The 128,556-nt window shown below is 47.9% G+C and overlaps 2 protein-coding genes and 1 pseudogene across 6 annotated transcripts; 2 read left to right on the plus strand and 1 right to left on the minus strand.

Annotated features, from left to right (window-relative positions):
• The first annotated feature begins 52,640 nt into the window (after positions 1-52,640).
• On the plus strand, positions 52,641-69,402 carry CCDC167 (coiled-coil domain containing 167). The gene is made up of 4 exons (XM_019456998.2): positions 52,641-52,743; positions 67,066-67,160; positions 67,341-67,393; positions 69,039-69,402. Exons 1-4 carry the CDS (start codon positions 52,702-52,704, stop codon positions 69,140-69,142), a joined length of 294 nt encoding a protein of 97 aa, XP_019312543.1. The 5' UTR covers positions 52,641-52,701; the 3' UTR covers positions 69,143-69,402.
• Positions 69,403-70,714: 1,312 nt separating this feature from the next.
• CMTR1 (cap methyltransferase 1) lies at positions 70,715-121,379 on the minus strand. Of its 5 annotated transcripts, XM_053905071.1 has the most exons (24): positions 121,160-121,379; positions 119,044-119,181; positions 109,771-109,922; positions 108,046-108,204; positions 105,052-105,144; positions 103,572-103,643; positions 102,381-102,475; positions 102,196-102,268; positions 97,140-97,338; positions 96,233-96,351; positions 93,853-93,949; positions 93,399-93,531; positions 92,507-92,686; positions 80,837-80,893; positions 80,000-80,057; positions 79,430-79,498; positions 78,666-78,797; positions 77,572-77,694; positions 76,824-76,915; positions 75,920-75,988; positions 74,693-74,740; positions 73,730-73,842; positions 72,999-73,107; positions 70,715-72,201 (listed from the first exon to the last, which is right to left on the minus strand). In XM_053905071.1, the coding sequence occupies exons 2-24, from the start codon at positions 119,174-119,176 to the stop codon at positions 72,069-72,071; spliced, it is 2,508 nt and encodes an 835-aa protein (XP_053761046.1). In that variant the 5' UTR covers positions 119,177-119,181; positions 121,160-121,379; the 3' UTR covers positions 70,715-72,068. The 5 variants fall into 5 exon arrangements, with proteins under 5 accessions (XP_053761046.1, XP_053761045.1, XP_053761048.1 ...); XM_053905070.1 differs by lacking the exon at positions 121,160-121,379 and having other exon boundaries at positions 119,044-119,200; XM_053905073.1 differs by lacking the exons at positions 92,507-92,686; positions 121,160-121,379 and having other exon boundaries at positions 119,044-119,200.
• On the plus strand, positions 112,677-113,151 carry LOC109271552 (cytochrome c oxidase subunit 6A1, mitochondrial-like; annotated as a pseudogene).
• Positions 121,380-128,556: the final 7,177 nt, after the last annotated feature.

Raw genomic sequence — 128,556 nt, forward strand, 5'->3', positions numbered from 1 at the left:
CTCAAACAGAAAGACAAACAGGGATAGAGACAGGGACTGGAGGTTGTGGGGAATGGAGAAAAAACCAAGAAGCAACACCAGTTGCTGTAACAGGCAGGTCCCCGCATCTCAAGGGCCTGGCCTATGAAAGTTCACTTCTCTCTCAGCCACAATCCAATGCGAGTGTTGGGGTGGCCTGCCATGTGGCCCGTTAGGGCCCAGGCTCCTTTCTTTTGTGCCTCTGCCTCCCTTAAGATCTCTGACTCCTCCTTGTTCAGCCAGCAGAGCGGGAGAGACACCGGAAGGGTGCCCCCAACCCTTGATGCTTCTGCCTGGAAGTGACACGCCCCCATTCCACTGGGGAGAACTAGGAATGTGGCCCCACCTAGATGGAAAGGGGCCTCAAGCATGGCCAAAACTCAGCCCAAAACTCGTCACCGTGGAATGGGGTTCGTGAAATTGTGGCGGACTGCTGGTCAGCTCTGTTTCTGTTGCCAGCATTAATTGGACATTTCTCCTGGGCCACACCTCTTACAAAATGCAGTTTATTCTAGTCTTCACAACAAGCCCTGAAAACCAAAGACTGTTAATCCCTTTATACAAGGAGAAACCAAAGCTCAGAGGGGTTAAGAGGCTTAGCCCTTGGTGGGGAAGCGGGGATTTGAACCCTGGGACTTTCAGGTCAGGGCCCATGGCATTTCATTTTCCCAGATCACCAGGCTGTTTCTCTAGCAAATGGCTGAGAGCTGGAGATGGGCAAACAGGAGGGAAGCAGGAGGCAGCGATGAGGAGTAAAGGAAAAGGACGAGGGAGAGAGGACAGGAAAGAGGGAACTACAAATAAAAAGAAAACTGGAGATTCCCATGGAAGGAAGCAAGTAGTGAAGCTTGAGGGGAGAAAGAGCTGGAAGGAGATTCCAGGAAGCTCTTGGTCCAGACACCGAGTCACTTGTCACACCCTCGCACCTCCTCCAGTGAAAATGAGCTATTCTCATAGACAGTGTGGGCCCGGCCTCTCCCCTCTTCACTCCTCTGCCGCTTCGGGGCTGCTCAAGGCCGCCTCCTTTGTGAGCTTCTCTGCTTGGCCTCACCCCTTTGAGGAAGGATCTGGCTTTAGCTGTCCGCCACAGGCCTGAATTTGAGTCCCACCTCTGCAAGTACAAGCACCAGGTGTTGAACGGTTGAGGGCTCAGTGACAATGCAAGCACTTTATAAACGCCAACAAGAAATGGTCCCGGGAGGGGGGGGGGGGGCCGTTCTGAGGGGCGTCCGCTGGAAAGAGTGGCAAGATGGGGAGCAGCCCAAGGGCTGGGGAGGCAGCTCGAAGCCTTGCTGCCCTGGATGGCGCGGGAGGGAGGGGAGGACGGAGATAAGGCATCTGAAGGCAGCTGTGTTTCCCAGCTGCCCTAAGTCAGGAGCGGCTTTCCTGACAGGGTGACTCGGGAAATGAAAAGAAAATGAGTTGCTAAAATGTTTTATTTCCCTGGCTGCGTCATCACCGTGGGTGCAAGGACTGCAGTGAGGAGCCGTGCATCACTTGACCCCTCACCTTAGTGGATGATGGAGGGTCACTGCTCCCCGCCTTGCAGGCCCCAGAGCAACCCTGCCGCTGCACAGCTTGTAAATCGTTATGGCCCAATGAAGAGCTCACCCTTAAATGTCACTTACTGGGGAATTAAGGCGAAGACAGGCATTGGGCCCGAGGTGGGGGCTGACGGGGTGGGGAGTCAGCCTCCCCAGGAAGGGCAGTGGGACACTAGGTCTGGGGTTAATGAAAAGTGCCCCTGTCCCCCTGGGTGATCATTATCTCCAATAATTATCCCTGCTCCTGTGGCGGAGGCGGGGTGGGGGAGACGCTTGAAAAGCTGTCATTAGCCTAGATGGGCTAAGAATAGAGAGCTGGCTGGCACCATGGACCTGGGGTCCTCATCCCCTCCTGCCTCCTCTCTCTCTCTGTCCCTCTGTCTCTCTCCCGCTCCCTCTCTCTCTCTCCCCCTCTCTCTTTCCTTCCCCCTCCCTCTCCCCCACCCCTTCTTTCTTGTCTTTCTCACCCCAGAGATCTGCATGGTTCATGGGCTTCTCTCTGCCCCAGTGGACTCTGAGCGCAGAACTGAGGGGGAATCTTAATGAGTCTCCGGGCCAGAGGGCCATGGTTGGGGGCTGCCACGCCAGCTTCACTTTCTAGCTTTGGGGCCAAGGAGAGGTCAGCTTCCAGCTTTTCCTTGGAGGCTCTTTCCTGGAAGAAGTGACACCACAAGTCTCAAGTCATCCCAGCAGTGACCCTTCATGCCTCCTCTCTGTCCCATAACCTTTTTTTTTTCATTGCAAAATAAGTCTCGCATCCAGAAAAGGACATGAAACAAATGTGCCATTTAATAAATTATTTTATGGGCACCCCGGTTGGCTCAGTCAGTTAGCGTCTGACTCTCGGTTTCGGCTCAGGTCATAATCTCACGGTTTCGTGAGTTCGAGCCCCGTGTCGGGCTCTGTGCTGACAGCACAGAGCCTACTTGGGGATTCTCTCTCGCGCCCTCTCTCTCTACCGCTCTCCCACTCACACCGTCTCTGTCTCTCTGAAAATAAATAAATAAGCATTTAAAAAATAATACATTATTTTAAACAAACACTAGGGTAGCCACCACCCCAGCCAAGGACCAGCTCTAGCAACCCATGGACCCCTTGCCCATCCGCCTCCCTCTTCCCCAGGAGGTCCCAGGCAATCACTTCCTGCTTCTCTTTCTAGTCTGTGTGCTCCCTCAGTAATACGGTGCTGTTTTGCCTGTTTCTGAACTTTACATAAATAGAATCGTATGTTACATATTCTTTCATGTCTAGCTTTATTCAACCAACCTGGTGGTGTTTGTGCGACTCAGCAGTGTGGTCGGTGTAGTCACAGTTCATTCGTTCTCATTGTTGTAGAGAAGTGTTGTCTTCGTGCCCATCTGCCCAGTCCCGCTGTCACCAGCTGCAGCACCTTAGCGCTTCAGGCCACCCATACGGTGGGGACACAGCTTGAGTCTCGCGGCAGCCAGGCAGAGCCCTCTGCAGCCTCTGCAGACAGACTTGTCTAGATGGCACGGTAGGAGTGCTGGGTCAAAGTGAGCCCCGGGCTCTGGGCCCTGAACCCAAGCTCTCCCACGCTCCTGGGAGTGCTGTGTGCTAACAGGGAGCCTAGGGAGACTCTGGCACCCACAGAGAGAAGTTCTAATGGTGGCATCCCAGGCATGGGCAGTAGCTGGGGAGAGAACTTGAAATAGCATTTGGAGCCCAAGTGTTGCCTGGTAGACGTTTGCTGAGTTAATGAATGATCGCCTTCCCAGGATCCCTCCAACCAGGCTTCTAGGTGGCCAGCCCTTGTTCCCTTCCCCCCCGCTGCCAACCACACCAGCTCTCGGCTGAGAGCTTTCTGAGACTCCAGCTTTCTGAGATTCCAGACTCATAACCTCCCTCCTGCCTTGCCTCTCGGTGACATTAACTGCTCTACACACGATACCTGCTTGCTCCTGGGCCCTGGAAGGAGCTGTGTGGACTGCTTCCTGTCACCTGTTGCAGGTCTCCCAGCCCGTCCTGCCCGGAAGTTCCCTTAGGTCTAATCACCATCCCCCTCACCTTCCTCACCTGACCCCCGCGCCTTGACGTTGCTGCCTTGCTGGCTGTGATCAACAACAGTAACTCATCAACTGCATTTTGAATGTATAAAGCGCTTCCTAATAACACTAATCGCGTGTGGACAGCTATTATCATCCTGTTCCAAGCATTGTACATTTTAAACTCATTTAACCCTCAGAACCACCTCTGCGGCGGGGACTATTATTATCCCCACTTTATAAAGGAGGGAGCTGAGGAGTTAAGGAGCTTGTCCAAGCTAGAGTTGCCAGATAAAATACAGAATGAGCAGTTAAATTTGAATTTCAGATAAACAAGGAATTTTTTTTAAGTATAAATATGTCCCAAATGTTGCATATCAAATTCAAATGGGCATCCTATATTTTTGATTTCCTAAATCTGCCAGCCCTAGCCCAAAGTCCCCCAACAAGTAATGGTGGAGTCGGATTCAACCCCCAGCTCGCCTCTGCTCCACCGGGACCCACGCTAAGGCCCTGGCGCTGGCAAAAGACACAGATGGATTTTAGACTCTTTTGTAAATCAAACCAGCAGAGCTAGGAAGCAGACTTGCTATGGAGGCTGAAAGGAGCCCAGTTTCTGGCTCCAGGAGATAAGATTTAGAGAAGAGCCTTCTTGCTGGGAATCACTCAGCTCAGAGCCTCCAAAGGCCAAGGTCAAGTCCCCTGGGTTTCAGATCACCTGGGGGCCAGTGACCATACCCTTTGATTCCTGTTTTCCATGCAGCCACAGGGGTTGGCCCTGCCCTGCCCAGCTCAAACCCAGGCACCCCAGTCCTTCCAGCTCTCCAGAGGACCCCCGTTTCCAGCCTTAAGACTCATAAACCACCTCATCTGACTGCTAAAACCTCGCCAGGGCCTTCTGCCCTCTGCCCTCTGCCCTCTGCCCTCTACCCCGTCCTCCGCCAGAGCTAATTGCTTTATTTAGATGTGATGTGGCCACAAGATGTAACTATGAAAATTGCAAAAATGACTATGTGGTGGTGTCTGAGGCTGCAAATGGGGGTATGTGCTTTTATTTTGCACCAAATAACGCATTTACTTCTTCGGGGGGAAGCCTGTTTGGCAGATAGCGAAGGCACTGCTAATAATAACACTTTGCACTGAGTGCCTCAAACATAGAGGAAGAGCCATGAAAGGGTCCCGTTTCTGTTCCCAACAACTTGAAAGCTCCGCGAACACGCGTGCCTCCTTCCTCAAGAGCAGAGGGAATTGTGAAGAAAATGCTGTGCATTTTCGCTTTTAACTTGCTGTTTTGATCCTTTCCAGCCACCAGATTGTAGAACCCCTGGAGAGACTGGGGGGGGGGGCGGCTGCGGGGAAGTGGGTGTCTGGATGTGGAGGTCGGGGCTCCCCCCTTCTCCCTCCTTCCACCACCCTCTTAAAGGGCAGAGCAAGAGGGAGCCGCCTAAAACAACTTCTGCCCTGGCTGAGGCGCAGATCTGTGGGCAGAAAAATGAATCAGGAGAATTCTGTTTTGCCAGTTTGGGCAAATGATGCTCCATATCTGGGCCTCAGTCTTGCTGGGGGGTGTCGGGCTTCATGATCCTCGTCCGGACAAGGGGGCTCGTAATGAGCCCCGTACAAGGATGCCGTGAGGGCTAAATAAGTCAGTTCATATAAATGGGCTTAGAACAGGGTCTGACACATAGAAGAGCTCAATGCATTTAGCCAGAATAACAGTTATCATTTTCTGAACCATGAGGAGTTTAGAACAGCTCGGGGACCAAGGAGATAAGCGTGTGAGGAGATGGGGTGTGAGGCCATAGGGAATGGAGCAGACTATGACTAAACTACAACCTGTGTGGACAAAGTCAAACATAAATTGAAAAAAATACTCGGCAAGGCAAACGAAATGGGTCTGCGGGCTGCCCACAGCTCTGGGTCCACCTGTTATAACTTGGTTGAGCTTCAGGAGGGTCCCTTCTACCATTAAAAACCTATGATTTAGGGGCGCCTGGGTGGCTCAGTTGGTTGAGCGTCCAACTCTTGACTTCAGCTCTGATCATGATCCCAGGGGTGTGGGATAGAGCCCCATGTCAAGCTCCACACTGAGGGTGGAGCCTGCTTGGGATTCTCTCTCTCCCTCAGCCCCTCCCAACGCCCCCCCCCCCCGCCAATTAACAATAAATAAATAAATCTATGATTTAGATCCAGCCTCTAGCACTCAGAACTAGAAAGTGCCTTGGACCCATCAAGTCTGACCAACTCCCTCACCCATTTTACAGGTGAGGAAATGGAGGCCTAGAGGCGGAATGTGCCATGTGAGTTGTACGTGTGGAGGAGGGGGTGGACTCCAACCCAGGGTGTCTGTCACCCATCCAGGGCTCTTTCCCATTCATCCTCCTGGCTTGCTGCTGTGTGCTCTTGGGGAAGCTCCTGTACCACTCCAGGCTCACTGTTTCCTTCCCTGTGGAAGGAAAGGCTTGGACTGCATGCCGAATGTGGGTTTAGGAGCAAGGGAGGCCTGGATCCGAATCCTTGCTGTGTGACCTGGGCAAGCAACGTCAGTCCCCAAGCCTCATCCATCGTCATCCACACTACCACCACCAACACAGCTCACTCTCTATAGGGCTTGCTGTGTGGAGGCCCTATTTATCCTAAGTTGCTTTACCTGGATGGACTCGTTTGTTCCTGACGACAACACTGGGAGGTGAGTCCTATTATTATCCCCAATTTGTAGATGAGACAACTGAGGCCCACAGAGGGCAAGTAGCTTGTCCAAGGTCATGCGCCTCTCTTGGGGTTATTAGTGGGAAGGAGTCAATGTCCACTGTATACGCCAGTGTGAACATCAGTGCCCCACCCCCAGCCCCAATCTAGCCAGTGCCTTCTAGGAATCTGTCATCACAGCCAAGACTCCCAGGAACCAGGAGACCTATTATGCACCATATGGCTATAGAATTAATAAAGTGTTGTAACCAAAGATTGGAAAAGAGATCAGGGGACTCAGCTCCCGGAGTGAAACTATTAAAAAAAGAAAGAAGCCACTCAGCTCTGCAACAGGGGAGTGGGAATGGGGCCCAGGTCTCCTCTTAGATGCTGGGCAAACACCAGGCGAGGGAACATCCCTAACCGGCTCAATGTGTCTGCTGTTGGTCATAAAGACACAGTTTATTGGTGCTGTGGTGATAGGAGAACCGAGAAGTAACAAGAGGACCTCTTTGCAAGGGGGTAAGGAGGCAGGTTTATTACTTCGGCAAAGAGAGCCACTCAGCGCTGTGACTCCCGTCCTGACGACAGAAGGCAGAGCCCACCTCACCGGGCCTTGGGGCTGCAACCCCCCCATCAACCTCTGCTCACAGGCGGGGGGATGAATCAGACTCAGCATAGCCTTTGCCCTTCCTCTTTGTTTTTCTGGAGCGATGTCTACACTCTACCCCAATGGCAGAAGCCAGAATAGGCTTCCTGACTTCTGCTGTCCTCCCTCCTTGCCTGTCCAGGCAGAACTGAATTGTTCTCACCTTCTTCTGCCTTTCCTGGTGCCAGGGCTGCCTGGGTTCAAATACCAGCTCTGCCACTTACTGGCTGGGTGACTTGGGCAAGTCACTTCACCTCTCTGGGCTTCAGTGCCATCATCTGTGAAATGGGCATAATAACAGAAACCACTTCATGGGATTGGTATGGCGATTAAATGAGGCACGTAAAGCCCAGTGTTTGACACTGTGTAAACACTCAATAAATGTATTTTTAAATTATTATTAATGCCAGTTTGGCCCTTACCCTATTGTATTATAATTTGACAATGAGTCTGTCTCCTCGACTAGACCATGGGCTCCGGACTTCTCCTGTCCTCCTAACAACCTCATGATGTAGTTTCTTTTGTCTTCTTAATGTTTCTTTATTTACTTTGAGAGAGAGAGAAAGAAAGGGACAGTAGGGGAGGAGCAGAGAGAGGGAGAGAGAGAATCTGCTGCCAGCGCAGAGCCCAATGCAGGGCTCGAGTCCACGAACCATGAGATCATGACCTGAGCCGAAATCAAGAGTCAGACGCTTAACCGACTGAGCCACCCAGGCGCCCCTCCTGATGTAGTTTCTATCGTCTCCATTTTAAATATAATGGCATTGAAACTCAGAGCGATTAACCAACCGGCTGCCCCAGAGTCACACAGCTGGTACCAGACGGGCAACAGATCTGAAAATTAGACTCTGTGACCCTTACATTTTGCAACCAGGTCCTCAGCCTGGGTGACATCCAGGGGCTCCCAGTTCTGCTGCTTCAGTGCTGGGCTTTTGGGCAATAAATAGTTAAAGATGCTACTCCAGACTTCAGGCAGGAAAGAGTTAAGGAAAAGTACAATTCCAGGGAGGGCCCAGAAGCCAGAAGCCAGAAGCCAGGTCTGCCGGCCTCTGGGACACGGTGCCAGGAGGCTCAGAGGAATCTGAGCTGCAGAGGGCAGCTGCCATCACTCAGACAAGGAAACACCAGCTGGAACGCCTTCATCACCGGGAAGGTGCTGCTGCTGTCAACCAGCGTGCACACACGGGGCCAGATATGCAGAGATGCATACACACGGATGTATACACACACAAACACGCACGCGTGCATGCACACGGGTGTGCACACACACTCTCACACACACCCACTCACCCCCTGCAAAGCTGCGCCAGAGGGAACCACTGTGCCTGCTTCCTCAGGAGGGAGGCTCAGTGTTTTGCCAAGGACGCCTGGGGGGTCCTTGTCATAGGAGAGGAATTTGGATGAACGTGGAAAGTGCAACTCTGGCAGGCAGCACTATAGGGAGGGCAGGGGGCTTCCTAGAGTTTTGCTCAGCAGGAGTTCAGTGTGAAGGGGTGAGAGGTCAGAGGACCTTAGGGTTAGCAGATCTGATCTCCCTTGGCTGACATCCATCCAAACAAGTCTATGACCCGACCCTGCCTTTCCCCTCAAAGAGGCTTTGCATTTTTTTTTTTTTTAAGTTTATATGTTTTGGAGAGAGAGAGAAAGTGAGTGCGAGCAGAGGAAGGGCAGAGAGAGGGGGGACAGAGGATCTGAATCAGGCTCTGTGCTGACAGCAGAGAGCCCAATGTGGAGCTCAAACTCACAAACCGTGAGATCATGACCTGAGCCAAAGTCAGACGCTTAACCGACTGAGCCCCCCAGGCGTCCCAGAGGCTTCACATTTTAGTGGACATCAGATCCACCTGGGAAGCTAATTTAAAAATTCAGATCCCTGGGTCACCCCACCCACAATCATCCTCCCCATTTGGCAGGTGTGGAAACTAAGGCTCAGAGAGGCTAGGTAACTTGCTCAGGACCACACAGCAGAGCTGAAATGGAACTCTGGGGCCCAAGTCCTGAGAGGCCAGTGCCAGGCTCTGTCTCAGGGGTAGGCATCTGAGGAAGCCACAACCGATCCCTTGGGGAGTGAGACCAGGAGCAGGGGGGCAAAGGTAGGAAAAAGGGTCGGGACCCCATACTCAGAGGCAGGCATTCCAGGCAGGGTTCTGTTTCTACTGGGGGCTGGAGGCTCAGAGAAGAAACTGAGGCATGGGCACAACTATGTGGACTGGCTCGGCATCGCTTCAAGACAAGTGCCTAGTGGTCAAGGACACTGGCTGTGCAGTTAGCAGGGATTATGTGACCTTGGGCAAGTGATTTGGCCTCTTTGAACCTATAAAAAAAACAACAACTGGGGTAGCAGCCATCCCTACCGCACAGGGCTGTTGTGAGGACTAAGTGAGCTAATGTGCCAGGGGTCCCTGGAGTGGAGGGGGGAGGGGGTCTAGCCTGGTACAGACCCAACCACGGGTGACCCCCCTCCCCCCAGCCCGAGGTGGGTATACCACCCCAAAGCTGCCTGAGGGCTGGTCCACTCCTCCTGGCCCACCCCGGGCCACCTTGAAGCCAGCCCGACTCACCTTGCTCTCCAGGAGGGGAGCAGAAAGGAGGCCGACCCTGGCTCCGGATGCAGTCAGCTGGAGCTGCTAATAGAGTCTCCTGCCCCCGCCCTGGGCTGCCATCTGTGCAGGGCCGGACGGACCTGACAGTCTCAGAGGGCGGTTCATTTATAACCGGCCCTGCTCCCCATTTGTGCCCAGCCAGAAGGGCCACGAGCCCCAAACCCTCAGCCTCTCGGCAGGAGAAAGAGAGGAGAGCGAAATCGGGAAGAAGTTCCAGCCTCGAATCCTTTCTTCCCAGGGACGGGTAGACAAAGGGGCACGGAGGTGAGGCCTCTGTCCTTTAATTCCATCTATCAAAGCCTTGGACTCACATCCACACCTCATTAATCTGCAGACTTTACTGAGAGGCAGGAGGGTGAGAGAGCCCGCCAGAGCGGGGGCTCTGCAGCCCGACGGACCCAACCTCCAGTGCCCACCAGCTCTGCAGCCTTGGACAAGTTGTTGACGCTCTCTGGGCCTCTGTTTCCTCGTCTATAAACCGGACACCATAACAGAAGCCACCTCCCAGCGCTGTTGTAAGGATTAAGTAATAATACAGATAAAGATTTCGAACAATCGCGGGCACATGGTAAATGCTCAACTGTCATTATCAGCTGCTGGACCATCTGGCGTCATCATGGGCACTGGGGGGGGGGGGGGGGCCAGATATGAAAAAGGAAGCAGACGCGCCTCAAGGTCTCCCTGGGGGATGGGGGAGGCATCTGATGTGTAACAGGTTGGGTGATTGGAGAAGGGCCACACGGTGGGGCGGGTAGTAGATGGGGAGGGTAGCAGAGGGTGTCCCAAGGAGCAGCGGCAGAAGTCCAGGGGTCTTTACGGAAGGGACTGGAAGTCTGGGCTTAAGCCACTCGGCCTGGCTTATGTTTTTCCCTCCTTCATTCTTTGTTCACTTTCTGTACGACTCCTGAGGGAGAAACCGACAGAGAACTCATCTGTGGTTGGTCATTTTCCCGTCAAGGGACTGGCCTCAGGCCACCGGGCATTCCTTTAGGATCTCTGCCCCCTGGTTGGCCTAGGACTCCATCAGGCCAGCGTGGTCACCGCGGAAGGGGAAAGCACAGTGTTGACCAGGAACCAGGACGCTCTGTTGTTTTTTGAGGAGTAACCCAGCAAGGGCCCCGACCAGGAGGCATCTTGTCCTAACTGTGCATGGGGGTGAGGCTCCCTCACATGTGGTATCTCCCCCACTCAGATATTCAGCTCTCTGAAGACGCAGTCACTGTTCTGTCCCCTTGTTTAGGGGCTCCCTGAGGACAGGGTTGTCTCCTCCCTCAGGCTGGGGTTCACTGAGGGCAGGACTGTGTCTCCCCCTCAGACTGGGCTCCCTGCCGACAGGGCTGTGTCTCCTCCCTCAGACTGGGGTTCACTGAGGGCAGGACTGTGTCTCCCCCCCCCCCCCCCCCCCCCCCCCCCCCGCCCCAGACTGGGACTCCCTGAGGGCAGGGCTGTGTCTCCTCCCTCAGACTGGGGTTTGCTGAGGACAGGGCTGTGTCTCCTCCCTCAGACTGGACTCCCTGAGGGCAGGGCTGTGTCTCCTCCCTCAGACTGGGGTTTGCTGAGGCAGGGCTGTGTCTCCCTCCTCAGACTGGGGTTTTCTGAGTCAGGGCTGAGTCTCCCCCTCAGACTGGGTCTCCCTGAGGGCAGGGCTATGTCTCCTCCCTCAGACTGGGGTTTGCTGAGGCAGGACTGTGTCTCCCCCTCAGACTGGGTTTGCTGAGTTCAAAGCTGTGTCTCCCCTCAAGCTGGGGCTCCCTGAGGGCAGGGCTGTGTCTCCCCCCTCAGACTGGACTCCCTGAGGGCAGGGCTGTGTCTCTACCTCAGACTGGGTCTCCCTGAGGGCAGGACTGTGTCTCCTCCTTCAGACTGGGATTTTCTGAGGCCGGGCTGTCTCCCCTCTCAGACTGGGGCTCCCTGAGGGCAGGGCTGTGTCTCCCCCCTCAGACTGGGGCTCCCTGAGGGCAGGGCTGTGTCTCCCCCCTCAGACTGGGGCTCCCTGAGGACAGGGCTATGTCTCCCCCCTCAGACTGGGACTCCCTGAGGACAGGGCTGTGTCTCCCCCCTCAGACTGGACTCCCTGAGGGCAAGGCTGTGACTCCCCCCTCAGACTGGACTCCCCCCTCAGACTGGACTCCCTGAGGGCAAGGCTGGTCTCTTCCTTCAGACTGGGGTTTGCTGAGTCAGGGCTGTGTCTCCACCTCAGACTGGGACTCCCTGAGGGCAGGGCTGTGTCTCCTCCTTCAGACTATGGGTCCCTGAGGGCAGGGCTGTGTCTCCTCCTTCAGACTGGGATTCACTGATGCAGGGCTGTGTCCCCCCCCTCAGACTGGGACTCCCTGAGGGTAGGGCTTCTCCCTCTCAGACTGGGGCTCCCTGAGGACAGGGCTGTGTCTCCTCCCTCAGGCTGGGGTTTGCTGAGGCTGGGCTGTGTCTCCCCTGTCAGACTGGTCTCCCTGAGGGCAGGGATGTGAGATAGAGAATTAAAGTGCAGGCAGGTAGTGGAAAGCCCGGTGAGAGGCGTAGAGCCCATGTTTAGGCAGTGGGGGTTGATGGAGGGCATGTCCGGAACACCCTCTCTTCCCGGCTCCTGCCCCAGCCAGCAGCTTTCACAGACCTGTCTCTGGCTTCAGGGGCAGGGAGGAGTGTGAAGGGCTCCCCAGTGCCCAGCCCTCTCCAGAGCCCCAGAAGGAAGCTCCTGTGCTGTGAGAGCCAGAAGGACCGTCTCTACGCATAAACCACACAGACTGCTTAGGTTTGAGTTGCTGCCCAGCTAGTGTTTGTTGAGTGAATAAACGCAAACATACCCGCCAGTGATTCCCCAGCCTAGATGGCTCACCTTTACCACACTCTATCTTTCCAAATCCTCCCAGGCCAGCCCGAATTCCAAACGGCCCAGGCACAGACTCTCTCAACCTTCTTTGACCCCCTGCTGCATTTGAGCACGGCCCCGGCCCTCGACTCCAGTCTTCAACCGTGGCACGCACTGGACTCGACCTGGGGAGTTCCCTAAAACACTAATGCCCGGCCTCCCCATCGCGGATTCTGATTTGATTGCCTGGGTGTGGGGCTGCAGGGCATTGCTTCTGTCTCCTTCCCCCGGGTAATGCCAACAGCTGCAAGGTTGAGAGCCATGCAATTGAGAGATCGGGCTGAGGTCTCCTCTAGAGGAAGGGGAAGCTTTGTCACCACTAAATCCCAGCGCCTAGCACCATGCTTAGCACATAGTCCATGCTCAATAAGTGTTTGCTAATAAACGATTGCATGACAGGTGGGCCGATCCCCCTCCCGGAGGTGAGGTAGTGATTAAGAGCTTATCTCTGCGGACTGACAGACTAGAGTCAAGTTCTGCCGCGTCCTCAGTCTTGGGCACGTTGAACCTCAGTTCCCTCATCTGTAAATGGGGCGAATAACCGCCCCTTACCTCGCAGAGTTGTTCTGAGGGAGGATGGAGAGCATATCTGCCAAGGCTTAGCTCAGGCTGTTTGTGTTGATCTGGGTCCTGGCAGGAAACAGATGGTTCATTCAAACCACCGAGGAGAGTCTATCAGAGGGGTTAGTTGCAAAGATATGGGCAGGATTGAGGAAGGAGCAAGGGATGGGAAGAACCCCGGGGGCTGGCAACACTGGGGAGCTATTAGCACCCCTAGGCCTAGAGGAAGATGAGGAGAAAGCGGTCGTGGGGAGCCGGGAGACAAAGCTGTGCTGCAGGAGAGGGACCGAGACGGGGCATCGTGAGCACTGAGGAAGCAGCCACCGCATCCCGAAACACCTACCTCAACCTTACCCCCCTCCCTCCTCCATTTCTCAGCGCAGCCTCCTCCCGGACACTGCCAAGCAGGGGAGGTCATGGCGTTGTCCATGAGGTCAGGCTCCTGGAGCCACAGTGCAGGGAGGAAGAGGGCAGAGAGTGGGTTTGGAGGAACAGACAGAAGATACGCAGCACTTGCCATATGGTAAACACTGATGAAATAGTATGACTATTATTACTGTTCAGGTGGCTCGCGCGGACCATTTTGTGACATCTGACTTTGACATTTAGCGGTATCATCTGCACATGTCAGCTCTCGCTAGCGTAGCAGACGGTTTAGGGGCCAGGCCCAGCTCCTCAGCTACCCCATCTGCACACAGCAGGTGCCCCATACGCACTGGAGAGAGAAAGGACCGCAGGAAGGAATGACAGCACATTTCCGTGTTCAGCCATGGGCTTCAGCATGTTTGACAAGCCATCAAAATGGCTTTGCGATAGCAAGCTTCATTAAAATGGAAGCATGGTGCTCTAGTATGCAGATGGGGCCACTTTATTACTTTTTAATTTGTTTACAGAAAGCCCATGTTTGGTGTTCACCATCTTCGCAAATAGTAACAAATGGGCATGTTTGCTGCCTCCAAAGCTGTGGTGTCCCTGGATAAATAGGCTGAAACCGTGTTTGAACACTGCACGTGGTTACTCTTAATAGAATCTGACATGCTCCTCAAAATGTGTGGGAGGCTGAGGGGAGGGGGACGCTAAGTGTGTGGTTTGCGGCGTGTGTATCTTTGGGTGACTCATGCCCTTCTCTGGACTCACCTTCGCCATCTACACGATAAGAGCCCTGGGCCAGAAGGTCCCCACAGCCTTTGCGGCTTTCCTATCCCAGGGCTTTGTAATGCCTCTATCACCCTAGAAGCTACCAACCTCCCTGAACCACCAGCTTCCTGACTCCCAAGAGAAGCCCTCTTCACGAAAATAAAATAAAACTACACATTACCAAATGCATTTTGAAAATGGGTCAAATTGAATGAAGAATACTTAATGGAGCATAACTATTCGAGCGACAGTTACAAATACTTACGCTGTAGTCCCCCAACGCAACAACATTCATAAACCCACCGGGACCCTCGAATCCCAGTTTCACTCGTTATTAGCTATGCGACGTTGGGAGAGTTACTTAACCTCTATGTGGCTCGGTTTGCTCATCCCTGAAGTGGGGTTAATAACGACACCCTCCTCATACGGCTGTTGTGGGGCTTAGATGCATAGTAGTATTTGTATCAGAGAGAAAGGATTTAGGACAATCTCTGTTTCATAGAGTTGCCCATTCAGCGGAGCCTGTCCCATCCTGACCATGCCCAAGGAAGTGGCCCAGCCCCATGGGTTTATTTTCTTTGCAATGCTCATCACAACCTTCTTATTTATCTCTCTCTTTATGGCGTTCTCTCTCCACTTCAGTTAGGGCTGCGGGAGGGCACGAACCTTGTCAGTCTTATTCCTGGCTGCCTTCCCAGCGCCTAGAACGGCATCCGACTGGTTCTCCACAGATTCTTGTCCAGTGAATGAACGTGCAGGGCATGGGGACCAGACTGGAGCATAAACTCTGAAAACCAGTGGTCAAGATCGGGCCCCACATGGACCCCACACGCACGTACTGTGTGTTTCATACACACATATCCAACCTCTGAAGTCTTGGCTCACGGGACTGTCCTTTAACTGGATTTGCGTTTTGACTTTTAGGATAAAGCAAGATCAGCAAAGAAGGCACAGAAGCACCTTCTGTTCCTTGGGGCGGAGTCTGAGACCCAGCAGCCTTGCGCCATTACCTGGGCCTTCGCTCCAGGGGCTGGGGATAATGTAACTTCTTATCCTGGAAAGGGGCCCCCAGCAGAGGCTCCCAGATGATGTACCCCTTTGGGTGCCCAGGGCTTTACAGTTTAGAAAGTTCTCTTGGAGCCCTCATCCCACCTGATACCTCCATGTGAGAAGGGAAAGCCTGCACTCGCTCAGGGATCATGACCCCACCCCCCACCACCCCATTTTATAAATGCAGAAGCCAGGCGTGGAGGCAGGACAGACTTGCCAGCCTTAGGCAGCCTGGCCTGGGCTCTTTCCAATAATGCCAGGAGGCCACCCGCAGAAAAGAATATTAAGTACCCTGCTGATTAAATCAAAGAAAGGAGTTTGTGCATTTCAAATAAATTTCCAACCACAAAGGGAATGAAACTGAAAGGAATGGGCTACTCTCAGTTAACCAGAGTATTCTGTTAACCAGGAACATACCCTCCCCCAACCGTCAGCACGCTACCTGGAAGCATACCTTGGAGATCATCCTGTCCGGTGTTCTCAGGATTTCAGAAATTATATCTATTTCTATGTATCTTTTTTTTAAGTTTATTTATTTTGAGGGGGGGAGGGAGAGAGAGAGGAGAGAGAGAGAGAGAGAGAGAGAGAGAGAGAGAGAGAAGGAATCCCACGCAGAATCCACACTGCCAGCACGGAGCCAGATGAGGGGCTGGGGCTTGAACTCACAAACTGTGAAATCATGACCTGAGCTGAAATCAAGAGTCACTTAACCGGCTGAACCACCCAGGTGGCCCAGAAATTATATATTTCTAATTGATCACTCTAGCAAAGACTCAGGACCCAGTACAATAAAAACAAAGAGTCCACCTTTCCTGAGAAGCATTTAAAGGCATTCCGTTATTACCCAACGGAATGGGTAAAAATACCCAACCAAGTATGCACTTACGATGCTCCAAGCACTCTTCTCAGCCCTTCAGGTCACAACCCTTAAGATACATCATTTTCCCCTATTTTATAGACGAGGTACAGAGACGTTAAGAAACATGCTCAAGGTCACACAGCTTGTAAGTCGTAGAACCAGGATTCACATCCAAATAGTCAGGTTCCTGAACTCATGCTCTCCAAGGGAAAAAAAAAAATCTCAGTAAATTTTAAAGAAGTAAAAAGACACAGCAATATTGGTAAAAAAAAAAAAAAAAAAAAAAAAAAATCATTTTATTGCCAAGGTTTTAAATCACAAAGATAATGGTTAGCAGTGGAAAGTCCTGACTATCATATCATATAACTTTCCTTATAATTGTACTACCAGTGAGTGAGGCTGCAGCAGACGGTGTATCCCATTGACTGGCGGAGGTGGCAGAAAGTGAGTTTGGGCCACGGTTATAAAACACTGCTAACGACCGTGATTATGCTATGTCTTCTCACCTCTGTTCTTCTTTTATGTGTACAAAACCCAAAGCCCAGAGAGGTTGGGTGATTTGCCAGAGGTCACACAGCAAGTGAGCTGGAGAAGCTAACCCACTCAATTCAATGAATGTTTATATAACATCTGCCACGTGACTGAGTTATGTTCTTTGCACCAGAAGCGAAATAGGAAGCCGGAGGCCAGATCGTCGTAAGCCAACTTGTTAGCCAGTCTAGGACTAAAACAGCTCCTTCCCTTGCCCCAGCTGTAGCCCGGGGCTATTTTCTGCTGTTAGTGCAGTGGCCACTGTGGGGTAGTCACTTAAAGGTTTTAGACCTTGGTTCTCCTCAGGAGAGGAAAAAGGAAAAGGCCAGACGCCTACTGCTCCTTTTATTTGGGGGCCAATGAATCCCTCTCACCTCTCAGAAACTTCCAAATAACCCTCTCCCTTCCAGTAATTCTAGGAGAATGAAAATTGACTCCCACCTGCTTCTCCTACCACCATTCAAGCTAATCGCTCAGGGAAAGGCAGGGACAAGCTTCTCTGTGTGCCAGGGGTCTCCCCTTTCTCCTCACCCGCCTGCCTGGGGAGACTGATAATCCCCATCAGTGATGTCACAGGACTAGGTGGGGAGGGGGGCCGCTGTCATGCAGGGGACGTGAAGACAGAGGTCTCCAGCCAGGTGGCTGGGCAGCGGTCAGAGCAGAGGAAGGGGCCCCGGAGCCCCTCCCAGGGTCTGCGTTGGAGGCTTTCGCATGAAGCGACAGCAACTTATTACAGCTAATTTCCTTCCCCTTGCTAGAACCGCAAATCCACAGGGTTTTCACAGCATATTTGTGTATCTGGCACTCTCAGCCCGCCTCCCCTCGGGGACCATAAGAGATGCTGAGGAAAGAAGCAACATGGTCTTCCATAATTTCAAAGTCAGTTCCAGAGTTAATAATAAATTAAGAGCTGGGGGCGGGTAGAAGGGGACTAGATGTGGAAGGCCCACTCACTCCCTGCCAGTGTAGACCGGCCCCTCCAGGAACATCTTCTAGGCGTCGGGGGAAATAATGGGAGCTCCAGGGTCTGAGATGCTGAGGTGGCTTCCCCAAGGTTACAAGGCCACTAGACCCCAGATCTTTGTGGTACCTAACCCGGTGGGTCCCCCACCCCCCAGGATGGCCGGGTGGGGGATGGAAGAATTGAAGCACATTCTCTCCCATAGCTATCTTTCTCCCTGTCCGTGGAGGGTTGGGGCACCCTAGCAGGCCCCAGCCCCCCTCAGAGCACCTGCTGATCCCAGAGAAAAGGCGAGACAGCTTTTTCAGACAGAACTGGAAAATTCTTCTCCCTGGAAGACAACTAAACCCACTCACCTCTGAGGAGGTTTCCAGACCAGCAACCACGCCAGTTGGAAATTCAACAGTTCCAAATGCCTGTGTAATTTTGTTATTCATTTTTTGGTCCTAGGAAGACTATCTCCCAGACTGGGAGCTCCCTGAAGACCAGGGGCTCTGCCATCAGACTGGAGGCTCAATCAATTCTTGTCAGAGCTAAGATCTCGAGGGGACTTGGAAGCAGCAGCAAGAGGACACTGGGCACCACTGGGTGGGTTGAGCCTGGAGAAGACAGGGTGGGGTTGGACAAGATGGCTGCCTTGGAATCCCAGAAGGGCCGTCCTGTGAAGGCCGTAGAATTCACTCTTTCTATGTGCTACCCCCAAGAAGAAGGCTAGAATTAAGGAGAGATGATACAGGGAACTGGACTTTGGTTACAGAAAAGGATGAACTTTCTAAGAGAATGGATGGGCAAGAGGTAGTGAGCCTCCCATTATTAAAGGGGGAGCTTCTGAGGAGGGGTCTGAAGCACTAGGTCATAGCTGGACCAAGTGCCTTTAAGATCCTTTCCAAACCCAAGGGTCAATCAGTGATGGTGGGTGTTCTAGTCTCCTCCACCCTCACACCTAGGACTGTTCCTCCTGATAACCCCAGGAATGGGCCAGAGGCAAATGGGCAGGAGGACACAGGGACCCAGCCCCAGCCAAGGAGGCCACTGAATAAATTAGTGAGGCAAACAGCTACAACAGAGATGCATGAACACATTGTGGCTGCTGCAGGCCTGGAAGATGGCCCCACTCTCTGTAGCTGAACAGAACAAATAAATAGGAAAATAAATCTTCCTTGCTGACCGGGATCGTGTTCCATCCTTACTACTGCGGGAGAGCAAGGCCTCTGCCCACCTAGGACACTACGGGGGACCCGCTCATTCTTCATAAGGGAACCTGGGCCAGAACCAGGGAATGACTTGCCCACAGTCACACTGTGGCTAGTGGCTAGCAAGGGGCAGGGCCAGGGCAAAGCCCTGGAGCTCCTTCCTTGCAAGCCAGTGCTTTCTCTCAGTCTTGGCTGCCCCCACAGTGCCATCCGCTCCTGCAGCAGCTGGGATTCCTCTTTAAAAATATGTTCATCGCAGGCAAGTCCCAAAGTGGACAGAGAGATGATATGTGCATTATTTGCTGACCCAGGAAGAGCAGGCACAATGAGCTCCTGACATTTCTGGAATATCAAGGAATGTGTTACACTCAGTCTCCCATATTTCCTCCCCAAGCCATGTTGTCTCCTGAGCAATTGGGAAGCACAGACCTTTGTCATCCTTCACCTTCCTGTGCCTTTTGATTCCTTCCAGGAGCCCCTCCACACCTAGTTCCTCCAGCTGCCTGATGGGCTGATAAACTCCTCCACTGGAAGATAGTAGCCGTTCAAAGTATTGCTCCTTCCAGAAGAATTTACTTACAAAGTAAGGCTCTGCTAAGAGGGGAAGGCTTAATATAGAGCCAGAACCCGGACATCAAGGGCTTTCAGGATGACAGGGAAAGATGTGGGGGGTCAGAGATGCCTTCCCGGGGCTCCTTGGCTGCTCCCTGATGAGGAAGGAAGGCTCAGGTGGAGGTGGGAGCACTATCCAGGAGGGGAGGGAGATAAAAAGGAGCCTGGGCACACCCGGAAGGCTGGGGGCAGCCCTCTCCACCAGAAACCAATGGCAAGGCTGTCCCCAGACACCATCTGAACCAACCAACCACCATGAACCCACCGCAGACCATCCACTTCACCCACCAAAACAGACATCACCAAAACGTTGCTGTGGGGTGACTTGGGTGGGCTCTCTCTTGGAGCTAGTTTATCACATGCTGTCTGCATGCCAGGGACTGGATGCAGTGACCTCGGGGGGTCCCCTGCTGGAGATTTCTAGCCCCATCAATCCCAGGGCACTGGAAGAAAGGAGCAAATTCTATGTCCAGGGACTCCTAGGAGCGTGTTCACAGGCTCCAGAGCAGGGCCTGAGCAGGGCCTGTGGCTCCTGATCCCTCCCCCACCCCTCCTCTCCGACCCAGGGCAATTTCCCCAGAAGTGTGCTCATGCTGCGCCCTTCGAGCCTCAGCGCCAATTGACTGGATTTCAATCAGAAATCCATCTCCCTTAAGGACCGCTTTGGATAAAAGCAGAAGTAACCTGCAATCTAGATGCTGATGCCAAGTCATAATGGGGGAGCCGGAGAGAGGCCAGCTGCCCGACTCGGGTCCCCAGCCCCCAGCGAGAATGAAACCAAGCTTTGGCTGCGGCTGCGGCCGGCCGACTCAGCTTCCACGGACTTACAGGAGAGGGGTAGAGCCTGGTCTCCCTCCATCTCTGCTACCCGCCGCCGGCCGAGCCACCGAGCCTCGCCGAGGGGTTAATGGGCTGCTAGCAGTTGGCCAGGGTCCGGGAGCAGCTGTGCGCCCTGGGCGCGCCCTCCGGGTGGTTCCCGAAGCGCGCGTGGCAGGGGCTCCGGTAGGCTGGCTAAAGGGGACCCGACATGCCCTTAAGAGCAGGAGGAACCAGGGGCTCAGTACTTCTCCCCACCCACAGACCCCAACCTCATCGGAAGCTGCCACTTCTGTCACCCGTTCCTCTCCTGACCTAGACTGGAGTCAGGAAAGGGTCCCTCCGAGAGAGGACGGCTGCTCGCACCCTGCGGGCGGGGCCGGGGCTGCAGGGACAGGCGGGACCCCGCGGAGCGCTGGCGGCTCTGGTGCGCAGCGCGGGCAGCCTCCCTGGTAAATAATGCACGCCTCCCAGTCGCGGCTGCAGCAGGTAGTGTATCAAAGTAATATCGCGCCGCGAATTGCAGTGTAATCGCCGTAATTTAGGGCCCCATGGGTGAGCCCGTTTCGGAAAGGCTGCGCGCCCGGACGGGCAAGGTGACTGGAGCGTCTGCGCTGGCTTTGACCTCTGGATTTCCTCCAAGCTAAGTGAGGCCATAAAAAATTCAGAAGCCCAGGCTGTCTCCTAGCAAATGGGGTGTGGGCAGAGAGATTGTATTATCTATCTAGACCCAGAGAGACGGATGCGGGGCCGGGAGTAAAGCGCTGTGGCTGTGCGCGCACAGCCAGACACGTTGGTCGTTGGCGCGCTGCATTCATCCTCTCCCAGGTGGCCGAGAAAGGCCCGGACGGTGTGTCCAGGGCGCCCTGCCAGAAGCGAGGCGATGTTTTCATTAGGACTTGGGCGGCCCCTGCAGCCAGCCGGCGGATCCGTTCCTCCCGCGGGCTGCTCAGCAACCAGCTTCCAGACCCTCCGAGGACCCCGTTCGGCGGCCGCCGCCGCTGCTCCTCCTCCCCCCCACCCCCGGAGCTGGGAAGTCGTAGGGCATTAATATTCCTGCCCAGGTCCCCCTGAGGGGCAAGCTGCCCGCGTCCCCTCCCCCAACCCCGCCAGGGAACGTCGCTGTGGGGTGGAAAGATGATAACAGGAGATGTATTTGCAGGCTCCCTTCTAACTTCTTGATGGGAGCCAGCTGGAAGCGCACGAGCTGCGCTGTCCCTCTGCGCTCCGCCTCTGGTGACCTACAAGGTGATAATCAGGAGCTTCTCTCAGGAAAGACAAAGAAATGGAAAAACTTATCAGGCCCTGCAGCCCTGTCACATTGCATTAGCGGGGAGCCTGTGTATTTGGCCCTACTTTCACTTAGGTGTCAGAGGGGCTGTTTCCTGGATCTGTAAAAGCCCCTCCCCCCACCCCAGGCCTAACTGTCTGGACTCAGGCGTTCTCTTCCCTCCTCACCCCTCTCCAAATCATTTCCATCTCTCAGGGAAGAGATGTGACATACATCAAGCTTTCCTGGACTGACAGTCAGCTGATGTTCCCCACCCCGGTTCCACCCCCTGGTTTTCTCTCTGTTGCCTGGGCAGTGAGCTAGTAGGGCCCTCACAAACCAGCAGTTCCGGCTGAAACTAATCTTAACGCTGTTTATTTATTACACTTCAATTAAAAATTAAAAACAACAAGAAAGAGATTTCTGTGTGTGTGTGTGTGTGTGTGTGTGTGTGTGTGTAAAGATGTCCAGACTATATTGTTAAACAGAAAAAGCAAGTTGCAGAATAGCATGTAGAGAGCGATCTCATTTGTGTTACATTTTAAATAAAGGCTATATATACTCACATGCTTGCATATGCATAGAAAATGTCTGAGAAGATAAAAAAGACTGTTAACAGCGGTTGTCCCACGGGATGGAGAGAAAGGGACTTTAACCTCTTACTCTTAAATTTTTGTACTGTTCAATTTTTTTCAACAAACAATTGCATTGCTTTCATAATTTAAACATAAATCTTTTTGAAAATAAAAGAAAAGAAAGAAAGAAAGAAAGAAAGAAAGAAAGATCTTCCAGTATAACCCCTTCATTTTAAACCAGGCCCAGAGAGAGAAAAGGAGTCTCCCAGGTTGCACAGTGCCCACATGGTAACCCAGTCCCTGTCCTACACTGTTCCCACACCAAGCCCCTTCCCAGGCACACAGCCCTGCCAGTCAGGCTCAATGGGACTGCAGGGGGATCATGGACCCCTTTCCCAGAGCAGGAAAGGCCTCTGACAGGAGCATGACCTGATTCAAGGGAGCAGCCAGATAAAAGAGGGGGAACCAAAGACAAGAGTTGGAGCCAGATTTGGACGCGTAGCCAGTGTGGCCTTTACTTGCCGGTGGCCCTGCTTTCATCCAGCCCCCACAGACCCAATCTTCTCATGTAGCTGGCTTCTCTTGGTCCAGCCTTAGCAAGGATGAGTACTGAAAGGTCATGCCTAGAGTGTCTAACCATCCTGACTTGTCCAGAACTGAGAGGGTTCTCAGAATGTAGGATTTTCAGTGCTACAATTGAAACTCTCCTAGGCAACCCGGGACATGGACAGCCTCGTGCTAGCCATGTCTACAGCAACCCCCTGAGAGTTTGGCAAGGGCACCCCTTGACAACTCAAAGATGAAGATTCTAGGTTATCTCCAGGCGAGGACAGCCAGCACCTGCTCTGGCTTTTCTCAGAAGTATGAAGCGGTAAGAGTTAATTGATGTCTTGTCAGTTGTGATTTCCCCTCAGTTCAAGTACATGCACGCATGTGCGCATGCACACACGCACACAAAACACCTCCCTACCTCCCTTAGTCTGTCCAGAGGCACGTCAGCCAGGGCCCAGCAATACCGCCCAGAGCCCCCATGTGTCTCTGAGCAACATAATCCTCAAGAAATTCTAGAGCCTTTAATTACACACGGGGTGCATCGCAATTTCTCATCTCTCCCTCCCCACCTCAGGAGACAAAAAGGAAATTTCACACCCTAGTGAGCCCAGCTCGTCTTTTCCTTTTTGATGCCAGCCTGGGGTTAAAAAGCAGGGACAGGCAACACAAACCTCCTCTGGGTTCTGATACTTTTTCTGATTTTGAGATTCAAGGCACGCGTCTTAAAGATCATAATCTGGTTTTGCCATGCTCGCCTTCCCCGCCGATTAATGGCACCCTGGCTTCTGTATTACAGCACCCAGAGTTCTGCAGAATGCCACCTTCCACATACCCTCCACCTGCCTCTGGCCCTGCTTGAGACTGATAGCCCAGAGGAGAAAAGGCTAAGATTAAGCAAGGGAATCTTCACAGAACAAACGGGAGATCCCAGATCAAGTGCTGGTTCTGTCACTAGCTAGCTGTGTGACATTGGACAAATTGCTTCCCCTCTCTGATCTTCAGTTTCCTCATTCATAAAATAAAGGGGTTGACCTAGGTGGTCTCTAAAGTCCCCATAGGCCTCAGCTTAAATCCTGGCTTCCCCTTCTAGGCGGGTGAACTTGGGCCAGTTACTTAACCTTTCTGTGCCTCGGTATCTTCATGTAGCTCATTGGGTTGCGGTAAGGTTTAAATATGTTAATATTTGTAAAATCCTTAGAGCAGTGCCAAACACATACTAAAGCACTTGTGACAGAGATATCGGTGCCCCTACCACATGCCCTCTGCTCTCACGAGTCCACGTGTAGCACTTGGATTTGTCGGTTTCAAGGATCTGCATTTCTGTGTCTGACAGCTTTCTTCGATCCCCCCCCCCACCCCACCTACCCCACCCCTGAGCTCCAGGCAGCCTGGAAATGCAAGCAGTTTAAGTACCTGCTCACAGTAGGGAGTTGCCATATAAATGCCCAGCAACCTTGTCCCTCGTTGAGACAACTCTGAGGCTTGTTCCACGCGGTTTCCCAGAGGCCCAGCAGGACTGAACCCAGGATCCAGGACGGTAAGTGCTCTTCAACACACCCTTTATCGGCTTTCCTCCTTTCTCCGCCTGCCTCCCAGTGCTTCCCAAGATCACCCTCCAAATAAACTCCTTGCCCACAAACCCTTCCCTCAGTTATCACTCTGTGCCAAGGCACTTTAGGCATTACTTTCACTCGCTGCAACAACTCTGTGAAGTGTGTGTGTGATTGTTCTGGGTTACAGGTATGGAAACTGAGGCCCACAAAAGCTAAATGCCCTGCCCAAGATCATGCAAGTAAGTAAGTGGCCCGGCTGGGATTTGAACCCAAGTGTGTCTGACTCCGTAGGCTCTGTATTTCCATCCGCCTGCCTCTGAATCTTGCTCCAGGGACAGACACCTCATTCCTTCGGAGCTACAGCAGCAGCTCCTTTGCTCCAGGCAGGGAAAAGGGGCACGGGGCCAGGGCCATCTGTGAAATTTCCTCCCTGGCAGCCACTGAGAGGCCACCCAAGGACTCTTTTTCCAATCACACAGACAGCCACAGAGCCCTTGGGTGGCGCAGTCCTGGGCAGAGTGATCAGGCGCTTGGTACCACAGCCCCAGTTTTAGCGCAAACATGTGGGGTCCCTTGGGGGAAAGCGGCCTCCCACGGCGCCAGGAATGGACGAAGCGGCTGCCTGCCCCGAGGGGGCCCCATGTTTCCTGGCCCCCCCCACGGAGCCTCCCTCTTGGCCTCAGAAGTATGTGCAGGAAGCAAGAGCAATGGACCATATGCCTGAAACTGGAGGAACCAAGCCTCACAGCCATCCCCCAGCAGAAGACCTCACTTCAGACTCGGGCTCATTACGGTCCCTGATGTTTTAAGTCAGATTTTATACTTATCAATAGCTTTTATACGCACATGGTTCCAAATTCACCAAAGACTCCCTCCCTTCTTTGCACTCCACTTTCCCTCCCTGAAGACAACAGCTGCTGTTGCTGATTTACTGTGAATCCTCTCAGAGATTTTCTACGGATAGACAAGCACACAAATGTAGGCATTATAGCACGTCGTTCTTTTTTCTCCAGAACAATATATCTTGGAGATCTTTCTATATGAGTACATAAAGAACTTCCTCATTCCCTTTTACGGCTGTTAGTATCCCAGTGTATTTATGTCCCATAATTGATTTAACCAATCCCCAATGGATGGATATGACCACCCATTTCCACTCCTTTGCTAATACACACCTCGTACATATGTTATTTTGCATGCTTGGGAGCAGGTAGGAAAAATAGCTACACATGGAATTTCTGGGCCAAGAGATACGTGCATTTGTAATTTTGAAATATGCTGCCACACTGACCTCCAAAGATGGCGAGTCATTTGAGCGCCCACCAGCCATGTGCCCTGCAGAGGGCCGGCTGTGCCTGGCATATATGTGCGTGCTGACTTTGATCTCACAAAGTGAGAGGGTGGCGTTATTATCCTTCTTTGATGAGAAAATTGAGAGCGATTCAACTTTGCCTAAGATGACCCAATAAACCTTTTTATTGAGCCTTTAATTGCATGCCAGGCTCTGTGCTAAGCGTTTTACGCTCATTATCGTGTTTGACACTCCCAATAACACTATGAGGCAGTTACTCTTACCATCATCATTCATTTTACAGAGGAACCAAGTGTGGGAGCTCAGAGATGTTAGGTTTTCCCAGCATCACACAGCTGCCTGTGTGCACACACTTGAACAAAGAGAACCCGACTAAGCAGCCTAGTATCTGTGTGGAGGGAGTCTTATTTATTAAGCACCTGCTGCATACACATAATCATTTAAGTTCCACAATAACTGTATCATTTTACATTCCCAGCTGAAGGGGAGCACTAAGAATTCAGGAGCACAGGAGTAAGTGAAGGCAGATTTGGGAAGAAGCCTAAAACCCAAGCCGAAGGCATGCCACCTACAACACGGACAACAGTGAGCTAACAGGGCTGATTATAGGTTCTCGAACCAGGACGTGACTTCATCAAAGTCGTGTTTTAGCATACTAACTCTGGTGGCAGTGCTTTGCACATGCTATTCCCCTGCTCAGAATGACTTTTCTCCTTTTTACACCTGATACACATGGAGAATTATAGCTGAAAGTTCTCTGTGAAGCATTCCCTGACCCCTGGGAGTTTGACTAGGTGCATCCACACCCCTATGATAGACGGAGAACCCCCAAAAGCAGTGGCTGGGTCTTATCTTTGCTTCCCCAGGCTCTTGGTCCGGTGTCAGGTACGGAGTGGGAGCTCCATAAATAGTTATAGAATGAATGAATGAATGAATGAATGAACGAACGAAGGCCTGACAGAGATAGTGGCAGCAGGAAGAGAAAGGAAATAGGAAGCCAAGTTGAAGAAAGACAGAGAGGGCCTCTTGACTGGTTAGGTATAATAATAACAGCTTACATGCATACAGCACCTACTGTATACCAGACCCCATAAAAGAGGTACTATTATTATCCCCACTTGACAGATGAGGACACTAAGGCTTGGAGACATTACCCAGTCAGTCAGTGCCTGAGGTCACACAGCTAGTAAGTGGTGGAACTAAGCTTTGAACCCAAATGAGTAAAGTCAAAACTCTCTGTCCCGGGAAACTGGCATCACGATGCCCAGAGCCCCTAGGTCTTCTGATCTCTGCTCTGTTGCATTAGCCCTGCCTTCCCACCTCCCGCTCAGTTATCACCTCGAACACTCTTACAGGACCCAAGCTGCGGCCCCTGTAAAATGTACAGCCTGGAGAGAAGGGGCACAGTCCCCTCCTTTTCTAGCCCTGTGTGCAGAAACGGGGGAGCATGTGGAAGTGCGGGCAGGAATCAGAGCCCCACCCCAGTGGCTTTTGGCCTGCCCCAGTGGGCTCTGGGCGGGCAGCCAGTGCAGGCTGTAGTGCCTGCCATCTCTCAGCTGCACCTCCTCCTTCACCCAAGTCACACTCCACACGCTCAGGTTCCTTTGTGGTGGGTGTTTTGATTAATTTTATTCTAATTAATTCAGTAATCTCAAGCTGTTTGCAAAATCTGCACCGAGCACTGCTCTGTGATGGATCTGCAGAAGGGGCTGCAGACAAACACACGATTCATTTCTCTGTTGGCGCTATATATATCTTATGGCTCGGAGAGGGTGGGCTGGGGAAAGGCGCAGGAGCGCTGCCTGCTTGCTGGCTTTCAGAGTCGTCTCCCAGATGCCCTCTGCTTGCTCGGGGCCGGGGCTTTTATGGTTGGTGGCGGGAGGACCAACACCCCAGAGGCTTTCCTGTAGGCAGGCTTGGTGGCACTTCTGCTTCTTCTTTTTTGTGGTTCCTTGGGCAGTTTGCTTAACCTCTCCAACTTCGGCACCCTCACCTGGAAAATGTAGGTGAAACATCTGCCCTGGCTACCTCATGGGCACTCAGAACCATCTAGAAGTAGGAGGACAGGCTTGGGAAACTGTACAGAAACAAAGCGCTGCTGACATCATTATTGGAGAGGCAGTAGAGCATGATGGTTAAGACTGCCGTACCCTCTTCCTATCTGGATACTTTTGGAGAGGTTACTTCACCTCTCTGTACCTCAGTTTCCACACCGGTAAGACGGGGATGAAAAGAGCACCCTCTTTATAAGGATTCTTGTAAGGATTAAATGAATACGAGTTTTTAGAACAGTGCTTGGCATGGAATCAAGCACTGTACAAAATTACTATTATTATGGTTATCTCAGCCATCTTCATCCCTTTAAAATCTTTGCAGTGCAACACAAGTGCCCAGTTAGGCAGGAAGCCTTTTCTTATTAACCGTAATGAAACTTGCACCCCAGTCCCAAAGCATCCATCTGTCCCTCATTTCTCTGAATGTATTGAAGTCTTCAGCCATAATCTCTATGTCCTCCTTGGGTGGCCCATTTTCTTTTCTTTTTTTCTTTTCTTTTCTTTTCTTTTTTTTTGCCTGCTCAATGGAACAACCCAGATTACAGGACCTGTCTTGCCCTGAGTCTGTAACTCCCATGATCCTGAGATTAAAGGGGCTCCGTCTGTGGCTATTCCAGAAGTCCCATCCAAAGGGACCTAGAGGCAGCAAGCTGATAAGAGGGGAGCTCATCTTGAAGCTGAGTTTGCTAAGTATACACAAAGATTTTACTTACAACTAAATAAATATAGGAAAGTTTCTTTTTAATTGAGGCAATATCAGTTGTCTATATAAATAACGATTTTCCTTTGTATGGAGGGACACTGGAAGGGAAATATGGAAATAGTGGAGGAAAATCTCACCCAGATATACCCTTGGAATCTGTACCACGAAGAAGAAAAACCAACCAACCAACAACCCGGAAGAAAATGGAATGGAAAGGGAAGTGATGCTTTTGATGGGTACTCAGGGAAGGCCTCTCTGAGAAGGTATCATGTCAGCCAACTCCTGAGAAATGAGAGGAAGCCCCTTGTGTTACCATATGGGTTATCATCAGTTCATGGGGCACCTGAGTGGCTCAGTCGGTTAAGAATCCGACTTTGGCTCAGGTCATGATCACTATCAGTGCAGAGCATGCTTGAGATTCTCTCTCTCTCCCCGTCCCCCTCCCTGTCTCCCTCCCTCCCCCCCCCCCACCCATGCATGTGTGTGAGCACTTTAAAAAATAAATGAATAAAAATAAGGAACTTTCACCATCTGGGCCATGAGCACCTCAGACAGAGGGCACAGTCATGCAAAGGCCCTGAGATAGGAATGAAATGAACTTGGGGTGTTTGGAAGACCTACAGCAGTGGCTGAGGAGGACAGAAGGATAAATCAGAGTCACAAGGCCACCAGGCCCAGACTAAAGGATCTCATAGGCCATGGTAAGGAGCTAGGTTTCATTCTAAATGCACTGGGAGCCCTTGGAAGGTTTTAAGCAAGAAAGTGACCCAATCTCATTTGTTTTTAAAGGTCACCTTAGCTACCTTTTTAGAATTCATTCATTCATCATTCCATCCATTCATCAACAAGATTTACTGTGCACCTACTGTGTGCCAGTCTGTGCCAGGAACTGGCAGTTCAGAGTTGAGTAGGACATTATCCTCCCCTTATAAAGCTCAGCATTGATGAAGAAACGGACATAGAGATGACTTAAAGGCGGGGTGGCAAGTGTCATGGTAGAACAGGGTGCCAGGGGCCTGGGATTGGGAACAGAAAAAGCCATTGTAAGAGTAGTTGTCCAAACTGAGTGGCTTCAGAATACCCTGGAGGGATTGCTAAAAATAGATTGCTGTTGCACACAGTCTCTCCCCACAGATTCTGATTCATTGAATCTGGAGTGGGGTCTGGGAATTTGCATTTCTAGCCAGTTTCCAGATGATGCTGATGCTGCTGGTCCAGGGAGTGCACTTTGAGAACCACTGGATCAGAGGCTTTCAGCTTCTATGGACCAAAAAAGGCCTAGTTCCTGGAATCTGTTTCAGGACTTGAGATTCTGGACAGTTCCTGGCATCTCCCTTTCATATTTTTCTTCCCGCCCCCACAAGGTCTGAGACAGGGGAGCCTGCTGAGCAGGTGAGATTGGCGATTTCCCCACGATCTCCCTCCATCGGCTTCCCCTTGAATTCCACTCAATTCCTCCTTTCCCCTCTCCCTCCCTGGGAGGCACATCTTCAAACTCTGTCCTGCAACTGAAGGAGCAATTTCACTCTCAGTCGCTTTCATTGATTCCTTTCAGGATGCAGAAGACCTCAGTCACCACTAACACAGTTCCCATTCAGCCAGCCGACAGCCTTCATCTCCCTCCTTCTCAAAACTGTGCCTTGGGCTGGGGGATTCCAAGTCCCGTAGCCTTCATCTGCATGTCATAGACTTTATTCATTTCACACCCTAGTGGTCAGACATCTCCCCACCCCCTTCCTCTCTTCCTGCCCCCTGCCTTTCTCTGTGCCTTGAATCTCCCCTTCTCTGTCATTTTCCCCCAGTCCCCTCCCCTCCTCACCCCTTTGCCCATGCCTTTTGTGCTAAATTTGGCCAGCTCTCCCACGAAAACCTAAATTACCAGGGTTCCTGGTTTCCTTGGCCCTAAGTCCCTCAAAGGGACAGGGGTGAGGTTTCCAACATCAATCAAGAGCCTGAATTTCAAAATTTATTAATTCTCCAATTTGGGGTTTTCCCAACTATCCTTCAAGACTAGAAATATCCTTGGATTTTCAGGGGGCAGTTAATTCCACTCCCCTCTCCTCCACCAGACTATAAACTCTCTGAGAACAAGGAGCTCTGCTACTCAATTCTGAGATAATATGCTCAGCACACTGCCTAGCACCTAGTACACACTCAGTAAATGGCCGCTTTATTATCACCAGTATGATTGCCTCGCTATTGTTATTGTTATTGTTATTGTTCCCTCTTTTGCTTGTGTCTTGCCCGATACCTGGCACATAGGATCTCAAAGCCTTCCAGGTAAACACATAACAGAATGCAGAGCTGTCGTTCTTACCTCACTGGTCTCGCCTCCTACTGCCTCATTCGCCTGTAGCAGCTTCGCTCTCATTTGCCTTTTTTTTTTTTTCTTAACTGCCGCTGTGTTCCGAGCCGGAGCATTTGAACGATTTTTGTGCAATAACTCCCCACCCCCAACGCCCAGATCTTAGAGGCCTGGGAGATTAGTGTCAGGAGATTTGGTGGGTAATGGGTTCTGGGCAGTAGCAAACGGCCCCCTTTGCAGAGATACAATTATGCAGGTTACACTTCCCTGGCTTCAGACACAGCCACGGACCTCAGGGAAACCGGTGTCAGCACGTATGGTGCATGGGGCCACATTATACAGAATATTCTCCACTTGCCGTAAAGCTGTTGACAAATATATAAGAAACAAGATGGTTTTCTTTTCCTTCTTTTTTTTTTCTCTGTTAGCCAAATACCGCAGGCCCTCGTGAGTCACAAAAGTTTTGAGATATTACTCAGGAATGTAGGAGGAAAACTCCATATTTCCCCCTGTCAAAGGTTTGGTTTTCTTATTTATTTACTAGCGTGCCACTGGGTAAATTGAACCCTGAACAACATTAAAAGGAAATAAACATATCTCTCAGCTGCTCACGGACCTGGCGCTCACCAGGGAGCTGGGTTATCAACAGGCCTCCCCAGCCAGGGATGAAGTTGCAGCCTAGAGGTGCAGTGGGGTGGGGGTGGGGGGTCCAGGGGCCTGCAAAGCAAGCGACCTTCAGCTTCCCACTCCAGGTATATTGGAGGTCCCTTCCCATCCACCAGCCTCCGAGACTCACGACAGACAAACACCTGTACTCGATGTCCACAGCAGCTCCAGGTAGCAGAATGGCTCCCTTTTTATCCCCACCTTTGTCCTTCTTGTGCTTCTTATCAACCCCTACACACACACACCCAGCAATGACAAACAAACCAGAACCATAGGAGGAATGTCATCTCAGAGTCAGATCTGCATGGTTGAAATCTAAGGGTGAGATGCATGAGAGCCTCTTAAGGCCTGTTTACAGTCACTGAGAATCAATACTTACTTTTGGGGAAAAAAATACACACACACACACACACACACACTCACAGCTATGGTGAATGGATGGATCCCTCTCACCCTGAAAACCATGACAGATGAGTTTTGTTCAGACCTCTATGCATTTTAAAGGTGCATTTAAACTAAATCTGGGTCAGTGGAGGCACCCACCCAGCCCTGGCCTGGCCTCCTCTCTCCCTCAGCAGGGGGGCAGCCGACCAGGGCTTCGTTCAGAATTCAATCTCGCCTGGTGGGGTGACTGCTTCTCTCTCTCTCTGCTCAGTTTCCATAATGAGAAAAGTTGGACCCTCTCCCCAGGGGGCAAGCCTGGACCAGGTGGGTTTATAGGGGTGAAGGCAACGTCCCCACTCTCCTGTCATTTTCAGAGACCTTGACCCCACCACAGTTGTGCCTCAAGGCTGACCTGGATTATGACAAGCAGTCCCCACAGTCTCCTAGAATGCAAAACCCGTTTTGGCATTCCTTCTCTTGCTCAAGAACCTGCAGAGGCTTCCATTCTTGCTCAAGAACCTCCCAGAAGCTCCCACCACAACAAAGCTTCTTCTCAGTCACAAACCACAGGCAGGGTCTGCCTGGAGCTTTGGGTTGAACAGAACTCCAAGGCCCAGCGTGGCTCAGCAGGGAGAGTGTAGTGACTGATTGGCAGGGCCTGCCATGGATGAAGGTGAGATATTGGAAGCACCTTTGCTGAAAAGCTGTCTTCCCTGGGCTAGAATTGAGACCAAATACCTCTGCTGTTCTTCCAAATCCCTCCACTGTCTGGCCCCTCTCCAGTATCATCACCCACTACTCGCCAAGGCCATCCCATCACGTTGTACCTGGCGTGGGCCACCTCCGCCCAGCTTCCGTGCCTTTACTCCGGCTGGTATCCTCACCCTCCTGCCATCTCTCCGTCCTTTGTCTATGAGTTTGATTCCTAATCCTTCTCATGGTCCAGTTTAAATCCCCCTCTCCCATTAAATTTTCTTAACTGCTACAGTCCGGCTCTCAAAGCACCCAAGGGCACTACCACACATTGAAATATCTGTATGTGAGGCATGTTTCCTATTCTAAGTGCTCATCTCCCCAACGTGATTGCAAAACCCTCACCCCGCCATCACCTCCCAATAAGAATCACATCTTAATTTCTTTTTGCACCCCCCACAGCACTTCACACGATTCTTGCCAACACCCAGCCTGGCCACAAGCACTTGCAGATTACCAGGCCTTCTACAGGTTTAGACAAGTGCTCTGAGATCTCTGGGGTCTTAGAAACCAAACCTGTGAGGCCAAAGATGGAGTCAGATGGGCCTGCCTTCACTGTGCACCCTGTGGCCTGGGCACAGCCTAAATTTCCGAGCCTTGTTGCACCCATCTGCAAGATAGTCAGCCACTTTTGTGCCCCCTCCTTCCCTGCCCTCCAGGCGAGGGGCAGAGTTTCAATTTCTCCCCTGCTACCAACAAGCCAGAAACCCAGGGCCAGGGACCAGGCCTCTCTGAGTCCCGGGGTCCACCCCTATAACATTCTCAAAGGAGAATGGGTCTTCAGAAAGGGTTTGCTCCTTTCTCTTTGGTCCTATTCCCTGACGCACAGTGGAGGGTGACTGGGGAGTAGGTGAGGAAGGGGGAGGCAGGAAAGTTGTGGGGCCCAGCATCTTACCCTTGGTACCACTCGCCTTATTCCAGAGCTCTCTAATTCCGCCCACCTCTCCTTGGGCTAGGGAAGGGTTTGGGAAGACAGATGTGCTTTACAGAGTCCACAAGGCAGGAGTCGGGGGAGCCTTTAGGCCTCCACCGGCTAGAGGAGGAAGGCAAATCTGAGGCCTACAAGTCAGTCATAGGACAAATCAAGGTGGGGTGGGGAAGGCTGAAGGCCCAGCAGCTTCCCTGAGGAGCAGGGTCAAGTGGAGAAGGGCTGAGAAGACAGACCCCAGTTGGAGGTTCAAAGAAGGATATAGAGCAAAGGTCCCCCAAGCCCGCAGGGCCCTGGTCCCACCAGTCACAGGACCCTGCCAATCAGATACACACAGATCCTTCTTTACACCCCCCCCAACCCCCACACAAGGACCACACCCCACCCCCTTCCACATACGCGTAGATCACAGCTGTTCTGCCCCGCCTTCCCCCAGAGGAAGGGGGGGCTGCCACAAATAGTGATTACACGAGTTATGGAAAAATATCTGTGGCCCAGTTAAGTGCAGAAAGCAGGACACAGCACAGTTTGTACAGTCGGAGTACCACAGGGTAAGAAACGTTGAGAGGCCAGATCCAGCAGATGCTGAGGGAACAGGCTCTAGAGCCAGACCACTTGGGCTTAAATCTCGGCTGTCTCTTCCACGCTGCGTGACCTTGACAGGGTACTTGACCTTTCTGTGCTTCAGTCTCCTCATCTATAAAATAGAGAGGACTAATATGGGCACCCCTCTTGAGCGAGTTAATCCTCAGAAAGCACTCAGCACAGTGCTTCGTAGCACCGTAGAAGCCACTGGGAAGCAAGCTCAAAAGCGTGCAGACTTTTGTGTCTTTGACGGACCGCTTTATCCCTGCACCTAGAATACCACCTAGCACGTAGGAGGCATCAACAAATCTTTATAAACGAATGAATGGTGGTGGAGATGGGAGACACACAGATCAGTCAGAGGCTGCCACACCCCCCACTCTGGGGGAAGCAAGCACACACTCTGTGACCATCTATATGAGTCTGTCTTTCCACAAACACTGAGCATTCACTCTCTGCCCAGCAATGCGCTTTGGGGTGGCAGGGGTACAACACGGGGTGGAGGGAAGCCAGAGACTGCTGGTTATCTCCATTCCTTTCTCCCCTTCTTCCCCAGTCCTGGAAATTTGGCAGATCATATGACCAAATAGAATAAAGACTACATTTCCTGGCCTCCCTTGCAGCTAGATATACTCACGGGACTAAATTCTGACAACTAATGTTTAAAGGGAAGCGTCAAGCGATAGATTCTGGAAGTCTCCTTAATAGACAGGTAGCACTCACTCTTCCCCCGGTTGACTGGAAAGTGATGTAATGACTGGCATTGGAGCAGTCATGTTAGTCTGTGAGGGGTCATTGGTCATGAAAGCCATCTGTCACAGAGCAACAAGATGATAGGAGCCTAGATCTTGGAGGACAGAGCCACCTGGATGCCAGACTTTCAAGAGAGAAGGAAATAAAACCTCTACATTGTATAAACCAATATTTGAAGGCAGCCCATCTCCATCCTAACTGATGCCTACTGCTCCATTGCTGGAAACCATAGTCAACCAGGTAAACGGACCAACTCTGCTGAGTGAAGTGGTAAGGGACACGCACAGGGCACTTACCGTGGGAAGAAGCACAGAGGCTAGGGGTGGGGGGGGCGGCGAGGAGGGGAGAGACCACAACCCAACTGGGAGGAGGATGTGGGGGAAGGGGATTTCAAAGGATGGGGAGGAGTTTTCAAGATGGCAGGGGGGAGAAGGGAGAACTCTGGGAGGGGGGAACAGAATTTTGTCCCCAAAGACCAAAGAAGGTTTTCCAGAGTGAGTGGAGCCAGACTCTGATAAGAAGGACTTTGTCAGGGGGCGCCTGGGTGGCTCAGTCAGTTGAGCGTCTGACTTTGGCTCAAGTCATGGTCTCGCGGTTTGTGAGTTGGAGCCTTGTGTCGGGCTCTGGGCCGACAGCACAGAGCCTGGAGCCTGCTTCAGATTCTGTGTCTCCTCTCTCTGCCCCTCCCCTGTTCATGCTCTGTCTCTCAGAAATAAATAAACATTAAAAAAATTTTTTTTTTTTTTAAAGAAGGACTTTGTCAGGCCAAGGCTGGGAGGAAGGGCATTCCTGGATGAGGAACGGCAAGTACAGAGGCTAAGAGGCCGGGGCTGAGGGACAGAGACAGTCTGGTGTGGTTTGAGCACAGTGTGCACAGGGAGAGGGTAGGAATCATGGAAGAGGAGTCACGAGTGTTTTAAACCATGTCTGGAGCAAGACTTGAAAGCTGTGAACAGGTACCTAGTGTTTTAAGTGGTTTAAGGAGTAAAAATCCCTCAACTTCACCACAATCCGATGAGGCAAGCACTCTCCTAATCTCCTTAGCAGATGCAGAAACCAGGCACAGGGAGATGAAACCCCTTGCTCCCGACTGCACGGCAGTGAGAGATGGGGTTCAGACTGGCATCTGGGCAGTGGGACCCCTCAGCCTGCGTGCTCCCCCCGAGACCCAATGCACTTTCTCAGAACCGTGGACTTCACTCTAAGTTCTTTCTTTCCCTCCACCTGCCCAGGCAAACCCCTGCCCCGTCCATACCTGGCATCCTCTGCGGGCTCATATGAGCGCCGGGCCCCGTTATGGCAATGCCAGGAGATTTTGGTCTTGATCCTGAAGGGAAAGGGAGAGAAGGAACTCCAGGGAGGCCCAGAAAGTACAGAGCAGCCAAAGAGAAAGGCACATCGAAAAAGGGGGGCCTTTTGTGTTGGGGGTGAGATTTCCAAAAGGAAACATCACGTATCTAATCTCGTGTATACGCTGGGGAGTTAACGACCATCTACATGTTAGTGCTTTTCTTACGTGTTCTCATTTACACCCACACATCAACACTATGCAGCTGACACTCTCACCGTCATTTTACAGACAAGACGAGGCACAGAGATGGCAAGTAACTTGCCTGGGGTTGCCCAGCTCGTAAATGTTAGAGCCCGTCTGTGTGACCCCCCAAGCCCACCCTAGGTGGCCTCACTCTTACAAGATCTCTGTCAGAGATCTTTATATCCGTGACAGAATTCTGTTCAGATGCTGCTGCCTCTTCCCTCACCACCCTCCCATCCCCCTCCCATCCTGCTACCACAATCTGTAGTCAACATATGCCTCGAAAAGGCGACAAAGCCACAGACGTCCTCAGAGGTTTAAAAAAAAAAAAGTAGTATTATTATGCAAGAGCTGAGAGAATCATCGCTAGAAACACCCCTTGCCTTACGCAGTCCTGGCACGTTTGGAAAACCCGTCCTAAGACAAGGATCTGACTGCCTTCGGGCACCAAAGACCTTGGACTGGTCCTCCTCCACCCCCTGCCTCAGGGAAGGAGGCCTCTCAAATACCGGCTGAGCTGGGGAAGCGCCCCTCTGGAGATGGAGATTTATGTTTCCCCAGCTCGGGCCATGGATTTGTGATAACCTCTCCACAGGGAGAGGCCCAAAGCAGGGGTGCAAATCCGGGGGCCCGGGGGTGGGGGAGTCGGTGCTGCTCGCTCAGAGCTCAGCGTGCCTTGGTCCCTGGAGCTGCTGCCGTGGGCCCACCACCTCCCCAACTGGCCTCAGCCCCTCAGGGCCCCACTGCCCAGCTGTCAGTCCTTCCAGGGCTTTGCACCAGCCTATGGGTGGCCTGCTCCAGACCTTGTGGTATTTTAAGCCCCAACTTGAGGCTGACTGATGGCTGGATACTGGGCGGCCCACACGTCTGGAGTTCTTCCCGGGAGAAGCCCCAAGTACAGCCCAGTAAATCAATAAACAAATTAATAAGCAAATACTGCTGTCTGCTGAGCCGAACTGGGACTCCCGGAGAACAGATTTCAAATCAACAACAGACGGCCACAGGGCATGCCGGGAACCAGGGCATCATTTCTGGGTGGAATTTTCAAAGCCCCCCCTTGCTCCCAGGACTAGAGACAAGGTTGGGGGCCGGAGCCAGCAGGGAGCTGAGGGGGACAGAGTCTGTTATGGAGGAAAGCGTCATTCGGTCCCGAGTTCATCTTTCATTCTCACTTGCGCGGGTCCGCTGTTTCCTGCCGAGAGCGGGGCTTGGTGCACAGCTGGCAGGAGCTTTGATCTGGGTACCACGGATGATGATGTGGGTGACAAAGGAGCCCTGAGTCACACAAGGCACCAATTAAGGGAGTTGGCCCTTTATTGCCGACTCTCATCTACACGAACAGGGGCTTCTGTTCACTTCCCAGAGGGGCCTGCACAGGCAGGAGGAGGAAGGCCCAGCAGCCAGGTGGAAACAGGTGCCTGTGGCAAAGGACAGACCCCGGTGGGCGCCACCCCCATCACCCCAGTTTTTGAGAAAGTGTGCACATAGGGTGCCTGGGCCTGGGGAAGACTGTTACTCCAGCTCTGGGCAGCCCGCACCAGATCCTCCAGGCTAGGAGGCCCTGGTAGAAATCCCTGTGCCAGCCCCCTCCCCGGGCAGCAGACCCCCCACCCCGCCCCACCCCCACCCTGCACTGCCCAAGGCCAGGGTCAGGACGCAAACAGAAATGCCCAACAGCCGAAAATAGACTCAACCAGACCTCCAGAGAATCTCCAGCCAGGAGGCCGGTGGCGCCCTTTTCTGAAAGGGACTCCAGAATGCTCGCGTCTTCTCTTTTGTGCTCACAAATGCCACCCAATCGCAGCGAGGCCACTGAAGCTGAATAATAAGGCAGAAAGAGTGTCTGCCTGGGGCACTGGCCTCTGGGCTGTCTGCCAGGGCTGTCAGGCCGCCCAGACTTCAATACCAACAGAGAGAAGGGACAAGAACACAGCTCCGGTAAAGGCTTGGGAAGCTGGGGAGGGAAATGACCTGTCTTGTGAAGTGACAGAGTTCAGCCTGCCGGAGGCCTTGTGACGCGAGGCTGTCGCGAGGAGGCCCGGGTGGGCAGGCTCTCCCCCACTGGGCGGGCACTTAATGGTGCCCACGGTCAGCAAAGCGGACCTTGTAAGCGCTGCCCTGCCTGGTTGCCTTACGGCTGGTGCTGCTCATGAGCCTGGGCCTACCGTTTCTCTTACAGTCGTTGGCGAGGGGTCTTGTCAAGCAAACAATCTTCAGAAAGGAGGACAGAGGCCAGCCCCAAACACCCCAGGACACTGGGAGGATTCTGATCGTGCAGTGCAGATGCTGACAAACCCCCCGTGATCCTCCACGGGCTCACAGAACAACATCAAGACTCATGAATATGTTCCCCTGCTGATTCAGTCAGAGGGTACCTGCTCCGTCCCAAGCACCTTTGGAGGAAGGTGTCCAGCTGGTGACAGTGAGCAAGACAGACATGGTTCCTACCCTGCCTGAGCTTGTGGTAAGAAGGAAGCCCAGCTTGCAGATTCAAAAGGTGGGCTGGGGTGGGCAGGACACTCTCCAGAGGGAGGGCAGGATTTCAACAGGGCCTAGAAGCGGGCTGGGATGGGCTGGGAGCAGAACACATTGCAGACAGTGGGGAGGAGGCTGGCAAAGGGCAGAGGCCAGGATCAGCCAGTCAGGGAGAAGAGGAGGCCAGCCTGCCCAGAGGGAAAGGGTATGGGGCAAACATAAACCTCTCCCCCTTCCAGGCCAGGTGGAGGGGCAGAGGGCCCAGCTCCAGGGCCTGACTCCTACCTCCCAGGCCACTGGCCCTGAGGTGCCCAGCTAGCCCAGGCCAGGACGGATCCCATACCAATCACCACATGACAGGAAGAGAGTAGCGGGGGAGGGGTTTGGAGGAGCTGAGAGAGGAAAAGAGATCAGGGCACAAGACGGCTTCCTTGCCTGCCCCAGGGAAGCTACACAACTATAGAGCACAGACCTGGGGGCCGAATCCTAGCTCTGCCTCTTAATAGCTGTGTGGCCTTGGGTGAGTCACTTCCCTTCTCTGTGTTTTGGTTTCCTCATTTGTTAGATGAACGTAAAAATAGTACCAATGTCCATAAGTTGTCATGGGATTAGATGAGTTCCTGTGTGTGAAGTGCCTAGAAGAGCTTCCAGCACATAGTAAGAGCCCTGTAAGTTTGACTCATTACGCTCAGGAACAGGCAGCTGGGCCTCCTCCCGAGGAGGGTGCACCGGGCCCAGACACTGTCAGTGTGGACAAAGGGAGAAAAGAGAAGAAAGGGGGGAGAAGTAGCCCTGGACGACAGGCTGCTCTACCCTTTCGGATGAGCCATGGAAGCCAGGTAGGAAACCACTGAGCTCTGATGTGTGTGTGTGTGTGTGTGTGTGTGTGTGTGTGAGAGAGAGAGAGATTTAGGTACAGTCGAATGCACTACTCTTAAGTGCACAGCTCGGTCAGTTTTTACACACGTGTACACTCCTGTAATCACGATGCAGGTCAAGATGATATTTCCGTCACCCCAGAATGTTCCTACAGGGACATTGGCCTTTACAAAGCAGTCTGCATCAAAGCAGGGAGCCCACATCCCAAGGAGGCATGAAATAATCTATTGGGGTGCCACTTCTATTTTACCTTATCCTTTTCAATTTGGCTTTTTGTGTGTACTTTATAATACATATAATACATTAACACAGTTGTGTGTGTTTAGAATTATTAATAGATAAACACATATTTGCTGGGGATATGAGCTGAATATCTCCCCCCTTGGCCCTCCTCCACCCTGCCCCGAGGCTCCCTGCCCTGGCGTTTCGGGTAAGATTTGGTTAATAGGAGGGTTTGTTGGAGGACAGTCCAGGGAAGGAATTTATTCTCGTGCCTCCCCCCCCTGCAGAGCCACCTCAGACCGCTGTGTCCCTTACTAGAAAGCTCCTCACAGGTTGACTCTCTCCCTCCAAATTTCTATAATCATTCCCTTCTCTTCCCTGTGGACAGAGGGGTGGTCTTTTCTCTGCTTCCTGCACAGTCCCTTGTGGTTCCTGTACACCCACATCTCTTTTTTTTAAGTTTATTTATTTTGAGAGAGAGAGAGAGAGAGCGGGGGAGGGACAGAGAGAGAGGGAGAGAGAGAGAGAATTCCAAGCAGGCTCCCCACTGTGGGTGCAGACTCCGACACAGGGCTTGAACTCATGAACCACGAAATCGTGACTTGAGCCGAAGTCAGACGCTCAACCGACTGAGCCGCCCAGGCGCCCATACACGTACATCTTTACAAAGAATCCTTTGTATATAAACTCTCTTGGATTACCCTCATTTAAATAGGACATCTGTTTCCCCGCCGGGACCCTGGCTGATACACAGGCACATCCTCAAAAATGTTTCACCCACAGGAGTATGTGATCCAAACATTTGGAGATCGCTGTTAACTCCGTGCTCTGTTACCCAGAAATCTGGACCCATCGGGGCGGCCTGGCTCTTCCAAAGGGGAGAGGGGAAGACAGCAGTCTCCAGCGTTTGTTTCCCCTCCAAACTTGGAAGCAGCAGGTGTTTGGTCTGCTTTAGAGATGGACCTGACTGAACTCCCACACGTGGCTTGCCAGCGGCTCCTCATCCAGAAGACGGGACAGTGGGGGCTGGGGTGGCCATGCCTCCTGCTCACCCCACTGCCTCTCGGTCCCCATTTCCTGTCCGTGAGGGGAGTTTAATGGTTTGCTTACAGAGGTACAGACAGGGTTTAGGGAAGCCCGCAAGGGGTAGCCCAGCACCCTAGGGCTGAAGAAAGTGGGGAGCCCCTGAGAGAGTAGCAATGTGGAGGGGGCCGCCTGACAGTGCGTAAGGGTGGGTGGAGGGCACAGCCAGCCCGCGATGACCTCATCAGGAGGGAACTGGATAATAAAGTTCCCGTCCTCACTCCCTTCCCTTCCTCCAAACACAGCAGGAAGCCAGAGGTCAGGGGAGCCCTCGGAGGCGGCCAGGAGGCCGCAGGATGTGGGAAGGTGGGATGTGGATCTGGAGGGACAAGGAGAAGGTTTCCTGTCCAGCACCAGAAACGACCTCTGTTCCCGAAAGGCCTTGCCGCTGCCCTCGGGGCCCCCGGCCCCCCAGGCGCTCAGCGTGGCCACAGCCCAGCTCCACACAGCCCTCCAGGTACCAGCGGGAGGGACTCTCACCCCAAGCAGAGGCTGGAGGAGTGAGTGGGAGGATCCAGGCAAGCCGAAGGTTGGAGGAAGAAATCTGAGCCTTCCAGGCAGGCGGGTGGAGGCAGCTAAGCTGTAATCTGGCTAACTCCTAGCCTGAGCCGGCACCCAGCAAGGACAGAATCTCTCTGAGTCCTCACAGCCTCAACGAGGGGAGGTGAGGGAGAGGGGAGGCCATAGATAAAAACGCTGGTGCCTCCAGCAAACCATTTAGGAACAGCTCCTCCTGAGCCTTTGTTCACCGCAAGCACAGGGAACTGATTCTCCCTTTCCCTGGAGCAGGGGTTCTGGTGTTTATGGCTGAGAAGGAGAGGGGAGGGGAGGGAGAAGGGGAGAGGTGGCTGGCAGAGAAGGTGGAAACGAGTTCTCTCGCCCTCACCCCTGGGAAAACTCGGACCCCCTCAGACCCGGCTTGCATCTTTCTGACTGTGTAGCTCCGGGCAGGTTCCTGCATTTCTCTGGGCCGCAGTGTCCTCATCTGGAAAGTGGCAATCATAGCACCCTCTTCCCCGGGTTCTTGGAGGAGTAAATGCGACAACACGTGTGGAAGCATATGTTCCTCACCAGAAGAAACGGGGGATGGTGGGCAAGTGCCATTTTATGGAAGACCCAAAAGGAATACTCGTCTCTAAATGTGTCTTGTTGAAATAACAGGACCTTTCCCCCGCCCCCTATGGGTTTGCTGAGTGTCTTCATGGGCCCCCCTGCCCTGCAGGCTGCCTTGGAGCAGGGGAGAGGATGGGGGCTGGCAGCTGGGCTGGAGGTCAAACACAGACATAAAATGTGGGAACTTTGGGGGTAGGGGACACAATTTGGGGCGCATTTGGCAATTCTGGCAAGGGGAAATTGCCCCAGAGGAGGCAGGCAGTGTGGCTAAGCATAGCTAGAGTCAGAATTCCAGGGGAGGGGCACCTGGGTGGCTCAGTTAGTTGAGCGACAGACTCTTGATTTCAGCTCAGGTTGTGACCCCAGGGTCATGGGATGGAGCTCCAGTCAGGCATGAAGACTGTTTAAGATTCTCTCTCCCTCTCGGAGTGCCTGGGTGGCTCAGTCGGTTGAGCATCCGACTTCGGCTCAGGTCATGATCTCACGGCTCGTGAGTTCGAGCCCCGCATCAGGCTCTGTGCTGACAGCTCAGGGCCTGGAGCCTGCTTCGGATTCTGTGTCTCCCTCTTTCTCTGCTCCTCTTCCACTCACACTCTGTCTCTCTCTCAAAAATAAAGATCAAAAAAAATTAAAAAAAAAAGATTCTCTCTCCCTTTCCCTCTACCCCTCCCCTGTGCTCTCGCTTGCTCTCCTCTCTCTCTCTCTCAAATAAAAATAAAAAAGAATTCCAGGTGAGGGGAGCCACCGAAGTAGAAGCAGGAGACTGGAACAGGAACATCACCCAGGAGGGAGGCAGGGCAGGGGGCTCTGTGCTGGGGCGGGCTGGTAGGAAGGGCCACATACAGGTCCTGGGACAGTCCATGCTGTCAAACACCACACCGTGTGTCTTGATAACCTCAGATGTAGAGACCCTACCCCAGAGAAGCCCCTCCAAACCTTTGTCCCTCTTGCTGTCTTTCTGCTACTCCCTCTGAGCAAAGCCCATCCCTGAATTAGTCCAGCCATCTGCCTTTATTCTCCAGATTGCTGAGGTCTGCAAGAGAAAATGATTCCTTCTTATTCGTCCTGGAGCCCCTGCAAATTCATTCATTCATTCATTCATTCCCACATTTATTCATTCAACCAATATTTATTGAACATCTACTACTTATGTTCACTATTCTAGGCCCTGGGGGATACATCAGTGAATGAAATGGAGCCAGGTCCTCAGGGAGAGAGACAATGAACAAAATAAATGAGCAAAATATAGAGGAGGTGCTATGGAAGAACAGGAAGGAGAATAAGGGGACTTGGGGAGGGGGCATCAACTTAAAGAAAGTAGCTAGAGAGTATCTCATCCAGAAGGTGGCTTCTGAGTAAAGACCTGAAGAGAGCGAGAGAGGAAGCCATGGAGGCATCTGGGGGGAGAGTATTCCAAGCAGCGTGAACAGCAGGTACAAAGACACTGGGGAGTGTGGAGGTGGGAGTGGGCCTGGCATGTCTGAGCAACAGCAAAGGCCAATGTGGCTGAGGTAGAGTGAGCAAGTGAGAGTAATAGGAGGTGACATCAGAGTTAGTGGGCGGGAAATCCAGCTGTGAAGGGTTGTGGAGGCTATTGGAAGAGCCTCAAGACCTTAACACTGCATTTGGTTTCCTTCTTTCAAGCCACACTTCGGTTATTTCAAAATGTCAAATCCCCTGTGTCAATTAGGGTGCATTTGGCAATTAGGATGCATTTGAAAAACCAACAGTCAGTGGCTCAAATCGTGAGGGTATATGTTGTGTACTGGACAAGTATCTGCAGGGGCAGGTCCCAACACTAGTTTAGCAGTTCTACAGATGTCATCAAGGCCCCAGACTCTTCCTGTTTTTTTCATTCTGCCACCCTTAATGTGTCTCCTCGTGGTGACAAGATGGCTGCTGCAGTTCCGAGCCTTGCACGCCCTCCCAACGGCTGCCCAAGTAGAAATGAAAGGGTCAGGCAGAGAAAAATTGTATGTGTACCGTGAGAAGACAGGAAGATTTTCTTCTCACGTATGTCTCTTATCATGGAGGAAACAGTTTCCTAGAAAACCCAGCAGACCTTTGGTTTCGTTGACCAGAATGGGGTCACATGTCTACTCCTAAGCCGATCACTGGCAGAGGGGACTGGATGGTCATAACTGGTTTGTACCTATCATGATTCATCTTGGGCCTGGGCACACTGACTGGTGGAGAGGATTGGGGCTCTCTTAGTGAGGGAGAAGTGATCCTGTAGAGTAGGTGATAGGTAGTGTCTGCCATGCCCATCCCAGTCCCCACTGCTCCCCTTCTGGAGCACAAAGAACACAGAGACCTTCATGCTCCCTCAACCACCCACCTGCCCTCCCATCCCATCTATGACCCCTCCAGCTGTACCCTGGAGCCCAGCCCTCAGGGTCACCACTCCATTGAACTCATCACTGTTCTTCCTAAATCAGCCACTCTGCCCAACTTTCCTGTCCCAGCAAATGGCAAGACCATCCACTGGTCCAAGACAGAATTACATGCTTGTAATATGTCAACCAGTGTACCGGTGACATATTACATTAGCATCATGTGACGTATTACATTAATAGAGAACGTGATACACAAAAAGAGGTTTTGAAAGTACCTGCATGGTTTCGCTTGGCCTCTTGCAGTCTTGCCATTTGCTGCAAGGAGAGGAAATTCCCAGCAAACTGTTGTCTCCTCTGCCTGAGTCCCCAAATGAGACATACACGGAGCAGATGCGAACCTGAGCAGGATCACCCCAGCTAACCTGAAATCCTGTGAGCAAGAAGTAAATGTTTGTTGTTATAAGTCAGGGAGATTTTCTTAGGATTATTTGTTACTTAGCATTTTTTGCCAAATCGCGGTAGTAGCTGACTAATACAAGGGACGTTTAAGTTGTTTCCAGTTCTTTGCTATTGCAACAAGACACATGCTTGTAACATGTCAGCTGGTGCACGAGTCCATCTTCAACTTTTCTGGTTAATGCTGATTTGTTTTCCAAAATATTGTACTAATTCACATTCCACCAGCAGTGTTTCAGAGCTTCCGTGGCTCCACACTCTTGTCAACCCTTGGTTTTGTCAGATGTCTGCTGATCTGATGGGTGTGAAATCGCATTGTCTGTCTAACTCTTACTCACCTTTGCCTTCCTCTGAGCCTTCTTCCCTAGCTCCCCAGTCTGTTTTTTTTTAAAATATTTATTTCTTTCTTGGGAGAGCACAAGCAGGGGAAGGGCAGAGAGAGGGGTTACAGAGGATCTGAAGTGGGATCTGCGCTGACAGGCTGACAGCAGTGAGCCTGATGTGGGGTGCGAACTCACAAACCGTGAGATCACGACCTGGGCTGAAGTTGGACGCTCAACCGGTTGAGCCACCCAGGTGCCCCCCTAAGTCCCCAGTCTGAACTAGGTCCACATTCTCAACACATCCCTAGCTCCTTACGTTTGCCTCTCTTACAGGGCTGGTAACATGGCATTGTATTTCTCTTTCAACCTGTCTGCCAGCCCCAGTATAGAGATCAGCACTTAGTAGGCACTTAGTAAATAATTATTGAATGAATGTTTGATGAGAAACTTTAAGCAAGCCGGTCAGTTCCTGAGTGTACGAGTTGAGACAACCGACTCATCACAGGTACAATACACATCAAGGTGTGTAAAATGTCAGAGACTGATTGCTTTTCATGTGGGTCTCTGATTTGGGCTTTGAATGCTGCTGGTTTTTATGCCGAAAATGTGATCAGACCAAGGTGGATCTCAGGAGACTAGCAGCAGCTACAGAAGTGAGTGAAAGCTAAACCCTAAGGGCCTGGGAATGTTTTGCGGGGAAATGCGATCTAAAAAAAGCAGGTAATAGTAAACAGCTAGCATTTACTATTGTTGCACACTGTTCTAAGCACTTTCTACATGTATGGAGGCTTACAGCAACCCTGTGGGAGTAAATATCAGAGGAGGAATCTGAGAAAAGCAACTTGCCCGAGGTACACAGCTGGTGTGGAGGACCTTGATGGGTTTGAACTCAGGCAGTCGGGCTTCGGAGCCTGAACTTTTAATCTCCATTCTCTGTTGCTGTTGGAAACCATCACATGCACCTCCAAGGCAATTGCTTTAGAGATCATGGAATTTGGCACCCCCCCCCCCAAGAGATCCCTTCCCTGAAGTGCTGAGGACCCCTTTGGATGGCATGGTTTTGTTTGATATATCTAAGGTCATATTCAAAAGCCAGAGTTCTGAGGGATCCTTGAAAATGCATCTCTGCTGCCAGTCAGCGTGATGGAAAGAACACAGATCTGGGAGCCAGAAGACTTGGGTTTAATCCACTCTTGGCCACAGTCTTAGTTTAGGTTATTTTTGTTGCGAGAAGGAAGAAGAAACAACAACAACAACTCCAAAAATTCCCAAAATGAAGAGGAAATACAATAAGGGATGGGTGGTGTTCGTGGCATACCCAAGTGTTGAACCAAGAACTGGTGCATTGATCGGACCATGCATTCTTTCTGTGCCTTTCTTGCTAGGCTTAAGACCATCATCTCGTTCCAGGGTCAGATTCTTAGGTGATGAAATCTGATTGGTCCAGCTTCAGTCAGGTGCTCTCCTCAGGTCCAAACAGCTGTGATGAGGAAGGCAAGATCCCATAAACCTCAGAAAAGGGGGATCGTTGTAAGCTAGGCAGATTATCTCTAGAAGGTGTCTAATAAAGTTGCAAATTCATTGTAGACCTTAGGGAATCCATCTTCCTTCCCGGGACTCAGTTTTCTCATTTGTAAAATAAGAGCTTGGATCTGTGTCTGTTTACCATTTTATTTGCTATGCTTGGCATATGGTAGATGTTTAACAAATGTTTGTTGAATGAATGAATGGGATCCAGCCATCTCTGTATTACCTTCTGATTCTGATAGTCTGCCTTCTGGAATGCTTATTTTCAAACTGTGGGGGTTGTGAGAGCTGACAGTGAGGAAGAAGAGGGAGAGGAGGGTAGACAGACACCAGCTGGAGGTGTCCAGGGAAGCCAATTGAAGCAGCCCTTTCTCTGGGCATCTTGCCAGTGTCAATCCTCTATCCTCACCAAGCACAGCCTCCTGGACAGAATTTGGCTTCTCTAATGGACTCTGCCCCTGGAGGGATAGTGCCCTTTGTAACTGAAATTGGCTTCCTGACAATAGACAGCACAGTGTCATTTGGTCTCAAGGAGATGACCCTGGTTTCGTTTTTTGTTTTGTTTTGTTTCGTTTTTCCCCTGGATTTGACTCCAGTGTCTAGAATCCAGACTCTTCCAGTTATTCTATGACCCAGGTGGGTCACTTAACCGCTCTGAACATCAAAGTCTTCATCAGCCACACAGATATGAGAATATTTGTTCTGCCTCATTCATAGGAGCGCTTGAGGAATATTGCACGTAAATTACCCAAAATAATTGAACTACATTTATGGCGTGCTAATAAGGTGCTAGGCGCATCATTGTATGCTAAAAGGGATGATTTCATATAATCCTCACACGAATTTTATGAGGTATCTACTATTATTATCCTCATTTTTTTATAGATGAGGAAACTGAGGCTCAGACATTAAATGACTTGCCCAAGTTCACACAGTTGATGAGCAACAAAGCCATGTTCGGAGCCACTCTGAATCACTAAGCTCTACGGCCTTTGTCGATGGCCCAGCTATAGACAGGTGCATGACAAGGTGGTGGTAATTACTATTATTGTTGCCCAGAGCCTAAGCCCCCTTGGTGAAGCTAAACATTGAGGTTCCTGACATGGGATCCAGGAAACCAAAATTTGCACCCCAGAGAAACAGAACTTCAGAGTATACTCCCTTAGAAAAGAAAAAAAAAAAGTCTAAATGTTATATGAATTAAGAAATCTCTAGGCTGTAAGTGAAAGAAACTTAGCTCAAACTAGCTTACTCAAAAAAGGAGATTTCTTGGCCTCCATCCTGGGAGGGGCAAGGGTGAGGAACATGAGCTCCAAACAGCTGCTGGGCATCCTCTGTCTGTCATAGCTGCTGTTTTCTGCATGCTGCCGGCCTTCTCTCATATTTCACATGAGCTGCTTCTTCTCGAGAAGAGTATAGCTCCCAGCCGTTCCAGGATCACATCCCAACAGCTCTACAAGCAGAGCTGAGGTGGAATTTCATTTCCCAGCTAGAGATTAAAAATCTCAGTGAAGAACTCCATTGGCCCAGCTCAGGTCATGCGATTGGTCTGAACCAATCACTATGGTCAGGGGCATGTAGTTCTATGATTGGCTGCCCAACTTGAGTCACATGCCACCCATATGAGCAGTGGGAGTGGGTCTATTACCAGAAAGGAGGGGCCAATAGAGATGGCCACACAGAGATGGACTCTGAGGAGGGAGGAGATTTCCGAAGCCAGCGGTCACCCCAGTTTGTGTCCTCTCCAACTGGCAACTCCAACCTTGGTTGGAGTCCTTCTCCTTCTCAATCGACATCTTCTAATAGAAAGTTACTTAATGGGCTGTTAGTTTCATATTCCTGTCTTTTTCTTTAAAGGTGTTCAGTGGTCTAGATATATAGAGGGTGAGTCTGTCCTTTTCTGCAAGTTACTGCATTCATGGATGCACCTCAGCTTCCTTGCCTGCAAAATGGGGCTGATTGAGCGTCTACCTAACTTTCCTTACGGGGGCGTGTGAGGATCCACAGAGCCAATGGATGCGAAAATTGCTTTAGAAAGAACAAAGTGCCATATTTACAAACACAGGATGTATTTATTGATTTATTTATGTTCTTTGTGTTCCAAAACAGGATTTGAGGTAGTTTACCAAGATGCACACAATAGAGTGAGATAAAAATAGAGTGAGAGAGCAAAGGGAAAACAAGGGTAGAAAAATAAAATAAAGCCAGGGAAAACACTAGTCCTTTGAAACCTATGCTCAAAATCCCTGAACAAGTTCACACCTGAGCTTCCTCATGAACCAAAATGTGGGAAGCGTGATCAGTTACAAAAGAGACAGTAGCCATCAAGGCAAAAACCTAACAACATGCCGGGGAAGGTCACACAGCTTATCTTGGCACTAGCATCTGATCAAGAGGATATTGTGGATATCAAGACATTAAGGATATGCATATTCAATAATATTTAGATCCCTGTCCCTTTGTTTTTGCGATGTCACGTGACATCTCCTTCAGGGTCTCATGGAGACTCATCATTTATGATTTGATTCAATTTAGCTAAAAAGCAGATGCCAATTAAATAGCGAGCAAAAACATCCCTTTCGTCTCTTTTGCTTTCTGTTTATGGTAAAATGAGATTGGGCGCAAGGAGTGCTACATCGGTTCCCCAGTGAAGTACAGGACAGAAAAGTTCGAGCACCTTGGCTTAGCCGAAACGAATAAAAATCACCAAGACATAAAACTGATCCAAGCAGGCCATAAAGACACCGCTGCCTTTGCCTCAGAACTTGGGCTGTAATCTGCTGTCCTGGAACAAAATTCAAACATAAATCAGCCTCCACTGTATTTTTAACCACCTACGAAATTCTTCATTTCCTGCCTGAAATGCTTCTGACAGTGAAGGATTCCACTCTCCCCCACTCCTGCTCTGAGAAGGTGCCCTCGAGGCAGTGGGGGCGCGGAGAGGAGGGTTGGGGTCCAGGTATGGGCCCCACGGGTCAGGCAAGCCCAGGATGGAACAAGGGATAGAAGAATCGACCCAAGGGTCTCCGTGACGAATAAGCCAGGGCTGTGGCTAGCCTACACAGCGCTTTTGTGCAAAGTTGAAAGGGTGACCCTGTAGGCATGGGAAGGCCCTTGGGGTCCCACCTGCACTGTCCTCTCTTCCATCGTCACCTAACTTAACCTTGTCCATCCTGGGACCCACAGCCTAGACAAAGCCCACAGCATTCTCTTTTTTTTCTGAGCTCTAATGCATTAATGCCAGACAGCTGGCATTTAATTATATGATGTCTGGCGTTCACTATTTCATGTTGTCAGTCTGTCTCTCTAACTAGATCGAAGCTATCTTGAGGTTAATGATTGGTTCTTATTTTATATGTCTCCTTTACGGTCAAGGAGGGCACCTTATGTCTAGGCACTTGACATATCACAAGGTCATTAAAACAGAATCTTAAGGTGTCTAAGCTATCCAGTCCCCCGCCCCATGCCCATTTCACAGATGAGGAAATTGAAAACCAAAGAGGAGGCTTTACCTGCCCACGGCCATGCAGTGAGAACCTGGCCTTGCCAGGAATGAACCAGTTCTCCTGTCTGCCAATGCAGTGCTCTATTTCCCTTAAACACTTCGCTCTAAAACTCATAAATAGTTCAGAACCACAGCCCTCTGGAGAACAAAGATGGACAGACAACTGGCCCACAGTAATCCATCTGTGTGTGGGCAGAATTTCCAGCACAAAGCCAGGCCAAGCTGCAATAGGCTTGGCAGACAGCTCCCATGGGAATCAAAGCTGGTCTTTATATGTACCAGGGGGACGAAAGGACGTCGGGGGCTTACCTGGGGCTTTTCAGCCTCCCCAGCACCACGGGGATCACACTGACTATATGTCTGGACACGTGAAACCCATGACTGATGGTCTCAGCAGGAAAGACAAGTAGAGAGGTGGAGAGAGCATCACAGAGAGACCCTTGTGCATGTTGGGGGCTGCCTTTTGCAGTGAACCACTCATCCTTGACAGCAGGAAACAACCCAAGTATTTGCCCCAAACTCCTTACAACAGATACTTTACAACAGTGTCAAAGCTGATTGCAACCAATACCAAAACAATGTCAAAAAATACCAATGGCAGAAGTTACTAAGTGAAACCTATACTGGAAAGCTGGCCCCAGAGGCATCTCTCCTGGTCATTCACAAAGCACAGCACCAACCACTTCAGAATTCTCACAACAACCCTACAAGCCCGGCTCCACGAGCTCATTTTGCAGACGTAGAAAACATGGCTTAGGGAACTTAAGTGTCTCGTCCCAAATCACACCACTGCTAAGTGGCAGAGCTGGGATTGGAGTTCGGGGCAGTCTCCCTCACTTCCCTTACACCCCAACTCACACACACTCTGATTCCAGCCCCATTTCAAGTATTTGTCCCATCATCAGAACCATGGGGCAAGGTTTGGCGTGGGAAATCTGAGGCTCTTCCAGGAGAAGGATGATAGCTTGCCCAGCATTTCACAGGGGAATTGGGGACAGAGACAAGGGACCGAAGCCCACTTAGATCTCTGTGGCTTTTTCTTGGTGCAAACAAATGCAGAAGGAACCACTTCTAAAAGAACACAGTGTTTTTCCCCCCCTCTTCTCACCTCCCCTGTGCCTGTGCCTGTGATAATTGGGAAGACAGAGTCTGGTTTTTCTGGGATTGGAACCAATACTGTGAAGAGTGTTCTGACAATAAATGCTGTTGATTGACAGTTGATGGACAATGTTCTTGAGTAAGTTTTTCCTGTGCTGGGTGTTGAGAACTGCTCTAAACAACTGCTCAACAGCCTGCCTCCTGTTCAGACAGGATTTACTATACTTTCCCTCTGTGGGCCTCAGTCAGGCAGCCAGGCGAGATGGTATCTCAGGTCCCTTCCAGCTCCATCACTCAATGACTCTATCAAGAAGAGAACACAGATCTGAAAACATTTTTCCTTCCCCCCCCCCCCCAGACATTGAGTTGGGGTTATCACTCACACACACAAACACAGGTTCCAGTGGAGAGATAACTAGTCAGAAAGTAAGGAGCTTTGATTCTGGTATCATCCTCTTCGACCCAAAATTCCACTTGTGTGAATTTATCATAAAAAGCTATGTATACAAAGATGTTTGCTTTGGCTTTATTTGGAAGTAATGTCTAATAGAAGACTGTCCGATACAAGAATGGCATATACTTACCTGGCAATATATACAGCTATCACAAATGATGATTTCAAAGACATGGGAAAATGTTTATGACTATTTTTGAAATTGCAGTTCAATATCCATTAATGGGCCATGAAAGAAACTTAAAAGGTTTCCTACCACCAACTTTATTTTTTATTTTGTTTGTTTGTTTATTTACTTATTTATTTTATTTTTTTTAAATTTTTTTAACATTTACTTTTTTTTAATTTTTTTTTTTTTTCTTTTGAGACAGAGAATGAGCAGGGGAGGGGCAAAGAGAGAGGGATACACAGAATCCACAGCAGGCTCCAGGCTCTGAGCTGTCAGCACAGAGCCCGACGCGGGGCTCGAACTCACCGACTGTGAGATCATGACCTGAGCTGAAGTTGGACACTTAACCGACTGAGCCACCCAGGCGCCCCTACTTATTTATTTTTAAGTAGACGTCATGCCCAGCATGGAGCCCAATGTGGGCTTGAACTCACGACTCTGAGATCAAGACCTGAGCTGAGATCAAGAGTCAGAAGCTTAACCAACCAAGCCACTCAGTCACCTCCCACCAGCTCTTTTTAAAAATGAAATACGGGTGTCTGGGTGCTCAGTGAGTTGAGCATCCAACTCTTTTTCAGCTCAGGTCATGATCCCAGGGTCGTGGGATCAAGCCCTGCGTTGGGTTCTGCCTGAGTGTGGAGGCTGCTTGGGATTCTCTCTCTTCTTCTCTCTCTCTCTCAAAAAAAAAAAAAAAAACAACAGAATAAAATGAAATAGAATGGAATGCGGTGAAAAAAGATGCGAAATGGTTTTGAACTAGAAAGAAAAGGAGCAACTCCATCCCTAGAGGGTGGGCCATTGCTCCTCACGGGCCAATCTAGCCATCCTCTCCACGCCCCTAGCCTGAGACCTCAAATTAGAGGTTGCCCCTCATAAACATGGCCGCCCCAAGCTGGCCACGCCCCTCAATAAGATGGTGACCTCCAGCAGCCCCACGCCCCCCGCCGCCGCCACGGCCAATGAGGGAGAAGCACGATTTTTGCTCATGCGTGGTGCCGCCAGTGGGTGCGTCCAATAATGACTGGGGGATCCCTGCGAGTAACATGACCAAAAAGAAGCGGGAGAATCTGGGCGTCGCTCTAGAGGTGAGGGGAGAAATGGGGGGTGGGCCGGGTCGTTCGTTGCCTTCTCCCCGCGGCGGGGAAGTGGGTCGGCCCGGCTGCAGGTTGGAGGAGGGGTGAGGGGAGAAAGTGAGGGTGACGCGGGTTCGGGCGAGGGACGTGAGGGGCCATAGAGAGTCCGAGGGGGTGCCCGGGGATGAGGGGCGGGCTGAGGGAAAGGCAAGTTGGAAAGTCCGAGGGGGCACCAGAAGTGAGGGGACCTCCAGGGGGAAAGAGACGTGGGGGTGAAGGGAAAGCCCCAAAGAAGGCGGGACACGGAAATAAGGAGGCCGTAGTGAAAACGTGTAACTGAAGAGGACGTAAAAGGGGCGGGCACTGGGAGGTGAGGGGGACCCCAAAAGCATGCCTGTGGATGAGGGAACCCCCGCAGAAGTGAGGGGGCCCATACCGTTTACTATATTACTAAATGGCTTAAATATCTCCTGAGATAGGAAGTTTTCCCTCTGGGGTGCTGAAGCTTGTAGCTTGAAAATTACTTTGGCGATCTGTGGGATTTTGTAGAGAATTGTGGAATGATGAAGTTCCCAAAGAGCTTAAAAATAATTGACTGCATATGGAAGGGAAAGAAGATTGAGGCATATTGAGCAACTGACTGCTACATTGTGCTTCATTTGCGTTCTCAGTCCTCGCTATGGGCCTGTGAGATTTTTACAGGTGGGGAAACTGAGGTTGCAGATTGAGGCCAGGTCGAAGCAGTGGAGGAGCTGAGAATCAGCACAGGTGATTTGCCCTCTAATGCATCTTGTTTCTTCTGGGTTACAGTTCCCTAGATTACTGTCCCAGTGCAAGAGAGATAGATACAGGGTAATAGTCTTCCTGAACTTACTACCAGTAAGTAGTTCTCAGACTTTAGAATGTATTAAGAATAATTTGTCGAGCCTGGTAAAAATGGAGAGTTGTGGGGCACCTGGGTGGCTCAGTCGGTTAAGCATCCGACTTTGGCTCAGGTCATGATCTCCTGGTCTGTGAGTTCAAGCCCGGCGTCAGGCTCTGTGCTGACAGCTCAGAGCCTGGAGCCTGTTTCAGATTCTGTGTCTCCCTCTCTCTGACCCTCCCCCGTTCATGCTGTCTCTCCCTGTCTCAAAAATAAATAAACATTAAAAAAAAATTAAAAAAAAAAAATGGAGAGTTGAATTGTCTTCTACCCCGAGTAATTTAGTAGGACTTGGGTGTGTATTTTCAACAAAGAATCTGCTTTTTTTTTTTTTTAACTAGGCTCCATGCCCAATAGGGGTTTGAACTCATGAACCAGAGATTGAAAGCCAAATGCTTTACCAGCTGAACCAGCCAGGCACCCCCAGGAAGCTCCATTTTTAACCAGCTGCACACACCCATGCCGATGCAGGTGGTTTTTTAGACCACCTCTTGAGAAATACTAGCCTACGTGGCACGAAAAAAAAGGTTGATGGAAATGTGAACCTCCCTCCAGAAGAGAATATGATTGGAAAAATGAGGTAGCAGTGTGTGGTGGGAAGAGCATAGACTTTATAACCTGCATTAGGACATAGTAGGCTGCTGAAACAAATTCAAAAATTCAGTGGCTTCAGAAAGTTTATTTTTTTCTAATAGGACAGAGCAGGGATTGGCAGATGTTGTCTATAAATGGCCAGATAGTACATTTCTAGGCTTTGTGGGCCATATGTCTCTGCTGCAACTGTAGTTGATCCTAATTATTCACGGATTCTGTATTTGTGAATTTGCCTTCTTGCTAAAATGTATTCGTAACCCCCAGATCAGTACTTGCGATGCTGTTGCAGTAATTCCTACACAAACCGGTGAAAAATTGGAGTCACCTGAGGCCCAGCTAAGGTCGAACAAAGCAGTGCTCTGCCTTCGTGTTTCATCTTATGCTGTAAACATGTGTCTTTTTTGTGGTCTGTGTAGTGCCATGTTCTTTGTGTCTCTGTGCTTTTTGTTGGTGATTTTGTTGTTTAAAATGGCCCTCACGTGTAGTACCCAAGTGCTATCTAGTTTTCCTAAAGCACAAGAAGGCTGTATTTGCCTTCCAGAGAAAATATATGTTAGATAAGCTTTGTTCAGAGATGAGTTATAGTGCTGTTGGCTCTGAGTTCGATGTTAATGAATCAATAATATATATTAAATAAGGTCTCTAAACAGAAACACAAAAACCAAGGTTTTGTATTGATCAGTTGATAAAACTGTTGTGACCAGAGGCTCACAGGAATCTAACCTGGTTCAGTATTTGCTAATTCATTGTTGGCAGTAACTGTAATAGAACATAACTACCATGAATAAGGAGCATCAACCATGCTTAGACAGGCTGTCTTAGCACAAAAGCAGCCATAGACAATGTGTGAATTAATGGGTGTGGCTGTGTTCCAATAAAACTTTATTTATGAAAAAAGGCAGGGACTGTATTTGGTCCCCAGGCCAACAGTTTACCAATCCCTGGTCTAGAGTACCAGGGCAGTAGTGGTTCTGCCATATTCCTCTCATCTTGTGACTCTGCCCTTCTTCAGTGCCTTAATTTCACCTCATGAATGAAACTAAGTCACATCCCATTGATGTGTCCACTGGCAGGGAAAGAGAGCAGAGGAAGCATAAACATCACTGTCTTAAGAGTCGTGGGCCCAGAGCGCCCACTTTCGGTTGGCAAAGATGCGAGCTAAGACTCCAGAGCTCACCTAACTGTAAGGGGGCGCTGGGAAATGCATTCATTGGCCAGGAGGCCGCATGCCCAGCTACAGCCCCATCACTGTGGAAGAAGGGCCTAGTGTGTTTAGTGAACAGCCTGCAGTCTCTATTGCAGATTGGAGTTTGCCTCAAGTGTGGCTTCGAGGCTCACATGAGACCATAATGTGTGAAATGCCTAGCTCACGCCTGGCTCAGGGTGGATAATCAACAAACAGCGCTCTTTCGAGTAGCCTTTGTAGTCCTTTTGCAACCTTCCATCATGGCTTAGGCCCCACATTTGGACTTTAGTTGCCTTTTCTGTGGCATGAAGGCCTTAAACTTAACCGGAGATTAGAAATTCATTGACCGTGATCCCAATACGGATCACAGATGTTTTTGTTTGGCTGACACAGGTTTCTAAAATGTTTCAAATTTGGTGGGCATATGCTCTCCTGGTGTCTTTACTGGTCACGCTCGCCTTTTTTTTTTTTAATCTTGTCGATACTGATTTATTTACATATGTGATCTTGTTCTCTAAGGTTACTTTTTGCTTGGATATTCTAAGATTCGAGATCTATAACTGTGCACCTTAGGAAAAGCTTGGCATCTGGCTGTCTCCCCACCTGTTCCTCTGTTGCCTTCAGCAGATCTGAGTTTTGAATGTGCACTGATATTCAGTAGCAGGGGATATTGTCCTCTTATTAAAAGTCATGTGCTCAGAGCCAGTGAAGTGGTGATTTAATCAAAATGTTTGTTAATCTGACGAGTGCAGTAAAACCCCCACAAGTGAGTGATCTCAGCACCTGCAAACAGTCTCCACTTGTTGTAATGAACCAATTACCACTGCCTGCTTGGTGGTTCTCACCGGAAGACTGGCTTGGGCCAGCTGTACTGGGCTGTACCAGGCAGTCACCTCCCAGGACAACCAAGACACCTCCTAGCCGCCTCTGCTTGTATCTCTTCTTAAGGTCTTTTTGTCCAACCCATTTGCTACTTTCCAAGATCTCAGAGTTGGAAAAGACTGGCTATGAGTTTTAGCTTCTGAGAGTTAATTCTGCATAATGAGAGAGCATTCAGATGAGATTGATTTTAATGTGTGGAAGGAGGGAAAGGTGGCGTTTCAGTCTAAACTGATAGGATTTTGGCTGATACAAAACCTGTTTCTGTTTTTTTTTAATGTCTGACAGTAATGAGCTGTTGGTCACTGTACTTTTCTTTTGTAGCTACACCGTCCATTCAGGTTGGTGTCTTTAGATGTTTCAACAGCCAGTGGGTCTTTTTTTTTTTTTTTTTTTTTTTTTTAACGTTTATTTATTTTTGAGACAGAGAGAAACAGAGCATGAACGGGGGAGGGTCAGAGAGAGGGAGACACAGAATCTGAAACAGGCTCCAGGCTCTGAGCTGTCAGCACAGAGCCCGACGCGGGGCTCGAACTCACGGACCGTGAGATCATGACCTGAGCCGAAGTCGGCCACTTAACCGACTAAGCCACCCAGGTGCCCCATCCAGTGGGTCTTAAGAGATGTGTGGTGTCCTAGCTGACATCTTAAGGGAGATAACTGGCTTAGATCTGGTCCCCATTACAAAAATCTGTCAGTTTGGAAACTTTTTGCTACAAGGTACAGGAAACTGACCTATATGGCCTAAGTAAATAGGAATATACTTTTTTCTCTCTAACAAATTTGGAGGTAAATGTTCAAAAGCTCAGCTAAGTCAAGGCTGGTATTTCTGCATTCTCTTAGCTATTTCCTCATAGTCACAAGGTAGCTGCCACAACTCCAGTCATCATATCCAACTTTTAAGTCAGGAAGAAGGATAAAGGAACTACAACACTGTCCCTTTTATCAGCAACGCATAAGCTGTCCCAGGAGTCTTCCAGCTGACTTCTGGAACATCTCATTGGCCAGAACTGGATCATGATCACCCCTAGCTGCAGTGAGTCTGGGAAAGCACCTGTTGAGCTTTTCTAACCTCTGTAATGGAGGTGGGCAGAGGAAGAGGGGTTTGGGAATCAGTGTTGGGTTGGCCAACTAATAGTATCTGCTATAGGGAAGAAAAGTTAATGGGAGTAATTAGAATTCACTGGAATCCTTACCAGAAAAAGAGGTCAGGATCACTGAGGAGTAAGGAGAGTTGGTAAATTGAGGGGAGAAAATGGCCTACGCAGAATGAGCACCAGGAGGAAAGAACCTTGACATTGTAATTATTTGTTCGATGATAAGCCACTGCTGTAAACTCCCAGCAGGCATAGAGGGGCAGAAGCACCAAGTTGTTGGTTTGCAAACAGCCCCCTGACCTGGAGGGCAGAGAGAGACCCAAGAAAGGGGCAGGCCACTCCAGACTGGTGGGTGGCAGGTTTAGTAAGCAAGGGAACAGGGGCGCCTGGGTGGTTTAGTGGGTTGAGCACCCGATTTGGGTGATCTCGCAGTCCATGAGTTTGAGCCCTGTGCTGACAGCTCAGAGCCTGGAGCCTGCTTCGGATTCTGTGTCTCCCTCTCTGCCCCACCCCTGCTCACGCTCTCTCTCTCTCTCTCTCTCTCTCTCTTTCTGTCTCTCAAAAATAAATAAAAACATTAAAAAAATTGATAAGCAAGGGAATTCACATATGAGGCTTGTCTTGGGTGGTGAGTAGACCTCCACACCCGCCTGCCAAATCTTAAGTTTGTATAGAGGCCTTAACTGGGTTCAGTCATGTATGCTGTCCAGATGGTCTCCACAACACATTGGTCTCTCAAGGCTATGTCCTTAGAACAGCTCCCACTGTGGGAACAGTGGGCAGAACGTACATTCCAAGGTCAGGGGAGGGGTGAGGAGCCTCCAATTGCCCTAGTCCTGCGCGCAGGTCAACCTGCCTGCGGTCACGCTCCCTTCATTACCTCCTGCGGCACAAAGGTGAAGACACAGTACTGGGATAGGCTGTGTACAAGGCTAAGGGGAACCTACCGGTTTTCTGAGACAAGGGGAAGCAGCAGCTTAGTGGATCATCAATATATATTTACTGAATTGGCTTGAGTGGCTGGAGGAAGCACTTGAACCCGCGCCCCTGACGTCTGGGCCCCATTGAGTGGTTCACTGGTCAGAGGTTAGGAGGCCACGGTGGGGCAGGCAGCTGGATGCCTCCCATCCAGGGGCCGGGAGAGAGGCTCATGGCGTGCGGAGACTGTTCAAGGGCCACTGACCATTAAATGAGCCTCACCTGCTGCCAGGCGCAAGCGACAGGTTGCCATTGGGCAGGTGATTTCTCTCGGCAGCCCGTGTCTGGCTCCGTTCCACTTGACGGGGGTCAGGAGACTAAAACCTCATTACCTAACACGGCTGGATGTCAGCATGTGTGGAGTGGCTGTTTGCCAGCATCTTAATTAATGAATTCATAAGGCATGGGGTGGATGCCAGTTCTTGAACAGTGCTTTGAGCCTTTCAGCGATGAAGAAGCTTTTGCTAATTTATCAAAAAACATATATTGGGGGAAAGAAGGGAAAACAAACCCCAAACAGCGTTCTGGCCTGGGGACAGCTGAAGGCCTCAGGCCGGGACTGACGTGGCTCTCCTCGCAGAGCTGCTCGGCACGCCAGAAGGTCTCGCGGGATCTCAGAGCTGCCGTGTGCTTCGGCAGGGCCCCTCGTGATCCTGACCCAGGGTGGGGGGCGATTCTCCAGAGAAATGACAAGCCCTTTGGCTGTCTGCTTTTCCTGGAAGTTGTTTGTTGATTAAAAACTCGGAGCGTTTACTGTCTTCATCTGCTCAGCCTGGGAGAGAAACTTCTGATGATTTGGGGAGCCATGGGTGAGGTTTTTGTTTTCTGAGCCACCTCCACAGAAAAACACCCCTTAAGCGGTGTCAGGGTAACCGGCCCTTTGGGGTTTGAGGCTGGTCACCCAGAAAATCGAGGCCCGTGACCCCCATGTGACTTGGCTGTGTGGTCTGACGGCCTCAGATGGAAAGCCCCAGTGCTCTTGCCAGAGACCATCTGTGCAGGTGTTCTGGCCTCTTTACCCATTATAATAAATGTCCCAGGGCCTCCCTGATGTGTGAAAATGATTCCAGAAATCCAGTTCCCGGGCCACTGGGGCTGGAGGTGAAGCCACTGACACCCTCTTCAGGGCTGTAAATTGGCAGGTGAAAAGAAAGGCCTTGCCCCCCACTGGGGAAAGAAGGACTTGTCAGGGCTAACTAGACCACCTTTTCCTTCTCGAAACTGGGTCTTTTTGTGTGAATTTTGGAGGGTGCTGTGGCAGTTTAGGCAATCTGGGGGAGGGTGCCAGGGATGTTGAAGAAGCTGGAAGGTGGGGGCGGGGGTAATTGCCTTTAACATGAGGACAGGCGCTCTGCTCCTGTCTTACTGTCTCCAAGCAGATTGCAGTCAGGTTCTTCCCTCACCGAGAGTATCTGTTCCGTGGACAGAGACCAAGCAAAGCCCTCGTACAAGATTATTCAGAGTAGAGAATCTGTTGAAGCCAGATCAACAAGCTTAGATTGGCTTCGACTGGGATGTGGGATGACTTTGTTCCCCAGAACCCTTCTTTGTCATGAATGTTTTCATGAGGGATTTTGGAGAAAGAGCTTGCAGTATTGGAAGGAGCATAAGCTCTGAAGCAGAAAAACTCAGATTCAGATCCCCAATTCTGCCACTTCCCAGTTACATGACCTTAAAATCTCCCCACCGGGAGTTTGCTCCCCTCTACAACAGGGACAGTCCCTTCCTTGCAGAGCTGATGCCAACATCGGTAGCATATACGAAGCCATCTCAGACTGCCTAGCCTGGGGTACAAGGAGCGGAGGTTACGCCCAGGAGCTGAGTGGCTTCGGGCTGGTAGCTCTCTGCTTTCTTCGTTGGGGGTTGGGGGGGGGCAGCTAACAGCACAGACTCGGACTGCGCAGTTCCCCTATGGGTAGCCCTGGACAAATGGCTTCATTTCCATGACCTTAGTTTCCTCATCTGCAAAAGGCGAATACAGGAGATCCCCCTTACCCGTGATGTCAGTTACCTGCGGCCAACTCGGTCCGGAAGCAGATGATCCTCCCCTGACATATTGTCAAAAGGTGGCAGGCAGGTCAATGCTCCCTTGCAAAGCCTGCGTCATTCACTTCATATCATTCTCATCACGTAGGCATTTTGTCATCTCATATCACAGGAAAGGTGAATACAGTACATACAGTAAGATATTTTGAGAAAGAGACTCCATTCACATAACTTTTATTATAGTTTTACTATTATTGTTAATCTCTTACTGTGCCTAGTTTATAAATTAAACTTTATCATAGGTATGTGCGGATAGGAAAAAACACCATATATGTATATATATAGGGTTCAGTAGTATCTGTGGTTTCAGGCATCCACTGGGGGCCTTGGAGCGTGTTCCCAGCAGACAGGGGGGACCACTGAGCAGGGGGGACCACCTCATAGGGTTATCGTAAGCATTCCGTGAGTGAAGTGCTCAGAACAACCTGGATTATAGCTCATGCTATAGAAGTGTTGGCTGCTACTGGTAGTGTGATTTAGTTTTGCGTGGACTTTCGGCTTCCAGAAGCTGCTTTGACTCATGCTGTGCCATCTAATACCCTGACACCATGCTCTCTATTAGCAAGTACCTGGCCAGGCAGGTGTGGGATATGCCCCGTGACCACTGTCTGACTTCGGAGGTTAACCTATTCTGGCAATTTCTGTCAGTCACTGGCCAGAAGCTCTTGAGAGCAAGACTGGGAAAACCAGAAATAACTTCCCAAACCGGAAAGTAGAGTGATCTGCATTGTAACCCAGGGCTAAGCCCTGAGGGTGCTTTCTGCCCTTTCCCAGAAGAAAGCCTGGCCCTAGACGGTGGTTTGGGGTAGGCAGGGAGTCACCTCCCAGGCCATCAAGATGCTCATGGGAGCACCATTCAGCCACCTTCAGTAGGAACACCTGCAGCAGAGAAGCGGCAGCCTGTGGCTCAAGCTTGTCAGCAGAATATGAGCTGTGCACAGGGCCCAGCAGCAGCCAGACCTGGGGCTGCTCCCCCACCCCTGCGGGGCCTGACCCGACCAGCGTGCTGGGCAGTTACCCATGCGTGAGCTGGCACCCAGGTTCACCGTCCCCAAAGAGGCTTTATTCAGGGTTTCGATTCCAGGAGGCTCCACACTCCTGAAAAAAGTGCCTCACGGGATTTCAGACGAATTTTACAGTTTCTCTTAACACAGTGGTTTTATGGCGTTATAGGACCCCAGGGAGACTTCCCGAAAGCTCTGAGAATAAGGTGTTATTCCCCAAGTCAGGTGGCAGAGGGGCTTTCCTTAGCTGGCTCAGGGCTCCTGAACTGCCGGGGCGGCACACAGAGCACACGGCACTCAGCCGCATCTGAAGGGCACTTGAGGAAGAGGCTGCAGGAACTCTGCCCCCCAAGGACTGGAAACGAAGAAGCCCTTTCTTCCCTTGGCACCTGCCAACAGGATCAGTGGCCCCACTTGGTCTCTGCTGACCTTGACTGCTGGGCTGACTTCAGATCTTCACCTTGTTGTGCAGGAAACATCCCCCGCTCTGTGGAGAATCCCTGGTCCTAAACTTCTCACTGAGCCTGCTCCTCTGCCCGCTCTCGAAGGTGCCCCCCAGGCTCTGATGCCCCAATCCATGTTTGGGGCATCAGAAAGACAGCGGTTCTCATCCTGATGGTGATGGAATCACTTGTGGGCTTTCTTGTTCAAGTACACCCTTCCTGGACCCTGGTTCCAGGACCGCCTCTGGGACCTTCAACTCCTTCCTGTATCCTTCTGCCTCCCTACCTTACATACTTCTTTTTCCCTCCTCCTCTGCATCTTCCTGCCTGGGCTCAGACCCATAGTCTCCATGGTCTCGTCTCGGGGATAAGAACAGACTTTGCTACCAGGACACCCTGCACACTCCCCACCTACTTCTCTGTCCACTGAACTGCTGCACACAGGTTTTCACACCTTCCAGGTCCTCAACTCTGCGTGAAGTGCCAGAGGTCACAGCTAATGATAGCTCACACCGCCACCTTTCTGACTTCTGGTGTGCCTTTATATCTGTGCTTCACTGGCTGACCGTCATCTCAAAGACTTACAATATTCTTTTTCCCTGTATGAAAATGGACACTTGGTCTTCTGAATATAAACGTAACGCATTTTTTAAATGTTTATTTTGAGAGGGAACACACATGCGAGGAGAAGGGCAGAGAGAGAAAATTCCAGGCAGGCGCCTCGCCCAGCACGGAGCCCCACACGGGGTTCAGTCTCACGAATTGTGAGATCATACATGATCTGAGCTGAAATCAGGAGTCAGACACTTAACCACCTCAGCCACCCAGGCGCCCCTTGGTATTTTTTAATGTAATTTTACATCAGTATCCACTCTGTGCTCCCACACTGTGTCTAAATGAGTGCCTTGTCTGAGTCCCCCCCGGCTGTTACCACTTTGCCTGTGACAGTCACAGCCAGCAATGTTGTCCCCTTTAGCTCCAGAAAAGCCCCAGTACCTGAGCTTGCCTCGGGCCAGCCGTGCTCTTCTTGCCAGTTGACCCTGTATCGTCCATTGGGCAGGAGTCCTAGGAGACACTATGGCCTCCAGAGTGTAACCTTCTCTTCCTATTTGAGTCAGTCCAGTCTCTTCGACAGTCCCTTTCTTAGTCCCGGGGCTTCACATTCCTGCTGTCGGCTTAACTGGATGCCAGGCCCATGGTGTGGCCAAACACGGTCTCCAATTGCCAGGGTCCGCCTGCCATTTCATGTCTCCTCAGAGGCCCATCTGTGCCCACACCACACCTGAATCTGTTCTGCCCTTAGGCACTGCTCTGGCCTCATCCTTGGGCCCAGCCTCAGCAGGCTGGTGCTGGCTCCAGAGCCCCACGCTTCCAGCTTCATCCTCAGACAGGAACATGAGGTTCCCAGCATGCTGTGTCCTAAGCCAGCGTGGTGGGCCAGCCTTTAGAGGCAGTGCTGTTTTGATGGTCTGTGCTGCAGGCCCCCACTCCCCCACCGAACCCCACCACAGACCCAGAGGATGGCCATATCCCAGCTAGAGGGTCTCCCCTTCCCACTGCTGCCAGCCAGTGAGGAGTGGAGATTCCTCTCCATCACACACCCCACCCACTTCTGTCTCCTCCTCTTACTCTCACCTCACATTAACTCACTTTCCTTTTTGTTCTCCGAAGATCCAGTGAAAGCCATTCTCTGCTAATAGTGATAGCACACACTTCTTTAACTTTTAGGCACTATTCTAAGCACCTTACATGTATTGCCTCTTATTCTGACAACAGCTTTTTTTGAAATATGAAACATTAACTTTGTTTTGCACATGAATAATAGGTGCAGAATTAAGGAAGTCCTTTAGAGGGCAAGTGAGCAGTCAGCTGAGGCACCTGATCACAGCCCACACTTCTTACTACCACACTTTTCAGGAACCACAATTTCAGGTTTCTGGGCACTTGGACTCCCAACTGCTTGTCCAGCTCTGACCCTATGTTTCTAGAATCTGCTTGACATTCATCTCTTTATTCTGGTCCTCACCCTGTTGTCCTCTCTCTTGTCCTGGCTGTATTGTCCTCTATTGCCTTTAGCCTGGTAGCAGAGAGAAAGCTAACCAAGGATTATAGATTTGCACTGGGGAATCTGCAAGGTGAATAATCCACCTTGAGAGTGTCATTGTGAGTTGACTGAAAACCCAATGAGAGGCTTCCTTTAAGGCCCACTTTCTAGGTCCTCTCCCCCACTTCGGGGCCCATCTTGAGTCAGTCCCACTCTGTAGCCACCACTCCTGACCCCAGTCATAACTAAAAGCTGCGTCCTGACCTTCCCTCCCTGCCTTCTCTGCAGCCAGGTCACCCTGGATCTTTGCACCCATTATTAAGCTGCTTGAAAGCTGCCTCCTGCTTCAGCAAATGCTGCAGGGTGGTTGCCAGCAGAGTCACCTACTGAGGACAGGTTTGTGGCCTACTGAAGAGCTTCCTGACAGTCTCAGCCTCCCCTCACTCGGCCCACATCAAGCAGCTGGGTTATAAAAAAAAAGGGGGAACTTGCTATTTAGAAGGGAATCAGAGAGAGCTGTCAGCAGGACATAAATATTCATAGAGGGAGGTTAGAACTTGAGTCCCTAAAACCTTGATTTGTGTTCGTCCGTTTAAGCCTCATTAAAAAGTGGTAAATGAAAGTGGGGATATTCAGTGGAACTGCAGATAAATTGGGCTTGTTCAGATAAAGGCCTCCTACTGCCAGCTCCACACGCCCTGCCCAGAGCACGACAGCAGATTGGCTTGGCCACTTGTGGTTTGCCAACCTCAATTTAACGATTTTGCTTAGCGTGAGTTCCCGGTCTTGTTCTGGGCCAATTACCACTTGTTTGGGCACCCGGTAGCCTTCCAGAGATGTTTAGGCGTGGAAATACCGAGCCTGCTTGGGGACATTTGAACCAGGACTTGGCCCAAGGAGTGGCAGGAAGACATCTGACGCAAGAGTGAGCTCTAAGGGAGGGTTTCAGGCTCTAGTTTCTACATGAGGCCTAGATGTATCTGTAGCCCCTCAGCCCCATCCACGTTCAACTGCAGTCCTTCCTCCGTGGCTACAAACACAAAGACTGCAGCAGGACAGGCTTTGTGGTGATCACAAAGGGGAGACAGACGGCCGCCATTCTAGGATAGGAGCTACAAAGTCAGGTATCCTTAGGAGCCGGGCAGTCACATTTGCAAGTGGAATGGGCCAGTCTGGGCTAGACTTGATCCCTGGGGTACAAGTTTACAACATCTGCCCTAGGGGTTCCCAGAGTATAGGAAGGTGAGGTTTAGCTGGGATGACATCATGTGCAGTCAGCCTTAGGAGAGACAAGGGAAGGAAGTGATACCGCTCCAGTCAAGGGCAGCAGAGAAGGCCTGTGGAGGGGGTAGCACTTCAAGAACTAAGCTTTGGGACCTAGCGTGGAATTTGGTGCCCTGATTGTGGTTTGCACACCATGGGATGGAAACAGCAAGTCTCAGGGCCCCAGGAGCTGGGCTGTGTGTGTTGAGGGTGCTGCTGGAAGAGGGGGCTGCGTGGCGGCCTACACCACCTGCTGTTCTCGTTCAGCTCCACTGACCATCACGTCACGCTCTTGCTGTTCCGAGCCTGACTGCCCAGTGCTTATTTCCCTGTAGTGCAGGTTCCAGGATAGCCTTCGGCCTCCCAAGGCACAGGCCCCAGCTCGTGGCTGGGGCTGTTCCCCAGGACAGTCCTTCCTTTGGTGCCCATTAGCAGAGAAATGACACAATTAACCAGGCAATCAACTCAGGGCTCTTCAGTTGCTCCCTCCCACAGGGCCTTGCCTCTGGAGCTGCAGTTGGCAGGTGGCTGAGGCTGTAGGGAAGGGAATAGATGGTATGTCTAGAGCTAGGCGTTGGGACAAGGCAAAGTGGCTGACCCAGAAGTGGCTGGGATGGGTGCTGGCCAGGGAGAGGGGCAGAAGGCTTCAAGTGCATCTCTCCTAACACAGGCCTCAGAACACCTGCCTGGGACTCTGGGATCTGCACTTGTAATCATTGATCACGGTCTCTGCAGGGGCCTCTCCGGGAGGAACTGGATAGAGAACTGGCTGAGACCAGTTAAGGAGAGGGGTGCTCCAGTCTGACTCCTCGAAAAAGTCCTTCCCTTTGGGGATCCCAGCCTCCCATATAGAGGTCATATTTGCTATCCCTCTCCAGGGATGTGATGGAAAATTGAGCATCATGGGACCCCAGGCACTATTCAGTCACCTGCCACTGAGGGACACTGGGCCCTCTGAATCTTCCCACTGACCGAGATCTAGGCTGCCTCCAGCAGGGCAGAGGTACAGGAACAGACCTGGGCCCAGAGAGGTGGCAGATTAGACACCTGGAGACAGATGGACAGAGATGAACTTTCAAAGCCACATACATGATACCAGGAATCAGGCTTGAACGATCCAGTCCAGTATTTTAGAAAACATTTTCCTACAACTCACATTATTTCCCCAAGAACATGACTCTGAAACTATAATAAATTAAAAAAAAAAACGGGGGGGGGGGAACTGATACCTTTGTCAGCCAGCCTTTGAGGAGCTTAGCTACTTTGCCCCACAAGCGACAGCTACCTTGATGATAGGCAATGTTTTTGCACAAGAACCAAGTCAGAAACAAGTTTTTGAGCTGTGTTTTTTTACAGTCTGTGATTTTTATTGATTCTCATGGGAAAATATATATATATATTCTTACAACTTAAAACTACCTTAAGTGTGTCAACGCAAGAAATACCTCTGCTTCTTGGCCCCTATATGTCTAATCCCCATCCCTCATGTGTGTGGAGTGCTGGGGAAAGGCAGCGCCTCCCATAGCAGTGCCTTGTTCCCTCCTAGACCAGGACTGTCTCAGGTCACTTCTGCTGTCAGCCTGGCCGGCATGCGTCCTGGGAAGACAGGGAGATTGCTCCCGACGGCCCCCCACCCATGCCTGGTCCAGAGAAGCAGGGCAACTGTGGGAACCGCACCACACCCATAGCTGTCTGCAGTGGGGCTCAGGCTGCACTGTGTGGAGGTAGAGGACGGCAAAACAAAGATGCTGGGGGGACGGGGTGCCGTCCAGGAAGACTCCTAGAGGCCCCTTCCTCCCCATCCGAGGACCCCAACTGTTTTGAAAGTTGAAAGGCTCTGTCACCCATCTCTATCTGCCCATGTGCTGTGTGTTTCAGATCGATGGGCTGGAGGAGAAGCTGTCACAGTGTCGGAAAGACCTGGAAGCTGTAAACTCCAGGCTCTGTGGGACGGAGCTGAGCCCAGAGGCCAGGTAAGGCATCTGCCCTTGGCCCCTCATTCTCATCCTGGGGACCTGGCCCTGAGCTTCCATTTGCCCTACTCCTTGCCGCTGGAGATTTGGGCTCCTTGTCCATCCTGCCCCGGTGTGCCAGCTGCCCCTCAGATGGGAAGGAAAAGGGCTTGAGCCATAATACTCCTTCTCCCCTTACAGGAAGTCTCTGGAGAAGGAGAAAAACAGCCTGATGAACAAAGCCTCTAACTATGGTAAGAAAGTTCCCTTCCTTTACCAGCCCCATCCTCCAGGCCCAGGGAGCCCACCGGGTGATGGGGATCGAGAGGGTTCTTTGGGAGGGAGCCATCCCCCCCTGCTCCTCCACCGAGGCTGTAGGAACCCACTGTAGGCCCAGCAGCCTGGAAGGAGAGCAGGTTTGTTTCTTTGTTCCAGGGGAGATGGAGAGGCCTACGGGCCTCTTCTTCCTCTGTGGGATGAAGGGGAATGGCTGTAGTCAGGTTCAAAAGAGACTCTCATATCCACCCAGACTTGGGACATCTGTTCTCCGAACCCCCCCGCCCCCTTCCCCTCCATTCCATCCCAGGATGAACCTCCCACTTGGGCAGCAGGAAGGGCTACTGTGGGTGGAGCAATGCTGCCACCTTCTGGGCGCTGGGGGCAGAGCCAGGTAGAACCAGGTAGGGTGCAGAGCAGGAAGGTGGCTGGTACCACCCCTACCCCCACCCTGCCCCAGCCAACCTCAGAGGAACATGGTCTACAGAGGCTCATCAGACTTCTCTGTTCTGTCCTCCCCGAGAGACCAGACCTGGCCAAGAATCAGCCCCAGAACAGTCCAGGTGACAGGGAACCTCCCAGAGGGACCAGTTTGAATCAACACTGTAAGCACATACACACCCCTGCGTGGGCCCCAATCTCAGTCTGGCCTGCCCAGCGCTGATTTACAGGTACATACCCACTCCTTTATGCAAGTAGGAGTGGGATATCCATTTTGCCTCAAGCCCAGCAATTTTTTTTTTTAATGTTTATTTTTGAGAGACAGAGAGTGAGCCGGGGAAGGTCAGAGAAAGGAAGACAGAGGATCTGAAGCCGGCTCTGCGCTAACAGCGCAAGATGCAGAGCTTGAACTCACAAACTGTGAAATCATGACCTGAGCCGAAGTCAGACACTTAAGTGAACTACCCAGGTGCCCCTTAAGCCTAGCAATTTTTACAGCCGCAGCATCAACCCCATTTCCCTGAGAGGTACGGTACCTCAGTACCACCCACCTGCGTGTCACACGAGGGGATGAATGGATTCAGTGTGGCCATAGGACTGGCCTCCTCTAGAGGCGAGCCCAACCACCTTGTGGGTACAAACTGCTTTCTCTTAGTGTCCCTGGTTCCTGCTTAGCTGGGTGTCCAGCAGGGGGCAGGACTGGAAGCCCTGATGGTGTGGCCCCACCCTGTACCCGCTCCAGCGTCAGGCCCCAAAAGTCCCAGCTACCCCGAGTCTCTAGTTGGCCAGATGAGAACACCTGAAAGGATGAGCACCACGTAGCCCCCACCCCCAGCCCAAAGGACTCACCTGGTGATGCCATGCCAACACCTAGCTTGGCTTTCAGGTGTGGCCTTTTTGATAACCCCCTCACACACTCCATCCTCAACTTTCACTGCGTTTGAAGAGAAACGGCTGAGCAGCATTGCGTGGTGGGATTCCTTTGGGCCAGGATCTGTAGCCAAAAGGTTGTGAGAATCTGGGCAGATCAAGGACAGTCATTTTTATAGATAAGGAAGTGGAGAAGCTGGGAAGGAACACGTCTGCCCCTCAGAGCAATGTATGTGCCCATTTGTGAGAGAAGCAGACAGAGGAGAGTAGCATATGGGCCCAAACTACCTGTCCACTCCTGTTTCCTCCCAGAGAAGGAGTTAAAGTTGCTTCGGCAGGAGAACCGGAAGAACATGCTGCTCTCTGTGGCCATCTTTATTCTCCTGACCCTCATCTACACCTACTGGACCATGTGAGCCTGAGACTTCTCCAGAGTCAGCACGGGGTTCCTCCTTGGCCCCCTGGTCACAACCAAGCAGGCCCTTCAAGCCTCAAGACAACCAAGGTACAGGCGTATTTCTCCCCGACCCCGGATCAGGGCTGCCAGCCCAGCCCCTCTTCACTCCTGGTCCTGCTGTGGGGCCTGGGTCTCCAGAAGGACTTTGTGTTGATTCCCCTCTCAGCCCAAGGGAGAGGCAATAAAGAACAGCCAGGCTGCTTCTGTCTGCTGAGTAAATGTCATGGTCTGACTGCAGCTGGAGGGCAGTGGGGGTGGCACTCGGGAATCAAGGAAGAAAAGATGTTCAAGGGGAAGTGTTCAGCTTAGAACTCAGAAAGGAGAGGGAAGGCAGGGCTGCGAAGGTGAGTCCCCAGCTTAAGTGGGGAATAAGGAGACAGGAGGAAGCATGTAAAAGCCAAAACTATTCTGGGAGCCATTTCCAGGGCTTAGGCCTTGCACTACCAGTCCACCGTGCCCACCAAACACACTTTCTTGCCCTCCAGTCACGGTCGCTGCCTGTAATTGTGGCATGAAAAAAAAACAAAAACACACGCCATGCAGCAAAGGGTGACCAGGGAAGTGGTCATGTGGAGGTACCACAAAGTTAACCCATCTTCAAGAGGCAAGCAGGGCTGGTGAGGCCCGGCAGAGTGAGTAGGCGGCAAGAGCCATGGTAATGACCAGACTTACAGTGACAGTGGGCAGCAAATCAGGCAGGGTTGGCTGGAGTGAGGGCAGGAGCAACAAACACGGCCACCCCCCAACTCTGCTCCCAGCACCAGGGGCAGGAGTGGGAGGCTGAGCAAAGCCGAGCATAGTAGGGCAACCAGAAGGATCAGGGGCTTGGCCTGGAGACTACACCAGTTAGGAAAGTGGAGTTGCCCTAGGAGCTCAGGGTGTGAGACATCAAGGACCCTCAGGGCCAGGGTGAAGGAAGGAGCCAAAGTACAGCAGGCTAGAGGAGGCCAGCACCAGAGCTGTGGAGCTGGTGGAGCAGCTCTAGCCCTGGGCCGAGAGGGAGGCACCATCAGCACCTGCACACCTCACCCCAAGCACCGCCCCCCCCACCCCCGCCGGTGCAGGCACAGAACGGAGGGGAGGCTGGCCAGGGGTCAGTGCAACCGTCTCTCCCTCCCGCTCTCCCTCCGGTCTAGTGACACTAATTGGTCTGACACCTCTGTTATTTTAGTCACACAAACTGATCCTGGATTGTCACAGTGCTACCATGGGGTGAGCCGTGTGATTTATGTAAGGGAGAAGGTGCCTCCCTGCCCTGCTGGGCAGTAGGTTCTTTCATTCTCCAGTCCCTGCTTCCAACAGGAGCTGCATAATTTCCGGACTCTTCCTAGGTGGGGCCCCTCTCTAGCAGCAGGGCCCACAAGGCCCAGGAGCTTGTAGAGGCTCTGATTAAACAAACCTGCTTTCCTCCCCGCTTCTTAAGTAGAGCTTCCTCCCCTTCTCCAGCCCAAACTGTTTCATCCAAGCCAATCCCAGACCACACAGCACCAAGGACAAACAGCACTAGCCCCAGCACAGAGCCACACAGGCATTAAAAATATGTTTATCTTTAATGATCCAAGATTCTGCAAGACACACTGATATACCCAGAACGGGGTGGAAACACACCTTTCTCAGCCGTGCTGCCACCAACCTGGGGGGAGGGAGGGGCTGGATGCTGGCTAGGCGACACCGCCCCCCCACCCCCAGGTAGAGTCATTTCCAACCTCACAGGGAGTCTCTGTGGCCTATCGCCATGGAAACCAGCCTAGCACTGGGATGGGGCTCTAGGGAGCCCATAAGAGCATCTCTGAGAGGTATTTCCCATTAAAAACAACCACAAGTACCCTCCCCCACCCAAAGCTACTGCCCAGCTTCCCTTCTTCCCCCTCTGCCAAGACAGAGGAAATGGAGTGACCACAAAAGGACAAACAAAAGTGACTGTACTTCCTACTGGGGAAGAAAAAGGGGGTGAGTAGCAAGGTGGCTGTGGCAAATGGGGGGGGGGTGCCATGATTGCCAGAAGGCTGGGTGTGACCCAACCCGAGGTACCTCTGTTGCCAGGGGGCCACTGCTGCTGGGGCATAGAAAAAGGTCTTTAAAGGCTGCTTCCTCTTCTAGAGCTGCCCAAGGTTCAGAACAAAAGGGAATGGGGCCCAGGAAGGCTCTACAACCCCAGGAGGCAGTCATGCCCGCTATCGAGACAGCACTGTGTCCCGATGCAGTGGCAGGGAAGTATGGCCCACGTGCCTCCCTTCCCGGCCTGCGGGACTGTCAGAGGTCCGGCTGGGACGAACTCCAGGGAAGACCAGGACAGAGGTCAGGGAGGAGATAAAATCATCTCCAACTTGGCATCAAAACAGAGCAAGTTCAAAGAAACAAAACCTTGATTTGTACAGCAGCTGCCCCTGGCCTACACCCACTCAGGGTCGGCCCAATAAAAAGCTGGGCAGAGCACGGGCATGGCCGCCCTCAGGGCAGTGCACGGAACTCAGAAAAGTGAGTCTACAGGATACAAGAGAGAATGGCAGAAACAAAGCCCTGCTGTTCTCTGACACGTCCTCCACTGGCCACACATGCCCTCGGCCCTGACCTCAAACCCGCCTGTAGGAGCAGCATCCTTCAGGCTGATTCCTGGCAGGGAAGACAATTCCCAGGCAGGTCTCTGGGGAGGGAAGTCCAAAAGGTGTCCCAGAAGGAATGTCAGAGTCCTCAGAAGGCCCCCGACTGAGTTCTTCAGGGAGAATGGAGAGGAGACCACCCACCCCTTATGGTCAGGCTGCAGTGACTGTGCTCCCCAGTCCCTTTCCGAGAAGGGGTAAAAAACCAGTACTGTGAGCCCCAGGCAGAGCGCCCTGACTCAGAGAATGACAGATCATTCAGCAGGGGTGGGCATCCCCACACCCTCAGGCGCTGTGCATCTGGATGAATGAGAGGACATCTTCCTTGGACAGCTTGTCTGGGTCCTGGGGCTTCTGGGAGTCATGAACACGGATGCCATCCCCCCACTCCCAGAAGAGCCTGCCATAGTAGCAGATGCTGGGGAGAAGGAAGAGAAAGGAGGTCAGAGGGCTGTACCCGGGTGGAGCAGGACCAAGAGATCACCACCCCAACCCTGGCAACCATGACTTAGAGGACTGATCCTTAAAGGGGTGGGTCATTTAACTCCAGTTGAGGGTCTTCCCTCTAGCAGCCAACAGGTACCCAGTGGGCCCCAGCTCCTTTCCAACAAACAGATGCTGATGCTAATTGTGTCCAACTAGATTCCTAGAATTACTGATATTCCTGGTTTATCTGTCTGTGCCGTTCTAATAAAACAGTATTAGTGTAGCAACAGACACTGGTGTCAGTGGCTAATTATAGGCGCATTAGAGCTACTGGCTGCTGTCAAAACCTATGACTGTAACAGTCTGGCAAACGGACTCTGGGTGCTCATGAGAGACACCTAAGACCCCTGAATCCCAAGTGGCAGGGCTGCAGGCCCTTGGTAGGTTTGCACCACCAGGCCAGTGTCAGAAGGTCACATAAGCAGTGGCTGCTCCATGGGGCAGACAGATGCCCTGCCTGGATGAGGCTCTTCCCACCCAGGACCCCCAGCCATCACAGCAGGTCTTGGTGTCACTTGCTTCTCACTGAGCTTCTATCCAGAACTGGGGGCCACGCCCTAGAGGGGGCATAGCCCCACCCTTGGGAGGAGCCCAGTCTATGCTAGGGGAGCCCCTGCTTGGGCAGCCATCTTTCTCAGGACCTGGGGTATGCCCCAAGAGGGCTGGCCGGCATCCTGGCAGGAGCACCTGGGGTTGTGAAGAGGACAGGCACAGAGGAGGGCCACTTACTGAAAGGGGGCGATGGAGTCTGCAGGGAGGTCAAAGGTAGAGATCTTGGTTTTCTTATTGTAGAAGAACTTCCTCTTGAAGCTTTTGCTGAATCCCATAGTCCATGGCTCTGACAGAAGGAAGAGGGGAAAGCTCAGAAAAGGACACAAAATATTCATGCGGGACAGGAACAGACCAACATAGGGGTGTGCCTTTCTGCACTTGTGTTCTTCCATTGCCCTCTCTCCCAAAAAGCAGGCAGAGAACAGCCTGTGAGGAGGATGCAGCCTTTATCACCAGCCCAAAGGGGCTCAAGGAGGACGACTAAGATAATTACTTCTCAACAACCCCACCCCAGTCCTGCCAACCTGCCACCAGGGCAACAACTCTGGGACCCTGGCAGAGGGAAGGCTCTTTTAGCCAGAAGGCACTGAAGAAAAGGGACTGTACAGAGGATACAAATGGCCAAGCCTGACTTGCTGCCACCCCCAGAGAAGGCCCTTTACCTGCATGAGGACACTGTGTGTGCACAAACCAACTGGGCTCCTCTCTCTCAGCCCCAACCCGACCCCCAGGACCCACCAAGGAACAGAAGAGGCTCGGGAAACAGTCCCCAACCCCACACCTCATAGAAACGCCAGCCTGGCTGCCATGCACCTTAGTAGGCAGCCTTCAGCTCCGGCTCAGACAGGGTCTGGGCCAGTCACCCTGGCTGCAGGAAAGAGGACAGGCAACAATCACCCATCACCTACCATTCACCGTCCTGACGATGTAGAGGCCAGTGGGCACAAAGTGCCGGTCATCCCGCCCTGTGTAGCTGAGCTTCGGGGTGCCACTGGAGCCCTTGATGATCTTCATTTCTAACCTAATTTCCCCGAGGTGAGTAAACAGCAAGTGTGGTTTTGTGCATGAGAGCGAGCCCTCACATTATTCTCCGGCTAATATTAAAATCCCACCACCCACAGCATTTTATCTCAGTTCAACATAAGAAATGGAAACTGAGGCAGAGATGTGAGTTGCTCCAGGCTACCCATCGAGGGAGTCTGTGCAGAGCTGGATGGACGACTCAGGCTCTAAACTCTAAGCAATGGAGTCAGGAAAGTGACAGATGTCCCTGCTCTGTTGCTGCCGTTTGGGGGACAGGTGGGGGGGGGGGGGTGTTTCAAGGGTGACACAAGTAAGGTTAAGATCTGAGACCAGAGGTGCCACTGGGTCTTCGATCCCCCACCAAAGGCATCACTGTGGCCACTAAAGAGTTAACACGAGACCACGGAGACCTGGCCCAGCTCCCATGGCCGCAGCAGGCACAAACCCAGGATGAGACCCCCCAGATGAGAGCACCCTGCACACCACTAATGCAAGGAAGCAGTTACGCCCCCCCTGCCCCTCCAGGCTCAATCTCTCTGTCAGCACCAGGAGCTGGGATTTATAGTGTTTCAAGCAGCTTGCTGCTCTGCCCCTCGCAGGGACAATCGTAACTATTACAGCATCAATGAGCCCGTATTTCTGCCTGACACACACCGCCCTGCTCCCCTCCTGACGGTGCTGAATCAGCTCTCAGCCGGGGGGCTCTTGGCTGCGGCAGGGGGGCTAAAGGCAGCCTGCCAGGGCCAACTCACCACCTCCCCCACGACACACCTCTGCAAAAAGAGAATGCTGCTGCACCCCCACCCCAACTCTCCTCTCAGATCCTGCACTAATACTGAGTCACTCACCTGACAAAAATCTTCTCCATCTCCTCCAACCTGTACACCTCCTTCACCCTGTGTGTAGAGGGACAGAGAGAGGACAAAGGTTTTATGGGGTGTGGGGCGCAGATATTCTTACCCAGCAGCAGCTGGAGGCAGGAGGCTGTGCCTGTCCTTGTCTTCTTCTGGCCCCAGTACCCCAACCCACCAGAATGAGGACCTCCAGCCCCGTGTGCTGCTGTCCAACACAGATGCCCTAGCTCAGAGCTACCAAACACTCCCTTGGGCCTGCCCCACGGCAACTGAGGAGCACAACTATGGTTACTGAAGAAGGGGGAGAGAGGAAGATCTGGCAGACACCCAAGTCATCTTCACTGTCACCAGGGGCCCAAATACCAAGGTCCAGGCTCTTGTGTAGGTCACCATGGATTTTAGGGCTTCCTGTAGCAGAGTTATTTCCAAACAGTCCTAACAGGCCTTTTACCATAGGGGGTAGGGGGACCTCTACCCAGGGTGCAGGGTTCCTTCACCTCTGGGGGCCTCTGAACACATCTTTGGAACTGCTGGGTAAGGTCTCCAGGGACCCAGCAACTAGACAACAAGCAACACAGGGAGGGTCCCCAGAAGGTGTCCCTCAGGACCTGGCAGACAGGACATTTTATAAAAAGTGTAGAGAGACACCTCGGTCTCCAGTCATATAGTCTGGGTCTCCAAGCCCCAAAGGTAATAACCTCTGACCCGGGCACAGCCTGGAAAGTCTGGTCTCCCTATGTGGGCTCCCTGACTGTCCTCATCCTCCTCTCCTACCTCAGGGCCTGGAACTTTCACACCATCTAACATGGCAACAAACACTCTCTTCTTCCTGTTCAAAAACTCCCATTCCCTTAACACCCTTTTCTCACCTGAAAAAAAAGAAAAGGCCAGGTGGTATGCTAATGAGTGTGAATGTGCAAGGTGTGTCAGTGCCCCGAGAAGCATGTGCATCTTCAATGACACCTTAACCCCTAGGAATGCATCTCCTGTGGAGGCTGGCCCACCATGACAGGCGGGATGGGGAGACACTCTGGGGCGAAGGACACACCTACCCAGCACCCCACCCCAATTCACATTCACCAAGGGTAGTCTTATCTCTAACCACAACTTTGCCTGGTCCTCTCTACTGAGCCCTCCCATCCTCCACAGGATGGGGAAGCAGGCACTGGCCAGAAAGAAGCAATGGGGAATGGGGGTTTGGGAGGGAGACCATATGCTCACCTGATGGGATTCATGTCAGGCCGACTGGGCTTGGAAACAGCTTTCACAAATTTCTCAGCAAGCTGAATTCTAGAGCACAAACAGAGTCTCTCAGAGGTGAGCCAAGGCGCCTCCACTAGCACCCCTGCCCCCAGGGCATCTGCGTGGCACCAGAGACGGAACACTTCTGAATGTGGAGCAAAGCCGCTCCAAGAGGCAGCACTCCTATGCCTGAGGAAGCCCACCCTGCCCTTCTCCACTAACATCTTTGTGCACGCCCTCCCTCTGTAGATTTGGACATCCAGTTTTGCTACATGTTGGTAGGCTTTTCTGAAGTGTGCCTTGAGTTGTGCTCAGTCCCCTCCACTAGAACTTCAAATGTCATCTGTATCGTGTATGTCGACTCACCCCAAACCACTGATGCCACAGCACACCCACTCAGAAGAACCAACTTAGGCATATCAGTATCACGGCAGTGTGAGAGGTCCCTCCTTTGTGTCCCCCACCCCCCTTCTAACAACTGATCAGTCATCCATCCACAAGCAAAAGGGCCGCTGTGGGATCCAGATGAACAGACTTAAACGGGACCATCCATGCTCAAGACATGTTCTTCAGAGACCCTCCCTCTCTCCATAAGCCTATCCTCTTGCTCAACCTGAATCAAAACATCACTTCTGATCTGAACAGCTGTGGCCAAACGGAGTGTGCTGGTATCTGTGGCAATGGAGGCCCCCAAGCCCCAGCAAACTCTGCAGTGCAGATACTAATTCCTCACCCTGGCCCTGGAACCAGCCCACGGGTGGGGAAGGAAAACTAACGATAGCCTTAGGCAAGAAGGCCTGGGTGAGGGATCAAGCCTCAGAGGCTGCTGCCGCACAGCTGACCTGGCCTACCCTGCCCTCCCTCCCCAGGACCCAGGTCAAACCGCTGGTTAAAGTGCTGCTCCCGCACGTCACTGCCATTCAGCACGAGGACATCGAGGATGTGGATGGCACTAATCTTCCGCTGGGCCTTCCCCTAGAAGAAGAAGTGCGCTGCCCATCCTGCCAAGCATCGGCCTGGGGCCCACTGCCCACCATGGCATGCTGGCCTCTGTTCTACCTATATATCACCGGGGGAAGAGAAGGACTCCAAACACAGAACTTTCTTGTGCCTCCCTCCCAGATCATTCTCAGCACCACACCAGCCCAGACTTCCGAGCAGCCAGAGATCTGAGGCTTTAGGTGATGAGCACCCCTGAACCTCAAACTCAGTGAGGCTGCCGCCATGGTGCTCCATTCGGGGCCTAGCTTCCCAATCTTGTCCACTGTTCCCATTGACTGTTCTGAAAGTCATCTGTATGGCTGTCATGGCCAAAGCTCAAGGGATCCCTGGTAAAAACAAAATCAGCAGCTAAAAAATACCCAGCAGGCCCACTAGGGCCCAGGATGCCCAGAGATGACTGAGGTTCCCTCTTGCACACATGGGGACTGTGATCCTTCCTACCTAAACGTATCATTGTTTCGAGCAACTACCCAAGGAGGAGGAATCATTTCACAGCCTTCCCCCAGCTCTGGGCCCTGTCAAGCACCACAATGTGACCCAGTTAACTTGGGGGGAAAAGGGCCAGGCTCAGCCGTGCCCCAGTTCCCTAGCTGGCAAGGCCAGAACACATGAGCAGAACCACCTCTGACCTCCCCTTTCAGTTCATGGACGATCTCCACAGACAGTAGAGTATCCCGGGGTAGCTCTGTCTTCAGGTCTAGCTTGACCCAGCGGTCTGACTGGCGGCCGTCCCACGTGTAGATCTGGGACTTCTACAGGCAGAGAGAAAGGGCCTCATGAGGCAGGCATGGAGATTGAGGGGTGAGCGCTCAAAAGAGCTTTCAGTTGGCGGTTATAAGCTGATGGGGCTGGGAAATGTCAGAAGAAAATGTCTAGGAGAGATTAGTGTTATACTTCAGCGACAGAGATCTGGCTCAGTCCTGGTGGTAGGGAACAGGCCCAGGGCACCATTCAAAAGGCCTAAGTCCAGGGGTATCTGGGTGGCTCAGTTGGTTAAGTGTCCAATTTTGGCTCAGTCATGGTCTCTCGGTTCAAGGGTTCGAGCCCTGTGTCGGGCTCTGTGCTGACAGCTCAGAGCCTGCTTCAGATTCTGTGTCTCCTTCTCTCTCTGCCCCTCCCCTGCTCATGCTCTGTCTCTCCCTCAAAAATAAACAAACATTAAGAAAAAAAAAAAAAGGCCCAAGTCCATGATTAGTGACCCTCAAAAAAGATCAAGCCTATGGAGCACCTGGGCCTGGGTGGCTCAGTTGGCTGAGCACTTTTTTTTTTTTTTTTTTTTTTTTTAAGTTTATTTATTTGTTTTGGGAAAGAGAGAGGCAGAGAGCGCGAATCCCAAGCAGGCTCCAGGCTGTCAGCACAGAGCCCGATGGGGGTGGTGTTACAAAGAAATGGTTGCATGGATTCAAGCCACAGTAGCCTGCTGACAATCCTGTTAGCCTAGGAAGCTTAGTATCACAAGAAAAGAAGCAGTGTTCCCTTTACAATGCACAGAGATGAATACGCAAATGTGAATGAATGAAAAACTGAATGGATGAATGACACTTGGCTAACTCACAGAAAGGAAGTGAAGCTTTAAGAAATACCTTCCCTGGGGTCAAAGCCCCAGCTCCCTAGTGCCAAGAGAACACGCACCGAGGGTGGCAGGCAGCTGTCCAGACTCCCACAGACACAGAGCAAGGTTCCACCACCCCGACAGTAGAGAGGAAGCCAGCAGCAGACTTACCCCCAGACCGATGAGGAACTTCTGCTCGCTGCCAGACACCATGCAGCGGTAGTCAAGCACTGGGCGGATCTTCTCCAGGGTTTTGGAGGTGAGCAGCGTGGGCTTATAGCTGAAGATGTCAATCTCAGTGCCCTGCAGCCCCGGGTCAGAGAAAACATGGCTGGGTTGGGGGAAGGGACAGGCGCTCAGTATGGGTGCCTGTATGAGGGATGGGGGCAGGCTGGGAGAGGCGAGGGACAGGAAGCACTTGCTCTCTGAAACATGCCCCCCTGCTCTCCCTAACCATGCACTAACTGGGATCTAATTCCATCTGCTTGGAGTGTTCCTTTAGGACCTATTAGAAGAGGCTGGGAAGGGAAAGAACACCAACTCCCTGAGTACAGATCAATTTACCGGAGCTATAAGGAAATGCCGCCAGAATATAAAAGCCACCCCTTCAATAAAACTGAAGGCGAGGACTCATCAGTAGTTGGTCTGAGAGCAGTTAAGTGACCGCTCCACCCCATTCAGAAATACGTACACATGCTACTCTTCTGAGGTCATCTGGAACCTCATTCTCCAGTCCGTGACCTCACAAAACCAGCACAACGGCCCCATAATCTGGGCTAGATTTAAATGAAGCCCAGCCCCTCAGAATCCAGGAGGTGCCTACACAAGCCCTCTGGAGGCCAGGCATCTGGAGGGAGGATGGCACGGGTCTGATACCTTCCACATCTGAAGTTAGGCCTCTCTGACTTTTTATTTTCAACAGATACCAAACTCACCTGGATTAGCTCAAAGAACTTAGATTTGGGGTCTGAGGAAGAAGGAGCAACTCGAGCCTGGTCTGGGATCTGAAAGGAGACAGCAAAGAGCTTTGATTTGCAAATGTACTTTCAATGAAAGCTGTGTGTATGCACATGCAGGCGAGGGGATAGGTCCAGACAGGGGAAGAGGCAATGGCCCCCAACAAAGGGGGCTAGAAAGCAGGAGATGGGAGTGGGTAATCCGGTCACTACCTCACTTCAAGCCCTGTGGTTGCACACCACAAAGGCCCCTTCCCTCTGTCTGGGACTCTCTGTGGGCAGAGAGTTGCTGTATAGGGCCCTGGCAACAAAATGAGGCCTGGTCACCCACCACCCTTGTCCTTTTTGACCCAACTGCAGGACCACAATGTCAGTGAAAGGGCCAAAAAGGTAACTCCTGACAATGCTAAGACGTCTAACTCTGGAACCCTGTGAGGGTAGGGAGACGTTTACATGTAAGGAGAAACCCTAAGTAGACAGGGTTGGTCAATCCATTCTTCTCTACAGCTTCCCTGCTCTGGAGTAATAATGGGCTAGGGAGATGCTCACCCCCCAAAGTCGAAGGCACTCTTTCCGGATCTCTGCCTGCCGAGGCTCACTCAGGGTTCTGGGAAAATAAAACCAACAAGTGATTAAAACCTCCAAGAGGTACAAGGAGTGTGCATCCCATGCACCCCTCAGAACTCCCAAGAGAGGAAGCCCAGATGAATAAACGTGTGTGCACACAGAGGCCATGCTGCCATTAGCCCAGGATGCTTACAACACTCACATGCCTCTGCCCCTTAAAGAAGGGGGATCAGATGTAGACAAAATGGATGACCTCCCCTTCTCACCACAAAGGGAAGGAAGACTACCCTCCCGATCACCCTGAATGCCAGAGTTCCCCACACACTCTCCTCTCTGAGCATGTTCTGGCTTTTCCTCTGCTGATACACATTAAGTCCATCCCAAAAGATGCCACTATGCTCCAGAAAGCTTTATCAGCTTATGCTGACCCCCTACCAGAAGAATGGTTTTCTTAGACCAGTCCTATCTCCCCTCTCTTGATCACTCTTTATTCTGTGTCCCCTCAACAGGGGACTGTTGGTATGGCATTCTACTCATACTATGCCACTCTACACCCTCTGATGCACCCTCTACATTCCTCCTGTATCCTTTTCCTGGGGTACTCTTATCTGCCTAAACACAAACATAAAGTCTTTGAGGGCAAGGTTCATGCCATCTACTTCTCTGGTATGCTTCACAGACCACAGCAGAGTAAAAGATTAAAAAAAAATAGACGTTTTTAAATGTTTGTTGAAATGAAATAAAGAGCTCAGAGGAAGGAGCAAAATGAAAAGATCTTTCCTTGAAATAAAAGAATTCTGGGGAGTGGGCAACACTCACGTGTCTTGAACAAAGGCATGGATTTTGGCCAGAGCTTTGATCTGCAGACTACAGTGGCTAGAGAGAGGGGGGGAAAAAAAAAGATTTAATTTCAGAAGGATTACCAAAAAAGGCAAAAGATATCAAAAAAGAGAAGCTCAGCCAGAGCAGTGGCCATCTACATTTGGGGGAGAGGGGCGGGAGAACTCAAAGAGAACCCCCTTGACTACACCCCAAGATATAGTTACATGGGGCCTGCTAAAGGCTTACAATAAAGCAGAACTGAGTCAAACCCGCTAGACACCCAGCTCCCAAGTCCTGCTAAAAGGAAAGTTCTGATCCCATCCTTAAAAACTTGAAAGCAGTAGTGAATTAATTCTAAATAAAGCAACGACAAAGCCCAGACCCAGTTCAGCTGCAGACTGAACTGACTCAACCCACCTACACTAGCAGCTGCCCTTGCTACTGTAATCCCCACTATCCTTTTATACAATGTCTGGCGTTAAAGAGTGTGTGACATGTGATAAAGCAAGAAAATGTGACCAGCTAACAAGAGGGGAAACAATCCAATAGCAGAAGATCCAGAAATGGTCCAGATGTTCATATTATCAGACATGGCCCTTAAAATAACTGAAAAACATATTAAAGGATCTAGTAGAAAAGATGTACAACATTCATGGAAAGATAGAGAATTTCAGCAGAGGTACAGAAACCATATTTCTAAAAAACCAAGATTCTAGGATTGAAAACTATGATATTAGAGATGAAGAATGATTTTGATGGGCTTATCACCAGACTGAAAACAGTAGAGGAAAGAATCAGTGAACTTGGGGACAACGAGGTCAACAGAAACTCAAACCAAAACATAGAGAAAAAAGTGAAAAAAAAAAAAATACCAGTATTAGAACTCTACAGGACAATAGCAAACAGTTAAACATAAATAAGTAGAGTCTCAGAAGCAGAAAAAAGAATAAGACAAAAATACTAACAAGATAATAGCCAAGAATTTTCCCAAACTGGTAAATGAAATCAATCCACAGATCCAAGGTCAGAGAACCCCAGGCAGAATCAGTACAAAGAAAACCATATATAAACACACTGTGGTCAAAATGTTGAAAACAAAGGGAAAATCTTAAAAGCACTCAGAGGAAAAAGGACACATGATATGCATGAAAACAGTAACAGTAATGACTGACTTCTCTCATCAGAAACAAGGAAGGCAGAAAACAATGGAACATTATCTTTAAAGTGCTGAAAGAGAAACACGACCAACCTCAAATTCTATATCCAATAAAAGTATCCTTCAAAGAGGAGAGGGAAATAAATACATTTTCAAAAGACAAATTACTCCAGCATACTTGCACAATAAAAATAGGCTAAAAGAAATTCTTTAGGCCAAAGGGAAAGGATTCCAAACAGAAACCCAGTTCTGCAAGAACTAGAAATGAAGAACACCAAAATGTGTAAATAGGTCAGTAGATACAAAGGACCTTTGTAAAAAATGTAAATGTACATATGCAGGCATACCTCGTTTTATTGCACTTCACATTACTGCACCTGACAGATAATGCATTTTTTACAAATTGCAGGTGGCAACCCTGTGTCGAGCAAGTCTATTGGTGCCATTTTCCCAACAGCATTTGCTCGCTGCATGTCTCTGTGTCATATTTTGGTAATTCTCATAATATTTCAAACTTTTACATTATTGTTATATTTGTTATGGTAATCTGTGATCAGTGAACTCTGGAGCCTGAAGATGTGGCTGAATTGCTATAAAACTTTATCAGATGAGGAGGTGCTTCTTATGAATGAGCAAAGTAAGTAGTTTCTTGAGATGGAATCTACTCGTGGTGAAGATGCTGTGCAGACTGTTGAAATGACAACAAAGGATTGAGAGTATTACATAAATTTAGCTGATAAAGCAGTGTCAGGGTTTGAGAGGATGGACTCCAATTTTGAAAGAAGTTCTGTCAGTAAGATGTTATCAAACATCACATGCTACAGAGAACCCATTCATAAAAGGAAGAGTCAATCAATGTGGCAAATGTCATTGTCTTATTTTAAGAAACTGCCACAACCATCCCAACCTTCAATAATCACCACCCTGATCAGTCAGCAGCCATCAGCACTGAGGCAAAACCCTGCACCAGCAAAAAGATTATGACTCACTAAAAGCCCCGACAATGGTTAACATTTTTTTTAGCAATAAAGCATTTTTTAAATTAAGATTTGTACATTGTTTTTTGTACACAGTGTTACTGCACACTTAGTAACCTATAGTATAAACAACTTTATATGCACTAAGAAACAAAAATTAATTTGACTTGCCATATTGCAATATTCACCTTACTGCAGTGATCTAGAACCATACCTGCAATATCTCTGAGGTATGCCTGTACAGGCAGATATACTTTAAATCTCTTTAAAAGATGATATAGACTTTATGGTTTAAAATAAAAATAATAGCAAGCTAAAGTAGGGTTTATATAAAACAAGAACACAAAGGCAGAACTGTAAATACATATATACTGTGGTAATAAGGTTTTTACATTGTTCATAAAGCAGGATACTCTTTGAAAGTAAACCATGATAAATTAAAGATGAATACTGTTATCTTTAAAAGAGCTAAAATAACTCTCAACAATAGCCAAATTCTGGAAAGAGCCGAAATGTCCATCAACTGATGAATGGATAAAGAAATTGTGGTTTATATACACAATGGAGTACTACGTGGCAATGAGAAAGAATGAAATATGGCCCTTTGTAGCAACATGGATGGAACCTGAGAGTGTGATGCTAAGTGAAATAAGCCATACAGAGAAAGACAGATACCATATGTTTTTACTCTTATGTGGATCCTGAGAAGCTTAACAGAAACTCACGGGGGAGGGGAAGAAAAAAAAAAAGAGGTTAGAGTGGGAGAGAGCCAAAGCATAAGAGACTCTTAAACACTGAGAACAAACTGAGGGTTGATGGGGTATTGGAAGGAGGGGAGGGTGGGTGATGGGTATTGAGGAGGGCACCTTTTGGGATGAGCACTGGGTGTTGTATGGAAACCAACTGGACAATAAATTTCATATATTAAATAAATAAATAAATTAGCTAAAATATAAAACAAAAAGACATAAAAAAGAAAAAATCCAAGGAGATATAAACGAATATTAAAAAATACCAACCAGCCCCCCCCCCCAAAAAAAAGGAAGGAACTGAGACACAAAAAGAAAACAGGATAAAGAGATACTAAACAACCAAGATAAGAGGATTTAAAAAAAAATTTTTTTTTAATGTTTATTTTTGAGAGAGACAGAGTACGAGCAGGGGAAGGACAGAGAGAGAGAGGGAGACACAGAATCCAAAGCAGGCTCCAGGCTCTGAGCTGTCAGCACAGAGCCTGACACGGGGCTCAAACCCCGTGCTCTGTGCTAACAGTGCAGAGCCTATATAGGATTCTCTTTCTCTTCTCTTTCTCCCTCTCTCTCTGCCCCTTGCTCACTCACACTCTCTCAAAAATAAATAAATGAATTGAAGAAAAAAAGACAAATCAATACTAAGCAAAAGAAAGTTGATGTGACTATATTAATACCAGATGAGGTATTAATATACTCAAGACAAAGAGTATTACTAGAGATAAAGAAGGATATTTCATAATGACAAAAGGTCAATTCATTAAGAATAACAGAATACAGATTTAGAGACTAATAACCCTTATGAACACAGACTCAATTCAATAAAATATTAGTAAATCAAATACAGAATATATAAGAATGATATTCATAACCAAAGCATATTAAAAAATGCAAGACTGGTTTACCATCTGAAAATCATTCAATGTAATTCATTGTATTAATGGAATAAAGAATAATACCATGATAATTTCTATAGATACAAAAAGTATCTGACAGAACTAAACATCCATTCAAAATAAAAACGCTCAACAATCTCAAAATAGAAGAAAACTCAATCTGATAAAGGACGTCTACAAAAACCTATTGCCAACACCACACTTAATGATTAAACACTTTATGCTTAAAATTAAGAGTAAGGCAAGGCTGTCTGCTTTTATCACTTCAATTCAACATCAAATTGAAGGAATTAGTCAGTTCAATAAGGCAAGAAAAAAACCAGAACTACCATATGATCCAGCAATTACACTTCTGGGTATTTATCCAAAAGAACTGAAATCAGGATCTTGCAAAAATATTAGCACCCCCATGTTCACTGAAGCACTATTCACAGTAACCAAGATGTAGAAACAACCTAAATGTCCACTGACAGATGAACAGATAAAGAAAATGTGGTAATATATATACAATGGAATATCTTTTTAAATTTTTTTAAGTAAACTGCACACCACATGTAGGACTTGAACTCACAACCCCAAGATCAAGAGCCATACGCTCTACCCACTGAGTCAGCCAGGCACCCCTTTACATACAATAGAGTATTTAGACAGAAAGAAAGAAAGGAAGGAAGGAAGGAAGGAAGGAAGGAAGGAAGACAGGAAGAAAGAAAGGAAGACAGGAAGAAAGAAAGGAAGACAGGAAGGAAGGAAGACAGACAGGAAGGAAGGAAGACAGACAGGAAGGAAGGAAGACAGGAAGACAGACAGGAAGACATGAAGACAAAGACAGGAAGAAAGAAAGACAGGAAGAAAGAAAGACAGAAAGACAGAAAGACAGAAAGAAAGAAAGAAAGAAAGAGAAAGAAAGAAAAAGAAAAAGAAAGAGAGAGAGAAAGAAAGAAAGAAAGAAAGAGGAAAGAAATTAAGCAATATGAGACAACATGAATGAACCTTGAGGATATCATGCTAAGTGAAATAAGCCAGTCACAGAAAGACAAATACTACATGATTCCATAACTTATATAAGTTCTCTAAAATAGTCAAATTCATAGAACCGATAAGTAAATTAAGCATTCTCACAAGATACACAGTCAATATACAAAAGTCAACTGTATTTCCACATACTAACAATGAACAACTGGAAAACAAAATTTTTAAAATACCCCTTACAGGACACATGATGGATCAGTCAGTTAAACATCCAACTCTTGATTTCGGCTCAGGCCATGGTCTCATGAGATCAAGCCCTGTGTCAGGCTCTGAGCTGAGCGTGGGGCATGCTTGGAATTCTCTCTCCCCCTGCCACTCCCCCACTCTCTCTCTGCCTCTTTCTCAAACAAACTTAGAAATAAATAAATAAATAAATAAATAAATAAATAAATAAAAATACCACTTATAAGAGCATCCAAATACACAAAATTCTTAAGGATAAATTTAACAAAAGATGTGTAAGACCTCTATACTGAAAACTATAAAACACTGCTGAGAGACATTTAAGAAACTAAATAAATGGGTATTGTTTAATTTATGGATAGAAAGATTCAGTATTAAGATGTCACTTCTTGCCAAAATGATTCATAAATTCAATGTAATCTTCATCAAATCTTATAGAAATTGACAAACTGATTCTAAAATTTACATAGAACTGCAAACAACACACCTAGACTAAGTTGAAACAGTCCTGAAAAAGATCAATGCTGGAGAACACACACTACCTGACCTCAAGATGACCTGTTTGAAGGTACAGTCATCAAGAGAATATGGCAGAAGACATACAGATTAACAGAACAGAATGCTCTAGATAAATTTTCAACAAGAGTGCCAAGACAATTAAATGGAAAAAGAAAAGTATTTTTAACAAATGGTGTTAGAACTGGGTATCTCTAAGGAAAAAAAAAGAACTTCAACCCCTACCATTACACCACATACAAAAAGTTAATTTCAGGTGGGCTATAGACCTAAACAAAAGAAATGTCTACATGAAAAGAGAAGAATATTTTCATGACTTTAGGCCAAGACTGTTTAGAAAGAAAAATCACTAACAAAAAGAAAAAACTGATAAGCTGGATTTCATTATCAAAAATTAAAAGTTCTAGGCATCCAAACTGGAAAAAAAAAAAAAAGTAAAATTATCTCAGTTCACAGACAGCATAATCTTTCATGCAAAAAAAACCCTAAAAATTCCACCAAAAACTATTACAACTAATAATCAAATCTGGCCAATTTGCAGGATACAAAATCAACACACAAAAACCAGTCATTTCTACACAATAATGAATAATCTGAAAGGATGAAGAAAATAACTCCATTTACAATAGCATCAGAAAGAATAAAATACTCAGAAATAAACTAAAGAAGTGTAAGACTTGTACACTAAAAGCTACAAATCACTGCTGACAAAAATGGAAAAAGACATAAATGGAAAGACATCCTGTGATCATGGATTGGAAGACTCAATATTGTTAACAAGACAATATTATCTAAAGCAATCTACAGATTCAATGTAATCCCTTTCAAAATCCCAAAGGCAATTTTTGTGAAAATGGAAAAACCCATCCTAAAATTCATATGGAATCTCAAGGGGCCCCATAGCCAGAACAATCTTGAACGAGAAAAACAAACTGAAGGTCTCATATTTCCTAGTTTCAAAACTTACTACAAAGCTAGAATAATCACAACTGTGGTACTGGCATAAAGATAGGCATACAGAACCAAAGGTACAGAATAGACAGCCCAGAAGTAAACCTCTGCATATATGATCAAATGATTTTCAACAAGGGTACCAAAACCATTTCATGAGGAAAGAATAGTCTTTTCAACAAATGGTGCTGGGAAAACTGGTTGTCTACATGCAAATGTATGAAGTTGGACCCTTACTTTATAACATCTACAAAAATTAACTCAAAATGGATCAAAGACCTAAAGATGAGAGCTAAAAGTATAAAACACTTCGAAAAAAGCACAGTGGAAAGTTTCATGATGCTGGATTCAGCAATGATTTCCTGAATATTACACCAAAAGCATAAACAATAAAAGAAAAAAAAGAAATTGAACCACATCAAATTAAAATCTGTGCACTGAAGGACACAATCAATGCAGGAAAAAAAACACATAATGAGAGAAAATATTTTCAAATCATATATCTGATGAGGGATTAACATCCAGAATATTAATAAAGAATCCTACCATTTGACAATGAAAAACACCAATTTAAAAATAGGCAAAGGACTAGATAGAATAAGTATTTCTCCAAAGATACACAAACAGCCCGATACGAAAATATACTCAATATCAAAACTCAAAACTACAATGAGACACCACCTCACACCCATTAGGAGGGCTATTATCCAAAAAAAACAAAAACAGAAACAAAAACAGAGAGACAACAACGGGTGTTGGTGAGAATGTGGAGAAACTGGAACCCTTGAGCATGACTGTTGGTAACGTGAAATAGGCCAAGTGTTGTAAAAAATAGTATGGCAGTTGTAGCTGCACCATTTTAAGCACAATTACCATAGGATCCAACAACTCCACTAAGTGTATACAAGAAAGAACTGAAAGCAGGGGCTCAGTTACTTGCACACCAATATTCAAAGCAGTATTATTCACAGGAGCTAAAATGTGGGGACAATCCAAATATCCAACAACAGATGAATGGGTAAACAAAATGTGGTGTGTGTGGGTGTGTGTGTGTGTGTGTGTGTGTGTGTGGAATATTATTTAGCCCTAAAAGGAATGGAATTCTGACACATGCTACAACATGATATAAACCTTAAAAACATTATGCGAAGTGAAATAAGCCAGACACAAAAGAACAAATATCGTTATGATTTCACTTATATGAGGTACCTAGAACAGGCAAATTCATCGAGCTTCAAGGTGGGAGAAATGGGGAGTTATTGTTTAATGGGTACAGAATTTCTGTTTTGGATGATTAAAACATTCTGGAAATATACAGTGATGATGGCTGCACAACAATGTGAATGTATTTAATGCCAGTGAATTATACATTTTTTTTTTTTAACATTTATTCATTTTTGAGAGACACAGAGACAGGGAGTGAGCATGGGAGGGGCAGAGAGAGGGAGACAAAATCTGAAATAGGCTCCAGGCTCCGAGCTGTCAGCACAGAGCCCGACGTGGGGCTCAAACCCACAAACTGTGAGATCATGACCTGAGCTGAAGTCAGACACTTAACCGACTGAGCCACCCAGGTGCCCCAGAATTACACATTTTAAAAATAGAGGCACCTGGGTGGCTCAGTTGGTTAAACCTCCAACTTCGGCTCACGTCATAATCTCACGGTTTGTGGGTTCAAGCCCCACCCCACGGTCGGCTCTGTGCTGACAGCTCGGGGCCTAGAGCCTGCTTCGGATTCTGTGTGTGTGTGTGTGTGTGTGTGTGTGTGTGTGTGTATGTGTGTGTGTGTGTGTCTCTCTCTGCCCTCCCCTGTTTGCACTCTCTCTCAAAAATAAACAAATAAAAAGGGTCAAAGTAGGGGGCACCTGGGTGAGTTGGAGCCCTGCAACGGGCTTTGTGCTGTCAGCAGGCTCTGTACAGAGCCTGCTTGGGATTCTCTCTCCCTCTCTCTCTCTCTCTCTCTCTCTGGCCCTCCCCTACTTATTTATATTCTCTCTCAAAATAAATAAACTTAAAAAAAACTTTTTTTAACTTCTGTTTATCAAAATATACCATTAAGAAAATGAATAGGCATGTCACACATTAGGACAAAATATTCACAACACACATATTTGAAATCAGACTTGTATTCAAAATATAGAAAATAGAAAATATATTACAATTTAATAAAAAGAGGGGCACCTGGGTGACTCAGTCAGTTGAGCGTCTGACTCTTGATTTTGCTCAGGTCATGATCCTAGGGTTACGGGATTGAGTCCCATGTCAGCCTCCATGCTGAGCATGGAGCCTGCTTGGGATTCTCTTTCCCCAGCTTGTGCTCTCACAAAAAAAGAAAAAAAAAAAAAAATCAACTTTTTTTAAAAAGTTTATTTATTTACTTTGCAAAAGTGAGGAAAGGGATAAGAAAGAGGGAGAGAGAGAATCCCAAGCAGGCTCCGCACTGAGAGTGTGGCTTGATCCCACAAACCGTGAGATCATGAGTCACATGTTCAACAGCCAATAAACACATGAAAAGAGGTTCAACGTCATTAGTCACCACAGATATACAAATCCAAACCACAATGAGATATCACTTCACAGAACTATTATCAAGAATAAAAAATAAAACAAGTTAAAAAAAAAAAAAAGAAACTGAAAACCAACCCCCCCTCCCCAAAAAAAGACAAGAAATAACAAGTGCTAGAGAGGATGTGGAGAAGAGAACCCTTGTGCAGTGATGGTAGGAATGTTAATTGGTACAGCCACTATGGAACACAGTATAGCATTTTCTCAGAAAATAAAGATATAAAACTACCACGGTCCAGCAATTCTTCTAGGTATTTATCAAAAGAAAACAAAAACACTAATTTGAAAAGACATATGTCCCCCTAGAGTCATCACACCATTATTTATAATAGCCAAAATGTGGAAGCAATCTGAATGTTCAACAGATGAATGGACAAATAAAATGTATATATACAATGGAATATTACTTGGCCACAAAAAAGAATGAAATCTTATTATTTCCAACAATATGGATGGATCTAGAGGATATTATGCTATGTGAAATAAGTCAAAATAAGAAAAAGACAAAAACACTTATACGTAGAATCTAAAACACAAAACAAATTAACAAATAAAACAAAACAGAAACAGACTTACAGAGAACCAACTGATGGTTGCCAGGAGGGAAAGAGCGGAGGGGGAATGGACAAAATAGGTGAAGGAGATTAAGTGGTGCAAGTGGTACAATCTTCCAGTTAAATAAATGAGAGACGGGAATGTAACATATAGCACAGGGAATATAGTTAACAATATCGTAACAACTTTATATGGTAACAGATGGTAACTAGACTTATTGTAGTTACCATTTCATATATGTATATAAATGCTGAATCACTATGTTGTACTCCTGAAACTAACACAGGTACTTAATTAACTATACACACACACACACACACACACACACACATAAACAAAAATAGAACCCCCCACCAGAATAGCTAAAATGAAAAAGACTAACAATACCAAATGTTGGCAAAGATGTAGAACAATCAGAATTCTCACACTCTGCTACAGGGAATATAAACTCATATAAGCACTTGAGAAAACTGTATGGCATTATTAAAAAGTACTCATCTAACCTATGACCTACAATTTCCACTCTTGGGTATTTATCTAAGAAAGGTGAAAACATTTGTCCACCAAAATCGCTGTACAAGAATGTTTTAGCAGCTTTATTCAGAATAGCCCCAAACTGGAAATAAAGTGTCCATTAACAGAAGAATAAATTTGGTATGCCCATACAATGGAATACTATTCAGCAATAAAGAGGAACAAACTAACACCACATGAGAGAATCTCAAAAATGTTACGGTAAGGAAAAAAGACAAATTAAACAAAAAACAGACACATAAGTGTGTATGTATATATGATTCCACTTACACTAAGTTCTAGAATGGGCAAAATCAGCCTAAGATAAAAATCAGAAGAGTGGTTACTTCCAGGTTGACTAGGTAGGGGCACAAAGAAATTTCCTGAGGTTGATTGTTTTTTTTTAATCTTAATAGGAATGTAGGCTATATGAAGATATGCATTTGTCAAAAATACACATAAGATCTGCATTTCAATTATGGAATTATCCATCAATCTTTAAAAAAAAAAAAAGCAAACTGATTCATTGTAGGTCTGCTTAAACACTGCACTATTGGGAGCACTGCAGAGTCCAGTTCCGCCATGCGTCCACACACATTCATAGCAGATGGCAGCACGGTTCAGCAAACAGAAATGTTACAAAGCCCTGGCGTTGCTGACTCTAGACCAGTTCCCGGACCTGTTTCCTCATGTATAACATGCCGAAGCTTAGTGTCTTCTCCACCGTGGTGCCTAGCATTACCATCAAGATGAAAGCGCTGATGTGGCAGTACTGTGCAAAGTTAAAACACTGTAGGATGGTGGGCAAATGGGTAAAGACGTTCTATCCTTCTGTGATTCTCCAGGGCCACCTATACGTTCAAACTTCCATGGGAGACAGGATTATACCCTTAGAAATGACACCAACACCTGTTTGGCCCTGTGAGAAAGCACTTCTACTGATCCACTGTTACTATACAACTCTCCAACTTACCTCAAAAAATTTTTCTCCAAGTTTTCCCTTAGAAAACTGAGTCAACTGTCAACTTTAAATTATTACCAATAACAAGAAGGGGGCAGAAACCAAAAAAAGGCTTAAAACAAACAAACAAACAAAAAAAACCCCAGCATTCAGATCACGCATCTAAAGAATTCATGAACTGGCAAAAAAGTTTTATTACCAGAAATTTCCAAAGCATGTTGCATATTTGCTTTCTAGCCATCTCCTGTTTCCAAACAGGGAGTTTCACAAGGCAACAATCATGATGGCTTTTCACAAACAGAAGCAAATAGAGTTACTCCTGCCTCCAGGGACCGGGCAAGGCTGCTCTCTATCAGGTTCCACTATCATATTCAGGCTCCCATGGGCAGGGCAACACCAACCAGGTTCCCACTGGCCACCCTAGGGACAGGGCATGGGAGTAGGACAAGGGTCCCCAAGGTCCCCCACGTCCCAGAGAGCCCTGGAACAAGCACACCAATCCTAGTTACCAATGTTGGGAATCGACAAAGTGATACTAAGAGCCATTCAGTCCTTCAATCTCTGGTCTTCCTTGATAACTACAGTGGTATCAGCAAAAAACACTGGGTTTGCTTACCTCTCATTGGACCGTATCATGTAGTCAGTAAATTCATGGTCTCCCTTGATTACCTCCAAGGGGACCACAAGGTTGACATCAGAATCAGTGTTCCGCAGCTGGTTGAGTTTAATATTGACTGAGAAGAGGTAATCGCGCACGTCATCTATGCCCACCTTCAGGCCCTTGCACACCACATACCTGGCAGAAGATACCCTGTCACTCCACTGAGCAAGGGCTTCTCCCCCACATTCCTCCTCCCCAAACTCCTTGCTGAGTCATAAAGCTAAAGAATCTTAAGTCTATGCACAAAGAACAGTACCAATTCTGTGCTGCAAAAGTTCAATTCAATTCCTTCCTTTTTATGTTGGGCTATATTTCTACTCTCTGTGGCAGTGGTTCCCAACTGCCCGGTGCCAGGCTGGCTGTATCACTGTCACTAGGCAGTCTGTTAAATTACAGACCTTGTCAATCAGACTCCCCAGGAACAGGGCCCAGAAATCTGTGTTTTTAACAAGCCACCTAGCAATTCAGACTGGCCACATCTTCTCTCATGTCATGCATGAGCACTGTGTCCCAACTAGGATGCCAACAGTGCCTCTGGTTGGTGGCCCTCCTGCCCTGGCCCAGCCCATAGGTGCCCCTTTTCACTTTCTCTTTCCCGGACCAAGCCAAGGATCCCCGACCTAAGTGTGAGGAATAAGGTTTGTAGAGAAGGAGGCAGAAGTTGCACTGACACACCACAGAACCAGTAAGATCCAAATCTTGACTCCTCTTGGCTCTAATCACTTCCTTAAAATCAGGGTTTTAATGTAGCTTGAGTACAAGCTTGAGTAGTTATGCCAGAGAGCTGCACTTTTCTGTTCTAACATTTAGTCAACTAGTCTGATTAGAATGGAGAGGAAGGCTTTACCTCTCGGAGTTGGCAGGACGGCTGGTAATCGGCTTAAAGAGACACACTCGTTCAAAGCAGCAGTACAGCAGGTAGATGAGCCCCACGCTGAACGGTGTGAACAGGTCAAAGGTTTTACAGATGAAGTGGCCTCCTAGATTAGAGTGAAGACACCAACAGCCGTCAGTGGGCTCTGACCCAGTGGTAAGGTAGTCTGAAGGAGTAAATGTGACAAAGCCAGGGACCCAGCGCTCAGGTCCATTAAAAGAGGCAATTTAAGGGGTAGTCTCAGTTTTAGAGGGGACTCTGGGGGATTCTATTGCACTAACTTCCCTAAATTCCTCATTTAGCCAACTGACACCTGATTTAAGCAGGTTTTTTTTTTTTTTTCTTACTCCAAAACCCCATACGTGCTCGTGTCCAAACAGGGCCTCTAGCGGACCCCAGGCTGGGGAGACACCTGAGGAAGCGTTACCTGTTCGGACAACAGACAGCGCCATGAGGAACTGACAGAGCAGCAGCTGCTTGCTGAGGATCTCTTGCAGGTTCTCCTGTCCCTCCACTGAGAAACCCTGAAATGAGAGTATAAGAATCGGGAGTAGGAAAGAGTAGTGATGAGGACCTCGTTCATCCCTACTACATCTTCATTAAGATTTCCTGAAGCGTTTCCATTGATTTCCACCATCAGACTGATAAAAAATACAGCTCAGCATTTAGATTATTTTCACAGTCATATGGCTCCTCGCAGACGGAGCCAGTACCAGGACCCAGGCCTGACTCCTAGCACAGGGCCACTCTTCTGCTCCATCACTCCCAGGGGATACAACCAAGACTACTTTTCCAAGGAGATGGTCCAGAAAATTTTAAAACCCATTTGGGAACCCAGGGGAAGAGTAAGGCAGGGCAGAGGCAAAATACTGGCTGGTCACAGGCCAACTACAAGATAGGAAACAGAATGCCCTGGTCAGTCCAAGACCCTGAGAGTGGTGTGAATACTCTGCCTGGGCTTAGCCACTGTTCAGGCCCCAGGATGGTGATAGGTGAAAAGTTAACACAACTGACAGTCACAGTAATCTCGTTCTCTGCTAACCAAAACCCCCTTCCTGTCTCAAGACCTTGGAGCCTCTCCCTCTAGCTGGCAGGGTCTCTGGCCAGGGTGTTTGTTAAAAGAATGTGCCTTGCCACCCCTGGAGTGGTCTCCCTCTCTGTGAGATACCAACAGGGAGCAGAGAGCCAAGCTCGCACAGAAGTAAAGGAGACTAGGAGTTGGAGGAGGGGGGAGAGGAGAGTTGTTTAATGACTACAGAGTTTCAATTTTACAAAAAGGAAAAAAGCATGGAAATCTGTTTCACAAAAATTTGAACATACTCAACACTACTGAACTTAAAAATGGTTGCAATGGGGGGGCGCCTGGGTGGCTCAGTCAGTTGAGAGTCCAACTCTTGATTCTGGCTCAGATCATGATCCCAGGGTCGTGGGATCAGGCCCTGCATTGTGTTCCACGCTGAACATGGAGCCTGCTTGGGATTCTCTCTCTCTCTCTCTCTCTCTCTCTCTCTCTCTCTCTCTCTCTCCCTCCCTCCCTCCCTCCCTCCCTCTGCCCTGTTTGCACTCTCTCTCAAATAAAAAAATTAAAAACAATTTAAAAAAAATTTTTAATGGCTGAGATGGTAAATTGTATGTGTGTTGTTGTTGTTTTAACAATAACTTTCTTAAAATGTAAAGGACGCTGATGACTGTTAAGCTGGCACCAGCCAGGCCAGGTCCCTCTGCCTCAGTCCTACAAAGGTAATAGCTAAATGACTCAGAATCAGAAATTATTTAACAATGTCCTCCAGATTTGTAGATGTTTCTCAAAATGCATGCCTGTTCACAGAGTCAAATAAATAAATAAATAAATATCCCAAGTCATCAGGCTCCAATGCCCAAACAGAAAGACAATCCTTGAGTTTGTGCTCTAGCTGCCACAATGCAACAACAGCCCCCCAAGCACTATCAGACCCTCACATCTGCTCAGCTGGAGCAGCCCCTCCCTCTTCTCCCCCAAGCCTATCTGCTGTTCCCTGCCATGCACGGTGCTGTGGAAAGCCAAGGCATCTTCAGAGCCTATGCTGACATCCTACACACTTTCACCTTTCCACATGGTTACTGCTTGAGAGGCCACCCAAGGAGCTCTAGAGGCTCTTCTCAATTCTAGCCATGTGACCCTGGAGCAACTGCCACATTCTGTCTTTCCTCTTAGTGAGTGGTGGCTTCCTCCAAAAAAGACTACCTGCAGCATCAGATTTCTAGGTGAGAAAGCTACAGTGGGCTCCCCTCTGTGCCTCAAGCAGCTGCCCGAAGAACAAGGTTCCTTGAATATTCACTTCAGCCCAGTCACTGACAGGGCTTCCAGTGGATTCCCCTGAGCCACTGCCTTTGGTTATGTGGTCATCTTCAGCCCATCCAGAGGCTTAGGTATGGTCATGTAAGGACAGCCTCTACCAGGAGCCACACCCAGGTGACCAACGATGGAAATGTTCTTTCCAGTCAGTTTTACGTAGTCCATCTTAGTCATGGTTCTCCCCTACCATTTCTCACAGCCAACCGAGGCCCTTCGAAGAAGTGAGCTCAGAAGGTCCACTTGCTCTAAGCAAAGGTGTCCACAAAATCACAGCATTGACAAAGTTATCATTGAAAATATGTGCAGAAAGAATAAAAAAATGCATCACATATCCCTACTATCTGAATAGTGAACTACCATTTTCTAGGGCAGCCAAAAGGACCAAGTAAAATAAAACAAAACAAAAGCAACTCTCAAGCTTCTAACATGATAAATCCTTAAAGCATCGCTCTATGGAGAACAGATCACCTACCCCATCAGCCATCAGAAAGTGGACACCCTTGCGATCTGTGTTATCCAGGACAAAATTCCGAAAAGCAGTGATGTTCTCTGGGCGGGTAATATCCCCATCTCCATCGATGCCACCCTCACCTGGCAGGACACAAGATTCACATTTAGCTCATCTGCCCTGTGGATCCCAGGAGCCGGAACACAAGCTCTCTGGGACTGTGAACACAGGTTCTCCTCAAGGACCTGGAGAAAAGGCCCTGTGAGGAGCAACTCAATGCAGGATCCATCCTGCAAGGCTGCCTTACAGTGATGGACCAAGAGGCAAAAACAGGGCCTGTTGTGATAAAGCAGAATTCAAAAAGAGTTGTCCAGCCAAGAGTCATCAATTGAAGTAGAGGGCCTTCCTCTTCAAGACTCAAGTTGTGTTTAAAGCACCTATATTTAGGAACCAACATCCACTTTTAAATAAGAACTGTTAAGAAAGAACTTGGGACTTTCTGCCAAATCACAACAATCAAGAAAGAGTGGAGGGGACTGCTGTGGGGCTGCTGAGCTGTCCGTTATCCAGTGAATTCCACACCCCGTGCACAGGCTGGAGATGGGCATGGAGTTTGTATTTGTTAATAACCCTGTCATTTCTCAGCTGGAGATCAGGCAGTTTCATTATCTCCTGTCACCACAAGAGAAGAAAAGGGGAATTAATATGGTTTTGATGAGAGTTTGCCTAGTGGAGTGTTTAACCTGTATCCTACAGGCCTGGGGTAAAAAGGGAAGGTCTAGAGGGAACGGAGATCTTCAGGACAAGGACTGGAAACCCCAGGCTGAGAGACCTAGGAAAGAAAGCATGCCAAGTAGATAATAACTGCATCTGACCTAAAGTCCCCACAGAGGACTCTCTCAAAGCCCATCACCCTCCTCCATGTTCCTACCATAGTAGGGTTCGAAGAGCTCACTGGAGGCCGAGTAGAAGTCCTCCAGCTTGAAGTCATTTGGGCCCTTCAGAGTCATTCCAAAGCCCTTCGCATGCCACTTCTTCCTCCACAGCACATACTCAGAAAAACCGCCTGGGCCTGCGCAGACGTCAGCAAAGTACAGAAGCTCAGCTTCCCGGTCCTTTACCAGTGGTTTCTGCAAAGGTAAGTGGAGGACAGGGGAGGAAGGGAAAAAGTCTGGCTCAACGGGCAACAGGAAGGAGAATGCAGGGGGGTAAAACGAGCCTTTCAGCAAGCGGAGTGCAGAACTCCCGCCAGGGCCACGACACCCAGGATATGTATCCTCTGTGATCATCACCCCCTGGAGTTGCCCATTCGTGCTTCAAGATACCCCTAATGCCTTTCAACTACATGGCCTGGCTCAGACTCCTAATAAAAACATCTTAATGGGAATCTGAGTATTCGTTTTTATTTCTGAGTCCTTTTCTTACCATATCCTGCCTCTAAGAGTCCCATTGAGCAGAACAGATGCTGTATCCCCCACTTACAGACAGGGAAAAAAGACACCAAGACACAAAGCAACCTGTTCATAGCCTGTGTGCAACAAAGCTCAATCAGAATCCAGTTGGCCTGACTGCTGGACTCCGGTCTTCCTATCCAAAGTCTGAGAGGTCAGGGTTCCTGGGTGGCTTAGTCGGTTGAGTGTCTGACTTCGGCTCAGGTCATGATCTCACAGCTTGTGAGTTCGAGCCCCGTGTCGGGTTCTGTGCTGACAGCTCAGAGCCTGAAGCCTGCTTCAGATTGTGTCTCCCTCTCTCTTTGCCTCTCTCTCTCTCTCTCTCTCTCTCTCTCTCAACCATAAATAAAAAACATTAAGAAAACAAACAAAAACAAAGTCTGAGAGGCTTTAACATGTCTCCCTCCTGGTCACAGGGCCTACCTTTCCAAACCATAGCCTTTGCTTCCCTTCTCCCCTTCCTTCTTGGTTCTCCCTATTTTTTTCCAATTAACTTTTTATCTTGGAATAATTTTAGATTTACAAAAAAGTTGCAAAGACAGAGTTCTCATATACTCTTCATCCAGATTCCAATTTTGTTAGCATCTTACAAAATCTGTCAAAATTAAGAAACCAACACTGGTACACTGCTATTAACTAAATTCAACTTGATTCATATTTCACTAGAGTCCTTGTTTTGTTCCAAGATCCAGTCCAATATATCACAGTGCTTTGAGTCTCCTCCTTTTATGCACTCCCTTCTTCTCCTGCCTTTGCCCCTCTGCTAGCCAGGAGTACGGGGCAGTGCAGAGCTGGAGGCTGACAAGGCAGAGGGGGAAGGAGACACTGGCATGGAGCTTCCAGGCAGCCCCCAGGGTACCCACCCACACCTTAGGAATAACTAAATTACAACAAGTATTTGAATTTTTGCTGGATTATAGTTTTTAACCCTCCAGTAGCTTTTAACCCTTAATCTGAAATTTACGCTGAACCAGCACTGGCCCATATTGCGTTTATCTTTTACACACCTGGCCCTGGAGGGTGAATTCTACTTGTTCCGACCTGGCTCCAAGGCAGAAGGGATATACCACCTGCACACTGGTGACAACAAGAGGTTGAGCTCTAGAGCAGGTAACTAGAGGACCCTGAGGAACATCCAGCTAGAAGGAGCTTAGGCAGCTCAGCCTTCCCTCTCCATAGGTTTGTCTTGGCTGAGTACTTATCCAGAGTTCTGTAACTGCTAGATAAAGATCAGAAAGCTTTCAGGGAAAGAGCTGTAAGAAAGAAATGGAAAATACTAATGTTCACAATCTAGTCACTTTCTGGGCGAAAAGGGCCTAGCCTCTGATGATAGCTATCCTGCTTAACCAAAACAGTTGAAGAAGTCTCTGGACTTTAGCTAAAAATAAACTTCATCATCCTAAGACAAGCCTACCCAGGCATGCTGAGATGTATCAGTTCCTTCTCTTCTTTCCCACCAATCGGCCTCAGTATTCTTCCTTTCTGAGCCATCAATTATTCATATTTTTGGATTATATTCACTTGCACACATACAAAAAAGGCCTAATGGCATTTGCTGAGAACATTATGTAGCATTTTCTAGGCAGCCCAGTGGTAATGAGGCAGGGGTCACAAGTTTAAGGCCTGCACACACTGGAAAGAGGAAAAACAATGTTTCTCATCACTGGCTATGCCCTAGCCCCAGGCTCTAGGCTCTCCAGGTGAGCCACTGGCCCAAAGGAAGACCAGGCAGAGGAAGGAAAATGAATCAGTGAAAGAATCTCACCTCCAAAAAGAGCACTTAAGTATGATCTCCATCTGTGATTTCAAGACCTCACAGGTCATGGCCAGAAGGTCTTTTCATAGAAAGGACAGCTGGAGTTCTCACCTCTGCCACTTACTGGCTGCGCAGTTAAGGGCAAGCATAAGATTTATGCCTCTAAGCTCACATTCCCTCAACTGTAAACTGGGATTAATGTAACTAATTTCTCAAGGCTGTTGTAGGATTAAAGTATCATATGTCAAAGATCTTTATAAACTGTAAATACTAAATGTAAGATGACACAACATTCAACTGATCAACTTCCTTGGAGTCAAAACTCTTGTCTTTTCCCATCTTTTTCCTTTTCCAATGCCTAGTGCAGTACTCCACACTCAGTAGGCACTTTATAAGTGCTATCTAATTTCCTCTAAGATAGCACTGAAACTTAAAGATCTACATTCAATTTTTGTCTCCTGAGGCTACACAATGTTTACTACCTCAGCAATACCCCCAGGCACACAGAGCCTGCACATAACGTGCTAGCATATACCCAAAGAATCTTAAACTCTCTTCTTTCCCTTATCTCTTCCAATTCATATTTACAATTTGTTTCCCTAGTCTCTTTTCTCCTTTTACCACAACCCACAGAACCAGAAACCCAGTAAAAAAATTCACAGTCCCCTCTGCTTCCCACCTCGAACCTCCTCACACCTATCTAAGCTTCAAGTTCTCCATGCTCTTATTCTAAAGTTTGTGTGATCCCAGAGCCACTGAGATTCTAGCAAACCCAGTGTGTGTCTGGACCTTCAGCCACTCCCATCTCTGCTGGGGATTGCTCTGGAGTGTCTCTGCTCGCCTGAAAAACACACCAAGACTACTGGGCTTGGCTATCACTCTGGTCCTCAGGGGAAAACAGAGATGAAAAGAGGGAAGAAAACACTAGGGGCTGGAGAAAAATCCCTTTTTATAGCAGAGTGTAGAGAAACATCTCAGAAAGGGCAATTCTCCGTGGCCACTAACAATCAATTCAGGTCAAGAAGCTGCCTGAAGCGTTACAAACACAGTTGCCTTTTCCTATGTAACTAACATCTCCACCCTTGACCTGAATGGTACAACCCTGGCGCCTACTTCATTTTCCTGACAGCAAAAGACAATAACCAGATACCAGCTGCTGGAGGCGTTTACATTCAAAAGCCCAAAATGATGCTGTGACTTCCCATCAGCTTGACAGAGCTCCTCTGCCAGGCAGGGGTTTAAAGGAAATCATTTGGAACTCAGAAAATTAAACCAACATTATATCAACCTAATTTTCTCAAGATGCTAATTCCAAGAGCCCTTTTGTGCTGCCTGCTGGTCCTGGCAAACAGGGAGGGAGACCTGGGAGAGAGAAATGACTACAGGCTGGAGGGGTCTACATGCCAGTTTTGCCAGCATTGAGGGAAGCAGTAAGGGAGGTGGAGCTGAAACACTAAAAAACTTGGAAGATAAGTTCCTTTAGCAGGTGGATAATCATGGGGCCTATTGGAAGGACAGAGTGTGAAGCAGAAACAGGTTTGGGAACAGCTGGCTGCTGACCCTTCACTGTCAAAGAGAACTAACTTTCTAGGACCGGGCAAAAATGCTTTGAAACCCTAAAGGAAATGCCAGAATGAAATTTCCTTTTTTCTTTCTCTATAATTATTGTGTGTCTGGGTTCAGATAAATGAGATGTAGCAAAGTAGAAAATCATTCTGCTCTACCACTTCTTGAGAAGGGCCAAAATCTAATAATTATGATCCCACGCAAAGCTGGTTCAGAAAGGCAGAAAGGGAGAGTGGCCACATCTGAAATCACAGATCTTAGATCTGGAACAAACCTTAAGGGCCTTTGGTCCAACCCTCTGGCAGGTTAGTAGGACTAATTCCAGAGATGAGGCAGCCGAGCCCCAAAGAAGGGATGAACTTAAGTGACACTACTTGCGATGGACGTTCTGTACTTCCTGCCCCCTGCGACCCCTCACTGAAAAACACAGCCTAGATTTTCAGACGTGATACTGATTTTAAATAGACCAGTGAAAGGACCCAGATGCCCACATTTCATTCAACACTCACATCACATTTGCCAGAGCACTCCCTTCTCATACCAGCAGCAGCACTGAAGTCAGACGATATCACAAATTTGAATTTGGAAAATAAGCTCACTGTAAGGACTACATACTCACCCTTACCACTCCACCTCATCCATGGTAGGAAGGCAGCAGTCTAAAGCTCCCTGGCCGCAGCTGCCCTCCACACACCAATGAGCCCAGAAAGGCTTTACAAGCATCTCAACCCTGCACCCTTACCAGTTCTTAAATCCACCAGAACATCCGGAACCTAAGTGCCACGGGGGAAGGGATCACATCTATCTCATTTAAAATTATATTCCTGGTACCTGGCACATAGTAGGATAAATACATGTTTACCGGATGCAGGAGGAGGGCCCACGCCCTATCTCATAGCCTCACCTCCCTGCTCCCTAGGCCTGTAGGTAGCACAACTGCCGACTTTGCCCAGAAATGTCCCTTTGCCACTGCTGCAAGCCCTGCCCTCCTCCACTTGGGGTGGGCAGGAGGATCTGCAGAGTTGGGGGCTGGAACTCTGGGCCTGAAGCCCTAGGCACAACTGCCTTGTGGAGCATCCCTGGGATTTTGAGGAGCTCCAAGCAAAATCTATCTCTACCACATAGCAGGAATACTCTCTTAGCATTGCACGAATGGCAATTTCTGGGCCGCTGAAGCTTAAGCTATAAATTCACACACAGAATCTTGTTCTCACCCCACAAGAGTCCCGCGGATTTGTAAACATGCGATCAAACACAAAATCCATGTTAGCCATCTTCATTGCCGCCCTGCAACAAAGACAGAAAAGTGCAACTCAGTACACCAGATGTATGGAAAGCTGAGGCTCAGATGAAATGTGCAACAGTACATATCAGGGCAGGGGAGGGGAACGTCGCAAACCTGTTTAGGAAGAAGACTCCACGGATCATTTCGTAGGGATTAGCCCGGGTCCGAGCTCGCCGCATCTCCTCCCCATCCAGGACATCAAACACACTCTGCCCAGAGACAATCAGAACCTCGAGGTGAGCATCACCCTCCAGGATGGGACAGGGGACTCAAGTGCTAGAGGAGCCCAACTCAGCCCTCTGAGGAGGTAGAATACTGCTGCATCTCAGCTCTGAAACGACCGGTTGTGTGACCCCAGACAAGTTGCCCAATCACTCTGACCCTCCACTATCTCACCTATTAAGTGGAAAAGAGAAAATGTAAGCACATCCCTGCATGGTAAGTGGTTAATAAATGGCACCTGTGGTTATGCAGAAAGCCACCTGTTGGCATCACAAATCCTTAGAGCAAATCTGTTTCTCCACTCCAACAGCAACTTTCCAGGGACCAGAATTCTGATGTTGAGCTCACTCAGAGAGGGCAAACAAACCAAGACCAGTGTTTTCTGATGGCACCTAATGCACAACGGAGACCCCTTCTTCTTTCTCCCAATTTTTTCCCTGGGGAACAAAAAGCCTCATTTCACCTGAGTTCCAGTCACCTTAAGGATATTCCCAACCCTCTGCCGGCAAAAAACATAAGTTCAGTGAGGCTGGTCTGAGGTATTACTTCTTCTCCAACCCATTTCTTCCTCAGAGGTTCCCTGGCTCATTCTGCCCCAGGCAATGTACTTCCTGACACAAAATCACTCCAAAAGTATCAAGGAGAGGCTAACATTCACCCAGCGTGTCATGAGCTTCACGTGGATTATTTCATTTAATTCTCATAACAATCCTGGAAAGTATTCTCTTCCCATTTTATAGATGGGGAAACTCAAACTCAGAGCAGCTAAAGCAACTGGCCCAAGGTCACACAACAAAAAAAACCTGAAAAACAAGGATTTGAATTCAGGTCTGATGGTAAAGAACGGACCCACTGAGTTGTTAAGTGAATCCTTTCCCGGCTACTGACCACAGGGACAGCGCACTACTGCAGGGAACCAGGAAAAAGGATACTATCTCAGAGAAATGTAGCAAGACACACATCTGATCTCCAGGAAAAACCTCAGCTAAACTTCAGCCCCACAACCAATTCAAAAGAACTGGAAGAGCCCAGAACATCCCCTCACACAAGGTTTTCAACCCCAGCTCTAGCCACAGGCCTTACCTTACACTGCAACACACTGTGAAGCAGCTCTTCCCCACAAAACTCTGTCTCATCTTCAATAATCATCTTTCTCTATAGAAAGAAGAAAACAATCAATAACGACCACGTGTGACTGCATTTAGGGGAATGAATGGAGAAACGAGGGTTCCAAGTGAGTAGAGCAAGAAGGGGCTTGAGTGTCTGCCAAGGAACATCAATCCCTGGGGGAAGGGAAAGAGAAAACCTTAAATCCCTCTGGCTACACTCCAGATGGCTGTGAGATGAAGCAGCCCCCTGGGTGCTCTGACTAGAGCACCATATGGATATAAGACTCATGAATGCTGAGGCTGAGAAAAGCAAACAGGAAGGAAACGTTCAAGCTGTCTGCCCCCAGAGCACGGAGGCAGACGGATGGGGACCACCCTAAATGACAGAAGCCTGTTCTTCCTTCAACCAGGAAGCCTCCTGATCGATGATGAGTACAAAGGCAGGACACCAGGCACCAGGTAGGAGCTGGTAGCATCAGAGAAGACAAGTGTTCAAGAGACCTTCACATGGGTGTCAAATCCAACCTCAGGTCTGAGTGAGGCTACCTCTAAACCAACGATGCTCAGACTTGGGTGTTCTCAGGTTTTACACACTTCAAAATCACTGAGGACCCCAAAGAGCTTTTGTTTATGTGGGGGATATATACGTATCAACATTATTAGAAATTAAAACTGAGAAAATGCTAAAATGTCATTCAGTGTAAAAAAGCAATACATTGTGTTAACATAACATATTTATGAAAAGTAACTATATTTCCCCAAAAAACTTTTAATGAGTGGCACTATTTTCCATTTTTACAAATCTCTTAATATCTGGCTAGATTCTCCTCTCTACATTTACATTCAATTGGTTGTGGTGCAGCCTCTGGAAGACCCCACTGGACACTTATGAGAGAATGAGTGAAAAGACAAGTAACTTTCCAGTACCATTATGAAAATAACTGTGACCCTGCAGAGCCCCTGAAAGGGTCCTGGAGATCCCCAGGGGGCCCTACACTTTGAGAACTGTTCTCCAGACCATACTGATTTGGTGGCTATCTACTTTATTCTTACAATTTTCCAGAAGGAGATTAAACAAATTCCCTCTGTAACAACTCCCTCATTATTTTCTGAGGACAGGGACGGTGTCTTTTCATCTACCTGGAACAGTGCCCAGCAGTGACCAGAATATACACAAATGTATAATCAGCTACTCTAAAAAGCATCCATGAGGAAGACAGAAGTTATGCATTTTGTGCTGCCTTGCAAGTTAAATGACTAGGAGAAAAAAACCTTGTCACATCTCCTAGGGGAATATCTGTAAAGCCCTTGACACACCATCTTGACACAGCTTTACTCTTGCCAGAATGGCAGATTTACATTTTTCTTAAACTATGAGTATACATACTAGACTCAAGGAGAAAAGTCAGGAGATAAGTGCCAATAATTCAGGGTGTATTTTCCTGAAATCCTACCTTTCCCACAACCATCCAATCACTCATTTCCTGAGTGTCAGGAATTTCAGTGGTACATTCTGGAAACCATGACACCTGCTCACAGGCACTGGGCTACAAACAAAAAAGAGGCAAGTAAGTCAAGTAAAACAACCCCTTAGGGCTATGCCCCAACTCATTAGGGTTTCCCCCAAAACAATCAAAAGGGACTCAGACAAGACTAGGAAGGGTCCCTTCAGAAAGCTGAGACCAAATGCAGTGGTCAGACATGAGAATTGAGAGTCATGATGCTAAAGTTTAACTTCTGAAGGCCAGCAACAATTCTAGTTTGAATCTCTAGAAACTTCCCAAAACTTCAAAGTTTCTTTTATTTGTTCCAATGTTATTTCAAAAATACATACTATGGGCTAAGTACTCAGAATGCAGTTAAAAAGACATGGTCCTTGACCCAAGGGGCCTACAATCAGAGCAGTAGGGACACAGGGAAGCACACATAGGATATAAGTCTATGAAAAGGTAATTATACCAGGAAGACCCAATGGCAATGTGTCTCACCTCCTGATGCCTTTCAAAGTGTTATGAACAAATAAGATTCTTCACCTATTCATTCCAAAGCCGAAACTGGCACCTCAATGGTGTATTCTCTTAATTTTTCAATTACATTATACATTAGAAATATCTTCAGTCCTGTTTTTTTTTTTTTTTTAAGATTTTATTTATTTTTAAGTAATCTCTTCACCCCACGTCGGGCTTGAACTCACAACCCAAGATCGAGAGTCGCGTGCTCCGCTGACTGAGCCAGCCAGGCACCCCTCTGTGGTCCTTTTAAAAACTACTGATAGCTAGGCCCCACCCTAAGAGTATATAATTCTATCAGTCTGAGGCAGAATCTGGTTCTAAGTACATTTTTAGCTGTCCCCAAATGATTCTAATGTCCAACCAGGACTACATTCACTGGATTATAAAACCTAAACAGGTGGCTAACCTGCGTGGCAACACTACACACTGCCTCCCAAGCAAGTGTGGAGAAGAGACTCACCACTGCAAACTGAAGCAATGTGATTAAAGGCAATATTCCATGCTCTGAAAAGCATAAAATGGTAACGCAATGCAAGGTCATGAGAGCAAGCCAACCATCAACTAGAGAGAGAAAGTTTCAAAGAAAAATTACTGAAGCCTTTTGTCAATGAATCTGGCAGTGAATCATGGCTTCCCCTCCTCCCCCCACCCCGGTCAAATCCATTTGTAAATGGTTATACATTATAAACTCTAGGGGGAAGAAAACTCACATACACTTGGCATGTCCTTTTGGAGAAAAGAAGCAGACTCAATCTCCCCACAGAAGTGCGAACATTAAGGGCAAAAATAGACCGCAAAGAGGACTTTGTCCGAAGGGTCAAACCTTGCATTCCACATTCCTGGGCTGCAGCAGGTACCAAGCACTTTCTCTGCAGCGACTCCAGGATTGGACAGTCACCCCAAGGCAACCCAGACTCATCTACCTTAAAGAAGTGGACACCAACTAATAGGCCAAACTCTTAAACAATAGGGCATCTCTTTTAAGAGAAAAACTGAATCACAGTAAGTGATAATTAGGACAGCCTTGCCTCAGAAAGGAATTTCAATAGCCTGTGTCCATTAAAAACAGAGATCTTACAGGCAAATTTGAGATTCTGAGTTAAGTTAGTTCTCATTCTGCCCCACTAAGAGAATCAAATCAAGACTCTTTACTGGTTTTCATACAAATGAAGACATGGAAAGCACCAAGTATTTCTGAGGTAAAAACCTCTATCTAGCACCCAATTACAAATATTTACCCTATTCTGCACTGTGTCATCTGCTATTCTGCTGGTCTCGTCTCCTCACAACTACAAGGCAACACAGCAGGACCACCTCCAGAAACCATTAGCTCCTGACTTGTCAGCGTCTTATTCTGAAGCCTTATTAGGCTTTTATCATGTGCATTCACGAGAGTTCTTTCCTGAACTGGAATATCAGGGAGACAAAATATCAATTCTCCAGAGTTCAGAGCCACATGTGAAGCTCAACTACAGCAACTAGGTAGAAGACTAGACATTTGTGTTCTATTTTCTCTAGTTTCAACTCCGTAATGGTAATATTTCATTATTATTTTTAGTTGCTTTTATCACATCTACTTCAAATCCTCTGTGAAATACGATAGGACACAAATAAACGAATAAAAATAAAATCTCAACATCATCTGTGCCATGAAAAAGGACAGGAGTCTCTTTTGGTAGTTGGGGTTAGAACAACTGGTACCCAACCAGATAAGCAGACCAAACAGTAACTTATGGAGTATAAACAAACACCTACATAGGTAGAGATGGGGTGTCATAAACCCATAGAGGTGCAAGACCTTAGAGGGCATCTAATCCAGTCACTCACACAATGGGTAAACGGGTCCTCATTCAGCGCCTCTGAATCCTTTCAGCAGAGAGAGGGACCTCACTATCTCATGAGGTACCTTAACCACTAGTGGAAAAGTATACCTATTTATTAAAGTTCTTTGTGGGAGCACGTGGGTGGCTCAAGTCGATTAAGCATCTGACTTCGGCTCAGGTCATGATCTCACAGCTTGTGAGTTCAAGCCCCGCGTAGGGCTCTGTGCTGACAGCTCAAAGCCTGGAACTTGCTTTGGATTCTGTGTCTCCCTCTCTCTCTGCCCCTCCCCACTCACTGTCTCTGTCTCCGTCTCTCTCTCTCTCTCAAAAAATAAACGTTAAAAACAATTTTTTTAAGCTCTTTGTGAAGTCAAACTCTGTCTTCCAGCATCTTCTACCCACCGGTCCTTAATAGAAAACAAACCCACATCCTATCATATCTCCCTCAGTATATCTCTTCTGTTTCCATTATGGACATCCCCAGTACAAGTCCATGTAAAAAAAACCAGTTCCAATCCCCACTGCCTCTGGAGACTTCTAATTTGTTAATATGGCTACTTAAGGCCACGTATACAAATTGGCTTTCCTGTCTCCTCCTCCCCTCACCAGTTACCTCTGGCTCATCTCGCCAGTCCACATTCAGCTCTTGATCAAAACCTTGCAGGGTCAGACCCAGGCCTCTTCGACCTTTTTGATTAGAGGCCTCAACGATGTCCTTCCGACCCTGGCTGTATTTACCCAATCCTTCACCTTCCCTGAAGCCCATCTTGGCCTGAAAAAGAAATAAGATAGAGCATTTATATAAATAAACAGATAATAAGGGAGCACTTCTATAAACAGACATTTACTTAGCCCCTATCACGTGTCAGACATTGTGCTAAGCTCTGAAAAAACATCAATGAGTAAGGCCTGAAGTTTTCCTTTAGGAAAGGCCTAATGAAGAAAATAAGCATAAAAAGTAACTGCAGTTTAACTGCGGGTCCAGTGGCTGTCTATTCTGGAGGTGAAAGTCTAGGGCAACCAGAAGCTGGATAAAGGAGAAGGAACCTCATAGCTGTAATTAAAAGCACCAAGAGCACTTAACAAATCTCATTGGACATTTGCACAACTACCCTTCCAGCTAATTTGTCTGATTAACTGAAACGTAGCTCTAGAGTAGAGTTGATAAAGAGAACGTAATTTAAAATGGAAACGCTTCAAGCAGCAACTCTACCTTACTCTCAGCCACTCAAACAGCCTTACCAGGTAAAGACAGTGAGGGCTTGCAGGAGCCCACTTAATCAAGATATCAACTGAAAAATCACTTCATGTAACACTGAGGTATGGAAGGTACCATAAGATACTGGACAGGAATGTTTTTTAAATGTCACCATTGTCCATAAGCTCACACTAATCCCCTGAGTCATTGGGCCCAGTTATATGCCCCCAAAATCAGAAACCCAAATCCCAAACCCAAGCACCCTTATCTAATAAAAGAACCCCAGTCCTAAGAAAACATAGTTCCTCCTTGAGGGTCTATATTCCCTTTGGAAGGAGCATTACCAACTCAAGAACTGGACAGAATTCCTACAGCAGCCACAAATCTCTCCCCAGGTCAAAAAGGCTGACTGAGCTACAAACCTCCCCATTGTCCACTTCCCCAAAGTTTGTGGCCCCCCAGACTAGAATCCAGACTATGACTTCAGAAGTTGCAGTTCTTACTCTTAAATGAATCCAAAAGAAAATGGAGGGGTTAACTATAATATTAATATTTCTAGTCAGAAAGCAAACTTGAATTTCCCTAACCTTTGTGCACTAACGTTTGATAAGGAAAGCAAGCAGGTCTTCCTGGTCGCTTTCCTTCTTCTGATATATCAATGGAGTATAGAAATTGGGAAGGAGAACCGGACCTTCTTTCGAAATAATATAAAAGACTGTTCTGCTCCCACTTATTTTAGGCATCTGAGAGTGAGCAGGATTTTAGTCATTTCTCTTGAGATTACTCACTAGAGCAAAAATTCACAGCATGAAGCCTCTTTACCCATCCACACACATCTATGTGTAGGGAAGTATGTTCACATGTACTTACAATAAGCTCTCATTACTAGGGAGACCAAAGAGTGATCCAGCTCTGGACAGGACAGAAGAAGCAGGCTTGTGCAGCCACTTACCATGGATGATTCAAATGTGACAGATAGTTCTATTAAGAAGGGGGCCACGCTCTCTCTACTAAATTTCAGTGGCTGAAAAGCAGAGGAAAAACTCATGCCCTAGCTTTCCTTCTTTTCATACCAATACAATTTCCCTTCTCTTACTCTGCTGGTGGAGCTTTAGAAACCCAACCCGAGTACTGACATACCATAAGCTTCTGGGAGACACTATTATACATGGAATAGCGAGAAGAAGTTCCCTCCACAAGGGAGTCTGCTTTGAACGCATCATCAAAAGAGTCAGAGCTGTGTTGCTTCCCCTCAGTCTCACTGTCGGACCCACTTAGGCTCGTGGTAGATGCTGGAAAAGAAGAAAAGAAACTGTTTAGGTGAGCTTATGGCACGAAGTATCCTCTAGAAGTCCAGGTTTCATTTATTCAACTAGTGTTCAGTTTATGCATCGCACACATAAAGTTCATTAAATGACCCAGGGTCAAACGTATTCTCTACCTCTTACTATGTTAACGTGAGCAAGTCACTCAAAGTTCCTAATAGTACTTGACACACGACGGGAGCTCAGAAATAACAGGTGTCCTTTCCCATCCTTTCAATTTCTCCCCCACAAAACTGAGATGATAATACCTACCTCATGGGGTTATATGAAAGTTAAATGAAACCAGTGTTTGGAAGTACACTGTCAAATATAAAATGTATTTATTGAAATTTTATTTGTTTATTATTTGAACGTCAACTTCCAAACACTGATACCTAGCTCCATTTTCAACAATTTTATCATGGGACTAACAGTTTCTGATTGCTTAATCTCCTGGTTTCCTCTGTTTTCACAGTCCTTCAAACATATAGGTAAGAGGGCAGATCCACAGCACTGCCCCAGAGAAGAGGTAGAAGAAGAGCAAGGGAAGAGAAGGGTGGGAAGAAGGAAAAAGAGCAGGAAGGGGGAAAAGAAAGGAAGGACAGGGAAGAAGAAAGGTGCTTATGCAGCAGCATCAACTAAGGCAAACAGCAGAGGAGCTACACCTAAATGCTTCAGGAGGAAGCTGGTGGCCTAAATAAGCTAAACCATTATCTTCATGGTCAACCACCTCGTTACCAAAGGACTCCAAATAAGATCCACCTTAGCAGCTGCCAGAAGTGGTCGGTTACCTGTGTCCTGGCTCAAAGTGGGATGACTCACACTCTATTCACTATGTCTGTCTGGCTCTTACCCTCTCTTTTATAGATACATGAATTTCTTAAATTGAAAGCGATTTCAACCTGATGTAATTTTATTCAGGTAGTTTCTCAGACAAACCCAACCAAATTTGGAAATGGACCGTATCTCAAAAACTTATCGATTTCTGCATATTCCCATTGAAAATGGTATAAATTGCAAGCCAGGAAGAATGCAAGACAGAAAATGAGGGTGGTGGTGTCTAATCTCATCCCAAGGCTTGAGATGTTGTACAGTGCTCAACGGTATACACATTTCATTAATAAGTAACTGTACTTATTTAAGAATAAAATAAAAAAATTTTTTTCCAGTTTACATGTATTATGCTTTCAAACATGTACTAGTTGTTACACTAGAAATGCTTGTTACTTAGACCTAAATATTAATAACACAAACTTTTAGTTATTTCTTTTGGTCTAGGAGCATGGTGAAAAAAGTTAAGGGAACACTGAGGGTGCCAAGAATCAAAAAAAAAAACACTTGGGAGTCTCTGCTCTATGTACTGAAATGAACAGATCACCAGGACATACTGTCAAATGAGTAACAGAAGAGCTAGACCATATGCATGACACATGGCATCCTAAGTCTATACTAAAGAGAAAATAAGAATATATATTTATATTTCTTGTAATTGCACAAAGAGCTTTTGGAAGGAAAGATGTACAAAAAGACCAATAAAAGTGATTATCCACATATGTGGAGATGAGACATGGAGACAGAATGCCAAAATGATTACTTGGAACAAGTGAAAGACATGACATTTGATTTACATTTTATATCACTGGAGTTTATACTTACTATCTTTTTATATTTTTGATTTATGAACCATGTGAATATATTACCTATTAAAATTTAAAATAAATGTGAAAAAGAAAGTGACTGACACAATTCTCTTAAGGAAGAAAGGAAGTCCCGGAGAAGAGATGCGGAGTCAAAGCCTGGCTGCTTGTTAAGGAAAGGCACTCGGGTAAAACAATTCTTCAAAAACCCAAGATGGTTACTATTCAGGTATTCGTAACTTGCAATGACGTCATAATTCTAAAGCCTATCTGCACTGATCCGCCCACTTCCCCATGAGAACACAAACTCACTAAGGGTGAACATTTGAGAAGAGCCAAGCCTTCCTCCAGCACCCCAGGCCTGATGCTCCCTCCCACCGGGCCCCAGCAGCAGCAGCAGCAGCACTATCAGCCCAGCACTCATCACAAATACTAGGACAGGGTCACTCCCAGAGAGCAAGAACTGTGTCACACTCCACATCCCATCTCCAACACCTGGACTGAATCTTTCCATTTAACAAAAATTAAGTACTCACTGCAGTGAATTTAAAAAAAAATTTTAAGCCTTGATTTATGGTCTTAATGTATTAACTACGAATACATTTGTCTATAGAATGAGACATGTACAAAGTAATCTAGAAATTGCAACATAAATTTTCCCTTCAATAGTTTCATATAGAGGAGAAAACTTGAAAATAGTAATACCCACGGGACAAAATGTACAGTATTGCCAAGAATGGCTTCATGTCTCACTTAGGTACATTTAACTTTGTTTTACCGTTAAAACTCTGACAAAGATGGTTTTTAAAAAAGCTGCTTTATGACCTAATGCCATAAAAATTTTTTAAATTAAGTCTTTAAACTTTTTTTTAAAAAAGGTTAAGTAAGAACAAAAAGTTTAAGCATGAGTGTGAAATGCCTATACCTTAACAGAGAATTGGGCCTTCCTTGGACTATTAACAAAGCCCATTCCCCCACCCCTCCCACCAGTAGGCTGAAATAGGACATGTGTCAGATCTGTCAGAAAACAAAACACTGGTATTGTTTAATTGATCAGACAACTCTGGTTCAGAACCTGTTCTATAAAAGGTCCATGCTATATATAATGGGGCACTCCCCTAAAGTAATAACTCTACCCTCAGAGTTTAAAAATCAGATAGCTAAGGTCCTGGTTGAAAATGGTGGCAGCAGCTGGGTACAGGTTTCTAGGCCACTGGGTTGGTCCAGGGCACAACTGGGGTGGTCCATGTCAGATGGCACACATGGCAAGGAAGGCTCAGCCTGCACGTGTAAGGCCCTCACCTACTCTGTAGGGCTCCCCAGTGTGGAAGTGAGCATGCTGAACATCTTCCTGAAGTCATCTCATGGAGAGCACGAGAGATTGGGAGTTCATCACCTACCCCCATTTCCACATCAGGTCCAAGCCCTTTCCGTGGGGAGATGGTAATCATACTCTATTCCATAACTCTCACATGAATTCACTTCCCACTAGCTATGAAGATGAATAAAGAGAACCTGGACCACTGCCCCGTGGGGACCACAGCACTGGTTTAGACCATGACTCAGCACAAGGACCAGAAAAGGATATAGGACCTTAAGCCCACCTTCCTTACTTGTATCAGATGATGACTGGTACACTGATCTTGAGTCCCTTTGCTTATGGCAGGGGATGGCTTAAATAAATAACTTAGATTGGTCCATGAAAAAAAAAATTTAATAATAATAAATAAAAATCAGATAACTAAATATGCATTTCTTTTCTTTCAAGGATATAGCATTTTGCAAAATAAAGAAAAGTCCTGTGAACATGTTTGAAAAAAATAGAATAAACTTAAAACCAACATTCTGGTTCCTAAGCAGTTAGCAAGGAGAAATTTTGGTTGAGAACGTCCTGTATGAGAGGTTATCAAATCTACCCTTTCCTCTTAAGGTTTCTCCAATTCTCTCAAAAAGGAACTGACTTGCTTACACAGACCAATGCAGCACATGTCACAGAGTGCCAGAGAATGCCACTCAGAAGGAAAGACCCAGAACAATGAGTAACCATGCAAACTGTGAGGTGAGGTTATATTTATTTTCTGTTTTGCACTTGTCTACATTTTCTGTGTGAGAAATAAGAATATATCCATTAGAGGGCGGCTGGGTGGCTCAGTTGTTAAGCATCTGACTTCGGCTCAGGTCATGATCTCACAGTTCGTGAGTTCGAGTCCCACATCGGGTGAGCATGAGCCCTGCTTGAGGTGAACACGAGCCCCGCTTTGGGTAAAAAAAAAAAAAAAAAAGTCCTGCCTCTCTCTCTCTCCTCCTCTTGTGGGATATTTTCTCTCTCTCTCCCCGCCAAGCCCCGCCTCTGCCCCTCCCTCACTTGCACACACTCTCTCTCTCAAAAAAAAAAAAAAAAAAAAAGAAAGAAAAAAAAAAGAATACATTTGAGTTAAAAAATAAATAAATAAATAAATAAAGCTATAAAGAAATAAAGTGCCATTCCACACCTTGAGAAAAAGCCAGTTCCTTTTTAGACCAATCTTCAGAGGGCAGCAGATCTAAAGAGGAAGAGCTCTCAAGTGGCTCAAGACTAACCCTGGGTTTCTCATCTATTCTCTCACATACAGAGGAAACAGATACACTCTACAGCACAGTGCCCACATACTACAGAATTGTGCTTCCAAAGGTGAAATTCTCTTTACTCAATTGTTTCCATGCCTTCAACCTGTACCAAATGACACAGAAAGAGGTGGTATGTGGGCAGGTCCCTAAGCACAGCCCTTAAGTTTCTTTCTGTGTAGCCCAGGGATTCAAGGTCCTGACTAACCAGAAGCTACAATGTTAAATCAGTTACTACTCCTTTCACCAGCTCTCTGGGGATTCATAGGCCTACCTACGACAAGTTAGGAAAACCTGGTATCCTCACCAAAGGAGAGTGTGCCCTTGGTCTAGCTCCAGTGAGAGTTGCAGGCTCTCAGGTTTGCTTGAGGACCTATCTGTGGTCACTCATCAATGGTATGAATATCATTCCTGGGCATGCAGGGCACACACCACCCTCAAATCTCAAAGAGAAATCTTTTGTCTTTTTTGTCTTCGTAACATTCTTGGACCAAAATGACAGGGAGAACCAAATTTGAGTGGAAGGCTTATCAGGCAAATCAGTGGTGACTCTGGTGCAAACTACCAGCACCAGATTCTGGCACAAATTACCTTTCCACTCCGTTCCTCTTCCTTAGGCGTTACCTAGCATGCAGCTGTCTACGTGGTTCTGAGAGTGAGGTTGACGGGAGCTAAAATATCACCTTACCAGGCATTTGTGAGATCAAGAAGTGTCTTGGATAAGCCTTATTTCTTTTATTTCATGCAGTATTTGAAGCCAATTCTTAGCCTGCCATGATTTAAGATAAAGTTGCCTGGATTAATCCTGATGTCCACAGACTGCCACAGTCACTACCCATTTTACCCCTGGGCCTTTGGGGCCACTCTTTTCAGATGAAAAGGAGACAATTGTCATTGCTGCAGCAGTAACTAAAGAGGAGATTTAGCCTCCCAAGACTGATAAGAATTTAGCAAACACTGGGCAGTTTTGTAATGAAGATATAAATTAACAGGAGTAATAAGGTCAGTCTATTAAAATGATCAGTTTCATTAAGAACTTGCCAAAGCTGGGTGGCACTCCCATTTACCTCCCCAGGAGCTCCCCTTCTAAAACCTAGCAGAGAGCCCAAAACATTATTTAGAGTTTTCATTTAAGAATTCTTCTCTACCTGATAGAAATCATTACTCTTAAGTCATTTTAAAGAAGAAAAGTTCAAAATTTTTCACATAGCAATACAACAGTAGGGCAGAATTTTTTACATGGCAATAGAACAGTAGGGCAAACAAGCCAAGATTAAAAATGAGAGTGACAACACATATAGAGAGGCAGTTCCAACCACTAACGGCCAAGGTGAGCAGCACACAGATACAGAAGAATAAATTATGGATTTTAATAAATATCGCATCCTGCCTAACAACTGCTTTGGAATACACTCATTCCTGTTTAAAGACTCAATTTCTCCTTCATGCCAGACAAATGGTAACTCGTTAGAGCAATTTAAGCAGATACCGATAAAGGAAGTTTTTGATTAAGGTCATGAATCTGGGCTGACAGGAAAGCGATGGTGTTTCAGGGAAAATAGCCTATTTAGGGAAGAATTAAACCTGGTGGAGGGGAAGACGCTACTAGCGTGGTGCCAGCAAAAGGGCCTGGCAACATCCAAAGCAACACACTGTGGGAGGGCCAGGAGCCCGCACTGGATACACACACAGCTAAAGAGAAAAGGAAACTGTCTTGGAGCCTAGACCTCATTTTCCCTGAGAGAAACAACTAAAAAGAACAAAATGACCTCCACCTGCCTCTTCTTACTTCAAAAGGTTGTTACTTAATAGCAAATTTCCAAGAGTTTATTTAGGCTTAAAAATCCTTCAAAGTCCTCTTAAAATACTCAAAAGAGGGGCACCTGGGTGGCTCAGCTGGTTGAGCGTCCATCTTCAGCTCAGGTCATGATCTCGAGGTTAGGGAGTTCGAGCCCCACGTCAGGCTCTGTGCTGACAGCTCAGAGCCTGGAGCCGGCTTTGGATTCTGTGTCTCAGTCTCTCTCTGCCCCTCCCCTGCTCACACTGTGTCTCTCTCCCTCTTTCAAAAATGAATAAACTTAACAAAACAAAACTCAAAAGAACACATGATGCCACAGTGGCCATTACAATAACATCCCTTTTTTCCTTTACTCTGGTCAAATGTCAATCTCTGACCAGGCAACGCAGTTACCTTGTCAATAAAGTAAAATAAACACACTGATTAAACTAAATAGATGTATTAATGAGTCATTGCACTGAAGTAGCAGACAAAGCACAAATAAAGACAGAAAGCACAAGAAAGCACAGAAAGACAAAAACAGTAACTACTATTTTTTGTTTTTCTATTTGTACTCCCTAAAGAGCATTTTTCAGTCATCTGTTCAACAGTATGTTCAGGTAGAAGTGGCTGAAGCAAAGGAAACACATTTGCTTTAATGCAATGACCTCACTAGGAAAGCTGTATATAAACCCCAGCAAATGTAGTTTCTGGAGAGACAGTAAACTACCAGGGCACACCGTCCAGGGGACACCTAAGAAAAGCCAATACAGAACAGAAATGATATAAATGCTAAGTACTTAGTGAAATGATCTTCTACAGAATGGAGGAGGACAGGCAAAATGAAAGAGGTGAAGCATTTTAAGCTTCTTGGAAAAGATGCTACTGGTACTTCTATCAATTCTATTCAGTGAATATTTATTAAGCATTTATTCCATGCGGGAGGTGGGGTGGGGGCAGCACAGAAAGCAATCTTGCTGATGAAGACACCAGACTCCAGCCCTCAGTTTTTGTGACGTGGAGCTGCCCCTTCCTAAAATAAGCTAAACCAGGGAAATCTCACAATGTTTCTTTGCCTCTGCCTCCCGCCTCATTTCCTGAAAAATGAAAAGGACCAAATGGCCTACTGCCAGACACGTACAAGGTACTGGCCACATCTAGACTTCCATTCTGTACACACAACAGCAATAGTCAATCCTAACTGAATCATATGGCACTACTTCCAGAAAAGGTTAAAGCTATTTGGTGCAATTAAGGGGGATGCAGGGGGGAGTTGGGTAATCTCAATTCAGTCCATTTTAAAAGCTTGAAATTTAAATCAGACTGGTTCCCTTATAAGATCCTTAACCATGTACCTTCCTCTACCTGGGCGTTGCCCTCTCCTTACCTCAAAGAGATGTCCCCCGAGAACTGCTTAGACCTAAATACTGCCGGCACCTGAGCACATCTGAGAAATGTGAAAAGCATTTGAGAAATTGTGAAAGCACAGATGTGCTTTCCCTTTTTCTCTTGTAGGCCATCTCTCCCAATAACCCAGAGTTCTACCTAAGGAGACTCTACTTTCACCAAGCTGCTCAAATCCCAGGTGAAAAGCAAAACTCCCTTTCTTCAACAGTCCCTAGAACCAACGCACCCAGTATGTTTTTGCCTTCCCACTTAGTAACCTCAATTACATACAGCCTTTCTCAGCTACCTGGAATGGAAGCTACTATGACAACTTTAAAGGCAAACATATCTCCACACACAAGGTTATGAGTCTCTTATTCAACCGGGACCACAGCTGCACCAAATGCTTCATTCAGCTCTACTGCCGGTCAAGCTTCTCCTCTCGGAACCAGCTTCTCAGTACAACTGATGAGTAACTGTCCTTCCATTAGTCTACCACTTGTAAACTGTATTTCCTACCACTCTCAAAGGATGCTTCATACCCTTTCAGTCACCAATCTGTCACCAAATTTCATTCTAATTTACCAGTGATCCAGCAAAGGATCCAAAATCCAAGATGACTGGTATACTGGACTGACTAGCGTCCCTCCAAAAAGCTATATCCACTCAGCACCTGGGAAATGTGAGATTTGGAAATATGGTCTTTGCAGATGTAATCAAATTAAAATGAGGTCATACTAGATTAGGGTGGGCCCTGATCCAATGACTGATGTCGTTATAAAGGAATTTGCACACAGACACACACAGAGGGAAGTCAGAGGCAGACTGGAGTTATGCTGCTATAAGCCAAGAACACCAAGGACTGCCAGCAACTACCAGAAGCTAGAAGAGGCAAGGAAGGATCCTTCCCAAGAGACTTAGGAGGGAGCACAGCCCTGCCGACACCGTGATTTCAGACATGGAGCCTCCAGAACTACGGAGAATAAATTTGTTGTCTTAAGCCACCCAGTTTGTGGTTATTTGTTACGGTAGCCCTAGGAAATACAGCTGGCAAGTCAAGGTAAATGTAAGTGGAACTACTTCTAATTGCTTGGTATCTGAGGCAAGCTCGTAGGCACCTTACAATTTCTCACAGAAAGTTACCTATGGAAACTGTGAATGTCCATAACCCTAAAAAACAGGCAAAGCAAACGTCAGTTTCAACCAGATCAGTGAAATCTTTTGAGTTTAACGTCAATAGTGAGCACAGGATGCTCCAATTCATTTAGGTGTTTCTGGTCACACATGCTGAGGGAATTGAGAAAACAGAATACAAAAACCTGAGGGGAATTAGGCCAGATCACTGCAGCAAAGAGCCCATCCCCTGTGAAAGAGCCCCAGGATCATTAACAGCAATTAAGAGCACAGGGCACTCAATGCTCACCACTACCTCCAACAGGTTTAAGGCAGCAAAAGAGTGCCACCTGCTGAAAGGCCAGCAGCAGAACTAAGGCACTACTGTCAAAATTCGAATTTTTTTATTTAAAACAAGTTGCCCGTTCCTAGTAGAAGAATGGCAGAAGCAAGAGAAGCTATAGCAAACAACTCTCTGTAGAACTTGCCTAATTTCCCTCAAGGGGCAGTGGACTGTGTTCTGCCCAATTCAGGCACCAGGGATTCAAATAACCAGATGGCCAGTGGCCTCACATCACATGGGCAAGCATACCTTTTGCTGCGTGATTGACAGAAGAGGGAGGTTCGTCATCAGACGTAGAGCTGAGGTTCAGGGCAAGCTCTGCAACTCTTTTCTTCTGTTTCTTGATAGGGGCAGTGCATTCTGGATCATTTCTCCTCCTCATTGTTACTGCAACCATAAATCCAGATAGTCAGCTGCCCTTGTCAGAGCCACTAGGATCAGAGCAGGGATTCCAAGGTAAAAGTCGTCAATGGAATGGGATTTGGCAATTCTAAATAGCTTCCAGTGCCAGCACTTGAATAGCCTCTTCCTCAAATTGAAGTCCAGGAAGGATGCTAGCCAAGCTCGTCTTCAATAATAGCAGTTAATTTTACTGGATAATGTGTGGTGCTTACAGACCCAGAGGCCTCAGGGAAAGGGTGTCAGATACCAAAAAGTCATGGATCAACTCCACAGGCCACAAGGAGGAAAAAAAAAAAAAAAAAAAAAGCCTTGGGAACTTATCATTCTATACTTTTCATGCAACACTAGCCATGCATGACAACAGTGTAAACTGGACCTAATGAGTATCAACCATTCCAGAAGGTGAAGGGACCACCCCAGAATGACTGCTCCATCACCATTATTATTTTAGCAAGACAATTAACGGATTACATAATATGATAAAAATACTGGCTTTGGTTTATTTCGGGATATTTGAAAGCATGGAAGAATTGGGAAAGTTTTTAATGAGTAAGGAATGGAAACAGTAGTTGACTCAGGGCTGAGGATACAGAAGAGTAGGAAAATTACTGAAACCAGAAGTAGCCACGTCATAGGACTCAGGTACAAAAATAATTTTAAGAACACGAACACACCTCCGTGAAAAGAGGATGGAAACAATCAGGCACCACATCACCATCACCCATGCCCATGTGTAGGCACAGGAGGTAAGCATGAGGGGGAAAAAATGCGATGGAATGAAGTGATTATTACATCTAGAAACTTTAAGGAATGATCAAGTCAAAGAGCAAGCAAGAGTAGTAGTGAATACAGTGTGGTTTACACACAACTGACTGTCTGTTAAGACTCAGAAAAGAGAAAGAACTCAAAACATAGGAGCCAACAGGTGGGTGACCAGCTGGGCTGCAATTCCTTGAGGAAGGGGAGGTGCAGAGGCACAAAATGGTCTTTTAACATGAATCACAGCAGGAAGAAAGCAATGAAATGCACAGATATCACTGATCCCTTCAATCTCACAAAACCCTGAATCACATGTTTCACTTCTCTCCAGCTCAAGGATGAGCCCATCAACCCAATGCATAATCTTATCCTCTTTAAGGAAGCAGCCTTTTACTAGGCACAGGCAGGGGTTATCCCAGGGAAGAAAAACGGGAGACACTGAACAAAGAGAAAGTAAGACCACGTTTCACTTTAAACCAGCGTCTTAAATGCCCCCAAAGGCCCATAACAAAAGTAAAAGGGCCATCTGATTACTAGCGACTCTGAGAGATGGTAAGCAACGGAAATTCAACGTGGACTGCGTCGCGGTGGGTGCAAAAAAAGAATACATAGTTGTGTGAAAGGCAGGAGACACTGATGCTCCTCCCCAAACCATCTTAGATTTGGGCCTTCCAAATCATCTACTCCAGCGCTCTCATTTTCCACTGGAAAAAAACCGAGGCCTGAGAGGGGAAGGCCGCACACCTTAACCAGTGCCCTGCTCCAGTGACCGACACAGGCCAGAAGAATGTGCCCAGGCAGGGAACTTCTGCGTGGAAGGCAAGAGGCCTGGTTCTACCTGCTGCTCCCCCAAGGGACGGGTTCAAATCCCCTCTCCAGTCTTCTCTCCCGGGGTGTCGGTTTCGCACTGCCACCCCTATCCACTGAGGGAGGAGATGAGCTCCCATCTCTCCGAGCCAGTCTTTTCATTTGAAAACAACGTGTGTGAATATGTGCGCAGAAACGTTTGTCAGCGGCAGCTCGGGCTGCGGGAGCTGGAAGAGCGGGTGGGGAGCGGGGGAGGGTGGAGAGGAGGAGGGGAGAGAGAAGGGGCGGCGAGGGTCACCACCGCCGGTGCGTGGCCGAGGCGGCGGTGGAGGGGAGAGGGATGCTGAGCCCGCGCGCCCGCCCGCTCGCTCCCCCCGGGCCGCGCGTCGGCACTCACGCTGAGGGGAGAGGGTGAGCTGCCTGGGAGCGGAGAGGGGGGGGTCAGGCCGCCGTTGCCGCCGCCTCCTCCACCAGGCCTGGCCCTGCCGCTGCCAGAGCCGCCGCCTCCTCCCTCAGTTTCGTTTCCCCCACAAGCCAGCCAGGTCCGCCGGCCGCGCTGTCGCGCTCGGGTCCCGCCCTGCGGGCTGCGCAGTTTGATGACGTCACGGGCAGCCCGCTCCTTCCCGCGGCCGGGTCCTGGCCCCGGGGAAGAAGACCCAGGTTAGGGCCCGCCCCACCCCCACCCAGGGCCTTCCAAGGCGCCTGCGCGGAAGAGCCTAGCGGGGAAGGATACGAAAGTAAAAGTAACCGAGGTACCTTCTCTTCCCGCTCTGGGGACGACAAACAAATATAAAAATTGGAAGAGCAGGTGTCGTCACATCACCTCATTTCACTTAATCTCATTGTCTTCAGTTTACAGATTAAGAACAAGTTGAGAAAGGTAAATGGTGAACTGGTTGAGGGCAGAAACCCAGTCTTCTTGTTCACTGCTGGCTGTATCCCCAACATCCAGCATATAGTATATCCTAACCAGATGTTGAACGAAGGTCGGGAGGAAAGAAGGAATGCTGCCTATGGCATCTTACCATATGGACGCAGATGGTTTCCCATCCCAAACCCTCTTCCAGTTTTCTAGCCAATATGGCCAGACGTGTGCTGAACATTCTCACTCAGTCACTTCACACCCATAAATTCTAATCTGACTTTATGTTCTGTAAACCTGCCCTTTTCCCAGTGAATGGCACCACCATTCATCCTGTTGATCCAACCAGAAATCTGAGATGGCCCATTTTCCTCATTCCCCAAGTCCTCCCAATATACACTTAATTGAGTTTACCTCCTAATTATGTCTCATATATATCCATTCTTCTCCATCCCCATTGCCACAACCCATGCACTCACTTTCTCTAACCAAGATTAGTCCAATAATCTCCAAACCATTATCCCTGTCTCCATTGGTGATGCCTCTGGTGTAGATTTTTAAAAATTTATTCTGATCCTGTCACTACCTATCAATGGTTAAAACCCAGCAAGGACTTCCTATTTCACTTAGGTTGAAGCTAATGTCCCTGAGATGGTTACAAAACTCTCCAGTCTCACCCCTTCTGCAGTCATGCCTTGTGTTACTGATCCTTTGTCCCCATTGCCATGTCTCCTAAGGGTTCATCCTCCTGTCTGGATAGCTCTTCTCCCCCTTTGCTTGGCTAATGTCCACATATCCCTGATATGTGTTTAGCATCCTTATCTGGAAATCTTTCCGGACTCCCCAAGTATGGGTTGGGAGTCCCACCCTGTGTTCCCATAGCTTTGTCCTTCTGCTATCAAAGCATTTATCACAGTGTTGTGTAATGACCCCTTGACAGGTTTGCCTCCCCAACTCGGTTGTAAATTTTGTACAAGAAAGGTTCTTTCCGGGGTGCCTGGGTGGCTCAGTCTGTTAAGCATGTGACTTCAGCTCAGGTCATGATTTCACAGTTCATGAGTTCGAGCTCTGCATCAGGCTCTGTGCTGACAGCTCAGAGCCTGGGCACTGCTTCAGACTGTGTCTCCCTCTCTCTCTTCCCCTCCCCAGCTCATGCTCTTTCTCTGTCTCAAAAATAAATAAACATTAAAAGAAATTTTAAGAAAGGTTATCTCCATCTGTCTGTATTAAATCCTTAAGATCCATAAGATTTAATACAGTGGCTGGTAGTAGGTGCTCAATAGACATTTATTGAATCTGTTGAAGTATGGAAGATGAATGAAGGTTAAGTGATGTGCCCAAGGTCACAGAACCAGGAAGCAGCAGATGAGCATTTAAACCAACTCACGACAGATTCTTAACGTATGTGTGCCTTAGACACCTTTGGTAATCTTGTAAAGCTTATGGACAGACCCATTCTCAAAAATAATAATTTGAATGGTACAAAATACAAGTTTAGATAACAGGGGAAATCAATTATATTGAAATAAATTATTTAATGAACTTTGTGATTTTTTTGTAATTTTAATGTAAAGCATTAAGTAATGATTTTAAAAATAGGAAAATTAAAGATAAAATTAGTTTTTGATATATATGAGTAAAAAAACAATGAATAGAGCTGAAACAACCAAGTAAGTATTTAGGGGAATGATAAATCTTGATTTCTACCTTACACCATGTGCAGAATTAAATCAAAATGGATCAGACCTAAACATAAGAGCAAAAATGGTAAAGCTTGTAAAAGAAAACATTAGCAACTATGGAGAACAGTAATGTATATTTGAAAGTTACTAACAGAGTAGATCTTAAAAGTTCTCATCACAAGAAAAACAATTACCACTGTGTGAGGTGATGGATAGTAACTTATTTGTGGTAATCATTTCACAACATATACATATTGTCATTATGTTACACACCTTAAACTGATACTATATGTTATTATAACTCCATAAACAGGGGGACAAGGAAGTTAAAAAAAGAAAACAGGAGAATATCCTTGCAGACATGGAGTAGACAAAGGTTTTTTTCACAAAAGACCAGAACAGCATTAATCAGAAGAAAAACTTAATAGACCTCATCAAATAAAAGGCTTTTTGCTCCTGAAACCAATATTGCACTGTATGTTAAATAACTAGAATTTAAATAAAATTTTGGGAAAAAAATAAGAGGCTGTTGCTCGTCAAAAGACACCATTAAGAGGGGCACCTGGGTGGCTCAGTGGGTTAAGCCTCTGACTCTTGATTTCAGCTCAGGTCATGATCTCATGGTTTGTGGGTTTGAGCCCTGCATCGGGCTCTGCACTGATGGCATGGAGCCTGCTTGGGATTCTCTGTCTCCCTCTCTCTCTGCCCCTAGCTTTTTCTCTCTCTCTCTCTCTGAAAAACATAAATAAACATTTAAAAAATAAAAAAGACACCATTAAGAAATTCAACAGGCAAAGGGCACCTAGCTGGCTCAGTCAGTAGAGCATGCAATTCTTGATCTCAGGGTTGTGAGTTCCAGCCCCGAGTTGGGTGTAGAGATTACTTAAAAATAAAATCTTTAAGAAAAAGAAATTGAATAAGCAAGCCGCAGACTGAGAGAAAAACATTCACAACACATATATCTGACAAATGACTTACATCCAAAAAACACATAATACTCAGTAATAAAAAGAAAGAAAGTTGCAATTCTTGTCAAAATGGAGAAAATACATTCCATCCCATTTCTCCAACTGAATGCAACTAAAACCTAGGAAGAATGCATGGAACATCTCTCTAAGGATTCTGAAAAGGAAATGGTAGCAGGATTAGTGGAGAAGGAAACCAGAAGTCAAAGAACCACCAAATTGGAGATAAGTTTCCCAATTCTAACCTCGTTGGTATCTCCTGGCCGGGAATGAAAGGCAGCTTGAAACGTGGAGCTATCCAACAGGTGCAGGTGAAAAGAACTCCAAGAGAAACCATGTATTTCTCATCCCAGAAGCAAGAAAGAGGTTCCTACAGATTACAGAAAGTGGGGGGGGGGGGGGTGTTTTGTCAGCTTCTTTAATTCACTTCCATCCCAGTCTCCCGGCAGTCACCAGGCGACAATGCGGACAAAGCCTACAGCCCATTAGAATCACAGCCCACAGAAGGTAGATAGGCAATTGTGGTTTGGACCTACTTGGGCCAGTTCCCCATTATTTTGCTTGCTTGTTTGTTTGTTTGTTTGTTTGTTTGTTTGTTTGTTTATAGTAGGCTCCATGCCCAGCACGGGGTCCAATGTGGAGCTTGAACTCATGACCCTGAGATCAAGACCTGAGCTGAGATCAAGAGTTGGACACTTCACCAACTGAGCCACCCAGGTGCCCCCAGTTCCCAGTTAAAACAAACAAAAACAGAACAAAAAACAACCAAACAAAAACAAATAAACCAAAAAAGAAAAAAAAAATCAACATTCTCCATAGGATTTGAGCAAGACCCAGCATCATATATGTAATATTCAAAGCGTCCAAGATAAAATCCAAAACTACTCAGGTGCCTGGGTGGCTCAGTCAGTTGAGCAACCAACTCTTGATTTCAGCTCAGGTCATGATCTCAAGGTTGGTGACATTGAACCCCACTTCAGGCTCTGCGCTGACAGTGCAGAGCCTGCTTGGGGTTCTCTCCCCCCCCCCACCCCGTCTTTCTCTGCCCCTCCTCCACACACTCTCTCTCAAAATAAACAAGTAAACTTAAAAAAAAGACTTTATCTTTTCTAGAGTTTAAGGTTCACAGCAAAATTGAAGGGAAAGTACAGAGATTTTCCATATACCCCTGCCCCCACACATGTGTGGTAGCTTCCCCCTTTATCAACATCTCCCACAAGAATAGTACATTTGTTACAATTGATGGACTTACACTGACAAGTCATAATCACCCAACGTCCGGAGTTTACATTAGGGTTCACTCTTGATGTTGCACATTCTGAGGGTTTGGACAAACGTATAATGACATGTATTCATCATATGGTTTCATACATAATATTTTCACTACTGTAAAAGTCCTCTGCATTCTACCTATTTTTCCCTCCCCACCCCAAACCCTGGCAACCACTGATCTTTTTACTGCCACCATAGTTTTTGTCTTTTCCAGAGTGTCATTAGTTAGTAATACGCACTAAGTTTCCTCCAGGTCTTTTCATGGCTAAATAGCTCATTTCTTTTTAGTGCTCAATAATATTCCATTGCCTGGATGTACCACAGTTATTTATCCATTCACCTACTGAAGGATATCTTGGTTATTCTGTTACTTCTAAGTTATGAATAAAGCTGCTGTAAACATCCATGTGGATGTTTTGGTGTGGACATAAGTTTTCAACTCCTTTGGGTAAATACCAAGGAGCACAATTTCTGGATAGTATCTTAAGAGTATATTTAGTTTTATAAGAAACTATCAAACTGTCTTCCAATGTGGCTGTACTATCTTACATTCTCACCAGCAATGCATGAGAGTTCCTCTTGTTCCACACCCACACCAATGCTTGGTGGTATCAGTATTCTGAATTTTGGCCATTCCAGTGTGTGTGTGTGTGATGGTATCTTATTTTAATTTGCATTTCTCTGATGGCATATGATGTGGGGCATCTTTTCATATGTTGATTTGCCATTTGTATATCTTCTTTGGTGAGGTGTCTGGTCAGGTCTTTGGCCTATTTTATAATTAAGTTGTCTGCTGTCTTATGAAGTTCTAAGAGTTCTCCATAAATCTTAGGTAATGTACTTTATCAGATGTGTCTTTTGCAAATATTTTCTCCCAGTCTGTCTTCTCATTCTCTTGACATTGTCTTTCATAGAACAGGTTTTTTATTTTAATGAAGTCTAGCATATCAATTATTTTTTTCATAAATAATGCCTTTGGTGTTGTATCTTGAAAGTCATCCTCATACTCAAATTCATCTGGGATTTCTCATATGTTCTCTTCTAGAAACTTTACAGCTTTGTGTTTTACATTTAGGTCTGTTATCCATTTTGAGTCCATTTTGGTGAAATGTGTAAGGTCTCTGTCTAGATTGTTTTAAATGTGGATGTCCAGTTATTCAGGCACCATTTGTTGAAAAGATTTTTTTCTCCATTGTATTACCCTTATTCATTTGTCAAACATCAGTTGGCTATATTTGTGTGGGTCTATTTCTGGGCTCTCTATTCTGTTCCACTGATCTATTTGTCTATTCTTTGGTCCATACCACATTATCTTGATTACCACAGCTTTACAGTAAGTCTTAAAGTTGGGTAATGTCAGCCCTCCAACTTTTTTCATCACCTTCAATAATGTGTTGCCTATTCTGTACCTTTTGTCTTTCAATATAAACTTTAGGATCAGTTTGTCAAGGGGCACCTGGGTGGCTCAGTTGTTTAAGCATCTCCAGCTCTTGATTTTGGCTTGGGTCATGGTCTCCTGCTTTGTGGGATCAGGCCCAGCATTGGGGCATGGGCCCTGCTTGAGATTCTCTTGCTCCCTTTCTCTCTGCCCCTCCCTCAATCATGCTTTCTTTCTCTCTCTCTAAACAGGTAAATAAACATCAAAAAAATAATAATCAGTTTGTCATTATCCACAAAATAACCTTCTGGGATTCTGATTGGGATTGCATTGAATCTATAGATAAAGTTGGGTGAAATTGATATCTTGACAATATTAAGTATTCCTATCCATAAACATGGAATATCTCTCCATTTATTTAGATCTTTTATTTCATTAATTGGAATTTTATACTTTTTCTCCTATAGATCTTGTACATATTTTGTTAGATTTATACCTAAGTATTTCATTTTTGAGGGTGTTAAAGTAAATAATATTGTGTTTTTAATTTCAAGTTCCGTTTGTTCATTCTGGTATATAAGAAACTGATTAACTTCTGTATATTAATCCTATATCCTGCAAGAGACAAAAGGTTTTTTTTAATATATATTTATTTTTGAGAGAGAGAGAGAGAGAGACAGAGCCTGAGCAAGGAAGGGGCAGAGAAAGAGGGAGACACGGAATTCAAAGCAGGCTCCCAGCTCTGAGCTGTCAGCCTACAGCCTGATGTGGGGCTCGAACCAACAAACCGCAAGATCATGACCTGAGCTGAAGTCATTTGCTTAACCAACTGAGACACACAGGCACCTCAAAAGACAAATAATAACTGTTTATAATAACTGTTTATAATAACTGTTATAAAATAACAGTGACCAAATAGCCCAATTTAAAAATGAGCAAAAGACTTGAATAGACATTTCTGCAAAGAGAAAATACAAATGGCCAACAAGAATATGAAAATATGCTTAATATCAGAAATCATTAGAAAAATGAAAATCCAAACTGCAATGAGACATCACCTCACACCCATTAGGATGGTCACTATCAAAAAATGAAACAGGGGTGCCTGGGTGGCTCAGTCTGTTAAGTGTCTGACTTCAGCTCGGGTCATGATCTCATGGTTTGTGGGTTCAAGCCCCATGTCAGGCTCTGTGCTGACAGCTCAGAGACTGGAGCCTGCTTTAGATTCTGTGTCTCCCTCTCTTTCTCTCTCTACCTTCCCCACTCATGTGCGCTCTCTCTCTCTCTCTCTCTCTCCTTCTCTCTCAAAAATAAATAAAAATGTTAAAAATTTTTTAAATATATACTATAACAGAAAATAACAAGTATTGATGAGGGTATGCAGAAATTGAAACCCTAGTGCTCTGTTGGTGGGAATGTCAAGTGCAGCCACTATGGAAAACAGTATGGAGGTTCCTCAAAAAATTAAAAATAGAGCTACCATATGATTCAGCAATCCCACTTCCAGGTATATATCCAAAAGAATCAAAAGCAGGATCTGAAAGAGATATTTGCACATCCCTGGTCATTGAAGCATTATTCACAGTAGTCAAGAAATAGAAGCAACCTAAGTGTCTAAAGATCTGTTGCACAACA

The sequence above is a fragment of the Panthera pardus genome, unplaced genomic scaffold (genome assembly GCF_024362965.1).
Source record: "Panthera pardus isolate Hobbes unplaced genomic scaffold, ASM2436296v1 HiC_scaffold_17, whole genome shotgun sequence".
Taxonomy (NCBI): domain Eukaryota; kingdom Metazoa; phylum Chordata; class Mammalia; order Carnivora; family Felidae; genus Panthera; species Panthera pardus.

Excerpts from the sequence above, each read along its gene's own strand:
- CCDC167 (XM_019456998.2), top strand. The coding sequence starts at position 52,702 with ATGACCAAAAAGAAGCGGGAGAATCTGGGCGTCGCTCTAGAG. Across the intron at positions 67,161-67,340 it reads GAGCTGAGCCCAGAGGCCAG|GAAGTCTCTGGAGAAGGAGA; the intron begins GTAAGGCATCTG and ends CTCCCCTTACAG. Across the intron at positions 67,394-69,038 it reads GAACAAAGCCTCTAACTATG|AGAAGGAGTTAAAGTTGCTT; the intron begins GTAAGAAAGTTC and ends GTTTCCTCCCAG.
- CMTR1 (XM_053905070.1), bottom strand. The coding sequence starts at position 119,191 with ATGGTTGCAGTAACAATGAGGAGGAGAAATGATCCAGAATGCACTGCC. Across the intron at positions 102,476-103,571 it reads ACAGTGTGTTGCAGTGTAAG|AGTGTGTTTGATGTCCTGGA; the intron begins GTAAGGCCTGTG and ends GTCTCTGGGCAG. Across the intron at positions 93,950-96,232 it reads ACTTTCTGATGGCTGATGGG|GGTTTCTCAGTGGAGGGACA; the intron begins GTAGGTGATCTG and ends CTCTCATTTCAG.